Source organism: Apus apus, chromosome 4 (genome assembly GCF_020740795.1).
Source record: "Apus apus isolate bApuApu2 chromosome 4, bApuApu2.pri.cur, whole genome shotgun sequence".
NCBI classification, from domain to species: Eukaryota; Metazoa; Chordata; class Aves; order Apodiformes; family Apodidae; genus Apus; species Apus apus.
Window position 1 is genome coordinate 4,744,010 of NC_067285.1, and position 111,053 is coordinate 4,855,062.

The following is a 111,053-nucleotide window of genomic DNA, read 5'->3' on the forward strand; positions in this document are numbered from 1 at the left end:
ACTGAGATACATATTTTAACAGAGGAAAGAAAAGGCTCCTTGGCCTCTTGTTTATCCAGTGGGTAATTACACTGTAATTAAATGTAGTTGATTGTTCTCCTTCACAGGAAGATAATCCCACTCACTATACAAGTTTCAAGGGCATCCATAAAGAGGTGTACAAAGATTAGTGTCTATGTTAGAGGAATGCCCCAAACCAGCCAAAAGCAGGACCTAACCTACATAAAACAGAACTCCAAATTGTCAATAAAACAGCCTGTTTGAGAGAGCTCAAGGCCAGATCTGTGACAGCTGCAAACATCCTAACACCTGAATTAGAATGGTACAGGATCTGTGATCATATGACAACTACTACAGTGGGCAAACAGATTCCAGGCATTGCTGAAGTTGCAATTATAACACTAAAGAAAAATTATTAACATCTGGGAGACAGGCAGTTTGTGATACAACAGTTTCAAGGCAGCCATGCCAGGAAAAGCAGGTGCACAAGAGCACAAATACAAGCACATACTTACACTCAAGTGTTGCAGTTCATGATGACAAAAAGGAGACCATCAGGACACCATTTCAGGTAGATGTGCTCTTCAAAGAAGAAACACTCCACAAGGGGAAGTCAAATGAATCACTCACAAGAAGGAATACTGTTGAATTCTTTTAATAACACTAGGAAAATATCATAGTATTAAAATCCTGCATGGGATCCTCCGAAGGTTATTTGAGTTGGGATTTCTTTGTGTTTATAAACCAGTCTTTTTTTTTTTTTTTTCCCTCTTCCCAATTGTGTTTTCTTTTAAACCAGCTACTCCTTCACAATGGCACTTCCAGTTAAAACACAGCTAACCTATAAATACCTGAATACCACAGCACACCCTGTGTGCCTGGGTTCTGTTGAAATCTTAGCAGAACTAATGGTCAATCTATCCAACACAGGGAAGCAAACATGGATTCGTTAAGCAGGGAAGGTAATAGCCAGTAAAGAATACATTGCATACATAATACAGAAGGAAAAAAATTAAGGTCTGGAGTATGTGAAATTACACTGGTTTTGCACCTTAAACCTATTAGAAGTTACTCTGTTGGCCAATACTACTCCACTGAACAAGCAGAATGTTGGTCAGAAGTCTAACGTGCCGTGTACCAGCACAGAGAGAACACCAGCAGTCCAACGCTGTGGAAAGAAAACATGAAATCCAGCTCATGTTTCTGGTTAGGGGTCGATTTCTTCAGGAACTACTGTTAACATGACGTCCTCGTTGCCCCTGCGCACAACCATGTTCAGGGCACTGTCCTTTTTAATGATGTCACTGACATCACTGGCTGAGCTTATCGACTGTCCATTGATGCTGATGATCACGTCGTTGTCCTTCAGGCCACCACTGAAAGCACAAAGCAGCAATGCATCAGTGGAACTGCCACTACTTCGGCTTTACAAGATTGGAGCTTTGTTTTCTTTTTTTTAAAAAAGGGTCACTGGATTTTCCCTATTTCCCACCCAAAGGCAGTTGCACAGACACAGCCGGCAGGCAAAGAGAATTTATGGGGTGGTGAAGGCTACAAGACAATGCACAAATCACTAAATCACAGAATTGTCAGAGTTGGAAGGGATCTCTAGAGATCATCCAGTCCAACTCCCCAGCCAAAGCAGCATCCCCCCGAGCACATCACACAGAGCTGCATCCAGGCAGGTTTGGAATATTTCCAGAGAAGGAGACTCCAACAACCTCCCTGGGCAGCCTGTCCCAGTGCCTTGTCACTCTCATTGTAAAAAAGTTTTCTCTCATATTTCAGTGGAGTTTCCCATGCTCCAGCTTGTGCCCGTTGCCTCGCAGACATCTCAGATGGACATACAAGTTTGATTAACAATCCCATACCTCACTCTGCTCAAAGGAATCCACCCCTGCAAACACTGCAATACCTCTGCAACAAGGATCCTAGGTGCTGATTCAATAGAAGAGACAGAGGTGTGCTCTTCTTTTAAAACAATTTCTTTTAAAATAACGTTCCAAGCTTATGTTCACATATACACAGCAAAGCTGTCTGAGTGGCACTATGTGTTAATGCTTGAGGAATTTCAGTTCCAAATCCATGGAGTTCTCCTTATGTAGATTGCTGGCAGCCACTTCACCTTACCTTCATGTTTTGAACCTGAGTAGAATGCCACAGGCAGTGATCCAGCCCAGTCACCAAAAATGCATGTGTGTTCTCTCCCTGCCTGCCTGAAACTGGTAGAATCCCTTCCCCTGACCTCAGAACCACCAAAAACAAAACTTCCCCAAAGCAAGATGGGGCAGAAGTGGAGCTGGCACAGCAAGGCTCCCCTGCCCAGGGCTGTGGGTCTCTCCTCAAGCTGCCTGAGAGTGAGAAACGAGGTGGTGAGGGTTACCATCCACCACAAGGTCTTGCCCAGTCTTGCACAATGATCTGGCTCCAAGTTATGGAAATATTAACCAAGGAACCAGATCAGACATGATTCAGCCCTTCAGCACAATCCTTCTTCACAAAACCACAGAGCAGTCATCATCCTCTTCCGTTTGCAAAAAACTTCTTACATGATGTCTCCTGCAAGCAGGGTGCCTTGCTCAATGTTTGCAACAAATCTGGTTGCCTACTGAAGGCCTGGATTAGGACATTTTCATGGGAGAAACCATCCCAAGTTATCTTGGTCCCTCACAAAGCCTTCTCCTTCCAGGACCAGTTGCTGCAGAATTGCTCCAATCCCCTGCCCAGCAGGTGTACACAACATGCACTGCAGAGGACACCAGCAGAATGGGGAAACCCATGGGCAAGGGGACAGGGAGAGGGGCAGGCAGAGCAAACACAGGTTGTGTGTTAATTGCCAGGTCAGCCTTGGTGTCCTGACTTGTGTTTGCCTTCGAGCTATGGGGTTATGTGGCTTCACGTCCTTCTCCTACCTATTGTCCCTACTCCTATAATGATTTTTTTGCACCCTCAGGTTGGACCTGCATGTCAAGGCAGTAAGCTCAGTCCCACAGAGGAGCAGCCCCATCATTCCCACACCAGCTGCAGCTCAGTGTCATGTCACCAGAGTTCTGCATGAACAGCACTGCCAACCAGAAGTACCCACACAAAGCAACAGTGATTTAGAAAACAAGGCAGAGAGTTGACACTATGTCTTATGGTGGCAACCAAACTAGAACAAAAATACATCATCTCCCCAACTTCACAGTCTCCCTGAGAGAAAACACATGCCAGCCTACCTGCCTTTGGTGGGACATGGCACCTCTTTTATATCACAAAGATTTCTCTTCAATGATCTCTAGTTTCAGAATTAATAAATTTTCCTACTTCCTACCCTGGATTACCAAGTGGTTTTGTATTAACCAGACTGAAGGGAAAGTGTCTCCAATAAGAGCAAGCCAGACCACTGTTGGTGACCTCAGATCAGATGCTGTGGCATCTCATAAAGTGTGGTACCAAGCAGCAGGTGAGGTTATGAGCAGATACAGAATCACAGAATCATCCTGGTTGGAAATGACTTTGAAGACCATCGAGTCAAACCATAGCCTAAATCCACCAACCATAACATCTACCCATTCAGTCCTTAAATTGTGTCCCTGACTAATATGAAGAAAAAGACCAGCTGGCCAAACCCAAAAGCTCTTCCCAGTAACGTGACTCCTGACAAAGCTTTCTCACGGCAGAGCATCTCCTGCCAGGGGAGCATTTCACCCCTGATGGAGGCACCCCAGGAGATTTGGTGGGCTTGCCCAAGACTGAGGCACTTGGGTTGAGGTGGATATGAAGCTTCTCCCTCACTCTCCTAGAGAAGAGACTAGCAGGGCTGTGAGGAGCACACATAAGCAAAGGTCTTTACTCAGCGCTGGAACTGGTACAACAGATGGCTTGGAGAGGATCGCTGAGAAACATGGAAACGGAGTTTTCACGCCCACTGAATCCTTGCTCTTTTGGCTGGGGATGCTGACAGGGCTTTGCTGCAGTACCCTGATCCATTCCCAGTATTGCCCATCAGGGACTGGACTGAAACCACAAACTGATTTCCAGCAGACAACCTAATAACTATCAGATGGTCGTAATTTCGTTAATTTAGCACGATTGAGATAGCCAGTGAAGCAGGGAACATTCTCCATCATTACCCCCTGTCAGTGGCAGTGGTTTTGAGAGAAAAGCAGTTCAACTTACGCTTCAGCTGGTGTTTCTGGAATGACTTCAATAACGTAGGCCCCAGAGACCACATCAGGGAAGTCTTTATGGCGATCCTTCAGCTCTCTAGCTTTGCTGGAAAATGAAGGAACAGCAAGAAAAATATTTTGGTGGGGGAAAAAAAAAAATAAATCTTGCATTTTTACTTAGCTAGCTCACTTTACATACACTGGCTGGGGTGTTTTACACATGTTGAGACACTTCACAATTCCTTTTAACCCTTAAGTGCTTCAAGAATCATCCTGCTTTTTAATGCCTATTTCTGGTAAAAGACAATAACTTCAATATAACAGAGGAGCCGAGTTAAAACACTGCAAAACTTGGTCAATCTTTTAGAACTAGCAGATCCTGAAAACCTAAAAAAAGCCCCTTTGGGTTTTCAATGCTGTTATACCCCTGATCCTGCCCATGGGAAGGCTTCAGGTTATTTCTACAGGAGGCAGCATCAACTGTTCATGAGTCCTTTCAGGTTTGGGTATGAATAAGCAAGTCCACACAAAAGCTTCATTTTACATTAAGTGTATTGTTTAATGAAAATAATTTTAGAGAAACGGGAATAAGCATGTAGGTTCCTGTAATTCTTGACAACACACTGTCCTGTTTTCTCCTTGACCCACAAGACAGCCCAGGACAGATGGTAACAACAGTAGTGGAGCCCAGGGGACAAGTTAACAAATACTAATTATTCTCTTCTGAAGCATTAAGGAGAAGTCAGGGAGTGGTTTAAAAACTAGCTCATACAATTGTCTACAGGAGAGTTCAACCACGTAGCAGATGCAGAGAAAAACATATCAAACATCAGCTGGGAGTTGTCAGCAGCACTGACAGAGTCACACTGCTGGTCCATCCTCTTGGTTGTGTCTGCAGATCATGAGCTTGATCCAAATGCACGCAGTGACCACACTTGGGAAAGGTAAGAGACCACCACTTTCACTTACCTAGGAGTTAGGGACATCATTCGTATGCCAATGTATTTCTTTTTGGTTATAGCTTTTCCTACAAAAAAGAAAACAGGTTTTGATCAACTGCTCTTACTTAAGAGCCTCAAAGACTGCTGAGTTTCTGGTTTACCACTATTTTCATCTTTTCCTCTTTCAAAGCAGTGAAGTACAGTACCTTTAGCTTGTCTGTCATGGGATTCAGTTAGGAATTTCTTGATTTTATCTGATGGGATAGCAAACGAGATCCCTGCTGTAACTTTTAATGTGTTAATTCCAATGACTTCACCATCCTGGAGAAACAAGACATTGTTATTAGCAAATATGAAGCTTCTCAAAGAGAGATGATTTCTTCGAAAGACAAATTCACACAACACACTCTGGTTTTAATTTTTCTCCATGGTTTCTTTGAGCCTAAATTTTTGAGTCCATTGATTAGAAACTACGGTACAGTTTTGGAGAACTGATGTGGGTGTTCATCTCACAGTTAGGAGAAGAAGAGAGGTCAGAACTGGGCAGCTTTCTTGTTTGCAGCAGATGAGAAGCAATTTCTAGAGGCTGCACATGATGAAGTGTGGTGCTGACCAATCCTGAGCAAATATTGAATAATATTTTAAAGAAAAGCAACAGTTCCCCAAAATCTAAAGCTTTTCTTGGTAATCTGACTCCAAAAGAGTTTAATCTCTGCTGTCACCTGATGATTCTGAGATCTCAGCAGCTTCCTTCCCTGAAAGTCATACCCTAATATCCTGATGACATGTGTGGGGTTTTCAAACCCCTTCAGTATGATTCAAAATAAAGGGGTAAATGTTTTTGAACCGTTTAACTGAGTTTCAGTGTGCAAAAAAAAATATTAGTGGCTGCAGTGAGGGCAAACACCTCAACTTTAAAATGTGCTGTTTGCAAGGCACGGGGAAAAAAAAAATAAAAAATAAAAAAAAATTGAGCATTACACTTGCTCAAAACTATGCAAACCATAAACACCTTAAATATGGAAATCCAAACGTATCTCGGGATTTGCCAACATAAACACAGACAAATGATTAGTAAGAATCATGAGAATTTTGTGTAGTCAGCCAGCCATCAAAAGCTCTGAATCATATTTCTGGTGTAGGGCTTTGTTTGTTTGTTGGTTTGGGAGGGGTTTTTTGTTTTGGTTTTCAACTAAAAAGTATGAAGCAATAAGCTTGACACTAAACAAAATTGAAGAAGCTCTTACCAGATTTACTAGGGGTCCTCCAGAGTTTCCGTACTGAAAAGAAACATATGGCAAGAGCATGTTTTAATATCTACCTCTTAATTCATAGAAAGCAAAACATAAAAGAAATTTTTCAAATATTTCTGCAGTCATTTTTTCATTGTCTGTTAAATCTGTGCAATAGAACAGCCTTAACATCCAAACCTCTTTTTGCTGAGCCTTGCAAAGGCTTAGTCCTTTTTCTCTTGCCAGACCAAGCTAAGAAAGCCAAGGTTTTCCCTTTGTTTTAGCAGTACCACACTAGCAACTTGGAAGATTTTAGGACAGCTCTGGGAGCTGTTAGTGAAGATTTTTTACAAGGTCAACAGTAGAAGTACAAAAACTATTGTTTTGCCTTAATGCAGAAACAAACTTGAATCCTTAAACTAAGCTTGGCTTCTTTTAAGAAAACACGATGGGATTTTGAAAAGATACTTATTTGCCAGAGAATATTGCCTCCTCCCCTGTGAGAATTGTGGAGTGAAGGCAGATATTGTACTTGGGGTGGTTCCTTGGGGGACATTTAAAAACCAACCAAGTGCTGCTGCATCACAGATGTCCCTGTTTACAGGGATAGAAGGAAAGCCAGCTATGCTCTCTGTTCGGAAGAGCTGCATCGCTGCTGACATCTTCAAAGCAGCTGTTCAAGAAATCCAAGAGCTGGAGGGAAGGAGGTTCAGAGAGGGACCTACATTGATGATGGCATCCGTCTGGATATAGTCCATGTCGGAGTTGCGGAGCCCCAGCTCCTTCCCTCCGCGCTGGGTGGTGCTAACGATCCCCGTCGTCACCGTGTTCTGGAGGGAAAACGGGCTCCCAATGGCCACCACAAACTCTCCTGGCCTCAAGTCTGCAGACTGACCAAGCAGAAGAACTGGCAATTTACCCTACAAATAAAATAAATAGGGGGAAAAAAAAAAAAAGAAGGATTAAGAAAAGTGCAGATGTCGTCAGGACACCGCTACACCGCGAGACCAAATTCCACAGGAACATGGATACGTTCAGAGTGGAGAGGAAAAATGAGAGGATCTTATCCCTTGGGAGTTTCTTGCTGGTTTTATTTTCCTTTAATATCACACGTGGCTCTGTTTAGAAACACCTCAATGAACTCCTGCTCCTCCTCCACAACAGGCACCCATGAAATAAAAAACAATTAAAAGACCAAAGGGGTATTTGTGCTCTGCTCTACCAAGCAAACACCTGGTGATAGTAGGAATAAGTTGTTGCCAACAGCTTCTTGAAATAATTAGCCAACAGCTGCTGAAGTAAAAATAATATCTTTTTTAAGAGTGAACACTGAAGTCTCATGAAAGCAACAAATGTATGTATCAAATGTTAAAAGCCTTTTATATTCTCAGAAGGCACCAGCTAATGTTTCATCTAATTTTTTCTTCAATGGAGCATCTCTCCTACATAATTATGTTGCCTCCTACATACACTGATGGTTTCTTCTGAAGATGTTAGGATTTAAAGACTTTATGAGATTTTTCTGTTATGACAGTAGGGGATACCATTACATTTTCCTTTCAAGATCTTATCTCTAAACATACTATCATATTCTTGAAGACATGCCTAGTGAGACAAAACATTCTTAAATCCTGGCATTAAGAAACATCGCTGCAATTTACAGCAATTAAAAAAAAAAATAAAAGGAGGGAAGGTTGGATCCACAATATCCCTTCTACATTTAACCTGTTGTCCAGATGATCCTGACCCTCCCTGGGTATTTAGCTACATATTTAATCTCATCACTAGGCTATTTCTGTTAGGATCAATACACCTGGACACACATAAATTTCAATTTAAGGATTTGGAGATTACTGAGCCCAAAATCAAACCAGAAGAAGTCTGAAGGGATGCAAGATTTGCTTGCCTAACCCAACTTGAACCAAGCTTTCCTCCAAGCTTGCCCCACTTCAAAATTCTTTATTTTGTCCAACAAACCCAGTCCCCAAAAAAAAAAGGCATTAGAATACATTTTCAAAGCAGGCCAGTTATTCTAGATGCAGTGGAAGCTTATCTAGAAATTAATTTAAACCAGATTCTAAGGAGAGGGTGACTTAGTTACTTCATTAAAAAACAGGGTATTCTTGAGCTGTGTACCTAAAATGGAAGTAGAGATTGGCTTAATACGTCTTCTTATAATAAATTCCTTCTGCAAAATTTGTGCCTTTTTAATCCAATGCCTGTCCCCAAGCACAGATTTACAAGCCTATTCTTGATGGGATCAAAAAGCTATATCCTGTGTGCTCACTTACGTATAAATTCCCAAAAGAGTAATAATCTTGTTTCAGAAGTTAAGAGAAGTTCACAGTTTTTTGCAAAAAAGGAAAATATTATGTGCTTAAACTGGAAATCAAGGGCTAGCTCTGTAGAGGTCTTTTGTCACCAGCAGTTAGAAAGTCTGTATTGATAAGTCACTCTTAGGGACAAAAATCCACTGATATAAACTAACCCAAATGCCCATCACTTTGTATTTTTCACCTACAGTTTTATTTCCAGTGTCCTAGGAGGCACATCATGTCTGTAAAGCAGAAAGTGAAAAAGGCAAAGACATCAGTCATCACTACACTCTGCTGCAAATACAGAAGTTATGGTTTTAATATGGAACAAGCCTGGTCCTGTGTATCCTTTGTAACAACTCCACCAGCAAAATTTTACTCAGATGAACAGATTGTTTCAATAAAACTCCTTGCCAAATCCCAGACAGGATAAGATGCTCTATGGAAACTTATCCTTTAGTCTCCAGACAGCAAGAAAATAATTAACCAACTGCTTGTTGAACAGAATCAGTTGGAAGAGCAACAGAACAGGCAACAGAGTACAGGGAAAAACTTTCCCTTTCTCATTATCATTCAGAGGGAAGTTTTCACAACCAGCAGAATCCTACTATTAGGGACTCCAAGGGGCCTCTCCAGAGCAGCAGGGAAGATGCAGCTACAATTAGCTGGGCTGAGAAGCATTCAGCCTATGCAACACGAACAGCCCCATATGGGTATTGTTTGGATAGAGGGAGCACCCTGGCCCTTCCATCCCTCACCAGATGCTCTTCAGCTTACGTAGCACGTGTTTTCAACATGTTGGTTGAGAGCAGCATCTCTTTTTGGCACTGCTTCTCCTTATTGGGAAAAAAAAAAAACAACAACAAAAAACCACAGCACAAAAAGTGGCTTTTGTTTACACCCCGGTGCACTGAAAACAGATACTTTGTAAAAAAAGGGGGACATTTATCAGTAAAGGAAACACAGGCAAGCATAAAAAAGAAAAAAAGATAATTTCTTTTTAGGAAAAGAAAAAAGACTGGTTGTGTACAAAGTTAGATTTATACAATGTTCCTGAGTTATAAAAACAGGTCACAAAGCCAAAAGCGCTTTTGGCAGCAGAAAGAAAATAGATGAACAATCTCTGACTAATACAATTACTTCTGATTCTGCTGAGTTTTCAAGCCCGTGCCCATACTAGCTAGAGGCTTCAGTTCAAAGTCAAAAACTGCTCAGATTGGCTGTGGGTCCCCCTGTGTGATTCCACAAGCCTTCTGGAAAGAGTCTGGCTAACCTTTCCTGTGCTAAGGACAAAAACCTACTGCAAAAATCGCCTGGCTCTGCACGTTATGAACCCTAACTCTGGAAAACCTCTATTCCTTCTCATTCCACAGCGTGGTGCAGAGCAGACTAACAGCACTGCATGTAAATACTCTCATTAGTGCCTCAACAAGTAAATGCCATAAGGAATAGGTTGTGATGATTCCATGCATTGCAGTGGCTTTAAATGTTGGGTTTTCCCTTAAAATAATAAAGAAAAAAGAGCTGAAAAAGAACATGGCCACATGCAGACCTAAACTTTCCATTACCAATAAAGCCCAATGTGCATTGAATTTGTAGAAGTGAGATCAGGATAAAGCTAGAAAGTATAAATAAGCTATAAAGTTAGGTTGTGGAATCTCCTTCACTGGAGACATTCCAAACCCGCCTGGACACCTTCCTGTGTGATGTGCTCTGGGTGGTCCTGCCTGGCAGGGGGGTTGGACTGGATGATCTTTCCAGGTCCCTTCCAACCCCTAAGATCCTGTGATAGTAGAAATCCCCAAACATCAAGTGATGGAGTGGGAAGCATGTCATTCTGCTGTCTCCAGGAGTGCTGGAGATGCAGGGTAGGCACTCATGGCAGCTTTGTGGCCAGAACCCACCAGAACACCCTGCCTGTGTCCTCCCACCCCCCACTGGCTCCTGCCTAGGGTGTCACAACAGTCCTTGCAAACCAAGTGCTCGAGTCTGGGGCCCTTAGTAACTATACTTAATAAACGGGCACTCTTCAATTTTTACATAAGGTCTGACGGGCATCAGGATGCTGTCACTGCTGCTACAACTCATTATTCTCTTCAGTTAACTATAGATTTGCCCCAATAGTTAATTAAAAGCCCAGACAAACGAGCATGCCTTGCAGCACAACGCAGAGAGAGCCAAAAACCCAAACCTAAACCCAGCTTTCCCAGTGACTCACTGCATGACCTTGGGCAACACATAACATCTTTCCCTCCATTTTTTTCATTTGATGAAGCCTCTGGGCTCTGCTGGGATCTTGTGTTTACTCAATAAAAGAAATCTGCAAGCAGGCATTCTGCAAGTACACAGAAATAGGACTAAACATGCAAAGCCATAAGAGGCACATGACTCACTGTTTACACCCAGCCAGAGAAGAAGCCATTAATTTGTGTTAATATTTTAAGCCTTTCTCATCCCAAAGGGCTTCAGACATTTTTATCCACGGATTTGACTCAAACACTGGATAAACATCACTCCCACCAAACGGAGAGCTGCACAGCACCACAAGAAACAGCTTCACCCAATGCTGGGGAGGCTGTCCTGGGGATGGGAGGCAGTAGTTTGGCATGGGAGACTAGGACAAGTCCAGAAGAACATCAGCACCAGCCAGGAGCCAGATGTTCACCTGATGCACATTAACAACCCAATGGAAGTCAGGTAAAATAAGTGGAGACTTGATAAATCAGCCCTGAAACTAAAAAGATGAGGAGACAAGTAAGCACTCCCAGGCATGGCCAGTGCTGTAGAGGACCAGCAACATAACATCCCCCCAACATAAGAAGGACATAGAGCTCCTGGGGAGAGTCCAGAGGAGGCCATGGAGATGATCCAAGGGCTGGAGCAGCTCTGCTCTGGAGACAGGCTGAGAGAGTTGGAGTGTTCAGCCTGGAGAAGAGAAGGCTCCAGGGAGACCTTAGAGCACCTTCCAGTGCCTGAAGGGGCTGCAGGAAAGCTGGGAAGATTTTTATAAGGGCAGAGAGTGATGGGATGAAGGGTAATGGCTTTAAATTGGAAGAGGAAGGATTTAGATTAGACATTAGGAAGAAGTTACTCAGTGAGGGTGATGAGACACTGGTACAGGTTGCCCAGAGAAGCTGTGGCTGCCCCATCCCTGGAAGTGTTCAAGGACAGGTTGGATGGGGCTTAGAGCAACCTGATCTAGTGGGGGGGGGTTGGATCTAGATGATCTTTAAGGCCTCTTCCAACCCAAACCAGTCTGTGATTCTATGAAATGATTCTATGAATAAAAACCAAGACACAGACAGTCCTGCCCAGCGAGTGTTTTAGCTGGAACTTTTTAACCCATGAAATAAATGAACCTGTCTCTGTGTTGGCACAGAAAGCAAGTAAATCCCTTCTCTGCTCTGTAAACTCCTTCTTTTATGGAAGGAAGATCATGAATCTGCAAGAAGCAGTTCAATAAACTGATGCAGAGAAGACAAATGTTCTCAGTTTAATTTGTGCTAAATAGTGACAGATTTCCTTCCTGCTTTTAATTTTTAGGTGGAAAAGAAGCAGATGCTTGTAGGGTCAGCTAACTCAGCTGTAAGGAACTCTGGCAAAAAAAACATGGAACTTCCCAGGGAATTGGATTTCTCTTGTCCTTAATGAAACTCCTTAACTTTTAGAATATGTTATGGCAAAAATAAAATCACGGGCAGTGAGCATATAAAAATGTAGAGTATCATCTACAATCTAGAAACTGCTTGACAAAATGCCAAAGAAAATGAAAAACCCAAGCTGAAGGCATTACAAGCCTCCAAAAGTATGTCATCTATAGTTAGGAAAACAAAACTGAGTCTCTTTATCTAAATATGGAGCATGGGAAGCTTGCAGAAAAAAAGAAAAAAAAAAAAGGAGGATGAAGTGCTGTGTTGCTGTGTCACCAGATTTCAGTCACCTGGTAAGATATTGCTGTTCCCTCTTAAAAGAAAGTAAAATTCCTGGGTGCTGGCAGACCCACCCTGGAGATTTGTGGGCATTTTGCTGTGCCAGGAGCTGGATCATCCCTGCAGCAAGGGCTGCAAGGAGCTGAAGAGGGCAGGAAACCACTGCTGCCTAAACTGGTGAGTAAACAGGAGTTGACATGCGAGCTTTTCACAAGCTAGTTCATTTCTATGGGCCCTGAAGACTTCTGGAACCAATACGTGGGCTTCCTCAGGCTCTGGAAAGGAAGCACTGTAATATCCAGTGACAGATTTCAAAGTAAAATAGCATCTTAGAAAAGCCACTTACATCTGGTGTTCAAGTAGTTTGGTTTTGCAAACTGTGGGCTATTAAAATATTTATACATAAACAGGAAAGTTTGCTTTCCTGCTTCCTCCTGTTTGTACACACGGGGGGGGGAAAAAACCCCCAACAAATCCCCCCTGACCACAAAGATACAGACACTGCATTGCCTCACGAAACCACCAGAGTGAGGGCAGAAGGTCCTGCTGATTTATAAGTGTCAAATTCAGCGGTTATTAGTAAGATGCAGGAAAAAAAAACCTTGAGCAAAAGGGCCAAAACATCACCACAAATTAGAGATCGGTCAAACTCCCACTTACTGCTGTACCATCTCAATGCCAGCTCCTGCCTGGGATGCTGAAGCCACTAAGTGGTCACATTGAGTAACAAAATTCTTCAGTCCCTGGTGTGATTTTCAGGACATAGGTGCTATTTCAGAGTCAGTGGCAAGGGTCCCATGGCTGGTTTGAAGCGTGTAGGAAGACAGACCTGGAAGTCAAGCCATTCATGGTGCTCATCCCTCTGTACTCACTGCCAAGCCCTAGGCACCTGCCACACAGACCATTCCTGTGGACAGGAACCACTTGCCAGGGGTGAAAGTGGTCTCTGGGCAAAAGCCACCTCCACTTCTGCCTTCTTTTGGATTCCAGCTTTGATCTTTCCAGCAGAGGCCTCTTTTCTAACCCTGCCCCCAGTTAACCTTGACATTGTCCATCAAACCAACCCAAAATCTCCTTTCCTGCTCCTGGTATTTATAGTTTTCAGCAGCTATATCACACTTTCTCCTTTAACAAGGTAGTTGTTTGTCTTGAGATGAGTTTCATAATCAAGCTCTGCCAGCTCAAAAGCATCTGCCAGCTTTGCAATGTTGTGCAATATTTTTGGTGGGTTTCAGGCTACTGTGGCATCACGTGTGCCACACAGGATGGATTCCAACAGCCTCTGCCCACGCTGCCAAAGTTCCAATTTTTCTAGGGAAGTTTTATAAACTTTGCATGTTTCCAAAGTGTCTGCCACTGAACTCTTTCTTTCTAGTACCACTTTTCTCCTCAAAGCTGTTTGCATTTGGAAGGATGGTTATATTGCACTTGCCTTTCTCACACTTGACTCCAGTCTTACTTCCAACACTTCAACAAATCACTTTGTCTCACTGTGGACACAAGAAATACAGATTTTCTTTTTCTTTGATACACTGTAAAAATAAATGTATTTTAGGATTAGAAGAACAACTCCAAGGTTACTGTTCCTCGTGGCCAGCAGGTCAATGGAGGTGATTCTTCCACTCTACTCTGCTCTCACAAGATCCCATCTGCAGTGCTGGGTCCAGTTCTGGAGCCCCCAGTATAAGGACTCTCCTGGAGAGAGTCCAAAGGCCACAAAGATGATCGAAGGGCTGGAGCAGCTCTGCTATGAGGACAGGCTGAGAGAGCTGGGATTGTTTAGACCAAAGAAGAGAAGGCTCTGGGAAGAACTTCCAAGTACCTGAAGGGGCTACAGGAATGCTGGAGAGGAATTTTTTACAAGGGGTTGTAGTGAGGGGACAATGGGTAATAGATAAAAACTGCAAGAGGAAAGATTCAGGTTAAACATTAGGAGGCAATTCCTCACTGTGAGGGTGATGAGACCCTGGCCCAGGTTGCCCAGGGAAGCTGTGGCTGCCCCATCCCTGGCAGTGTTGAAGGGCAGGTTGGATGGGGCTTGGAGCAACCTGGGCTGGTGGGTGGTGTCTGTGGCCATGGCAGGGGGGTTGGAATTAGACGATCTTTAAGGTCCCTTCCAACCCAAACCAGTCTGGGATTCTATGAGTCATCCTTACTGGTGCTCATACTTTACCACCCTCTTTCATTTCCTATTGCACTCAGCAAAGCCAAATTAGTTCTAGTAAAGTCGTTGGCCAGAAGTTCACAGCTCAAAGAAAAACAGTGTGCAGGCTGCAGCAAAATCTTCAGGTTTAGGAACACCAGTTGGCAACCTGAACTCATAGCTCAAGCCCAGCTCTGTGCCTAAACCACAGAGTCATTCTTCACCTTTCAGATCCTGCCTTATCATGCCACAGAAGAACAGAAGAAAAACCAAAACCTTCTGCATCTTTGATATCACTTTCAAATAATTTATTCAGAAGGAAGAACTTCATCTTTTACTTCAGAAAAATTCTTAGGGATGGTTTTCAGGTGGTTTTCATGCCATACCCAGATTTTTAAAGGGTTTTTTGTGCTGTCTCATTGACTTCTACAGCCTTCAAATACATTTCAACTTCAACAAATTACTACCTCTGTGATTTTAAAAAGCCTTTTATAAATCTGAATTATTGCAAGGCATTTCAGTACAAAAAAGGAAAGCTCAAACGTCAAACTTGAATAGATACTTTAAAATGTCCCATGAAAGTTCAGTCTGAAAAATCAGCTTCTCAGCTGACTGCATTTTAACTTTTTTTTTTTTTTTTATGAACACTTAAAATTTTGTGGTTCTAGTTCTCCAGGTGCAAAGCATCATCTGTCCTGTGAACAGAGGTGCCTCAGAGGGATCACCTTGGGTTGGGATTTCCCAGTATCATGGCACTAGAGCTAGCTGGAAAATTGGCCTCCCATACCAGAAAAAAAACCCCAAGTGGTACAAAGAAGTTCTCCTGAAGTCTTCTCAACACTATCCTGAGCTGGAGCAGGCAGGGGCCAGGGGGAATGACACACAAGGTACTGGATGGTAGGAGTGAATGTCCAACCTATGTTTATATTCACATTCTGGCTAATTTTGAGCAGGGATATGAACTTTAATCTCCTGCTACCCAGACAGATGTGCTAAGCTGATATTATGTGAAGAAGAGAGTGGTGCCTGCCTGGCTCCTTCTGCAAAAGCTCAGCCTCCAGACAAGGAGACACTTCCCAAAGTTTCATTAAAACCAACCCTTTTTCTCATGGACAATTGAAAGCTGCTGTATTTTGGATCAAAAATCATCTATTCTTTCCTGCTCCATGACTGAACAAAATAAGAGAATAGCAACCTGGAATGAAAAACACTTGCAAAAGACCAGCTGATCTGCCACTTGCCAGGGAGGGTCACAACTATGATCAAAAATAAAATTGATATAAGATGATCTATCATTTAGATGAACTATCATTTAGTTACACAGCAGTAATTCTTAAAACCCAAGAGCATCTGCCATCTTGCAAGTCATAACCAGCACTGCTAATTCCAGTCACGTTCAGCAGTGGTTTCCACTACAAGCAACTCATCCAGCTTCATTCTCTTTTTCCAAGCTGCTTCTAGTCTTCTAGGTTCTCCCTCCCCACAAGTAGCTAACCAGGGAAATTCTGCAGCCGTTTCTTTGAGGTGTCAAATAACATAAAACTTTATGTCTTCTTTCTTCTTAAGCCCTCGGAATGATGTGTCACATCGGTTCAATGTCTCCTCCCTGACTCACCAGCTCCTCTGCTCTGAAGCTCACCTTCCTATTGCTGGAAGTCCTCTCCTCCTCACCACCATTGTCTGGTCTACTTTCCTCATCATGTTGTGCTTCCAATTGTAAATCACTTTTCCAGCTGCCCTTCACTCCCTGCCATGTCCTAATGCTGCCAGTTCTCATCCTGGGGATCTTTCCCTTTGCTTTGTCACTGCAGGTCTACATTTGTTTAACATAAAAATGAGAAAATAACTGATTGGCAGATCTTTAAATAGGTTATGTGAGGAAAACAGAGGAGAAAAAAAACCACAACACATGGCAAAAAGCCTTCTTGGTATTGTTAAAGCTTTCTGCCATGTCACTGTTAAGAAGCTTTTAAAAAAAGAAAACATAAAGAGCTTTTAAATGACAAAGGTGCTAAGAGAGCAGCAGCAGCAGCTTTTCATAGCTTGGGTCATCCAAGAGTTCTGCATTAGACATCTGATTTAGTCATGAACTCTGGCACAAACACTTTTGACCTCACTGGGGAATAGGCCTGAACTAAAACAACACTGCAAGATCTACACATTTTTGAGTCATGTGTTTTGAATGAAACGTTCTCGCCCGTTGAATTTGGAGGTCATTAACTAACAGCCCGAACAAGGGAAACCAATCTGAGCAGCACCCCAAGCAATCACATGCATCCAATTGCATCTCCATCCCCCAGTATTTCGACACAACATTCCCCTTGTGCGACGGTGCCGACGCGTGCAGAACTGCCCGGCAGCTTTTCTGCTGTCACAGGGGGCAGAGAAATGCTGACAGGCCTGGGTTTGATCTGGAGGAGGACTGTGGATGGGAAGGTACACTCCCATTTGTTCAGAAAACCACCCTTCCAAGCTGGCTTTGATCTGCACAATCAAGATGCTTCCTAAGATATTTTCCATTTTAGTATCAACATCAGTGTGGAATAACCCTTCAGATGGACAAATGATTCTGCTAAAAGCAATTTGTGACTTCAGAATAGGGACACAAGGGAGACTAACACGTCCCTCTGCCAACCAACCACAAGGGAACTTCTCCACTTCTTCTCAGAGTGAAAGAAATTACGTTAAGCCAATGTGTGCTCAGAGCAACCAGTAAACTACGTTGTTGGGTTTTATTTTGAGGATGCATTCAGCCGTGCTAGGTACTTGCTTGCACTACACTGACAGGTGATAAAACTAACCACTAGCAGCCACAAACTTGGCTTTTAAAAATGTGTGTCCACCTAGCTCAAAGATTCTCCATAACTCAGACCACTCAACTACCAGCCTTTCCCCCAAACGTGAAAATTAGCAATAGATTTTTTTGGAAAGGAGGATATCAATCAAAAAGAAAAGGCATCTTGCTTCAACAACTCACCTGAGAATCGATTTTAATTAGTGCAATGTCAGCTTTTTCATCAACATCTTTGATCTTGGCTTCATACGTCTCGCCGTTCTTCAGCTCCACCTTCACCCGGTTTTTGTTGGTGACCACGTGGGCGTTGGTCACGATCAGTCCATCCTCTGAGACAATGAACCCCGACCCACTGGCAACAGGGATCTCCCTCTTCGAGTAAGGCAGTCTAAAAGACATGGGAAATCAACATTTATTGCTCCAAGAAGTTGAAAGATCAACAAATCACCCCACACACCACACAGCCAAGAAAAGAGCTTGGTGGGTTTTAAAGCTTTAGCGTTTCTGCTGTTAATTACTATCATTAACATGATAATGCATTAGTTTAATGATTTTTTTTTTTTTTTCCAGAACTCCAATTCTGAACCATGACAGATTATTTATCATCTCAGAAACATCTCTGCTATGACACAGCATCCATCAACATTTCTGGCACGCTGGCAGCTGTTCCCAAGCATAGAAAAATCAAAACTGGGCGACTTGTTTACTTGCGAAACAATTCAATGTGAACCACAGCAGGAGCTATCTTCTCCACCACATCTGCAATAAAGTTGTATTTGTGCCTCAGGCTGTTAGGATGTTCTTGGCCTGAAATAGAAACAGAAAACATGTCGTGAGTTCTTCAAGTGACAGGAGAAGGGCCATTGCAAAACACCTGAATTAAAAAAAAAGCTCCGAGTGAATATCTTTCCCCTCCTTAAAAACCATCTGCAGCACAACCCCTGCTCCCAGATTTCCCTTCTGGCTCTTTCCATCACACTTTACCACTGGGACAAAAGGATCTGTGGAACCTTCTCGTTTCAAGCACACATAATTGGGCCAGAGGGCAGCAGACAAGGCACTGGAGGACCACGGGGTTTGGTCTGTGACTGCCCTGCTCCGCTCTTCCGTTTATGGAAGGCATCTTGCATTCAGATGCCTCCATTACTGCTCTCACCTCTTTTCTTTTCTGGATGGTCTATTTAGCTTGTGTGGTCTTCTAAGATGAAACAAATGGGCTCTGTTCTTCTGCCAAAATACGCCTGCTTAGTGATTTTTGAAGTCTCATGCTGCTGCATTTGGAAAATGCTGAGGACAACAAGGTCCTCACCCCAGCTCAAGCCCACAGCAGCTGCTGTGAAAGCTGAATGGGGGTACCAGGTTTGTGCTGCCCCTCCTACCAGTGTCCCCACACTGACTGAGCCACCAGCCTCTGCTTGACACCTCCATGTGGATGCATGTCACGCATGCTCTACACAGCCACACTCAAGGCATCCTTTCACTGCAACCACCTGTGGTCCCTCAGATCCAGAGAGGTGTGGATCCCATGTAGGGTGAGACACCAAACCACCCTCAGGACTATAAAACAGATAGGCCCATAAAAACAATGGGACCACAAAGCTCTGCATTCCTGGGCAGTGCTGTAACACAAAAGCTCATGGTCACTGAGTATTCAAGAGAGGTCAGTGGGATTTTCAAAAGCTACTGGATACCAGAATCCATTTGTGGCCAACAGAAAACCTGTCTGCACCATCAGACATCTAAAAATCTCTGGGAAAAAAACCCTCACAATTCGGACACAGCTTCTCCTATTTATGTAGCTCAGGGGCAAAACTTTTTTAAACGGGGAGCAAGGAAGCAACTGGAACACCCCAAAGAGTTATGCTGTTATTTCCCTAGAGGCAAGAGACACCCGTTGTTTTAATGAGTCCTCCCATTTTATCTGGTGGATCCATCTCGAGTTACAAAGGCACAAGCTGAATCTGCAATTGACTTTCAGATGGCTATTAATGTGCTGTGCTTCTCCCAGCCATCTTTGCCATTTGGCTTCTAAATCTGTCCAGGGATTAAAGCAGTAAGCAGCTCTGAGTGTCTCTGATGGCGTAACAGGATGATTTCTTGGCACAGTTGTAAGAAGGAGACACAGGACTATCCTATAAAAATCATCCCCAATGCCAGAATGACCTTCATTATCTGAAAACCAGGCTGGATATCTATGCAAATTTTACTGGAGGCAAAAAGTCCACGGCAGGAGATTCAGTCAGAGGAATGATTTAGGAACAAAACATTGCTGCTTTTAATACTACCCAGATACTGGTTTGACTCAGGGGTCAACAAGAAGTTTTAGGTGACTTACCAACGCCAACAAGCATGCACTACCCTTATGAGAGGGGTGGATGCTCAACCTAAACACTCTCTGATCACTCAAGAACACTTTTTTCCCCCCATTTATACCCTGTGAAGCATCTCAAGGGCTTTTAAATGCAATCACTCCTGAACAGCAGCCACAGCAGCAAGCACTTAATCCACTGTGCAGTTTCAGATCCCAGCTGGGAGATGTTAATCTGCTTTATGAAGCAGGAGCCCTGATCAGCAAACTCGTGTCATCACCAACCATTTTCCTCAAAAGTATTCTGTGCTTCCTCTGAGCTACACAAGTCCTTGGACTTTCACGCCAGAAAGTCACAAGGGGTGGTGGATTGACAAACACCAATTTACCAAAGGATTTATGTCTCTCTATCAGAAATATTCCGGATCCAATGAACCATGTAATCGCTATAAAGCTGATGACTAGAACAGGAATGTTTTGGAAAACTGGCAAGAGAATGAGAATTGCAGTTGAGAAGTATTCACTAGCATTAAAAAGGAGCTGTGACAGATTATCAGACAGGATTAGCACGATGTTGGGATGAAATGCCACAGGGCATGAAAAGCATCCATCAATATGCTTTCTGATCCCAGCTTATAAAATGATTTCATCTCCTTTACAACGCTCTAGACACCCAGAGGTCACATCCTGCCCTTGAGAAAGGGAGCTCCCAGGGCTGAACTACACAGGGAACACACAGCTTTTTTATGCCTCCAAGCTTTTTTTTTGCACTGAGCTACTCAAGAAGAGGAAGGATGCCTAAACTGTACATGGTGAGACTGCTAATCCTTCGCCTCAGAGAGCTGCCTTCCCTTCCAGCCGGAGGCTCAGAATGCCAAGATTTCAGGAGGGACAGTCTTTTGTGGATAATCCACCTCCTTGCGCAGTCTCAAACTGAGCTGCGTAGTTAAAAGGTCAAAATTTCATACTCTGGAGAAAAAAAAAAAAAAAAAAAGAAGTTAGATAATACATACTGATTCATGGCATACTGACCTAAAAAGCTCACAAGAGCTCGCCACGCCTGCCTATTGCTTATGTATTAGGAATTCTTGCATTGTGTAACTGAGTTTTGCAACAGCTCTTGAACAACTGCCCGTTTAAATGGAAAACACACCTTTTGAAAGCAAATAAACAAGAGTCAAAGGACCATTCAGAAGAATTCACTGATGAAGGCTAACCAAAAAAATCCCTAGCAACTGGTCTTTACCATCACGTGATGACATAAAATCTGAAGGACGCAGTAAAAGTATCAATATGTTGAAAATTTCTTCTGTCACTGAGGAAAAGTACCTCAGGGGGAAATATCAAGAGCAAACTGGACATGTGGACCTGCATACCCTTTGCCCATTACGTACATACTTAACGGTCACCATAGCTAATTGCTCTCTGGGATTACTGAGCAAGGCAGGTGGCAGGTGAGAGTGCACTTGTCTTTCCTATAAGCAACCACCATCATGTGAAATTTTATCTTGAGATTTGAATCACCAGTAGGCACAGGCTACTTACTACCTGGAAGCCTAAGTCGCCATAAAAATGGCAGTACAAGTCTAAAATCAGCAGGTGCTCGTGCCTGAACCACCACAGGGTGGTTTCCAGCCATCACCAGCCACCGTAGAAGACAGCAGTGAAAATCAGAACTTCTGCAGGAGATATTTTCCTCTTCTAACACACACAGTTTTCTAGCTGTATTTACAGCTAAGGCTTTTAGTAGGAAAAAAATCCCCACAAATAAAAAAAAGATCTAAGACTAGAAAGGGTAACATGCAACATCCTTCAAGCTTTCAGGTTTAAAGAGCTCAAGACTTCAGAGGTTTTTAAATTGTGGTTGACAGTAAGCAAAAAAATATAGCTATAAGTTTTGATTGAGGAGATGATTTTGACTACTTAACCCCACTGCCTGTGTATTCTGATACATACATGCAACCACAATGTCCATCCTGATTTACAGGTATCCCCACAGCAGGTGGATTGCTCTTTAATTCCATACTTAAACTTGTTCCCAAAACACAGATTTCTCAGTTAAAAATTTCTTTTTATGTATAAACAGGGTTGAATCCATGTGAACAAAGTTTCCCCATTTTTCTGTCCTTTCTTCTTATTTTACATTTTTAACCCACACCATGAAGAATGTTGTTCTTAGTTGAGTCTCTTCATTGTTTGTTTTGTTTGCTTTGTTTGTTTTGTTTGGGGTTGAGGTTTTTTGTTGGTTTTGTTTGTTTTTTAGCCAATGAGAGGTGGGCTTAAATAAAGCTCTAGCTCCCCAATACCTTCAGGCTTTGATGTTCAGATCTTTGCAGCCTGTTCCTCTTCCTATTTATATGCTGTGATTATTTGTGTTCTGTAATGTTGTTCTTGAACTGTTGCTCAATGCCCTAAATGCCCACAAGGATGGTTAAGAAACTTGTACTAATGATATTATTATGAAGACGAGTGTAGTGAATTCAGGTAATCATCCAAAATTGACTTGAAAAACCATAAATAGGTTAGAGCATGAAAAATTCCCAAGGTGACCAATTCTTCAAAGACTTCAAAGGTGTGCTGGCTGTTGGCCCTCAAATGAAAAAAGTGTCTGCCAACTGACATTAACAGGGCTAATATCAGCAAACAAACTGCCTGGAGGCAAGACAGAATACCAAGCCCTGGAAAAAAAAGCACATTTGGCTGTAAACAACTCAAATATTGTGGTTTCATAAAGATGAGCCAAAAAGCGTGTTAAGATCCAGGCTCTGATTAGGTCATTACTTGAGGTGGCATTGCTGCTTTCATGCTTACAAGTCATCCAGGCTGGTTTTGGTCATATTTTGAGCTAAGGATGCTTTGGAGATGGAAATCTCTTAAAAGTAACCTCTCCTCTTGAGTTGTGAAAACTGCATCTGCTGTCCTGGGAGGTCTTCTCTCAGCTCCTCACACAAAGTTTTAGGAACATCTCTGACAAAAATAGGTCTTTTTTTTCCCCATCCAGTTTTTCATGTGTTTTCTCTTTCAAAAAAAGGGGGTTCTGCTCTCCTCCACCAGGACCAGCTCAGAATTATCTCACTCAAAGGGATGTTTTTATCTTAGATATAGGGAGGGGGGGAAAAAAAGCACACCCAGCAAGTCTCTCCCTCCCACCCTCACTTGGTGTGACCACATCAGATACCCTCATGTCCTAGGTCAGGAACCTCAGAACCTTCCTATTCAGTCTGGAACTGAGCTTTCAGTTTCTTTAACAACTGCAAGAAAATTTCCTTCCCTTTAAGATTAAAGAGGAATATACAAACGACTTCACATGACACAGAAATCACCCACGACAGCTGCAACTATCAGTAATTGTTTAACTGTCAGGGAGGATGCTCATATGCAGATTGCAGGGAGGGTGGAGCACCATCTCCAGGTTCATCATGAAAGAGGCTTCATATAGGATAAGTGGAACACTTCTGTCCTTGCAGGGGAACCAAATACAAATACCCTTTGGGTTTGCTTCCTGCTTGCACCTGGGCAGTGGCATGCTTAGCCAGGAGGGCTGATTCACCCCCATGCTGACCATCAGCCCCAGTGTTACAACCTCAACTGGTGGGGTCTGTGGTCTGCTAACATCAATCTGGTACCAGAGGAAGAACATGGGACATAGATCTAGGGATCTGTGGTTAATTTATCTCTCCCCATTAATTCCAAAATGATCATGAGCGATTCTATGAAATATTTTCCCAGTAGAGTATGAGCAGATTAACCACAACCTGCTGAAGTTTATGGGCTAACTACCTGTATTAAGCTATCTAGGCTGCTGAAAACAGATGACTACTTCCCCCTGCACTAGCTGCTTGCTTAATGTTATCTTCAGATCCACAATCCCAGGTGCATACGTACATTGGGGTCTGAAAAAAAAACAGCTTGGGTTTGGGTTTCTCCACAGAACAAAGTTGAAAGGGCTTAAGCACTCAAGGAACCTCTGGGCTGGCAGAACTGGTGACTCCTAACACAAACCACAAGACCATAAAGTTTTACTTGGAGGACTTCCACCCTCCCAAATACAAGTCCAAGTGCTGGTGTTTGCACAAACTCCCATTCATGTCATATAGGAAGACATGAAAACCTCTGATGCTACTATGGAAACAAGAACTCCAGCAAATGTCCTTAGCTCAGGCTGAACACGGTGCTATCAGCAAGCCCTGCTGGAGAGACACAAGGAAAAAGGCAAGTATGGGAATCTGCTGCCACCCTTTTTTTAAAGAAAAATTACATAAACCTGCAAGCCTAAATAGTCCACTTCCGATTCAAGGATACATTGTGTAATACACCAGAAAAAAAAAAAAGGATATTATGCAATGAAAACACCAAGAAAGTAAGAAACAACATTCTAGGTATCGCAGGCAATTTGCTCAAGAACAGCTTGCAGATCAAGGGAGGGAATTTTGAGAGGTCTGAACCACAGCACCTTGCTAATAAATCTACTATTACATCCGTTATTTTTTTACCCCTGTGTAATCCAAGGAGAACCTAAAGACACTGAACAGATTTCTGGAAATAAAATCTGCCTGTGACATCCCTAAAAGCAAAAACATTTTCATAGAGCTAAATAACGGGAGAGATTTCAAGCATTTCACTCCAACAAACAGTAAACTGCACAAATCTGGTGTTCACTCAAAATCTTCCCTGCAGCAAGAACTGCTGCAAGATTGAAGTGAGGATTTCAGGAAAAAAAAGCTTTTTTGCCTGAATGTGAAAGGGAAACTTAGATGATCCATTCTTGGAAACTTTTAAGGAGGATTCTGCCAGATGCACCAAGAGAGCTTGCAAGTAACAGGCTTTGAAATTTGTATTTTCCCTGTTAATCCAAAAGCTTGAAGCCATTAATTTCAATCACTTATTTTAAACAAACAAGCAAACAAACAAACAAACAAACAAAAAGCTGCCAAGCTAAACAAGACAGGGAATGTATGCAAAGTTTGTGGAACAAAACAGCTCTCAAAATAACGATTACACGGTTTTCAGAGCAGCGTGTGGCTGCTCGTGTATCATAGCCCGTTGGAGCACAAAGAGGAAGGTGAATAAATGGCACGTTTTACTTGATGTTCTCAAGAAGTAAAGCTGACTTTACTGACTTTCAGGGAAAAGAGTGTGAAAGAGTGGTCAAACCCCAGCAAGAAGACGGGTGCTGCCTGTGCAGAGCCTGCTGCAACACCTGGACAGCTCAGTCTCCAGGTCCATCCCTTTCTCAACTACTGGCCACAAATTGATGCCTACTCACCCTGATCAGAGTTTAAGAGGGTAAGTCATTGAAAATGACAGTATGGGAATATGTAAAAGCAGATACTGGTAACACATGAGTGACCAGGCTACATGAAGACAACAACACGCACAGAGCTCTTCTGCATTTATAGAAGAAGCTGTGGCTGCCCCATCCCTGGAAGTGTTCAAGGCCAGGCCGGATGGGGCTTGGAGCAACCTTGTCTGGTGGGAGGTGTCCTTGCCCATGGCAGTGAGGTTGGGACTAGATGATCTTTAAGGTCCCTTCCAACCCAAACTATTCTGTCATTCTAAGAAAACAACATCAAAAAACGTATTTGAAGACAATCACATTGCAAAGCACAGTCTTCAGAGATCTTTGGTCCTGCCTCTTTGCTAATATGAAACAAAGCTCTTTGCCATCTAGTCCCAATGTAATTCAAGATTTTCTTGTGACTGCAAACAGTCAATGGTCAATGTCCTTGGGCAAGGTGCTTCAAGCTTTCTTGTAGCAGGTTCCCATATAACTTTGGATTTAAACTTAGATTTGTAGCTGAACGGGAACTCTTCCCACCATCTGTCTACAAGGCAGAGTAAGTAACAAATGAATTGGATACAAACTAGATATATAGATATATTCTGTTGCAACTCCACTACTGAATTGCTAGATAGATGCCAAGAAGCTGGAAGGCTATGCAGGAAGAAGAGCACCTAAGATGTGTGTTTCTTGGTCCAAGCTGTGTTACTCCGTGTCTACATAACTTGTGAAAAGTAATTTGAACCACTAGAACCATCAGTGTCTTCAATTTATCTTTAAAATCGGCATAAGCCCTGTTTTATCTCACAGGAATAGTGTGGGGCTTCAGCAACCCTTGCAGAACCTCACAGGGAGAAAATACGTATACAAACACTCTCAGAAACGCCAGGAATTTTTGTCTAGGAACCAAGTGCACTGGCTGTCCCTGCAAATAAAAAATAAGGTCTCACAGTTACAGCGGTCGCGAGCAGAAGCAATAGACTTGCAAGCTGATGAGGCTCAAAAGCAATTTGGCATCATTCAGGACTCCAGAGCAGAGCAACAGCCCCATCTCACACAACAGGAAACTGCGATTTCTTCTGTAAACAGCAGCGGTGAGGTGGGAGGAAACCCAAGTGCTGCACAAACAACCAGGCTGGAGCCCTGGGCCGGCGGGAAGCAGCCCTGCCAGCAGGAACAGGCTGTTCCCAGAGCAGCATTGCCATATTCATACAATGCCCAGCCCGGGCTCATCGCAGGAGGTGACAAATTGATTGCAAAGCAACAGCCTGGGGACAAGGACAGAAGGCTGCGGGTGGCAGTGGCAGCAGTGTCCAGCACTGAGGGGCAGGCTGGGCTGTCTGGGGGTGAGGAGGGAAGGCAGGGTGCAGGCAGGTGCTCAGGCATACACAAAGTAGAAAGGTGGAAGAGCAATTCAGGGCAATGCAAGAATGCTGAGCTGGAAAACAGCGTTACCAGGACAGTCCTGTCTGAACTGGAAACGTTAAGAAACGTAAGTCAGGTAGTTCTGGAAGAGAGTCTGCCTGCTTTCCTGCACACAGATGAAAAGAATATTTTTAGTCAACAGGTTAAAGCAGACGTGGTGTTCTCTGCTCTGCAGAGGGCTGAAAATACAACAGATGAGTCAGGAACAATTTCTCCTCTGCTTTTTTCAGCCCTGCTCAGTTTACATCCCTTCCAACGTGGGTCGTCACCCTGCCCTGCCTCCCAGCTCCCGTGTTGTGGAGAACCAGCAAAACACCACCAAATTGCATATCAAGTAACAAAAACGTGGTAATCCCTATATCCTACGTGTAACCAACAGCTGTCTGAGCTTGAAAATTCCTCTTATTATAAAACAATTGAGCTCTCATTTTAAGTAAGTGAGAAACTTTCATCTTTAGCTCATTGCATCTTTACAATAAATCCCTGCCCAAGAGACTTCGCTTCAACTTCCAGAAGCCCTGGTATGAAGACACAAGGGAATAAAAACAAGTTCATGATTTCATGCTTTTGAAATATTTTTTTCTCTGATGAGAAACTTTAAAAAAGCCTCTTAAGATGCAAGCCTAAAAGAAAAAGCCTCCTAAGATGCTGCTTCCCTGCAGCTGGAGAAGGCATGGATTTCACCACTTGGCTGTGGCAGGACTTAGTGAGATGGAGATACACAGAAGGATCAAATCTACAGAAAAGCCCTCAAAACAGTAATAAAAACCACTCCCTTCCTACTCCAGGGCTTCGTAATTGTACAATGAACCCAAAAACCACAGTATCTCCTACACATTGAACAAATCCCTCAACCTCTGTCAGTATTTTCTACATGTGTCTTAACAATCACCCTAAGAGTGTCCAGATTTGTTTAAAAGTGGACATCAGAAGTCTGTGACTGTTTGGGCAATGAGACTGGATTAACACAGATGGTACTTCTGCCATCCTATTTTGAGACCTGCAGAAAGGAGGAGGTGGCACTGCCACTGGTGAGCCAGCCACTGCCACACAGCACCCTGCTCCACAACATGCAAAGTTTCTCCTTAAAGGTTACAAGAAGAGGAGGTTTCTATTTCATTCTCTCAAATATATTTATATATATTTTTAGGATAGAGTTCTAATTATTACCCTGGCTGCTACTCTCTTAATTAGCCACTTACATACTGTTGTTTTAAGTTGTTGGTTTTTTTTAATCTACACATCTACCCTGCTTTATTTTATGGATCATCTGAAAAGTTTCCTTATTTTTATTTAGATGTGGTTCTCTTGTCCACTTTTACCATCTGAATGTGAAAGAAAGCAAGGGTAAGCCGAGCTTTCCCTTGATAGAGATCTACCTACAGATCTCTGATACAGAATGACCAGATATACCAAACAGTGCATTTGTTGTCCTGGAAAAAGGAATCATCCCCTTGCCACCACAAATCTATGAGATTCCTGGAGGGCTGTGCTTATTTTGGGGATGGGATGGTGGGATATGACAGAGGCGTTTGGGTTTGTCAGCGTTATTAGTGCTCGTGCTTGGTCCACCCACTTCTTCCTTTCTCCAAAATCACTTTCTGCAAATGCAGATTGACAGTTCATCAATGCTGTTTGCAGAGCAAAGCCAAAATTGCAGCCTGCAAGTTTAAGCAATAAAGTAATGGAAAAGCAAAGTAGTGGAAAAGGGAACAGCGATGCTGGCAAAGGCAGAAAAGAATGAGCAGGGACTCCTAAAAGCTCCATTTGCTCTCAGCTCTGCTACTGGTTTACTGGCTGACCTTGAGCAAAGCTCTTTATCTTCCCCTGCCCTAGATTCACTATCTGTAAAATGGAGTAATGACATGGGCCTCTGGAAAAATACTGTAAGCTTCTCCTAATGCTCTCCTATATAAACTATTTAAAATTGAAGTCTATTGGTTAGCTTTCTGCATGGTTACTGGGCTTCATATGCATTATTCTATTTGTTAGTTATTTGGCTGGAAATAGATGTTCCCAAAAATCCAAGCTGCCATCAGAACCACAGAGTGGGTTGTTGTTTGTTTGATGAGCTCCATCTCATCAATATTTCTAGTAACAAGCCTGTGAAACTGGATGCAGGAACTATTCACTGCACTGTCTCTCCCACCTTACCAGAAAGGCAGCTTCACAACAGCAGGGAAATTGAAAGACTGAGAAAGCCTGGCAGAATTTGATGGATACAATGATGGATTTGGAATGGATACATGCTTTGGTTAACACAGACAGCTCTAACAGGTGCCAGGACACAGCACAGCCCCAGCACTCGTGCCATTGACACACCACTGCTCACACAGATAGGACCAGCTGCCAGCCCCCTGCAGTTAGTGTGCAATAAAGGCACTGATCTACTTGCACGTATGTATTTTTTCTCAGTGTGTCTGCAGATGTACACACACATCTTTGTCTCCAGAAACAAGCTCCTGGTAGAGCACTCACAAGGAATTGCACACCCCAGCTGGCTTGCGGCCTCGTGCCTCTACTTATCAGTGCACCAGGGCCTCTGTTATTAACCCAGAAATTCAGGAGCTACCCTCTCTGGCTGCCTAATTCATCTCCAGTCAGTAAAAGGTGGTAGCCAAGGCCTTCTCAACTCACTAAACTTTAAAATAAAATCACTAGTTGCCTGTGTTGTGTCTTACAACTTTAAGATATTACAAGTCTCCCATTGCCTACAGATGAGATCAACATCTTCAGTTAATATAAGATCAGTGCATTATTTTATAGCCCTTCAATACAGGGGAGTTGAGACTTCTTTTCTCATCATATTCTTCTCTTTGAGGCAGGAAAAGCAATCTGGGAATCACAATGACCTGTATCCAGAAGGGAAAAAAAAAAAAAGTCCTCCTTTTTTCCTAGATCTTGAACACAGCCTTCAAAATAATGCTAGAAATCCACTTGGGCCCAGTTACAAACACTGTGGGACTCACTGCCAAGTCCAGCCAGGGATCCTAGAGGCCCCAGCAGTTATGGGAGGGAGGAATGACTTTATTTACAACAAAAGTGAAGTTCCACAGTACCCCAGTTTCTATTTCTAACGTTGCCTTCTTGCACTCCAAGGACACGTAAATTCACATTTGAAAAATATTTTCCAGCTTCTCTTATTTCTTGGATGGCAGGTTCTTGCCTTTAACTGCTCAGGATATGCTGCCTCCATCACATCCAAGCTCTCCTCACTAAGACTCCTGCTGCTTACTCATAGCTTTAAGTATTCCTGTCCAGTCCACAGGTACCTTTCCATTTCAAAGCACAGAAGATGACAGGATTGAACCTTTGCCTGTTCCAAATCTGTATTTACCCACTTGACTGTTTGAAGTCTAGAGACTAGAGAATTATTGCCTGCTTCCCGGGAAGGAAATCTAGATGTGGAGAGGGGAAAAGGTGAGCTTCTTTAGACAAACCACTTCTTACAGTTCCCTCCTCTCAGAGCCGAATACTTGGCTTTGGAAAAGCTTTTTAATCCCACACTTGGGAATTGGTTCTCTTCTGGAAATATGCTGCTATTTATTTCCATTGCCTTCAGCTGCCTCTTCCCTCCCTCCCCTTCTCCTGCTGCTGCAGAAGAGACCAAGACAAGTCAGAAGATAATGACTTTCAGACCACCCAGACACAGCAACTGAGGGAGATGAAGGCAGCTAAGAAAAAAAACCAAAATAAATTAGCAGCACTGAAGTGCTTAAATTGAGGATCCACTTCCTTAACACCCCATCCTCTCAGGTCATTTTTAATAGACTCCACACGTGCCAAGTTCCCAGCACCTCTTCAGCAGGCTAACCAAGATGTCCCTGTAATATCTTCTGGGAAACAGCTGAAAGCCAAGTTTGTAACAATAATATCAACTTTCCCTTGATAAACATCTGGCTTAGCTTCCTGACCTTTCCAGGTTTCTCATCTGAGTGTCTCTCCCTGCCCTGATTCTTCATTCCTGCATGGCTTGGCACTGCCAGCCCATTCTATAGGCAAAGGAATTCAGGCAGGTCCACCTACTGCTCTTTCCCATCCCCTGCTGCATGGGTCTCATCCTTACACTGCTTTTAAGGACTCAGAATTACTGACAGATGGTTTATTGACCACAGAGGTCCTTTTCTTCTGCCAGATAATTACACAGAGTCACTTGGATGCAGTTTCTCCTGGTGCATTTCAAATACAAAGTCAGCCACTTTGCAAAAAAACTCAGTTTTGAGCAATGGATTTTTTTTCTTTCCTCCCTGGAACTATGAAATGATAACGTGATGAAGAGAAACAGCAAAGCCTGTATGTACTACTGATACACACCTTTTCAGCACTGAGAAGCTCACCTCCACCTTCTCCCAATGCAAGCAGCAATGACCTGCTTAATCTAAACCAGAGGAGCTCGCATCAAGCTCCAGACACCATGGTGAGAGCACGCTTGTGACAGAGAAGCATGAACCCCTGTGAGAGATTCTAGTGTGCTGAGAGCTGCTTAGGTGCCTGGGATACCACACGAGACATAGTAAAGCTAATAAAAATACCAAAACCTAAAAATCTGGCTCAGAAAGGGGCAGAAGAAAGTTAGGAACTGACAGCATCGACAGGGAACTTTCTTCTTATTACTCTGGACAAAGTTGAAAAGACAAATAAAGGCTAACTTGCATTTTAACAGTGTAAAGAGCACAACGTGGAGAGATGGCCCCACTGTCCTAAAACCCCTGCCAGGTTTGCTGGGAGAAGAGAGGAAGGGAAAGAAGACTGGCTTAAGTTATGCGTCAAACATCCTGAGCCTTCTTCCCTTGGTCGGCAGGAGGGATTTTAAGAGCACCAAGAACATACTTGCAGAAGAAAATGAAAACCTCCTCCCAGCACGTTGAGCCTCCCCACACTGCATACTGAGGTCTCACTGCACTGACCTCACTCCTGGGTGTGGGATGGTCTTTACACAGTCGTGGTTTCTGCTCAGAAGACATTTGCCCTCTTTCTGTGTCTTGGTGTTTCCCTCAGTACCAGCCCACACCGCGCTGCACCAGCACGTGCTTTGGAGCCCAGAATGCCAACACTGCTCATGCCCTTCAGGGAAAGTGAAGAGCTTTTTGGTGGAAGCTGCAGCTCAGCAGAGCTGCCCAGGTTGGTGCAAAAGTGTCATCATCCTGCCCTGCTGACTTTACCAGGGGTGAGCCCAGCCCTGCTCCCAGCCCCGGCACTTGTGGCTTTCTCCTCTCCCCTCACTGCTCCTGGGGTTTCTCCAGATAGAGCCCATCTTCCCCTTGCTGTGTACCCATGCCTGGCTCTGCTTTTTAAGACTCACCATTTCCTCACAGAGACTCCCTTTTTCAATAGGAAATATCCACCTTACCCACACAGACCCAGAACAACCTTCCCTGCATCCTCTCATCAACACACCCAATAAGTGATGGAGGGCAAAAGCAGCACCAGGAGTGGACTGTACAAGATGAAAACAAAACAAAACAAAAAACCCCAAATATATTTTATGCAATATACACAATATTAAATTCAACCAGCCACTAACGTGATGTGAAACTTAAACCCAACAAAAATAGAGTCCTTTCCCAACACTTCAACATCCCCATTCCCTTATTTCCACTTCATTCATCGAATTATGTACATACTTTACTACGAAAGCATAAAAATATTTTACCAAATACAAGTCCATCTTCAGGTGGCAAAAGCACTCCCAAAAATGAACATAAACCAAAATTTAAAATGAACAACTCTAAGGAGTCACACGTTGAACACAGGCTTTTCCAACCAGCAGTTCAGTCGGCCTCCAGGGAACAGCACTTTCCAGCCTACTTTCCATTTCTTTATAGTTTAGGTTCTTTACATATGAAAAAAAGCTTTGCTGGCAGCAATGTTTGCTTTGGACTAGGGATAAACACGTGGTTCTAGCTTCTCTAGCACCTTCCTTTTGTCCCTAGTGATACAGAGAATAAGCATCACTCCAAACAAGAGATGCAACAGGGCAAAATGATTGTCTGGACGTGCCCAGGGTGTATCTACTACTGTGCAGTTTTCCTGTGCAAGGTCTATATGCAGCCTATGCATTTTCTGTGCAACCCACCACAGGCACGTATTACTCTCCAGCTCCAACACGGCCCCAATTCTGCAAACGTTCAGCAGGAAAAAACTGAGAAAACAATATTGGTTTCATGAAACAGGAATAAAAATTCCAAGGCATTATGTTGTACTGGAGACCAGGAAACTGTAGCGTGAAAGCTTTAATTGTCTCCAACAGCCAGTAAATGCCAGCAGTGTTCCACAGAGCACAACACAGCATTGAGACTGGAGGGGAAAAATCAGTGGAACAAAAAAATCGATTGTATTGATCCCAAAACTGTAAGACTGATCTGTAGTGCAGGCTCAGTATTTTGCTTCAGCTGGACACACAGTCAGGCTGTTTGTAACTGTACATGACTGTTCTGCTGCTGGAGAGATGAGGGACAAACCCGGAAAACAATTGGTTTTTAAAGAAAGAAGTGCCAGAAGAATCAATCCTCAGTGAAACGGCACTGCCTTACTAAAGGGTGAACAAAGGCTTAATTCATGCTAATTTCTATATATTGCCCACTTCAGAAATAAAGGCTTAATTCGTGCTATTTTTTACCTAGTGCCCCCTAAACGTGCCAGGGTGTCGGAAGGAATATGCAGCCTCAGTGAAGATTCACTCCAGCCGGCACCAGGGCTTGCACCTGGCAAAGTGCATTCCCTGTTCCTCCCCCAGCACGGTTTTGCCTTGCCGTGTGTCTCATCCTGCTCTCATCAGACCTACGGGACTGAACACCTCACTGGAACGTCCATCCCAACAACTCCCTCCACAGAGCCACCGTTTCATAACCCAGCAAAGTCTCTCTATACGGTTTACAAACAATTAGCGTCCATCCCGCCGCTGGGAGAACTCCAGCCACATCCGACCCAACTACAACAACAACGTAACAAAACCGCCCAGAAAGAATAAAATCCCTGGGAAAAACACTAGTGGGTAGGTCGTTACTTCTCGATGGCCACTTCCAGCCTCCGAAAAAGCCCCCTGAAGTCACCTGAAGGCGCCGTTCAGCCACAAGCATCCCTTTCTCTAGCAAAACCCGTTGTTAATGACCAGAGCGCACCAGCTGCCGGCTCTGCCCACCCGCACACGCCGCCTTCATTCGCTGCCACCAGGTTTTAGCAGCTCCTGCATTCCTGGCTTTATTCCCCGGGGCATTTCTTCGGGACAAAGCGCGCCTGGCCGGGAACGCACTCAAGTCTTTCTGCAAACTTTGGTGAAGCTGGACTCGGGCACCTCACCCGCTCCCGGCTGCTGGAGATTTGCAACTATTGGTTGGTGGGTTTTTTTTCCCCCCATATTTGAGCCCGGCATCACCTCTCCGGGGGGAGGGAGGAGATGTTTTCAGTTGGATATAGGGTGGTTTTTTTTTCCCCCCCCTGACGCTTGGCAGGCGAAGACAAGCGCTTGCATTCTTGCTCCAGTTTCTCACTGAACTTGGAATGCCAGGCTTGAGCCAAGACCAACCCTTTTTCCTTTGGTCCTCTCCTCGTGATGCCCGCTTCCAGCCGGGATACCCTTCCTACTGCTCGCCCTGGAGCTGCGCGGGCCCCTCCCCAGAAGCGGCTTCACCGATGAAACTCCTCATCCCCCCCCTCCCCGGCACAGGAGCGCGGGGAGGGGGAAAAGGGACAAAGATCTTTATCTCCCGGCTCCGCAGCGCCCACGGGGATGCTCCCAGCCCGCTTCTCCCCGCAACCCCGCTCGGTGCCCTTACCCTGCCCGCAGGCTCCGCGCTGGATGGCGATGATGGGCGGCTGTCGGAGCCGCTCGGCCCGCCGGCTGGCAGCCCGCAGCTGGCAGGGGCTGCCGTAGGTGACAGCATCGCTGCCGCAGACGGGCTCGCTGCTGGAGCAGACGCAGCGACCGGCGACCGCTCGCTTCCGAACCGTGCCCGAAGCCGGGACGCCGGCCCCGGGAGGCACCAGGCACTGCAGCCCTTCACCGCAAGGCGGGCCGCCTCCGGGGCCCCCGCAAGCCTCGCCCTCCTCCGCCCCGCACACCCGGCAGCAACCGCAGGCGTCCGAGACGGGCCCGCCGGGGCAGGAGGGAGGGAGAGGAGGGCAACGCGAGCGGTCGCAGCGCTCCGGGCAGGCGGGCTGCGGGAGGGCGAGGGCGGCGGGGAGCAGGGCGGGCAGCAGGGCGGGCAGCAGCAGGATCCAGCCCCGCAGCGGCATGGCGGCGGCGGCGGCCCGGGCTGCGGGAGCCGGGCGGCTTAAAGCGGCGGGGCGGGGGGCGGGGAGGGGCGGGGAGGGGCGGGGGGAGCGGCCCCTGCCCTCCCCCCCCCCGGGGTGTGGGGGGGTAAAACATCCCCTCCCGGGGGGGGTGGAAAATATCCCACCCCAGGCGGTCGCAGGATCGCCAAGGCCGGAAAAGACCTTTCGGAGCATCGAGTCCAGCCCATGACCCAACACCAGCGCATCAGCCAGACCAAGTGCCACATCCAGCCTTTCCCTGAGCGCATCCAGGGATGGTGCCTCCACCGCTTCCCTGGGAAGTCCATTCCAATGTCTAATCCCCCTCTCCACAAGGAAGCACTTCCTAATATCCAACCTAAACCTCCCCTGGAACAGCTGGAGGCCGTGCCCTCTTGTCTTGTTGCTCGTTGCCTGGAAAAAGAGCCCCTCCCTGACTATAACACCCCGTCCCAGCGCTCCCCCCGGGCCGTGACATTCCCTCCCCGCCTCCTTCGGGACAAACTGCGCTCGTCCATCACCGCCCGGAGTTGATAAGCTTGGACTGCGAAGGCGCGGCCGCGATGCAGCCGCAAAAACCCGATATGGGGAGTGAAAAGCAGGGAGGAAAGGCTGGTAACGGGCTCCTGCCCGCCGGGGCTTGGAGGGTGGAGTTGAGCACTCCTCCCCGCTTAAGGAATTACGGGAAAGGCAATCTAAAGTAATGGTCGATATCATTCCCATCTGATAAGAAGATGGGTGGAAGAGGCGACGCGGAGGGCAGGGCCACCAGCCGGTCCCCTGGGAGAAAGAAACCATGCATGCAAGCGTCAGGTATCCCTGGCATCCCCCCCGTGCGGGACCTGTGGCATGCCCGGTTCGGGAAGGATGCGGAAGGCGATGGCCTCTGGTCCCCAAAGGCAGCAGGAGCCGGAGAGAGCTGCTCCAGGGGTGCTGCTGCTCCCCAGCTCGCTTCCCCCGAGATTCTCGGAGCCTCGGGGCGAGGTGCGTTCTAGCAATTAGCAGAAGGTTAATCAACCAGAAAAAAAGTAGTCTTCCATCATGCAACAAACCAGAACCGATGGGCAGAGGCCTCTCACACCCTCTTAGCACATCTGAAAGGCAGCTGAGCTACACACAAGTACCTTCCGAGGGACAAGGCACCATTTCCAGAGCGGGGAGGGAAAGCTAGAGCAAGAACTAACAGCTGGAAATCGGGCCAATAGCCAATACTTTTTTCACTACGAGCCGATGACACTTTTGAACAGGCTACCGAGCCGTAATTATTTGTGCATCTTTGTAAACTGGCACCTCACAGCCCAGGAACTAATGAACTTCACAAACCAGTAGGCACGATGAAATGCTGCTCGATGAGCTGCGACTAAGAAACCGAGGGTGCCAGGAACTACACTTAATAAAGAAGAAACCGAAGTCTTTTCTCCTAGGAAAAGTGGAATAATTTTTCTCAACGAGCCACCCGAGCAGGTGGAAGCAGCATCTCAAGTGTTAGAATTAAAACCTAACTGTTCAGGGAACATTATAACAATCTTATCAGGCTGTGACCACAAAACCACAGATGTGCAGAACTTACTGAACTCCTTGGTTAGCACCTGGAGGTGGGAAGCCACGGAGACTCCAGCCTTCCCAATAAAAGCTCCAATATGAATCCCTTACATCTGCTGTTTGCCAGTAACTTCCACACTGTTGCAAGAAGAGAGATTTCAGGAGAATTACTTGATTTGAGAAGGGGTCAAAGTAGCAAAGCAGTCATTTGGAACAAACTCAAATCATTACATTGTTAAAAAGTCTGAGAAGAAGTCTGAATTTGTTTACAAGTTTAATTTATTTTTAATGTATATATACATTAAATGCTTATATATATGGATAAATGTAATGGTAAAGTGTTTCCAAATTATTAATTATCCATTGCTTATTGGCTACTTTTAATAAGCTTTAGGGCAGGGGTAGGTTTGTTTTTTTTCCTTTACTTTGAAATAAATACAAGTCTTTCAAGAAAAAGTGAGCCATTTTTAGTATTAAAATACAAGACTTACAGGTTCAGGAAAACTCATATAGGCTCCTGTTTGGAAGCTGGAGCAAAACATTGAAGGCAAATCCCTGAATTACTGTAGGATTTAGTCCTACCCCCCAGGAAAGCAATTGTGTTTTTTCTCTCATGAACTTGCTGAATAAGTTACAGCAGCTGTTTGACACCTTATCTCTGCAGGTAGGAAAAAATCCCATGCAGTGGGAAACCACCCTGTCCAGTGATCCTCTCTCCACGGAGGTTTGTGTCTTTACTAGCTTGGTGTCCTTTGCTATTGGGCATTCTAGGGAGCTCAGGCAAGGCATGAAGGCTCAAAAGACAATTAAAAAAAGCCCCACTGACAGAAACCCACTTGGAACAGTTGTAATTCAGTAAGTCAATACCCTGGTTCAAAAACTAAATCAAGTGAATGCACCCTTGGCCTCAGGAAAGGAGTAATTAATCAATGGAATATAAAGTGTTTACTTAACTGTTCAGCTTGTAACATTTGCAAATCTTAAGCTAAATATTTACCTGCTTCTGGAACTACTGCAAGTTCATAGTGTTGTCTCAGGAAAGTTTGAAACATCCACTGAGTGTATTTATCTTTTCTGTGATGTATGAATATTATTTTTTCACAATTCAGCCAGCTTTTCTTTTACAGACTACTCTTTTAGGCCACTTAAGAGCTATAATACACTAACCAGTATTTTTTCTTAAATAAACAGAACAGAAAAGGGAAGGACATTTGCTGATAGATTGTCAAGGGTCAAACACTGCAAAGGAAATCAAATATATCCCAAGGTCTTATGTGAAAACCATTAATTAGTTCACTTTCAAAGAAGTGGGCTAGTATTGAGGACTTTCTGCTGTTATGTTTTTTGCTTCTTAAGCCAAGTAAGGATCTGAATCTTGATCTGAGTATTTAACTCAATTTCTTTAAAATAGTATTAATTTTATAGGCTTCCCATGGGTGCACACACAACTTTAAATAAATCTCACTTTCCAGAATCACTAAGGTAAGTCTTGCGGGGCTTAATAAACTTACTTTACTGACAAATATATTTGTTATTTACCCATCTAGTCTGTGTAGAATTGCCTTACACCTTAGGCCTTTATAAACCCAGGAATTATGATTTCTCCCCCCCTCACAACGTGTTCACACAGAACAGCTACCCAAGCCAGCAGACATTTATCAACATTCAGCAAGACCAAAAACGTGGTCTGAAAAATACTTACACAGAAAAGACTTTACTAGTAAAACATTTCATTTTTTTCAAACAGAACTTGACAATAGGAGGCTCCAGCCAAAGATCAGAGGCTAAAAATTCCTCTAAAGGTAGGAAATTTGGATACTGCTGTTGGGGATCCAGAACTTGTCCCAGCCTTCAGTCACTGCTGTGCTCTCAGTAGATGGGCCTTCCTGGAACACGACAGAACACTCTGCATCAGCCACTGCAAAAATGAGTTGTCCTGGATGCCCATGAAGATGTTGCCATGTTCCCCAAGATGTAAAGTGACATCTCAGTGTCAATAAGCAGCAAAATGCCCCGTGATAAAAGCTGCTACCTCTGGTGGCCTCCTGGGGAAAGGAGGGCTGGCTCTGGAGCAAGAACCTGGGCACACATGGAAAGGGTGGGAAGCAAGAAGCAATTAGAAGATTTAAAAAAAAAAAAAAAGAGTACACTTGACAGGAGAGAAAGGGGTTAACATCATAGTCTGAGGCTAGAAGGATCCTGGCCAGAAAAGAGGATGGGGGAACTCTGAGATGGCCAGAATGCCTGAATTCTCAGCAAATCTAAATAAGCTTTTCTAGGTTTATTATGGCTGCGTTTTCATTTTTTCTTCATTCATTGTTGGCTTTCTCCCAGGTTTTCTGTGGGAAAAAAGTATGTTGTCCTGCACACTTCTGGCCAAGATTTCACACCCTTACCCCCACCCTTAAAAACACAGGACTTCTCTACTTTGTAGGACTTACCTATGTTGTTAAAAACATAAAAAAAAAAAAACCCAAACAACCAACCACTAAACAAACTAAAACCAAAGAAAAAAAAACCAAACACAAACCCCAAAACTTTTGAAAAACATTTGCTGGATTCATCGCCACGTACAGAAAAAAATGCCATGACTTGGACAGGGAATGGCTGCAAACCAGAGAATTCAAAGCTACATGCTTTTTTCCAGATGTGAATTCAGCCCTGGAGCTTGACAAGCAGGGCAGTGGGCATGGTTTACAAGATCAATGAGCAAGTGTGGCGTCTTCTGTGAGAGCCTCATATGAAGATAAGCAACCTGCCCCAAAAAACAGTTGCTAATCTGAACAAAATTGACATGGATTTGTGCCCACGTGGCTGTTCCTTGGTGTCAATCCTCCAACTCCGAGTGCAAGCATCACACTGCAGGCAGGGACTGTAAATCAGGTGTTGGAGCTTCCTAATGTACTTAGTTTGTAGAAAAGAAACACGCTGCCGTGGAAATATGCAGTTCACACCCACTTGTTGGGGCTACTGTCACATTACTGAGGTGTCCTGGTGTGCTCAGTTATCCTTAGGAGGATGGGGAGCAAGAGGAATGCAGCCCAACAGAGTGGGTTGGATTTTTAAAAGGTGCGTTCACTGTGTGTATTGATATACAAAATTGCAGCACCACCCGTGTTTGAAATGCAAATCCCTAATTACAGGGCCAAAGGTACCACGGGGAAGATCAACGCTCTGGTGCTGCTACGGGATTACACGGTGCCTCTACAAATGAGAACCAGTTTCTTTTTTCTCAGGGAGGTGGCAGAGAAAATCTGAATTGAAAAAAAAAACAAACAACAAAGCAGAGATGTGGGACACGATTCATCACAGAGCAGGACTCACAGCGAACTTTTCCAGCCTTCATTACCCCAGTGGAAGGTCTCAGAAGGACTTTAGCAGCTACTGGCTGGGAGTGTCAAGCAGTTTGTGCTCCAAAATCCAGATTAATGTTTAGACTTTACATAAAACTATACACAGCACAGAGGGCTTAGCATACTATAAATTTCATTTTTAGACTGTCTGAATTTCCCCATCTTTCATTTCTTCCCTCTCTCCCACCTCAAATTAATACAGAATCTTTAGAAGAACAGTACTATTTCTCTCCCACACCTCCAGAGTACACCTTTTTTGGTGTGCTCACCAACTTCTCCATCCATTAAAAAACAGGCTTCCTATAAAGATTAAAATTAGCCTTTGAATATCAACATTTTCACTAATGCAGCAGTTTTTACAATGGGAGAGACTCTGTGATGCCATATCCATTTTAAACTCATTTCTAGAAAGAATTTTGACTCTGGACCGAGCTCAAATATATGAGACCTAAACTTTTAAAAAGCCAAGTGAGTAAAATTATTGAAATGACAGCTCAGTTAGTGATGAGAATTAATTAAGTTTCAAAATTTTATGAGGTCCCCCCTTCAACATGGAGCCCAGATCACTCTGCTCTACCTCCAGACTTGTAGTTTTGTGCCACGTTACTTCACCTACCAAAAGCAGCAGATACATCCTTTCCAATCCAGCAGGTGAAGAAGTTGTACTCAGCTGAGACATTTTAAAGGTCCTTCTGGTCAGCAGCCTTGTTCTGGACAACCAGTTTACCTGGTACATTCCAGAGTTTTTTTAAACTGCAGTAATTGAAAATGAACTACCTCAGCTCCAGACCTCCTGGCACAGAAAGTTACTGCCTTGCCCTGCCAGCCATGCACGTGTCTTCCAAGCAGTAATTAGTTGTTTGACCACACACATTTTACATACTCATCTAACCTACAGATGTATTTGCTCTTCATTCCAAAAAGGCTACTGCTATCAGACTGAACTTCAGTCTAACTGTTAGCAACAAGTTGCTCTTGCAGTGGTTTATCACAGGAAAGCAGCAGTTCTTTCTCACCAATGTGCTGTGTGAGCTTGACTACTTGGGAAAAATCTGTATTTACGTACCATGAAAAACCAGTTCTCCAGTTTCTGCTGTTTCAGCTATTTTTTTGCTGTCCTCTGATTGCCTGTAATCACTTTCCATAGTCAGTAGCATCATGGGAAGCCTTACAGTTTCATTATTCACTAGAAGAACTAGCAGTTATTTCGTTTTTTCCTATAACATCATAGCTTCCTGAGGAGTTAACTGGAATCACACACAGGAACAGCAGGAAGAAGGGATTTTGTTGTTAACCAATTTGCTGCCATTGCTATTCAAAGTTAAAAAGGCTTAAGACCTTCAAAAAAACCAAACCAAACAAAACCACAACAACATGGAGTAGTCCAGTGACTTAACACCTGGAGTTTCAAAATGGGTTTTTTAAGACTCAGAAGCACACTTGAAAAGTAAATGCCTGCCTTGGAAAATTTTTAAAGCTGGAGCACGTCCTCTAGGTGGTGCTGACATCCCGCTATTCCATCAGGCTAAGGCATCTGCCAGGTTTACTAAAACTGTGTTCCGGACCATGCCCTTTGGCAGTTAGTTACCTTCAAGCACGTGGACTGCAAGTTTAGCACTTGAATTTCTGCAGATTTCTTCCTGTAACGTGGTGGGTTTAAATCTGTAACCATGAAGAATAATTTAACTCCCCTCTTCAGTAAAGGGAAAACAGCCAAGATGGGCAAGACAGCACGTAGGAAGCCAGAGCATCCAAATAATTTCAGGGACCACAGTTCAGGTCTCAACAGGCAGTGAGAAGAAATGCAAGATTTTTATGAAAATAATTAGAGGGTAACAAAGATGAAAGCTGAGCAGCAGAGATGTGTGCAACAAGATAGATGAACCAGAAATGGTATTTTCAGCTCCTTTAAATAACTGTGAGTTGCAGCCAGGAACTGCATTTTGTTGTGACATGAATAACTAGGGAGAACAAACTGTATTGCTGTGCATGGATTAGCACCTAACTTGGTATCCCAGGGACCTTACTCAAACAGCAGCTCCATACAGCTGCAGTCAAAGCTGCTTGGGGAACTTGAGATGTTAAGTTAAAGCTGAAAATGTCTATTTTAAACAGAGATGGGCTACCAAAGGTACAACTACATACACACTTGCCAACAGCCCTTGTGCAACTGGGCAAAACAGAAGCTTCAAGACACTCAGTGCAGTGACTCCTCCAGTCAGAACCTGGCTGGGGCAAGAGGATGCACATTCTGATACCAGCTTTACCAAAGGGAGAAGCAGACTTGGGAAGTGCAGTCACTCTCAAGTGAGATCCTACTGTCTGCTGTACACATTGTGAGGTGCTCCCAGCTGCCATAAAGGTGCTGTTATTTCAGGAAAGCACTTCTGAGAGGGAAATTTTGTTCTGCAACAATATTATGTAAAAAAAAACACAAACAAAACAAAACACCAACAAAAAAACATGTTACATTTTGTTGTGGGTTTTTTCCCCTTCCAGATAGTGCTTCCCAATGGTTCACTCAGCATTACTGTGCATCATCTCTTCTATTATTTAGAAACAAACCTGATTGACTTCTCTTGCCCAACATTTAAAAACTCCACAGAAGAAACAGAGAAAAGTAGAACGAAACCAGCTCCTCATGTTTGATTTATCTTTGATTTTCTTAGCCTACCCAATCTGATCAGGTTTGAAGAATTAAAGATACATTATGGCTGGATAAGGCATGATCTGACCCCTTGTATGCTTACATTGTTCTAATAAAATAACATGGTGGAAGGAAACTCGAGTCAGATGTTATCTTAAGTTACCCAAACTGATTTATTGACAATTTAAATGTGACATATTTACAGCACTGTTTCTAAAATAATTTAACAATTTTCATAGATTTATAAAAGTACTGATAAATAGGAGACCCTGACCATTACCAACCACAAATATTTCCCTATGCTACTGAACTACAACAGTAGTTCTTTTCTTTTTTTCCTTTTTTCCCCCCTGCCTCTTTTTGTAAGTCCCATAATGGAGCTGCTTTACCTCCACCCAACGTGTAAAATTGCCAAATACCAAAATATAATAAAATGAACATGCAGTGTGAAAGCTGTACCAGATAAGTGATTTTCAGATGTTAGACTACAGTAAAAATATTTCAATGCAAAGTGTCTTCCACACAGAACGTACTTGTGAAAAAATAAGCTTCTAAAGAGCTATTGTTTAATCTTTACAGAAGTTAAAACCTACAATACTAGTTCAGACATTTACAGTAACCTCCACTTCTGTGCTAGTTTTCACATATATGTAAAGAGTCAAACAAAACCAGTAATTTACAAACACCACTGTCTCTAAGACAGTGGTTAGTTAGCTTATGGATAAAGAAAAATAAAAGGTGCTGACATAATTTAAGGTCTTGAAATTAGATTATCTTTCATTGCTCTATGACACCAATTTTTCTAACCTTGGATCAACAAATTATTGTGGTAAAGCCATCCATATCTCTCAAGCAGGAAGTCAGTTTGGAAGTTGGAGAGAAGGTGGACTTGTCTGATATGTATCTTAGGTTACAGTGGACAAAACACAGTATGGCAAAGCTGGACAACCTGAATCACAAGAAGCAGCAGCATGAGATATTTGTGGGGTTTTGATTAAAGCAAACATTTTTCAAAAAGATGAAAAGTACACAACCTAATCCAATATTTGAAATGTAAAGGTTCTTTTCATTTGCACCTCTGAAGCCCCAGAACACAAATAACAATTACTCATTTTTTTTTAAAAAAAAACATATTGCACAGCTAGTAGGTGCAATACCAGAACACTGGTATCCATAGCCTAAGGTTTCTGTTTTAAATAGCTGTTCCACACTATGCTATTCAGAACAACTCCAAGCCAACATTCAAAAACCATTAAGAATGGTTTGTCTACATAACCCATCCAAAAGTGTTTCAACAATGTGAGGAAAAAACACAGGCACTTAAGATTATTAGTGCACCAAAAGTTAGAGGCCACAACAACTGCATGACTATGAACAGTTCAGTACCAATCATGACAAAACCAAACGAGGAGGTCTTCCACTGATCCACCCTAGAAACAAGAACTGCTCACAAAGCCCTGACAAGAGAACCATTCTCAAAACAGTCACCAAACAATACATTTAGAAATAAAAAATAATTGTTTCAAAGCCTAATGTAACACAACATAAACTCTTCTTGGTTCGAAAGGTCTAAAGTGTCCAAAATCAAAAGTCCAATTTCTCTTCTCCCCTCCTCCAAAACACCATTACATGCAGTCCATGAAAATCCACGTGTGCAAAAAGTTACAACCCACCTTTAGGAGTGCATCAAAAAATAGGCCGACTATTCAAAAATATTATTTTAGTGGAAACTTTACAGCACCATAATTAGAATTCCAAGGGAGTTCAGAATTCTTGTTCTGGTAACAAATCAGTTGACACTGTTGACCCTAAAGAACAGAAGAAACATTTTGTGCATTTCCTGGTATCTGAAAGTCACGGAGAGAAGCAATTCTCACCTGTGCCTAAAATCTTACTGTAGTTCAATATGAAATAATCACATTTGTTGGCAATTAGTTCTCCACAATATAGCACGAGTTGTAAATTTGTTAAGTTTGCCAGATTAGGAATGACAAGTTGCTGGTACTTTGCAGAAGTACTTTATGTCTTTTGATTATTTTTTATTTGTTTTTTAAATTTGTGCAGTTTGGCCCTCCCTCCTAAGTGATTTACTGTCAGGCTTTGAGGAAACATGTAAGGTCCATTTCTGACCCTCAGCTGAAAGGCAATATACAACGGGTTATATATACACATGTGTGCACAAACACACACATATATATATATATATATATAAAAATCAGTATTCTGGTGGTTGTGTTTTTTTTGTTCTCATTTCCTATAATTTTCTTTGGTTCAAAGTCCAAGCAAGGAAATTAGAGGACCGAACAAATGGATCATTCTCCAAACACTTCCATCACTACACATCACTAACTGGAAGGCTTGCATCATCCAGATCCACGAGGCCAGGATCCTGTTCCTGAGTGCCATTCTTCCTTCGGGGTTCCCAGAGGCCCCTTTCAGTCACTTTGGAAGCTGATTCTCTTGGAGCGACAACCTGGATCTTGTAGCTCCCTGGCTTGGCCTTGGTAAAAGATTCGTGAAATCCTCGCTTCTCCAAGGCAGGGTATTTGGTGCGAGGGTTTGGGACCAGAGGGCTGCTGTGAGGGGCTGTGGAATGTGAGGGGGCTGGGGCTGGGAAGGCAGAACGGAGAGCATGGTTGGGTTCGGAATAAGACTCTGGATGCTCCTGGAAAAGAAGGACATGCGTCAGGTGGTGACACCGACATCAGGTTGGAAAGCTGCAGGTTCAGATTTCACTCTCAGGGATAAAAACAAACAACCATTAAGACAGAAAACACACAAAGCCAAGCATCAGCCACAGAAGCAGGAGGCAGGAGCTTTCTGAAGGCAGCGTGTTATTATTAAAGGTGAGCTTACAGCAGCATGTGACAGCAGCCTCAGCTTCTTCAGCTGAAGACATTCAGTTTCTCAAATCAAGCTCAGCAGTTCTTTAGACTTTATAACATAGTCCAGCAAATTGAGGCTTCTCATTTTACTAAGATGTTAGGTAACCTTTTGAAGATACACACTTTAAAGGCCAATGAAAGTGACATCTTTCAAAGAGAAAAATGTATCTAAAGTTATTCATACACATCAAGCACTCATACCTTAAATCCTGAAATAATGCACATTTTATTGTTCCCTTTTTCTTGGGGTACCAATCTCTAAAATTTGTTCCAGGGACCAAACAAAATAGTAATTATTTTATGTTATCAAGACTGTACAGTAATTTCCAAAGTTAATGGACCTAGAGAGGAACCTGATCTTTAAGCTGTTCCTTTTAATTGTCAAATTATTTTCTTGTGTTTATTATTGTTAACTGCCATTCTGTTGACCTTTACATAACTCTTGTTACACTGATACTGGGAAAATAATCTCCCAGCACTTACTTACTGACAGAAACAAGTTCCCAGGCTACCTAGGAGCGATTAAGACGTCTGAAGCACAGGCACAGAGTGCCATTTTAGATGTGCTAGGATATCCTGCCTGACTCCCAGCTGCATCTCGAGAGCAAAACATTCCTCAGGTTCTGCATCTTGTCTATCAACTCCCTAAGGATGTCTCAAATACATAGAATGGTGAAGGTTGGAAGGGACCTCAGAGATCATCAGGTTCCAACCCCCCTGCCATGAGCAGGGACACCTCCCACCAGACCAGGCTGCACAAGCCTCATCCAACCTGCCCTTGAACACCTCCAGGGAGGGTCTTCCATAGCCTCCCTAGGCAACCTATTCCAGCACCTTCCTGCCCTCATGGTGAAGAATTTCTTCCTGATGTTTAGGAATATCTAAATATCATAGGGATATCTAAGTCCATGCTGGACACAGTGTTAAATGATGAGCCACATGCAGTGAATACTTCACTCCACATGCATCAGGAGCTGCTGTCACTTCTGCCATAGCCAGTGTTAGTACATGAACTACAGAAATCTAACCCATGTGTGTACACAAATCCAGTCAGTTTTCAAGCATATTTGTTAGCACAAAACCCATCACAGATGTGAGTCCAAGATGCAAATATACATCCTAAATGAAATACTTTGTTTTCATAGCACTTTTCAGAGTTTCTTTTAGAATGTTATGACATGAATTCATAAATTAAATCATAATGGATCCTGCCAACTACTACTGTAGTTCTTTTTATAAATTAACTAATGTTATTGGGTGAAGATGTGCAACTCTTTTAGACTTCATTTTTGTGTCCAATTTCAGTGACATATTTCACATGATTTACAGTGCTACATTTCATACATGGCTTGATACTCCACTTTCAAGAAAAACATTTGCTTCAGGAGAACACAGGATTCAGTGATTTACCTACTAGTCAATAATTTTAGTTCAACAATTAGGACAAAAGGGATATTAGGGCAAGATCTCTATAATAAACTTTTTTACTAAATGCAGCTGAAGGATATTCAAATTTTACTACCCACACTGACTGTAATTTCACAGTTGAAAGACTACACTGCTATATTATTGCTCTTAAGGGGGACTGCTTTGAACAGTGCACTGATTATACATTATAATGCTTCTATGTTTGAAGTAATAATTCCATGCAGAGACTTCTAAGCCATGCAAATCAGGCTACAATATTATCCTTCCAATTGCTTGGGTTATGTGGTGCAGAGGTTTTGTGTGCACGCATCTGTATTAGTTTGTGGGCAGCTGAAATTTAATCTTGCTTTTGCGCAGTTTCAAAGAGGTGTAAAGTAAAATGGAAATATGAACTCTCATGCAAATTCATGTTAATACCTTCCTTTTAAAAACGACATTGTGTGACTTCTGTCTCAATATATAGGATGCTTGAAATACAAATGCATGTTTTTGCCTTTTTTAATCTCCAATTATTTTAAAAGTAAGGAAAAAAAACAGAGTGCAAACCTGTAAGTGACTGATCTAATTTACAAGTTAGTTTTCAGTAATGACAACAGGCAGCATTGTTTTTAGGTTTTTACAGTGCAAATTAAGTCTCTAGTCCTAGCCCTCTGTTGAGAAGGCAAGTTTACATGAGAGCCCACATACGTGCTGCATTCACCAGTTCTTGATGTATACCTCTGTATACAAGGATTCGACAGCCTTCTGGCCTGCCGCATCTGGAACACAGTGCAAAGCTAAGATTAGAGTAACCTAGACTTGGGGAAAGAAGAGAAGACAGGGAAAAAAGAAAGAAGTGTTGCAAACAGTCATAGCTAGATTGCTCAGTTAGCCCCACAAAAATCCAAAAGCATACACAAAGTCACCTGCATATTTTCATTGCCCCCAAAAGAAATAAAATTGATGATAGGAAGTTTGACTTCAAAGCATGAAGCAGCTCCTGGCTGCAAAAAGTAACTGAGAACTTAGACTGAGTTGACAGAAACACATATCAATGCCAATGCAAGAGCCAGATTTAAATTGTTGTATTTCAGATTATGGGGGTAATGATATATTCAGCTTATTACAAAACATCCTGTAGCCAGAGAGTGAAAACCAGAGCTCCAACACCTGAATTGTAAAAAGCGTTTGGTTTGTTAAATCTGGACGTACTTGGAGACACCGTGACACTGCAGTAACCTTCACTGCTCACATGTTGATGTGCTCTGTGCTGAACACCTAACACAGGTAAATGCAAGTAGGTATGAAATGTGGGCATCCACATGGCTCCAAATACTGAGATTTGTCACAGTGCCTCACTCCAGCAATGCTAGGTGGTGTTCACACTACATTTCCAACAGCAAAAACTAATTCATGCAAGCAGAGAACTCTTAGAGAAGTTACTTTAAATCTGAATGTGCATCTACAATAAACTACCAACAGAGAATGACAATTCAGTTGTGAGAGTTGCTAAAAATAAAGATATTGCCATTTGATTGCCAACTTCAGCAACCTCGCAGGAATTTAAGTTTCAGTTTTACTTCCCAACTAGTAGCAGCACAGTGACACAGATCATACTGAGCTGAGAGGAATTTTTCCAGGTTAGCACTTGCATTATCTACGTGTCCAAGACAACACGATGCACATAAAGTTACATACATGTAAGACTAAGATAAGTGCTCAATTAAAAAGGCAAAATATTTTATGCCAACCTATGAAAGTTCATGCAAAGATGCCACGTTACTACAGGACAGGGGAGAGCAGAGGAGAAAGGGAGAAACATCTAGAACTTCATCTGTATAAGTGAACATCTACTAATCACATTTTCTCTGAGGTTCAGAATAACATACGGAAGCTGCTGATCTTCCAGGTCCCCGTTGTGCTACAATAGCCCCAGAAATTGCTTTTATCCAGCTGTGCATGTCCTCTGGGCTGTCAGCCTGCAGCAAACAACATGCATTATGTGTCACAAAATCAACTCTCAAGCTCCTCCAGTGTCCTGCCCACCTGCACTGAAGTGACAGCCTTCCCCTGCTTTAGTGGTCTGTTATTTAAAGCCACAGGGATTTCCATTTAACCCTGACATTTCTTCACTGGATATGCTATTGAATGTACATAGTTATATCAGTCATTGGCAAGGCTAAGAGCTTTTATGCTGTTTGCATCCTCTAGACTCAAAATTTTACTTCCAGGAAACAAAAAAAATTGAAGTGCCCACAGAAATTCTGACAGGAGATCTGTTGACCCCTCTGAGCAGACTTTGGCCACTGACAACTTCTGTACTTGGCAGTTGTTGCTGCACTTTTTCTATGAGGTGTTTACTGAAGATTTATGGTCAAATAAAAATCAGCCTCTGTCAGGGGTCAGCTCTACATATACCTGGAACAACACACTCCAACAAGGAGGTAACAGATTAACAGTGAATACCAAGAGTGTACATATCTGGGATAAAGACAGATGAAAAGCTAAATCTGTCTCCTAATTAGGTTGCAGCTTTATTAAACTAGCACATCCACCCAGCATGAAATATATGCAACTTGTCACTTCATTATGTTCAGTTACAGGACAGCTTATAACTCAGCATCTGGCAGCACTGCCCGGGTTAGGCTACCCAGGCCTTTCTGATCCTACACAAGACACTCCCAATGCTATAAGCATCACATTCCCACCCAGCTGAAGAAAGCAAGTCTTTGTGATGTGCATATCCAGGTATTTAAAACATTGTATGAATGCAGGGAATAAAGTGCATATGGATACATGACACCAAACAGGTACTGAAATCTAAATGTTGCTGTTCTTTAGTAGGTATTTTCATGTGGCAACTAACTTCACTCTGAAAGCTCAATTACTGTGCATAAAAATTCAGTACTTCAAAATAAAAGATTTGAGCAGATACTACAAAATCTGAAGACCCAAATACCAACAAAATCACATTGGGATTAATTTATTGCTTTCATACAATACCAACATATCAGTTGCTGTCATATGGAGCATTTTGTATATGCATCTTTCTGAAACAGGAAGAGCACATTCCCTCTGAAAATCATGGCACAGTTAAACACAATTTTAAAAGCAAACCAACTTCTTTGCTTTGACTAGGAGAGTCTCCTAGTTTTGCCCAAAGTTAGAAAAACAGAAATTACCTGTACATAAAAGGTTCGAGAAGTTGTTACAATTTCAAAGAGATTGTCTCTCATCATTATATCACTGTAAATGAAACACACAAAGATACTTCAACAGTAAGTACAATGTGCAGAGAACCAAAGCATTTTTTGTCTGAAGACCTTTGCATTTCTTTATCACTCTACTGTTGGGTTTTTTGGTAAATACTGAGTAGGAAAAGAAAACCAGCATCTCTCACTCATTTTAGTTTCTCACTTTCATTTATCAGTGGCATGTGTGCTACTATACTTTTAATTGCAACATTCTAAACCATATCATGCTAAGTTTAAAAATATGTATTGCTCTAGTCAAATTTCCGTCCAACTTCACATATAGATTCTGTTATATCTTTGCAAAGTATTAGTCCTGAACAGTAGCCTGCTAAAAAAACCTACTAGAGAGTCAATTGATTTCTTAGTATGTTGCCATTTGGTGGGAGGGAAACAGCATCAGGAAGAGGGTTCTCATCTAAATACAGACATTTAACATTATAAGATAATGAGATTTAGAGATTTATATAAGCAGAAGAGAGACTCCTAAATTGCTGCCTCAAATCAGACAACTCTAACTCATGATATTCCTTTGTTCCACCCTTGTCCAAAGTATTTATGTTCTACTGGATGTTACAGGTTTGAAACACACACTAATGCAGAACCCTCAGAACCAGTTTTATGCACAGAACTCTTTGCTGTCCTGTAAATGAAGAGCATTACATGTGCATATTTCAAATGAAGTTATTAAGAAGTTCTCCATTGTTTCCAATGAGCAGTCCAGCCATGAAAAAACCATGTACTACATCCCATGTCACCACATCAGTGCTTCTCTGCTCACCTTTGTTTGCATTCCTGAACTTTATGGACCTCCTTAAGTGGTATAACCCTGAGAGGCTCCTTTTCCTGAAAAAAAAATAAAAAAGGCAAAAATATTTCAGTAGAGTGTATCTAAAAAATAGAGTATTAGTCAACAAGCCAGAGGTCAGGACAGTTGACAGCAGCAGACTTCTGTGACACAGCCATCACTTATGCACAAGATGACATCAATTTGCAATTAATCAACCAATCATGGCATTTGCAATGAAGATATGAAATGAAGAGGTAAAAAACCCAAAAACATTGATTCACCTTATCATAATGCAGACAACCACCCCTGCCATCTCCCATAACTAGTTGAGAATATTGAATATGGCTTCAAGCAGCTCATTTCAGGAAAATCACTATTAAATGCTGCAAGATGCTCTGTTAATTGTACTGAGTGACATGACTTTCAATAAGATCAATTGTATCCTACACCCAGTGCAATGAAAAAATAATACAAAGAAATAAGAACAAAAGCTGTAAGAGAGCAAATATTCTTAAAGAATGAAAATTGTTATTGTAACAAGTGCTTAAATTCTGTCAAAGTTTCACACAACAGAAACAAAAGTAAGAACACTCAAACAAATAGCTTCACTTTTGCCGTGACAAGGTCATGTCATACATGATCTTGTTTTCCTGTGGCTATTGCCATAAACACAAACAACAATTTATTTCACCTCCTAAGGTGTGTTTTTTTTTTTAAGCAATGTTACAGTGGACTTCCAGTTGGCTTCAGCTCACAGACAAAACAATAGCTGTCAGCCCTGGAAAGACTACTTTCTTTATAATTTCTGCTATATACATTTAAGAGATTTATGTTGTTACAGCAAACAGGGAATGTCACCTAAATATAACTATTCTCAAACCTCAGTTTTCATTAGACCACTTGTCTCTACAGCAGATGAAATGTACACATTTTAAAACTCAGCTTTTTCTGTTATTCTGCCTCTCTCCCCCCTCCTTGCTCTTCCTAGGTACACTCATCCATTACAATGGAGTTTCCCAAGTAAGACATCAAACATGAACTGCACAATCACCCCTGGAACACAGACACCCACTGCAGGGAACACATCACCTCAGAAACTATAATTTTCCAAGGCTGATATAGCCTGTATACCACTGTAATCCACCTGAAGACTGGCAAGGGCTCTTCCTCAAACTGCAAAAAGGCCATGAAGCAGATGGATGGAGAGGACACTGACCAACCATAACAATAAAATCCCCTGAATCTACACATTTTTCAATTTAAAATAACCCAACATATCTTACATTCTTGAGGGCACAGAACTCAGAAATATTTCTGCAGATGCAAACCAACATATCTCTGGCTATCTTAAGATACCCAGTAAGAGTCATTTGAAGCACTGGTGAGCAGGCTGGCTGCCAAGACAAACTAGCTTCAAGTAAGAGCCACCCTTGACTGAAGATTGTAGCTGCTGGTAACTGAAGTCCAACAGAAAGAGGTTTTTCCAGTGTTAGGAGTCTGATGTTACACTAGCTGGATACGACCTCCATGTCACAGCCTTCTTAACCACAAAGACATGACCAAAAAAAATGTCCCTGTTTAACTTGTTTTCCTGTCACTGTGCTACTCTCATTAGGAACAGGAGATCATTAGGGAAACTAAGATGCCATACATGGCTGAAAGAAATCCTTCTCCACTTGCAATCTTCTTGGTGGACTGTCCTCTGTGAAAGTTTTGCTCTTCCCAGTACAGATTAAATGTCTCTCCAACATGTATGTTTCAGATAAGACAGATCCTAATTGTTCAAGAAATATATACGAAACATGATTAACATGATCAGGTTTCCTAACCATGGAATGTTTTGATTAACCACTATAACCCAAGAAAAGGACACTGACAGGCTGAGAGAATTGGGGCTGTTCAGTCTGGAGAAGAGAAGGCTCCAGGGAGACCTTAGAGCACCTTCCAGTGCCTGAAGGGGCTGCAGGAAAGCTGGAGAAGGGTTTTTTACAGAGGCACGGAGTGATAGGACGAGGGGTTATGGCATTAAACTGGAAGAGGGGAGATTTAGGTTAGATATTAGGAGGAAATTCTTTAGTGTGAGGGTGGTGAGACACTGGCACAGGTTGCCCAGGGAAAGTTGTGGCTGCCCCATCCCTGGAAGTGTTGAAGGGCAGGTTGGGTGGGGCTTGGAGCAAACTGGTCTGGTGGGAGATGTCCCTGCCCATGCAGGGGGTTGGAACTAGATGTTCTTCAAGGTCCTTTCCAACCCAAACCAGTCTGGGATTCTATGATTCCATATGTTCTATCTATTCAGCACTCACTTCCCTGAGAAGAGAGATGACTGACTTACTGCTTTCAGTAAAAAACTGTGAAGGAAGATCTACTTCCCTGTTGTCTGACAGCTGGTCAATCCCAGTACCTTCCTCAAACTGCAGCAAGGGGATATTAGACTGAAGGACAGAGGACACTACAAGATTTTATACTGTTCAAAACAATTAAATTGAAATTATGAAACACCAAGTATACGCATTTGTATCATCTTTCCAGCATACTCTCACACAGCAGAAGTCTCCACTGAGTTAGAATTTGCTTGTGAGCAATCTGCACTCAGTTTTTTAAAAACAGAGGGTTTATTGTAGGCAACATGTCAAACTTGTGTTATGCTGACAGCTTAACAAAGACAATGATGTAAGATCAAGCTCCTGCTACTGTTGCACTCCCTTATTAAAAGTAAAGCAGAAGTTCTCTTAAAAAACAGCCTGAAATTTGGCTTCCTGGCGTTTTGCATCTTAGTTTGCTGCTAAACTCAGTTTTCCTGGATCTGTAATATCCTACAACTCAAGAGTTTATTCCTCATATGCAGCTGTTCTCAAGTTTAGTAAGTTTGGGATTCCTTACTGGGAAAAACGGACTGTCTCCAGTACAAGCCACTTCATTTTTACACGAAGCCTGAAGGCACTTAGCATTTGGTCAAAACTGGTCAAAAGGTTCAAGAGTGACAAGTGGAGAGCAAAGATCATGAAACCAAAACAAACTTAAAATGTTGCTTATGAACAGCATATTTCTTGGCCTGCCTTGGCTGCCCTGGTGAAGGAAGTGTATGGGAAAAGATCCCATCAGTTGTATGACAGAACACCCCATAATCCTAACTTTAAACTATGAACTGCAAGATTACAGTTCTGTCTCTGCATATTATCATCAGCTGTTTTACAAACATAATTATATGCAAGTACAAAGTGACTTAAGTTATCAGACACAAATATCAGGGTGACTGCAGAATCTATCCTATTACTCCAGTGCCCTACAGACAGGTTCCCAAACAGAAGACAGAAGTCCAGCTTGAGTGACACTAGTAAGTTTTTGCTCTGTCCAATCAGAAGTTACTACAGTTCAGAGCTAAGAGTTCAGGATCAGCACAGCACCCTCATGTTTTCTTGCAACTATCAGTGGAAAATAACACACTTCTGGAAACTCACCAGTTCAGACTTGAAATATCCTATTGTGTTTTCATCTAACTGAAAGTATCTTCTCTTCCAGTTCTTCATCTGTTAAAAGAAAATAAACATGGATGTATTTTATATATACGCACAAACATACTTACATGTTATATATTAGTTATATATTTATAGAATTATAGTTACAATTCTACTCTGACATTCTCTAATTGCTATAATTGTTCATCTACCATATTTAATTTTTTATTTATATTACATATTTATTTACATGTCTGGTGTATATACATGTGTTTTAATGTAGTGCCTCCAAATAATTCAGCAAGAGTCAACCCAACCATCTTTCTTGGAAAACTGCAAAAATTAAAAATTCTGGAAAAATTCTGGAAGCTTTTGTTTTCTATTTTAAGAACTTTTCAACCATCTCCACTGAAACTGTAGCAACTCAACATTTCTTGCAGGGTATTTGTGTTGTTAAAAGACAGTGCAGTTAAGGTTTCCAGTTTTCTTTTTTTAAAAGGCATGTTACAAAAAGAAGCTTCATAATCCAAGCTAAAATGAACTTGAAAAGTCACAAAGCACGTCTATCTTGCTTACTCTGAACTATCTGTTCCCTCTTTTAGCCACGCTACACGTGAATAGTTCCACTTGTGTTAATCAGTGCCAAGTTGTATAACTCTTCCTCTGAACTGAAAAACTCACTTTCTTCTAAACATTTTGGTGAATTAAAAAGCATGCAGGCATCGAACTTCTGCCTTAATTTATATGCTTCTAGTAAGTGCAATAAAGATCTTTACAGAACTGCAGAACAGAACTCCTAACTAATTCACTAACCAGAACGTGAAAGCTTCTGTGCACACCACCTTTCCTCTACAAAACAGCTCCAACCATGTAACACTGAAGCAAGTTATGAAAAGAACCAACACATACACACAAATTACATGCTACTGGAGAGTCAGATTTATCTTTAGCCATCCTTAACCTTGTCAGTAGTGCTGAAGTTACTGGTAATTATGCCTCTTTTTTGTTTTGTTTAATAATCTGAGAAGTACAACTACCACCTTAAGATCTTTGCTCTTCATTAGTGAAACAAACTGATCTTAAATACTTACCACTGCTCCTTGTTTTACACAGTAGCCAGCTTTGATAATAGCATTATCTGGGGGATGCTTAGCAGTAAAATAAGGAAGGTGACTTTGTGACCGTTTCAAATAATTCCTATCACTCCCTTCACTGCACTCACTGATTTCTTCTTTCTAGAAAAAAGCAGGAAAATTCAGAATATTCTCTTTTTTCAAAAGGTAAAAGGATAACTATACTACTTAGAATAGGGAATAACGGGATCATCCCATGCTCACAAACCCCATTTCCAATTTGTCTGAAAGGACAAAATATTTCAACTGATTTCTAGAGGCAACTAATGAGACTCCCCAAGGACTCTGAGTACTTACAAGCTCCATTTAGAAACTACACTAAGAAAGTGCTGAATATTCTCTAATATGTACAGACACTCAATGAAGAACGTTAGACCTAAAAAGAAGATACATGCATGTATTTAGTGCAAACTCATAGTGTGGCTTTTAGGGAAAAACACTGGAGGTGGCTACACAAAAGAAAAAACTATTTCTAGCATTATAAGACACATCAGAATTCACTAAATTTTAAAATGCAGTTCAGATATATACATGTCATTTACATCCACTAGCAGATACAGGTCTGTATCTTTAATGCTGCATAGATTATTCCACCATTAGCTTGTTCAGTCTCTCAAACTCAGAAAAGTTTCTTGCATCCATGTCCCCTTTTGGCAATGAGTACCTCATGTGTTGTTACTCACTGAGAGAAGAACTCATTCCCTTTGTTTCACCTGGTTGCACCATCAGCTTTGTTTAAAAGCCCATAGCTCTCATACTGGAAAAGAAAGTTAACAGCATCCACTTCTGCCAGTCATGGTTCTGTAGAGCTCTTGCACCTTGCAGTTATTTCTTCTGCACACAGCAGAGTGCTAGCCCACCCATATGGAGATCATCCCACATGGACCAATCATCCTCAAAACCTTTCTCTGAGCCTTTCCAGCTCTAGTTTTTAAGAGGAAAACCAAACCTGGATTCCTAGTCAAAGGCAGGACTTATACAGCAACAAAGATATTTTCTGGTTTGCTCCTTGTTGTTTTTCTTGTCATGCCTAATATTTGTGGGGTTTTTTCTCCACTGACATGCTTCCTTATAGCAAAGGTAACTCTTACCTTTTGAGTGAAAGTGGTTATTTCACAATCTAGTATTTTCTATTAAAACTAGGATTGTTTTTCCCAGAATAGCTTACATCACATTTATTTCCACTGAATTTCACTTGTTTCTCTTATTTGCTCACACACACCATTTCATAAAGCCCTTCTGTGATGGTTCAATCTGCTGTCACTACCTCTAACATCATCTATATATTAAACAGCTGAATTAACTACCTCCTTTTTACCCACTTTTCCTGACAGTTAACAATTCTGACTTTAACACCTACAATTAATTTCACACAAAGACATTTTCAGCACACTGATCACTAATCTGTGATCAAAAAATCAATACTCAAGTAATTTCTTACAGTCTTGCATAATTCTCTAACCTTGTACAAAAGGAATAAAATCCAGTCACCCAGTCAGTATCAATAAAAGGTGCACACCCAAGTGTAAGTCCTCTGAGCAAGGGGAGAAGCTGACAGCTATATTGGGACACAGAACCTATCCTCCCTCATCTGTCAAACAACAAAGCTTCCTCTATCAGACAATACCACATTTGTTCTAAGGGTATTACCTGGGTAGGTGTAATGATAGGAACACCACCAACTATTTCTGTCCTGTAAGACACTTGCTTCTTTCCACCTGGGCTTTCAGCTTGACGATTTGCATTATCCATTTGACACAGAGGATCAGGCTGCTTTGGTACCTGAAAGGTGATAATGAACATAAAGAATTTTATGAAGACATTAATTAAAAAAAACCTAATTCATTATTCAAGCATTTTTAATTTGTCTTCAGGATTTAACAAATGCTAATTTGTAAAATTTGTAAAATGAAAGTTTGTTGCAATGGCTGCTCTCAAGTTCTCAGAAGAAAACTGGTGCCAACAAAGACATTTCACCAGGTGTCTCGAAATCTGAAAAACCAACTCCCAGCTTTGCCATAAGTGCTATACTGGATCTTCAAGAAGCACTGCTAACTTGCTGAAGAACTAGTTCCTCATTTTTCACGTCCTTTCAGTTTTATTAAGAAGTGCTTTAGACTGGAGATGCCCCACTGCCTGTGGAGCAAGCACGGGAGGGCCATGAACACAGAGCTACAGTATTGAGACTTTTGTCAAACAGGATGCCCAGCCAGCATGGCATTTATATGGCATTCCAGTCCCTGGCACGAAGACTGTGTGTGCTGCCTCCATCAATCCTACTTACATTGCTGAATTCTGTCCACAGTGACCCTACCTATTTCTAACTATCATTACCTAACAAGAAGAAATCAAGAGTCTCATAACAAAATATCCTAGCCACCAACCTATTGGATATTTACACAGGACACCCAAATTCCTTCAGAAAAAAGGGACACCCAAATTGTCTGTACACAGCATGTTACCACGCAAGACTTTGGCACATTCATAACTGGAAATTGAACTGACACAAACAAAAACAAAGCTACTTTATAGTCTGCTGCAGTTCCAGTTCTATGCCCAGCACTGCTTCATTTACAAACAAACAGCTTGCAAAGAAGTACAAAGAGTCCTGAGAGCACAAACGCCAGGGGCTGGTAGCTGCAGCTGTACTGGGTAAGTGCTTCAGCTGTCAAACTCCTTCTTAAAAATGTTACAGACCAAACCCACAACCACCTTCTCATATGAGTGCATTTTCAAACAGTACTCATAAATAGGCACACAATGTGCCAGGCTGCAAAGGTCCAGAGCTATTTTGAAATTATCAGCACTTGGAGGACTAAGAAATGTGATGAATTTTGGAGGGTAACACTCCACAGCAAATAAGGCTCATATGAAAATTAAATACTGATTATTTTATTAAATAACTGGCCATAATAAATAACCTCTGAGCAGATTACCAGTTGAAAGGCTTGTTCTTTCAAAGACAAAAAGTACTAATAATTTTACCAGCCATTTAGAATGCAAGTTGAACATAGGATAAACAGCTTTCAGACTCCATTCTAATTTGATACAATTAAGTCTTTATTCACTCAATTCCTTGAACTGGAAGCAACTCAAACATGGCTGTGGTGTGTCCTCCTTACAAAAAAAAAACAAGTGAGAAAGCTTTGTGGTTTTGGTTCATTTATTTATTATCAGTAGCAATGTTTGTGTAATTCCAAAGAAATGGCTAGGTTAAAACAACACAAGCAACTCATGGAAACCTCCTTAGGTAACCTAAAAATGAGAAAGTTACTGACAACAAATACAAATGACCACCCCCATGCCCAGAACCCCTCCTTTTGTTATGGTATACTCTCAAAACAGTTCTTGTCACCACTTCCCCAAAACTGGACAGAAAAAACCCTTTAACTTCTGCCTCCTGAAAAAACTGAGGTAATGCATTTTTCTATCACGTGATAACAAGCTGTCCTTGTTAAAATAATTTAACACTTATCAAAAGAATGCATTTATGTTTCCTTGAATGGATGTTACTTGAAATCAGGAGAGACCCTTTGGAACAAGTCATGATGTATTTGCTCCTTATTTTAATGATACTTAGAGAAACTTTTAGCACCAGGCAAATATATGTGCATCTTTTCATTGCTTGCAAGTCTCTTCTGGATGTTTCAATTAATAGCAAATGTGTATGGGTCATTTTAAATTAGAGATGATCATCTGCTTTCATGAAAAAGATAATCACATTTTTGTCTCATTTCCAAAGCAAAAAGTAAAATTAACTCAGTTTTAGGGGAAATTCTGCACAGTTTCTCCAAGTTTTGGAAAGCCAAGCTGAGACTTCTTTGTAAAGATGAAAAGACTATTCTAGCATAAAATCTGGCAGCAAAGGTTACATAGAAGCACCATTTGAAAGCACTGGTAGATATCAACTCAACCACTTACTGTGATTTTGGTAGCTTTGTTCAGAACATTAACCCATTCAACAAGGTCCTGCTGATCATTGGCTTGTAGGAAGTATTTTCTCATCCCTGCATTCATAACTGTTAAAAACCATTATGAAAAGTTAACAATACTGAAATTTAAGAGCAAACTTAACACCATGATAAAAATAATGGATATGGAAAAATCCAGTTCAAGTATTTAATATCTCTGCTGTACTCCTTTTTAGAAAGTAATCTTAAGATACTGTCCTGGTTTTAGCCAGGATTAAGCCAATTTTTCTTTTCACTGATTTTTTTTTCTTTCAGTAAGCTTTCTTGTAACTAGCAACTGTGTGTTCTGCTAGGCTGATAAGACAGTGGAATGTTTTTCTAACTACTGAGGCTTCAAGGTTACACCTTCACTCCGCCGGCTCAGACACTATGGGGAGATCTCTGACCCCCCCGTGGGAGGCTGAGTTAGACAGACAGCAAAATTGGCCAAAGATATTCCATTCCATATATCTACGTAAGCTCAGAGGAAGGACAGAGATTTTAGAAGACAGTTTCCTCTTTCTTCTCGCCGCTCTCTTCCGTCCATGGCCGGCGTCCGGGGAGGACTCTGCTCATCCATCACCGCCGACCCTTAGGCTCGAGCTCTCCTGACCCTCATAACTCTCCGCTTTCTCCAGCAGCGGCTCCGGGATTTCTCGGGACTCTTGCCAGTTCAGGGGAGTGCTGTGGGAGTTGCTGGGGGTGGGGGGAGGCGAGAGGCTTTTGCCCATATCTGAATATATCTGTATATAATTGTATATATTTTCTTGTGTGATTCATTAGTGTTTTAATTAAAGCTGTGTAGTTTAGTTTTCAATCCAGCCAAGTCTCTCTCCTTTTCTCTCTCTCCTTCCCTAACTGGGTGGGGGGGGGAGGGGATCGAGAGCATTGTTGTCGGACCTGAGTCAAACGGTGACAACAATTTAATTGGCGCCCAACGTGGGGCTCGATTTTAAGCCCAGATTATACATTTTCATCAATTGGGAGTGTCCAAAATTCCATCTCTGAAGGGAGGAATCCCTCAGAGAGCAATGAGCAATAATTCTGCTGAGTGTTCTGACGGATTGAAAACTGAACAGACACTTGCTGCAATGAATCTATTGGATCTTTTTCCAAACCTGCAATTGTACATGTGGTATGTAGCCGAGGGCATTCTGCATTTTGTAGCTGCTCTTGTGATTCATTTGTGGTTTATTGACAGAACTGTAGCCATGGTCAACCGTATCATTACCAGCCTAGTGATCCTAGGGATGATGATACTGTTCTCTATGGGGTCACTGTATGTGTACAGTTACACTGCTAGTCCTACTGGTACAACTCCTAAAGTGAATAGAACGGTCCATGTTGATAACAGCAATAGCTGGTTCAATTTTACCTCTCCATATTCTCTCAAGCTGAATCTCCCAGCTCTTGATGTGAATAGCATGGTTGCAGTGGGGATGTTTTTGCTGAATGTTTATAATATATTGTGGATGCGTAGGGCCAGATGTTGTTCTGCTCACTGCCATTCCCCCACAGGCAATGTTGCTGCCACTGCTGCTGCCAACACCACTGCTGCCAATACCACCACTCCTGCTGCTACAAAAACAACTGCTTCTACAAAGAAAAAGCCTGATCCATCGCGAACCAAGCTAGTTAACCCTGTGACTAGGAGCAAGGCAAAGACAAAAGCAGCAGAAAGTGAGGGTGAAGAAGAAGAGGATCCTAATACAGTTGATGGAGCAGGTACCTCTCAGACAGAGGCTGACGGTGAGGAAGGGAAGGATTCTAAATCAGATGATGGAGCAGGTACCTCTCAGACAGATAAAAAACCAAGCCACTCTCAGACAGATAGAAAACCAAACCACTCTCAAGCAAATAAAAGAACAGCAGGTCCTCCTCAATCAGATGACGACGATGACCTTGCCCGCCCTTTCTCTATGAAAGAACTGCGCCTCATGAGAAAGGACTTCACCCGCATTGATGGTGAGGGAATCCTTCCTTGGCTGCTCCGATGCTTTGATAGTGGTGCTGAGACCTACAATGTGGATGAGAGAGAAGCCAAGCAGTTGGGATCCCTGGCCAGAGATGCTGGTATTGACAGAGCACTTAGTAGTAAGACAGGAACTACTACCCTGTGGGACCGACTTGTTTCAGCTGTGAGAGAGAGATATCCCCACAAGGGTGACATCGGATGGCGCCGAAGCAGAACACCCACTCTCGAGAAAGCCATCACCTACTTGAGAGAGATTGCTGTGCGAGAAGTGATCTATAATAACGATGGAATCACAGATCCTGATGATGTTGAGTGTGACACACAAATGTTCCGGAAGTTTGTTCAGGCTGTACCAGCAGCGCATGCCCATATATTCTCCTTCATGGGATGTTTTGAAGGTTACGAAAGACCAACTGTACGTGAAGTAACTGTCAAAGCACGACAGTATGGAGACATCCTCTCTGATTCCCTTTACTTCCAAACCTCAGCCGTTAAGAAAATGGTTGACAGGAAGTATAAGATGCCAAAGGGAAGTAAACTCCAGACTCTTCCTAGAGACGACTGGTCACGTGTTGCAGCCATTAAGAAGAGACATCCTGCTACGAGACAGCAGCAAGGAAGACAGGACTCGCTGCGACGCCACCTGTGGTCTCTCTTGAAAAATCATTTTAGAGAGGACATGAGAGTCTGGGACAAGAAACCCACTGATATGCTCCAGTTACGTGTGCAAGAGCTTCTAAACAGAACAAAGCCAGGAGATGGTTCTTCCAAGAGGAAGGTTGCACCAGTCAACAACCAGGATGGTTCATCGAGCTCTAGTGCTCAACCCTAGGGATGCCCTGCCTCCAGCCAGGAGGAGGAGAGGGACAACCGAGTTTATTGGACTGTGTGGATTCGGTGGCCTGGCACATCAGAACCACAAAGATATAAAGCTTTGGTGGACACTGGTGCACAGTGCACTCTAATGCCATCGAATCATAAAGGGACAAACCCTGTCACTATCTCTGGAGTGACAGGAGGTTCTCAACAACTGACTGTTGTGGAGGCCGGTGTGAGCCTCACTGGTAAGGAGTGGCAAACACACCCTATAGTGACTGGCCCAGGTGCTCCGTGCATCCTTGGCATAGACTATCTCAGGAAAGGATACTTCCGTGACCCGAAAGGGTACCGGTGGGCCTTTGGTATAGCAGCTGTAGAGACTGAGGACACTGAACAGCTGCGTACTTTGTCTGGCCTTTCAGATGACCCTTCTGTAGTAGGGTTGCTGAAGGTTGAAGACCAACAGGTGCCAATTGCCACTTCAACAGTGCATAGACGACAGTATCGCACCAATAGAGACTCTGTGATCCCCATTCATAAGCTGATTCGGCAATTGGAAAGCCAAGGTGTGATTAGCAGGACTCATTCACCCTTCAATAGTCCTATCTGGCCAGTGCGAAAGCCTGATGGCGAGTGGAGGCTGACAGTGGACTATCGTGGCCTGAATGAGGTGACACCACCACTTAGTGCTGCTGTACCGGACATGCTAGAGCTTCAGTATGAGTTGGAGTCAAAAGCAGCTAGGTGGTATGCCACTATTGACATTGCTCATGCATTCTTCTCTATTCCTATAGCACCAGAGTGCAGGCCACAGTTTGCTTTCACCTGGAGAGGAGTCCAGTACACCTGGAATCGACTGCCCCAGGGGTGGAAACACAGCTCAACCATTTGCCATGGACTGATCCATGCTGCACTGGAGAAGGGTGGAGCTCCAGAACACCTGCAGTACATTGATGACATCATTGTGTGGGGTGACACATCAGAAGAAGTTTTTGAGAAAGGTAAAAAGATCATTCAAATTCTTCTGGATGCTGGTTTTGCTGTAAAAAGAAGCAAGGTCAAGGGACCTTCGCGAGAGATCCAGTTCCTGGGAATCAAGTGGCAAGATGGTCGTCGCCAGATCCCAATGGATGTGATTAACAAAGTAACAGCTATGGCCCCACCATCAACTAAAAAGGACACTCAAACCTTTTCAGGGACTGTTGGTTTCTGGAGAATGCATATTCCATGTTACAGTGAAATTGTGAAACCTCTCTATGAGGTGACCAGAAAGAAGAATGATTTCAAATGGGGTCCTGACCAACAGAAAGCTTTTGAGCAGATCAAGAAGGAGATTGCGCAGGCAATGGCCCTTGGACCGGTTCGAACAGGGCCAGACATCAAGAACGTGCTCTACACTGCAGCCGGACACAATGGTCCCAACTGGAGCCTCTGGCAGAAAGCACCAGGGGAAACTCGAGGTCGACCCCTGGGATTCTGGAGCCGGAGCTACAGAGGTTCCGAGGCCAACTACACAACAACTGAGAAGGAGATACTTGCAGCATATGAAGGAGTTAGAGCCGCTTCAGAAGTGATTGGCACTGAAGCACAACTCTTTCTGGCGCCCAGGCTACCAGTGCTGAGATTTATGTTCGAGAATAACCTTTCTCCTGTCCATCATGCCACCGATGTGACTTGGAGTAAATGGACTGCTTTGATCACCCAAAGAGCCCGAATAGGGAAACCTAATCGTCCAGGTATTGTGGAAGCAATTACAAACTGGCCAGAAGGCACCCACTTTGGAATGCCACCACAAGAAGCGGTGAGACGAGCTCAAGAAGCTCCACCATATGATCATCTACCAGAGACTGAGAAACAATTTGCTCTTTTCACCGATGGCTCCTGTCGTCTTGTAGGGAACCGCCGGAAGTGGAAAGCTGCCGTGTGGAGTCCTACACGACTGGTTGCACAAGCAGCTGAAGGAGAAGGTGAATCAAGTCAGTTTGCAGAGGTAAAAGCCATCCAGCTGGCTTTGGACATTGCTGAGCGAGAGGGGTGGCCAAGACTCTACCTCTACACTGACTCGTGGATGGCAGCAAATGCCTTGTGGGGTTGGCTAAAACAGTGGCAGCAGAATAACTGGCAGCGAAAGGGTAAACCTATTTGGGTTGCTGACCTGTGGAAAGACATTGCAGCTCGGATAGAGAAACTGGAGGTAAAAGTGCGTCATGTGGATGCACACGTGCCTCTGAGTCGAGCCACTGAGGAACATCGACACAACCAACGAGCAGATGAGGCTGCCCAAGTGTTCCAAGTAGACTTAGACTGGGAACACAAGGGTGAGCTTTTTCTGGCTCGGTGGGCCCATGATGCTTCAGGTCATCAGGGCAGAGATGCAACATACAAATGGGCTCGTGACCGAGGGGTGGACTTAACCATGGACACTATTGCACAGGTGATCCATGACTGTGAGACATGTGCTGCAATTAAGCAGGCAAAACGGTTGAAACCTTTGTGGTATGAGGGGAGGTGGTCAAAGTACAGATTTGGAGAGGCCTGGCAAATTGACTACATCACACTTCCTCAGAGCCGCCAGGGTAAGCGTTATGTGCTTACAATGGTGGAAACAAGTACAGGATGGTTGGAGACATATCCTGTGCCTCATGCCACAGCCAGGAATACTATTCTGGGTCTTGAGAAGAAAATTTTGTGGAGACATGGTACTCCAGAGAGAATTGAGTCAGACAATGGGACTCATTTCAAAAACAGTCTAGTCACTGACTGGGCTAAAGAGCATGGTATTGAATGGATCTACCATATCCCATACTATGCACAGGCCTCAGGGAAAGTTGAAAGGTACAATGGTCTGTTGAAGGCTACCCTAAAGGCAATGGGTGGTGGAACTTTCAAAAATTGGGATAAAAATTTGGCAAAGGCCACCTGGTTAGTTAATACCAGGGGATCCATCAATCGGGCTGGTCCTGCCCAGTCGGACCTTTTGCATACTACAGATGGGGATAAAGTCCCTGTGGTATGTGAAAGAAACCTGCTGGGTAAAAGTGTTTGGGTCTATCCTGCTTCAGGCAAAGGTAAACCTGTCAGGGGTATTGCTTTTGCTCAGGGACCTGGACATACCTGGTGTGTGATGATGGAGGATGGTGAAGTGCAATATGTACCTCAAGGTAATCTGACTTTGGGAGAGAATCCTTAATTTGACAGCTGGTAAAGTATAGAGCCTGTATGTAATATATGGTATGGAATAAGGGGTGGAATGTCCTGGTTTTAGCCAGGATTAAGCCAATTTTTCTTTTCACTGATTTTTTTTTCCTTCAGTAAGCTTTCTTGTAACTAGCAACTGTGTGTTCTGCTAGGCTGATAAGACAGTGGAATGTTTTTCTAACTACTGAGGCTTCAAGGTTACACCTTCACTCCGCCGGCTCAGACACTATGGGGAGATCTCTGACCCCCCCGTGGGAGGCTGAGTTAGACAGACAGCAAATTGGCCAAAGATATTCCATTCCATATATCTACGTAAGCTCAGAGGAAGGACAGAGATTTTAGAAGACAGTTTCCTCTTTCTTCTCGCCGCTCTCTTCCGTCCATGGCCGGCGTCCGGGGAGGACTCTGCTCATCCATCACCGCCGACCCTTAGGCTCGAGCTCTCCTGACCCTCATAACTCTCCGCTTTCTCCAGCAGCGGCTCCGGGATTTCTCGGGACTCTTGCCAGTTCAGGGGAGTGCTGTGGGAGTTGCTGGGGGTGGGGGGAGGCGAGAGGCTTTTGCCCATATCTGAATATATCTGTATATAATTGTATATATTTTCTTGTGTGATTCATTAGTGTTTTAATTAAAGCTGTGTAGTTTAGTTTTCAATCCAGCCAAGTCTCTCTCCTTTTCTCTCTCTCCTTCCCTAACTGGGTGGGGGGGGGAGGGGATCGAGAGCATTGTTGTCGGACCTGAGTCAAACGGTGACAGATACATACATCCACTTGACAGGCTGACTTTATTCTAAAAAACTTTGTTTTTAAGGCTCTCCATTTAAATGGTATCAGACAGAATCTGTTAAATTATTTAAACTCATTTGTGTCACTGATCAGTGATTTTTTAATTTGTTGAAAAATCAGTTATGACACTCAGGACCAAACAAATTTAAAATAGCCAGAAAAATAAAATTTACCTTGGTGACAAAAGCATTATTTTTAGTAAATCTATATATCTACCTGGCAAAAATCTAGCATAGCTTTACCCAAAAAGGACAAATATATTTCTGTGTAACAGGAAAAAAAAATGTTGCAGCTATTTTCCCCTCACAAACTCTAAAGAACTTACCCTAAAATTAGCTTTAAGGTGAACAGTGACTAAAACCTGTCCAGAACTGAAGCATTCAGCTAAAGTCTGAACAGATTTTGCTGCTCTACGTGTAACATAACAGTTCTTCAGGTCATTACTACCAGCAAACACCTGCCATAAACAGGTAATTTTGACTCTGTCACCTTTCTCCCCAAAGTGAATGGTTTGAGGCAAACATTATTAGATGCAAATATAAATTCAAAATACAGAATGATGCATACTGTATGATGAGCTGACTGAAACAGCAATTCCTGCTATTTAAATAGAAAGACAATATATGCATTTTTTTTCCCTTTAAAAAGTATCAAAAACACTTTCATAACCAGAAATATTAGAAGCTTTGAGCAGCATCTTGGTGGCCACTGACAAGAGCTACTTTACAAGTGATGGTGACAAACGCTTTCACACTCATGTGCAGAGGAATCTGCAGGTGAAACTAAACTGACACACCAGGTGCCAGTCCAGAATCTCTGGAGGCTTTCATACAGTGGGGAATCATCCAGTGTTTCATGAGCTCCAACACAGAGACTGCACATGTCCAGTGGAGCTGTCTTCTTTGGGTCTGTACAACACCACCACATGTGGCAAAGGACACCTCAACTGTCACAAAACCTCCAGGCATTTCTGGTACCTAAAACCCTAAGGTGAATGCAGCCATAAAGAATGGGTATCCACAAACACAGCAGAGGCTGATTCCAGTCTCTACATGTACTACTGTGAATGTGAAAAAAACCTGGAATGATGGTAAATTTTGGATAAATTACTTAAAAAAATAATCTTTAAAAAGACCATAAGGGTCTTTTTTGATTATCTAAAGCTTTATTCAAGTTTAAAAAAGTTTAAGTACCAATAAGCCTGGAAGGTATTCCAAACAAATATTTTCTTTGGCTTAGCAATAGAGGCTGAAATTTAACATTAACAGGATTGGCTGACAGGTTTTTTTAGATCAATTAAATCAACTCTTCTACCAGTAATACAGATGTAACCTAATTAAATTATTTGTCTTCATAGCTGACAGGCATGCCATGTTTCTGAAAACACCCAACATTTTTTATTACCTTGTTAACGGCTCAAAAATTTCAAACATCTGAAAAATAGCTCTTACCTACTCCTCATCAAGCTGCAATATGAAAAGCCATAAAACACCTTATGAAAAAGCTAGTATTTCCCTCACATTAAACAGTGAATACAAGCCATTTTTAAAAAAATACACTATCAGCTCTATTTAGTAACTGAATTGCAGAACATTATCTTAGATTCAAACTTCTGAATAAAGTACTTGATGCACATGCAGAATGTAAGGACTTACCAAAACAGAATTCTGCCTTTGGCCTCAGCTTAGTTGCATCACTAACCTAGTAGGGAAATTAAGATTATAAATGCCACTGTGCACACAAAAGAAACATCAGATATCACAATATTTTTCTCTCTTTCAAGTGGCTAAATTTGAAGATGAGCAGGATAGCAAGATTGTAAGGAATAAAGATATAGAGATGTAAATAAAAAATGCTACATAAAATTTAGCTGAAGATGTGCAATGTATGGTAGGAAGACAACTTAAACCATGTGTTCTGATGCCTTAAGGCTTCATTTCCAGACACTGAAAACTGAAAACAAGACTGCATCTCAACTAAACTAAAAATTCAAGGACACTTCATACTGTCAGGGACATTGGAGGTATTTTGGTTCATTAAAACTTTTCTTCAGGAGTCTCTGAAGTGTGGCTGTGTTGTGAGAGGAGAGAAGCAGGTGTCCTGTTTTCCTGTTTAGAGAGAGGCACTGCCAACCTTTACATTATAAAGCACTTCTGCCAAGGGTGGGGGAGAAGGCAAAGCAGTCCCTCATATCAAAACTTGGGGTGTTTTTATTTGCCAGAAACACAAAACACACAGTACATGACAAGAACATCCATGGAAAGGTAAACAGAGCCTCCACTTGAGCTGCCTCCAAAGGTGCACACAGGTGCAGAGGCACAGGTCACCACTCCTGCTCCCACTGAAACTGAGACACAAGATTTCAGATTCCTTAAGATGACAATTGTGAGTTTGGGGCACAGTAAGCATAGAAGGAAGAAAACAGGAAGGACAAAAGTAGGTCTCCACAGACATGTCTGTACTTAAGATAGTCAGCAACCATACCTTTTACAAGAATTACAACAACAAAACCCACCAATACAAGGAAGGTGAGACGGTACCGTATGACAACAAGGAAAGCAAAGGAAAAATTAGAAACCAGCAGAAAGATAACAGAAGGTAAATTGTTTTTCTCCACTTATTTGTTAATGCAGCATCTGCTGCAAGTTTAACAATAGAGACTTTCTGAGTTCAGTTTTCTTCAGATGTATTTGGAAGGGTATATATACAGAGTGTAATGAACTAAGTATTTTCTAGAAATGTTTATGTTCTTGCACACAATCACCCCAAAAGACTTATCTTCCTGCTCATAAAGGGTCTCTTTTATCCAAGACCAACTGGAATTAAAATACTCAAAAGAACTGAAAAATACAGTTCAGAAACACTCATTTTATGCAGAACAGAGTTGCCATTTGAAATCACAGAACAAATCCAGGCAACACGGCCATTAGTCTGTTCCTTTTCTAGCCTGATACTATTGCAGTGCTGGTAACACTCCTCTAAAAGTGAGGAGCAGCACACAAGCAAAATGCTTTCCATGTACTACATGGGGCATTTAATATTGTCTACAGATGAGGGCTTCAGAAGCAGCAATTGGTCGTTATTGCCAAAAATTTAACAAGTGTCTTACATATTATCTTACCTTTGAAATATAGGTAAGTTTAATGACTCCAACAGGTGGGGATCCCGAGGGAAGGTTCTGAAACAAATCATATGTTACAAATCACAGTCAGTGTTTACACGCAAGAAGCAAATAATACCACAGACAAAAAGAAAACCCTAGGTGTTTGTATAGACAATACACAATGTATGCTTGAAACAGGATCTAAACTACTTGTTTATTATACACACATCTGTTAATCAACTAAAAACAGAAAGACTGCTAGGAACAATACAAATAGTAATTGTTTCAGAGGTTTATGTATTTTCCTAGAGGAAAAGGATTCTTGCAGTTCTGCATCCAGGAAATCCAGAGAGAATACTTTTTCCTTAACAGATGTTGGAGTCTTATGTATTTCGAGCAGGGCAGGCGGAAGGGACAAGAAGTGACATTCATACATTATGCCAGATACTTCAAAGGCCATTTCACCTATTTTCCAAAACAGATTGAAAAATCAGTCTTATCATTTAATATAAAAGTTATTGCAGGGAAAGATCGTGGTACTTCCTATAGTTGCAGTTAGTAGGTCTACAACTCAGAAATGAGTTGTCTGTTGGCTATATACATCCATGTATGTGTATATATATATACACATACACTAGTCTTAACATTTACACTACTATTCACCATCAGCTAATAACCAAGAAATACAACAGATAAAGAACTGAGCACCACAAACCACGGTTTCCTTCATTATTAACTGTTTCTGACAAAACGGGCTTTGTAATTTTATTCCTTTAAATAGAGCACTGTTTTCCATCTACTTTTTTCCATTGCAATTTTTACTTTCAAAAGGGTCCTTTATGTTACAGTATCATTCTTCCCACTACAGGCCTCCCTGGAGACCCTAAGAGTGGTTTTGCATCTGCTCCCTGGGCCTCTCCATTATTCCATAGTGCCTTATGAACTTCTGCATCACAAAAAGGAGCCCAATGCTACCCACACACTCAGAAAGACAGACAAATAATTGGATTATACTCCATTCATATTTCAAAGGTAAGAAGTAGGTCAGGTTTACTATAGACAGGTAGGACTGAAATAATAAAAAAGTCTTCCCATTCTGCCCAAATAAAACATTTTAAGTTTTACTTTTCAGAAGTATTTTGATCCCAGCATACACCAGTTTTATATTTTTTATTAATATAATAAAGTGTGGTGAATGGTGGCTTGAAAACACCATTTCTTTGAACAGGTGAACTGATTTTCAGACACAAATAGAGAACTTCTATCAGCAACAAAGGGCCCAGTGAAATTCTGCACAAACCATAGACTCATCCTATATGAAGGATTTAATCCCTTCAAGGATTAACAATGGCCTCCACACAGTGGCTCCAGAAAAGCTCCCTAGTTCTTCAAAACCAAAGCAGCAGTGGATGAAAAAAATCAACAAGATTCAACCCTATCATTAAAAAACAAAGATAAGTTTAAAGTAAAAACTTTAAAAGGTGTGCACTGCAAATATCATTAGTCTTAAAACTTTTGATGAACAGTAATTTCTCTGGCAATTCAAGTTTCTGCCCTGGTTGTATCACAGAAGAAACTGAAGAAAGAGCTGCTTCATATCACTCACTGAGATCAAACATTGGAAGTCTCTTGTTATTTTTTTTTCTCCTCAGTAAGAACTCCTGAATGCTTCAGTCACAAGTCACATTCATTGAACTAGACATTGTTTAATTTTTTTTTTCCCATTGGTTCCTTTGAACAGCAGACATCTGCATTTGAGCTGTGGTCTTCCTGGCAGAATGGTACACAAGCAGTCTTCTGGCAGACAGTTGTCAGCTGACCTAGATCTTACTCTTCCACTGTCTCTGTTTCCAAACCCTAAGCAATTATCTGTCCTCCCCTAATCTAGAAAACACACTGATGCACGTACATTGTAAAAGTAGCTTTCACAGACAGGATGCTGTCCATCAGGATGGATACAAGCTTTCCTCACTCATACATCATTCACACTGTGTTGAAATTGCAAGTATCATTAGAAATTGCTTCTCAATGACTGATTCTGTTGAGGTAAAGTAATAGGAGACAGCTGACTCATGCAGTGCAAGGACAACTCCTACTTCCACATAAGCTTAAAGGGGAATCAAAAGATCTGTGCAGTGAGACTACCTGTCATTGGGCTCCTCTGGTTGTATTATACAGGACTAGCCAGTGCCTGTAAGAACCTGCAGTGCTCGCTCAAAGCAACTCATACAAAATAAATATAACACATCACGATTCAAAACCCATGACTGATTTATATGTGGGGATCAAATTCAGATTCCTGCATGATCCCTAAATCTCCTTTCAACACTTAGATTCTGCATGTTGGAAACTGATTCCTGCTCAAGTTGGTTTTAATATTTTACTATTAAAAGTGCAACTGGTAATGTTTATAGAAAGATTAACTATATTTTTTCTTTAACAGACTGCATATATTGAGCTACACAAGTGAAATAATTGTATAAATCAGTTTTTTTTCCCCTAGCTTCTAGATCCATAAGCTAATATGACACTCCATTTTTCTTATGTAAATTTGTTTAAAAAATCTGAAAGAGTGGAAACTGATAGAAGCCAGGAAACTACTGCCAAGAACATCTCACCTGTGGGTTATCCATGTACCAGACCAGACTGTCTTCTCGTGTGTCCAGAATGAAGTACCGCCGCAGAAATTTCCCACTATTCTCATTTTCTTCAATATCTAGGAAACCACAAATGCGATTCTGACGATCCACATAAGGCATTTCTGACCCTGAACATCACACTGAAAAACAAAAAGCACAGAAGTGAAGCCAAGTTCCTCGTTACTAATTTTAAGACTGTTCTGTGTCTACCCATGACATTTTCAGAAGTTTCAACCAGTGGCTTCAAGAAGTTTCTACAGAAGAATAAGCAAAGCGTAGCTGTTTCCCCCCACTACCACTGAATTTTTAGACAGGTCTTTCTTACTCCTTTGAAGCATGTACTTAAAATACTTAACTCCCTAAGTGCAAAGATATAAGTGGCAAACAGCAGATGAGCCTCAAGACTAACTTTTACAAGATCACTGCAGAATAAGCAAAGATTCTCCTTCACAAAACAAAGTTGAGATAACACTAGGTTTACACTTCCTTCTTTGACATTGCCTTTCATGGTCAAGAAAGGATCATTCTCAGCAGCTCTGCTGTCCAACATGATTTTTTTCGTATTTTGCTTAAGCAAATTCAACAAAAAGGCTCTTAAGAAACATCCTATTTTTCTTTTCCCCTACAAAAAGAACTTCATGTCTAAACACAATTTTTTCATCCTTCAACAGCCAAGGTGGAATTGTGTGCACAGCAACAGAGATGTGAACACACTTGTTAGTCCAAAACTGAAATCCTCAATAAACCTGTGGTACTAAGTTGGAAGGTGGTAAGCTTCTTCTTATTATTATTATTAGTTTGGGGTTGAGGTTTTTGGCCTTTTTTACTTTTGCTTTAAAAAACAAATAAAAATCTGTACAGTTTACCACCAATTCCCATTTTACCTGCGCGACCTTTTAGGGGTCTGTCTTGCTGCAGGCTATTGCATCATTATTATGTTTTTGCCTCCTTTTATTTTACAGGACAGACATTTTTAATTAAGAGCCAGCCTTGTAAGAGGAAAGAAATTTGCATATTCCTCTAAAAATGGCAATAAACCAACATTTAAATATGCTAAAAATCAGGCTGATGCCAGTCTTTCCCAGAGCAGGAGAGAAACAGCTCAGTCCTCTTCACGTTTTGATACAAAACTCAAAAATAGTACATATACAAAAATATTAAAATGAGATACAGAAAGTTTAAGCACTTCATACTGTTCCTAAAATCCTCCAGCTTTCACTGTGTAATAATAAAATTAATATTTTTTAAAATGTTTACATTTATGTCCTTGCTCAAAGTTATTTGATTTAAATATAGCTACATACATGCACAACGAGGCAGACACCTGAAAACTATCCACAGCTAGCTATGGTTTCACCACAGTAAAACATGTTAAGTGTTTATCTGGGGGCATCAAATACACAGAGAAGCATGTATTTATTTTGGGGGATCAGATATACCAATATGTAGACATATGCTTGTACTTACAACTGTCCTTTTAAATGTCTAATTAGAATACTAGTCAAATTTTACTTCAACAATTTTGAGTAACAGCTTTAAAAAAATCTTTTATAATTATTCTGATACCATATTAGAATAATTTCTAGTAAACAGTTTTAAGTCATTTAATTCAACCTGTAGAATAACTAACGTTTTTTTTTTTGTCCAACACCAAAGTAATCTCTTGGTGCTGACCCAAGTTTGACACATTAAGTCTGGCACCAGGGAGCAGATCTAAAATTCAATTCAGCACATTCTGCAGAAAGTTGAAAAGACTGCAGTATCACAGTGATGACAGGCTACTAAAAACAGTCCTTTAAATATAAGCTATTAATTTCTGAAGTTATATGCATTTTTGTGTATAACGAAATTAACACGCTTCTGTTTGAGACACAAGACATTGTCTATATAGCTGCTAAGACATGAAGTGGGCATAAGCCTTACATTAAGAGCTTGACTGATTTGTTTTTTCACCCTCCAGAAGGTAAAAGACTCTCCATACTTAAGGTATGCAAAGATGGTTTATAACTTCAAAGGAATAGGTTTGTTCATCAATAAAGTAACAACATTTACTATGGTAATCTAAATTTTACGAGCGTGCTCTTCACAATTTAGGTGTCACAGATCTAAGACCAGTTCTGTAACAGCGTTATAAGTAACAGCAAAAACAAACACTTGAGCACTCTTAAGACAACATCACAATCGTAACAAACATCCATCAGAAATTCACATGCTGGCTCTCGGGATCACTTTGCACTAAAGCAACATCTCACTATAAACACACTTGTAGCTAGGGGCAAGCTTCATGGTAGCTATCCTCTAAATTATACCTTTAAGCAGGCAGAACTTGGCATCATACATTGTTTTTATTTAAATGAATTTTTAAAATTGTCATTTACCAGTCTTGTCCTCAGTTGTGCCAGGTGGCCCCTGAACAAAATAAGCGGCACATCTAGGACACAATATCAACAGCTTATGAAGCCCAGAAAAACCTTCTGCCTAAAAAAAGCTAATATGGGTGGCTGGTTTCCTGTCTGAGCAGGCTTAAAGCTGCGTCCTCTGCAGATGTGAAGAAAATGAAACAAGGAAAACTTGTATTTGAAACAAGATACAAATTGATTAAGAACCCTTGAATAAAGCCAACGGAATGTTAAAACTTCTGTCTTCAAAAAGACCTTTATTAAAAAACGAAGGGAGGATACTTGTAATACTCCATTATGAGTGCACAATTTGATAAAGTAGAAATACTCCAATACTTTAGGGTTATTTTCTATCTTGAAAGACAATTTAGAAGCTTTATCTTATTCATCAATAAAGAATTTTCAAAGAAAAAAAAACGTAAATTCTTACAGATTTTCTTTTTCAAATACTACTAGCTAATTTCTAGCAAAATAATGCTACGTGCAGTTCCTCTGATGAAAATACAGGATAAACTATCACTAATTTGAAAACTTAAGTTGTATAACTGCTGTTTTCTTCAGATTAGCTTGAAATTCCTCCTGGGATTACTGACATCTCTCAGACAGATGGTCTTAAAGAATAAGAGATTAAAAGATTCCTTCAACCTTATAATAAAACTGAAACCAAATATGAAATCAGGCAGTTGTTTTCCAGTTTTAGAAGTCTGCTTCTATTATCTTATACCTTGGCAACATTCCACCATAAATTAATACCAACTCTATTCAGCTTTCATTAACAAACCACAATTTGTAGCCCATATAAAAAAGTCAATTTGTGTCTTTCTTCCAGTTACTAAAGTAAATGAACACACATGACAAAAACCACCATGACACCTTTCCTGGCAACTCTAGACTGACCAAAAAAGCAGCAAAGGCAGAATTACCACATTAATTCTAAAGATTAATAAAAGAAATTGCAGAACTCCAGCATTAATCCTTCAGCATAGGAAAACTGGCTGGAAGACCATCAGTCTAACAATTCACCACAACTTCAAAGTGTCCTCAGAATATGGTTCCCATCTTACATAGAAATTATTTCTTTTTCATTAAATTATTATTTTGGGTAATCATAAACCAAAAAATCTGTATAAAACAAGAGCCTGTATATATTTTACAGCTTTTATCACATGTACAACTGGCAATTTTCTGCAACTGAATCTGCAGCACAGAACAGTGCAATAACTCTTCTGCCCACTTTTAGAATCAAATATTATGAAAATATTATGAGGTCCAGAAAAGAGAACAGCTGAAGATATTAAACCTATAACAGATGGCATACAAGTTCATTTTATTCTGCTCTCCCTCCCTGGAATAATCAGGGGAGAATGGAAACATGGGTAATGACACAGTGCTACTTCAGAAAAACATCCCTGTGGCCCCTCTCCTCTTGGTTTTCACCATAATCCACCAGAAGCTACAATATTTTTGAAACCCCATTTTGTGGTGTATATTGACACTTGCATGTAAGAATTCAGAAAACTCTCAGCTCCTCAAAATTCCTTCTTGGAGGATGGTATTATAATCCAAACAGGACATCTCACTTATTTTTGAAGTCTTGCATCCCTCTTTCCAGTGGCAGTGTACTAATTTAAGTAGGTACATACCTCATCAACCCAGCTTCTCTCAGATTTCCCCTCTTGCTGCTCTTTTCCTCTGGGCTACACCATATACCAACATTCTTCATCATTTATATCACAAACTGAAGTCTGCCTGGCCTCCTGGGCACCACTATAAATAAAAATCACAGATCACCCTCTCCCAGTCTGTAACTATAAATGCATGACTGCACAACTAGAACCTGCAGTGGCACACAAGCATCTCATTTCACCCTTTTTAACAGACTGCTTGAACTCTCCTACGTTAATTGCTATTTTTAGTTTCACACCAGCACCTGTTCTTGAGCTCACCTCCTTTACAGCTGGGCTGCAGACTCCGTATCTTCAAGTACAAAATCTATACCAGACTACTAAAGTAAAACTCCCATGGCCCAATCTCTCCTTTCACAGCTAATGCTTGACTTCCAAATGCTCGATTTCCACAAGCAGGCATAAACCACAGACCACTGGCTGAATAGAGAAACCAAAACTTTGTATGAAAAAAAAGACTGTGCAACAGGCCTTGCACTATCCACATGAAAGCTTAAGAAATACATCAAGATGAGCACTACTCCTTAATGCCTTTTAGCTTTATTTTACATGTGCTCTCCCAAGCTTTGAGTATAATTTTTAATTACTTTATTTCTTTAACTTACAGCAACAGTTCTGCTTCCTGCTCTATTAGCATATGGACATTCTAAACTTTGGATTTAACTTATCACAGGAGATGACTTTGGGGTTCTTTTCCTATCAGCTAAGAAGATTAAGGCACATACAGTACCACTTACTCATCTCTGAAAAGATTAACAACATTCATAAAACTATACTAGATAAATTTAAACTGATGCCATGAGTCATGCTGGTTCCTCCTTCCCACCCCTTCTTAAGGTCTACTATTTACACCAGCTCCACCACTGCAAAGGGAAGGTGAGCAGCATCCCCAGCAGTCTCCAGTCCTTCCTGCAGTTCCAGGGACAGCTTCATTATCGCGTGCTCTTGGCTTTTCCCTAGGCAATTACTCACAGCCTGTAAATCAGCTACTCTACAGTTGGTCATCTCTTTTACTGGCCATTTACTCCATTTACTAACTCCCAAGGGTAAGGGATAAGTTCCGACTGCCCTGCTCATACCCTGAAGAACACAGCAATGAAAGCTCTTCCTCTTACATGCATCCAGGATGACAAGAAGGATGCAGGGGGTGGGGTGGGAGGGAAACCCAACCCTGAGACAACAAGGTCAGGACAGCCTCCAAAAAAAAAGTCATATAAATCTTCTAGAAATAGTTTTTCAGACTTATTTTCAACCCTCTGAAAACCTTCCAGTAGAAGCAGAACACAGTATAGATAATTTACACAGATAGAAAACATCTCTGCTCATCTTTCACAAATCCCTTAAAGCCACAATTTCCTAAGCACCCAGAACACGACAGAAACACAGTAATCCAGCAGCTGGAGAGATGACTTTCGTACAATTTTGATGACAACCGAGGATAATTTAGGATTGACTGTTTTGAAATTACATGCTGAGCTTTTCTGTTTCCCAAATCCTTCACTGATTTGCTTTTGTTCTGGAGTACACTCCAGACATCACCTGCTTCCATTAAACAGAGGACACAACTTTGATTTGCTAGAATCGTATGAAACTATTAGCAACATTTTAATTATGTCTAGCAATGAGAACATCTACAAATGAGACTTGGAAGTCTCCAGGATATGCTGATCCCTAAATTTAGATTATTTCTCCGAAGTGGTCGAGAAGAAGGAAAAAAGCAGCTGCAAAAGACCAGTCCTCACCTGAAAGATAATTCCTAAGCATATGAAGTTAATCTCAAAAAACCCCCACTTATGTGGGGAAGAACAGTTTCCCACACCAACCCTAAAATAAGTACCAGTAGCATTGACTTCTCCTACCCCTCAAACTATGAGGAGTATCAAATATCAAATCAAGTAATCATATAAGCATATCAGAAATTTTAAAAAAATCATCATAAAAAATATTCCAACTTCCAACCAGGCAGTAATATAGAAGAATCATCTTTTACACTGATGAGTCATCTAATAAACCCAGCAGTCTTATCTTACACTGAACTTTTACTCAGTCATCACTCAAAATGCATCTAATCTGATGTTTTCCAGGGAGAATTGATAAAGGAGAGTAAAAAAACCCAACAAACTATTTTCCTCTTTTCCAGTGTACCTCAGCAAGTCCAATGACTGTAATTTTATTCCATATCTTCTACTACTTAAATGCTACAGCATTAATCCACATATATACAGCAACATCCACATATAACCCACATATATTAAAACATTTTACAACAGAAATGCTATATACATTATATATATATAAATTATATATCTTCTTTCAGTGCAGACTGAATTCAGTAAAACCTACAGCACTCTAAGACCCTTGCTATAAGCATATGCCAACAAGAAGCTGTCTCAGACTGAAGCAAGAAACAACTGTGATGAAGTTAACCACAAAAGATACATTAAATTCATGAACACCACCTCCCTCCCACTCTGGCAGTTAAGGTTTTTCACAGCCATTTTGGTGTTCCTTCCAGCTCCAGACACTGTTGGCCAGGAAGCTGCAATCATTCACCACACTGACATCAAACTACACACAAGCACTTCACCTTCATGCTGAACTGCACTGATGTTACTTTTGTCTAGGTACAAACTTCAGTATGTTTTAGAGGAAGACTGAGTTCTAAGGAAAATACCCTGATGTCACCTGAATCCATCATCCACTGGCCTGTTCCAGATACTCATCTACAAGCTCCATGACGGAACAGACTGGTACTTCCTCAAATTTGTTGAAGGAATTTTTCTCTAAGTGATATTTCACGCTCTTAGTTCAACTACTTCTCTCCATTTTAAAGTACTTGCAACAGCAGCCAAAGGCTTTGGGATATGATGAAATGAGGGAACGCACTGCACAGGATGCAAAATTCCTCTCTATTACTGATCTCTTATGACAACCAAACAAAAAAACCCATCACCTATTAATAGCTTTTGCCTAGCTAAAACAATTATTTTAATTGTGCCTCTAAATGCACTGAGCTAAAACCAATCAAAGGAACCACCCTGTGAAATGAGCCCATTATAAAAGACACTCTTGACATTTATCTATAAATAACTCAGAAGCAATGACTAGCCTAGAAAGCAATAAAGCTAAAAGCTAGTGAAAGAATCTGTTCAATGATGCAGTTTTTACAACAATCAGAAGAACAGTTTTCAGGTTAAGTCTAGGTTACTCAAAATGAGATATAACTGGAGATGAGTACAGGAGAGTGAAACAAAACATAAATTAATCCACTTTGACTTATCACACACAATCCTCAAAACACATTTATAAAAGCTTATTAATTTCAGTTACAGACTAGTAAAATGCTTAATAATGCAGGTTCAGAATTATTATTGACCATGATTTTTAATGTTATTATGGTCTTCTTCAACATTTTAGATAAGTGCTGTATGCAAGATGTCAAATGTGACAAATTAGGTCCTTGTTCTTGAAAATGCTTACATGCATTAGTCTACAGAAACTGCAAGTTAAAAATCGATGGAGGAATAAGCACACTACTTACTAGGACGACTTGTTTTTACTAGTTACTCATTAGTAAAAAAACCTGTTTAATTTCAATTGCTAGTAACTGTTTCATCTAGGCCAACCACTCCTAGAACTCAGATACCACACACTCCCAGCTATTTCAAATTCAACCCAAACTTGTCTTCAATTATGAAAGGGCAAGGGTCTCAAAAGCATCCCAATGAAGCAGAAAAACTATCTCCATCAAACCACAAATCCCAATGAAGCTTATTGGACCTGAGAAAGGTCAGCAAATAAAGGTAAGGCAGGCTGAAAAAAAAAAAAGTTTGCCACTTTTGAGCCAGTGTTGCTGATTCTCACTGTGAATCCTGGGTACAAACTACCCAGCACAAACAAACATAGACCTTCTTCCTGTGAAGTGTGTTAAAATTCAAAAAGCCACCTGGTTAGGAAATTAGAAAGCTGAAAAAATCTTCCATGGTTTTCAGAGTCCTCTTACATTGTTAAAGAAACAGCATGTACATTAGTGTGTTTAATTAATTTTGAAAGAATACTCTGAAAAAAAAAATAAATGATGTGCCTTATTAGCATCAAAATGTGCTGAAAATACTGGGTAGAAACCAACCAGGGGGAAACTTTGTGTTACAGTAGTACAAAATTACCTTTTACATACAGATCTAAAGGCAAGTTCCAAATTTAAATGCAAGAACATCACAGTCAGACTAATTTCATTAAACTCTGCATATTTAAGACACACTAAAGCCAGCTCTGAATAGGTGGATACCTGTGCACTGGGATTTCACATTACATATGTCTACTAGTAGCACTGCACATTACAGGCCAGCTGAACACACATTTAAGACAACATAAACAATTTTGTCACACTAAGCTCAGAACAAAGCAAGCAAGCATATTCTTAAATGCTTATAACCAAACTATGGAGTCTACCAATGACTGTAAATAACTGATTTTTTTAGTTCATTTAAAGTCTCAAATAATGAGAACACTTATTAGATGAATACTTGGTTTGACCTTTTTTATGTAAAAGGATATAATTAAACTAAAGCACACAAAGCAAGTCCCTGATTACCAAATTTGATTGTAGAGATCTAATTTAGCAAATTCAATGGGGAATAAAAAAAAAATAAATGCAATGGTTCCCCTACATTAATATTTAGTGAAGAAAAAATTGTTGCCATTAAGATTCTACCGCACTGTTATTTTAATATTGTGGGACATGATGGCACAGACCACAGTCAGTTCATTGCATAAGCCACGATGCAGGCCAAAATTCCCACTACTGTGAGGACCAGATGTCTCCTCCAGAATCTAGCTTACTTATCTGTCATATTAGTGCTACACAAGGATTCACAGTGATTAGGACTAGCTCAGAGCTCTTCAGTAAGTGCAAGTTTAATGGAAGTTCTTTAGGAAGAATAAGGATTTGTTTGTGTCATATAAGGGAACCAGTGCTCATCTACAGAACATGTGCCAGCTCCTCTTTACCATAGTGGGAGGAGAAAATTAAGCTCCCATCAAATGACAAGTTTTCAAGTCATTACCTTCCCCCCCTTTTTTATACTTGTTAAATTAAGGAAATAAATTCCTACTCTTATCTAATAAAAGTCTCACCAGGCACAGAGAGAAAATGTCTTTATTAGATAAAAGTCTATTCACGACAGCAGGTTTTGTAGCACAGTGCCAGCACACTGACACTTCACTTGACATGCATACCTCATTATAACCTCTCACACGATTAATTTCCAGCAGCCTTCCTCCTTGGAAGCATGCTGTGAGTCCAAGGAATTGTCCTCACACCAGGTACAGTTCATGTCTGGTTGCTGACCCTCTTCCCTACCTTTCATCTTATTTGTGCAATAACACAAATACCAGTTACTGCACAGCTGTTGCTCTGCACCACACTGGTGTTTCTCAGAGTGTAAATTATGATGCATATGGAGAATAACAACACTCCACCTACAGAGTTATCCCAATACTACCAGGAAGTAATCAGGCTCCTGGCACTTTGCAGGATTGCTGCCTGACCTATACACAGCGAGCAGGAAACACCCCAGAAGAAACACAAGTCTTGTGCATGTGCATTAACATGCCTGGAAATCCTGGACTTACCACGAATATGCAACAGACTGGTTTGCAACATACTGTACCCCAGCCTTCCCCCAGGAAGGGAACAAATGGACCTCCCTAAGAAATGCTGCTCTTCCACCCAAAAATCAGGGCACCAGCACAAATTAGCAAGACAGTATGAATAAATTACAGTTCCTACAGTGAAAAAAAAAAAAATTAATAAGAAAGAAAATTTATATATATATCTGCAAAGCCTGAATCCTGAATAAGTAGGAGCACTTCTAAAGCAAGACCATCCTTTAAGCAAGACCCCTTTAAGCACTGCCACCTAACCTTGCAGCACTAGTGCACATACAGGCACTGAGCTACTAGCTGTAGAAATAACTTGTCAGGTGAATTATTAGTATAAGCTGAAGCTTCCATTTGTTATTATAAGCCTCCCTAAAGAGTTAACCAATATATTTAACAACACCTTTTGAAGTGCAGTTTTGAGAGGACTGCTCACTCTTACAAGAAACCTGACATGTAACTGCTTCAGTGCTTAACAGAAGAACACTTAATTAAGTCACTAGTCTGAACAAGTTCAAACACATTTTCTTGGACATGGGATGTAAATGTGGTGGGTACCAAAAGCACCCATGGAGAACATACACATCAAAACAATTACATATTAAACTAATGCATTTATCACCTATCTGTCAGTATAGAGAGACTGTTCTGGGAATGCTGACTCTCAACAATGAAAACATGTTTGCAAAGCTTGATAATTGCTGTCTAGTCTACATTTTCAGTTTGTAGCACGACAATACCATTTTATCTTTCCACCAGAAGGATTTTAAATCCAAAATACTTTAAAGCCTATGAAGTTACTGAAGGCACTGCTCTTCAGAGGTCGCTGCAAATTCTTTCCTCCCTTGAGGGGTCTGGGAGGTAGAAAAGCTATCTTTTCTCAATCTTTCACATCAGAAGTTGATAGATCAGACTGAATTTAAGAGATTCTGCCTATCATGCCAGCAGAACAAATTAATAAAATTCATAGCTAAAACACTTGGATGTAATGGTTAACTAGAATTAAAAGCATTTTCCAAAGACAGCAGATGACAGAGGAACAGAGACAGCTTTGCTATTGTTCCCTGTGTGGCTGAATCATAATAGAAAAGATGTGCCTGGTTCATTCAGGTATTTTAGGCATTGTTTTCATACAGTTGCTAAACAAACAAAGCAATGCTGTGCTCCTTAAACTTTTAACTACTTGCTTTCTCTGCTCTTAACTGATCCAAGAGATTTCCATTCAAAATTTACCTCCCAACCCCCTTTATTTTTCTGATTATACTCCTTCTGTCTGGAGTTTACCCCTACCTTTTTGCTTGGGCGGCCTCTTCCCCCTCTCCCTCCTGGCATAAGGGAGTTCCATGCCCACGTACACCAAACCCTGACTGATGTAGCCTTTTAACACTCCTGCGATGCAGAGCTGCTGCTGCTCTGCAGTTTCAGTATGAGAACCGAGGGACAGAGAACCAGCCTGTCCCAGGCCACACAGGAAGCTTTTGGCAACACAGTGAGCTGAACCTGTTTCCCAAGTCCCAGAGCAGCAACCTCACCATTGAAGCACCTTTCTTCTACATAAAATACCTGAAACTATTCAGATTTTCAAGGCAAAGGCATATGTTCAAACCTGAACACTGTTTAAACTGTTGAATGCCACAAATGTCTACCAGACCTGCAACTCCCTACTCGTGCAGATAACATCTGTTGAAAGTAAGTGGCTCATATAGTTCTGCACCAGAAAGCTTAATAAGTTCCTTCTCCAAGATTAAAGAAACACCTACACATTCTAGATACTTCTGCAAGTCCCTGGAGGGAGAAAATGCTGCCGACTGCTGAGACAATGAACCAAGCTTCCTTCCTCAATAGCAACAAAATCCTGCTGCTTTACCTAGCACTAACAGGAAAGTGTTATTTATAAAATTGTGCCATATATGAATACATATCTAAATGTTTCTCAAAGTTAGGCTATCAAGATGACCTTAGGCTTACAAATTTTCAAAGTCCTAATTGGAGAGAGCAGTATAAGACTAGAAAAAGTCTGAAACAGCTCAGCCATATCTCCCATTCCAATTCATTTCAGTCCTCTGTGCACTGAAGTGTAACTTCAAGACCTGAACTTGAACCATACTTGTTACTCTGACCTCTACAGCAGGTGATCTTTTGAAAGCAGCTACATTATTTCTGTATGTCAGACAAGCTCACTAAAATTTTGATATTTAATGTTTGTTATATATTTTTATAAAGCACTGAGAGCAATGCTTCTAGCCAGGTCTTTCTGCCTTTAGGCTTTAAACCAAAATAAGACAGCTACTAATTACTGTATTTCTTACATAGTTTGTTTCCTGGTGACATCCACAGCATTTGCTCTACTTTGCAAAGAAAAAAAAAAAAAGTTTCATGGTACAAACAGTTACCTAAATTCCCATATTTTGGCCCCGAAGTTACTACCTTGTATTTTCATGTAGTTATACAACTGCACAAAGGTTTATTTGGCTCCAAATCCCAGTAACTATTTTCTAATAATGTTCTTTTGTCCATAATTATCAAGAAAAAAAACCAACAACAACAGTGCAAGAAAGATGGATGCTCTTGTCTCACAGGCCATTGTTCAGACAAAGACTGAGGTACAGCTGGGTACCAGGAAATGCAAACCCTGGCGTGCAAGGAAACTTCTCACTTAGGCACTGACTTCCCAGTGCTGTGGGTTAGCTGCATGCTGAAGGAACTACATTTACAATAACTGTCAGCTTAAATAACCAGGAACATTCAGTAATGAACATCAATGGAATTCAAAATCTACTAAAATAGATTAAGAATTTTGCTGGCCTGGCAGTCTGGGCTATGTCCAACACTACACTGGAGACTGTATTACAAGGAGAGATATGTTCACATTTCAGTAATGTCCTCAAGTTCTTTCTAATCCGTTACAGTCAATAAAAACTGACTTTCACACTTCCTCTCTTCTACACCAACTCCCTGACACACACTGTTATAATTTCTGCTGATATAGCTCCCTTGTCTTCTGAAATAAGCCACAGCTACTTGGAAAAACCAAGGCCCTTTCTTGCATTCAGCTCTTCTCATAGATGTGCCTGCCTCATTTCCCAAACGTGTGTCTGTCTTCTGTCACTCCATTACTCCTTCTGAGGAAGGATAAATACAAGGGGAGAGGAGGAAGGAAAGCATTAAGATGCTTCCTATGTTCTTCATGCACCGATTCTTCTTTGTCTATTCTCTAATATATGTGAAAGCATCTGCTCCTCTGAAACACTTAGATACTGCAATATCCCTTTCAGTCACCTTCTGTGCATCTTTTTCTTTATTTCCACTCCTGAATTGCATAACTAGACAATGGAACATAAAACACAAACAGCTTAAGAAAACAGACTTCACCTTTACAACTGACTAACCAAAAACGAAATGTTCTGCACTAACAAAATAAAACTGCAATGTTTAATAACTGCAAAAAGAACACAAGAGCATCACACAAAGTTTTTACACTTCACGCAAAGCTGTCCTCAACAGCCTAGTATTCAGTGATATCTAGGATACACAAAACCCTCGTGTAATTATCTCTTGGGTGAATCTCTTTCTGCAGCATCAGTGCTTATTTATCCCTGAACTAAAAGGCTCTCCTCCAAATATCAACCAGGCCAAGAATCTCTCTCCACCGTGAGGTATTTCAGCCCACTTTTAACACTTACTCATCGACAAACAAGAAAACAGCACTTCTACTCTTCTCTTCTTTATGTACCTGTCAGTTTTGTGCATTGTTGTGTGGCTGTTTCAAGTAAAAACAAGCAGAAGAAAGAGACAAGGCTGCAGGGACCCAAAAGGCAAGTCCACTGTTCCAAACCCACGGTTAAGACTTACTAGAATGCAGTGAAGGGTCCTATGAATTGATCCAATACAGAACCTCATGAAAACAGGTGACAAGATGTGAAAAAGTCTTCCTATAAGTAACTGGATGCATAGACCTTCTCAAGGACTACTGATTTTGCTTTACAGTTGGACCTGTAACTCAGTTGTGAAATAAACCCATACAAGACTTTATCTTACTTGAACTACTTTCAAACCAAAAGTATTATGCAAACCCCATCTTTCAAAGTGCAATAACTTCATTAAGACAGAGAAACATCACAGAGCAACCAGCCCAAGTTGCCATGCACAGCTCCACCTCAGTAAAGATTGTCTTTGTGCAGCATCACAATGAACACAGCCCAAGTATAAAAGGGAAGTCGACAAACTGAGGGAAAAAAAAAAAACAAACAAACCTTGCTGGGTTGATCAGAGAGAAGCTATTCCTAGCACCTCATAGGCCTACACTGTATGAACAAATATGGCTCTGCCTTCCAGTGTCACATAGAGCACTGGGTAACAAGAAGCAAACAGAAAAGGTCCCTTTACAGACATTTTGGGCTCTTTTAGTAAAAGTAAGCCATTTGTCAGAAGGCAACAAAAAAAACCTCATGCCAGTCAGTTCACTGTATGTCTAGCAGGCTCTTAAAAAGTACTATGCTTTTGTAAGAAGGTGAAGCATGGAGAGGTCTAGCTCTTATGAAAAAAAAAAAAAGTAACTCTCCCTCTCAGTTTTGCTCAGATAATCAATACCATTTTGCTCATGCCTAATTCATAACCTTCAGCCTAACAAATTAATAACTGTTTCCCCGCCTGAAGATAAACTGTTCTTCATGCTTGTTTATAAACATAATACATTAGTAATTGAAAAAAAACATACTTTTTTATTTTTAAGGCCTCAAAACAGAAGCCTGTTCCCGAAAGAGAAATTGTTGTTCTCTTTGTATTACTTTGCAAATAATTTATGCAGTAATATAATGCCTTTTATGAAGATGAGGCATTAGTTACACCTAAGGGAACTGCACAATACATAGAGTATTTAAGTTGGTGTTAAGTTATTAGCACTTCAAATGCCCACCTGGAATTTCACATCTGCGAAAACCTGCAACCCTGACAATATTCGTTACAGTTTAACATTCACTCAAAGCCGAGTTATTCACCTGAAGACACGCTGCTTGGGTAAAGAAGAAGCCCAGGTAACAGCTCAGCCAGGACACAACCCAGAGGTGCAGGCTGGCACTGCCAGCTTTCCCAAGCAGCCCTCCTCAGAACCAGCGGCTCGGAAAGGCAGAAGCCAGCCACCCCTGGGCGTTAGCTGTCCCAGCGGCAGCCAGCTCCCCGCGAAGCGAGGCCCGGGTGCTCCCACGCCCTCCCGGCACCGCCACCGCGGGGCTCGGCCCGGAGGAGATCGCTCCTGCCCGTCGTGCTTAAAGACCGAAGCGGAGACGAAGAGGGGAGAAGGGTAACAACGAACCAATCCATGGATAATGTCACGGGTAACGAGGTCACCCTCTTACCTCTGGGGATGTGACAGAGCCCTGCCCGCTCCGCCGGGGCGATGAGGCCGCGGCCGCCCCTGCCCGGCCCCGAGGGGAGCCCAGCGGAGCCCCCCGAGCTCGGGGGGACGCGGCGAAGCGGGAGGAGGGAAGCGACAGGCACGCGGCGGCGGCGACGAGCGAGCGGCTACACAAAGGCAGAGGCGTCGAGGGAAGCGGACACTGCCCAGCGCGGCCAAACCCCGGGGCAGGCACGGAAGGAAGAGCATCAACCCAGCGCCGTCCCCACAGGGCCGGCCGGGCCCGCCTCAGCCCCCCGGCCCCGCCTCAGCGCCCCGCAGCCACTCACTGGGGTCCTGCGCCGTCCGGGAGGCCCCGCCGGGACAGGAGAGCCGGGCCGTGCCGACCCGCCGCCTCCCTGCTGCGCGCTCCCGGCCCGGTTCGGCGCGGCCCGGCCCGGTTCGGCTGGCGCGGCGGGCGGCCCTGCCCGCCCCGGCGCCTCCGGAGAAACTTCACCCGCGCATGCGCCTCGCCGCGGGGGCCTTCTGGGAGATGTAGTTCTGCTGCGGGCGGGCCGCCCCAGCCCGCCGCTGCGGCGCAAAGCCCGACGGGAGTTGTAGTTCGCAGAAGGCTGGCTGGGGCAGGGGCTGCCCGGGGCCGCTGGAAGCCGTCGTGCCTGCAGCGGCGATTCACGCCTGCCAGTCCCGGTATTCCATCGCTTTTAACCACCTCAGCGTGTGCTGTGCTTGCGCTAAAACGCTTTGAGCTTTTCAAAACGGTAATGCGGATTTCCCCCCCCCCTTGCTGAAAGCCCCGATGCCTCTTAAGAACAGCAGTCATTTGCACTCGGCTGTTGGACGTCAATACATCTTTGTCTGAGGCTGGCGCTGACCCGGCGTCCCTCCCCGGGAGCCCGAAGCTGCCTCCGAGCACAGCAAGGCAGCCTGAACCCGGGCACCATCAGTGCCCTGCCATTCCCATGGCAACTCGTCCCCATCCAGCCCTGCCTGGGTCACTCACTCTGCAGCTGCACCAGCCAGAAGCTTTTCAGCCTGGGCTCCATTCACTATTATTCATACATTCATTTATTTTTTTTTTATTATTATTATTATTTTCACTTACCAGTGTTTCACTGGAGTTAATGTCAGACAATTAACAGCAGCCAGCACTGCGTCCCTCCCCTGCTGAGCTCCCCAGTTGACGTTCCCCGTGTCCTGGTGGCTGTGGCAGCTCATTAAAGGATGGCAGGACCTGGGCTGCCTGCTGTCCTGTGTGTGGAAGAGCCCTTGGAAAAAGCAGCTTGTCCTTCTTTGCAATCAAAAAGCCCTGCAACCAAAAGCCACTTCACAACACAAGTGCAGGAGGTGGCAGCATGAAAACCATGGCATCTACAGCCTGGCATGTCTTAACTCTCAAATACATGGTGATAATAGGACTCAAGAAAGGGGAAAAAAAGAACATCATTTCCATACATAAATTCCATACATAACTTTCAGTACCTGAAGGGGCTGCAGGAAAGCTGGGGAGGGGCTTTCTACCAGAGAGGGCAGTGACAGGACAAGGGGTAATGGTTTTAAACTGAAAGAGGGGAGATTTAGGTCAGACATCAGGAAGAAATTCTTCACCATGAGGGCAGGAAGGTGCTGGAACAAGTTGCCCAGGGAGGTTGTGGGAGCCCCATCCCTGGAGGTGTTCAAGGGCAGGTTGGATGAGGCTTGTGCAGCCTGGTCTGGTGGGAGGTGTCCCTGCTCATGGCAGGGAGGTTGGAACCTTATGATCTTTAAGGTCTCTTCCATTCTTCGTCCATACCTTCACCATTCTATGATTCTATGATTATTACACTTAAAAGTTGGTATATATTATACTGGAATCAAGTACCAAACCTCATGTGTCGCTACGACTGGTCAGAGGCTGAGCCTTTTGTCTTTTGGTTCCCCACACGTGTTTCATGAATGTACTTCCAAGAGCAGTGCAACTAACACGATCTGGCTATTTTTAAAGGTTTATATTGCAGCTTAAGCAAAGGCAGTTCTCTATATACGTGACTTTCTCCTCACTAAATTGTAAACATGGAAGAATTAGGCACAAGGCTAGAAGAGGCTCACAGTATTTAATACCTCACTTCACCTTTTCCTCTGTTTTTACATTAAAAAATTAAAAGATGAGAAGAAGGGTGAAAGCAAAGTTTATTTCTCCCCATGAATGACACACACACTGCAGGTGAACCCAGTGGGATAAGTCTCCATGCTAAACCATTTAGGTATTAATTTTTGATGTCCAAAATCACCTGATGGTAAATATAGTTATCCCCAAGGCCTCTTTTTAAAGCAAAATTTCCTTCCAGTAGGAAGCTGCTCATGGATTTAGTGTCATGATGTACTGGTGTGTGGGCTTCTTAAAGCTCAGCTGAGCTCTCCAACCTGGAGGCAGTTCAGCACCTTCCGTGTTCCTTTCTGTCGAGTGTGCAAATGGAACAGCTGGAAGAAATCCTGGTGACAAACAGTTAAAGTTGATGATCTTCAAGGTCCCTTCCAACCAGGGTGATTCTATGATTCTAAACTTCAGGCCTGAAGTGATCAGATACCTTCCCACCCTCCTGCAATACACAGTATTTGTGCCGAGATGACGACAGAATCTATTTTTTTTTCACCTATCCTGCAATTTTTAGACATTTTCAAGAATAAAGTCTGCAGTGGCTTGTGCCCCGTGTGGTGCCACTGACTTCAGCATAGAAATTGGCTCAGAGCTCAGTGGATTCCAGCAGAATCGTGAGACAGGCACTTATTTCCTCTCCAGTTGTCTCAATTCATCTTTTTCAAAAGCTGGCAGGTATTCTCACAACAGTCTTGATGCCTGGGAAAAAATATTGGCAGGCCCCTTTTTTGCCCATCCTTTACTGAGGAGCTGTTTGTGATTCTCATCACTGGAACAGGCAAGAGAATTTGGACATCAATTCCTACTGGGATCCCAGTTACTCAGGGTACAGTCTATAATAAATCCCATTTGGTGGGTGACCTGTAACAATATGCAGCTTTAGGAACAAGTGTTCATTTCACAAGGTAGAAATTTCTCCCAGTAGAACATACCTGTGTAACAGTAATACCCAAAGTAGTATATATATTAAAAATATATGAAAATACACATCTAAAAATAAGAATATCACGTTTGTACCCTGTATATATAAATACACATCTTGCACGTCCTGCCAACGAAGCAAAAAGATTCAACAATTCCAAAATATCCCAATTGTTAAATTTCCTAATTATGTCTTCATGATGGATAATTTTATCCAGCAGAGGAAGCTCAGCAACATTATACATAGGCAGAAAGAAAGAACTATAAACAAAACCTCACTTCATTGCTCCAAAGAAATTAATTCTGCCTGAGACAAAACGGTTTTGTTAAAACTAACAGTTATGATACAGTGGAAAACAGGAACAAGCCTGGCCAGTGAATTACTAAGTGTGGAGCAAAATGCTCTCACTATATTCTTTTTTAATGGGTTCAATATTGGAGATTCCACCCTGTGCACTATTTTAAGAGGGACATTACTGGGCTCAATGGGACTGCTTTTCTTAGAGGATCAGGAGAGGTCATAACTCTGCTGACACCTTCCGTGTTAACCACCAAGGAAAGCTTTTCCGTCGTTAAAACTTCATCCCAGAGGATGAATCTCTGAGTTTTCTGCAGTGACACAGTATTGATTAGTTAATGTTTATTACTTACTTAAATTTTTTGCCACAATGTAGAGGCAGGCAAAAGTTCTCCAAGGTTCCTGGCAGTGTGACCTGGGGAAGAAGCCCCTTGGGGTTGCTAATGGCTGTGACATGAAACACATGAGCAAGACGGGCTCTGAGAAGCAGGGCTGTCATCTCCACCTTGGGACTACAGTTGTCTTCACCTCCAAAGACACCCTTCTTCACCCCAGTCATGGACAGTTTCTGAAGCCTGAGCAGGTGGCAACACTGATCCCCCAGCTACCACTAGCTATTGGGTAGTGAAGGAAAAGCACCCTCTCCATCCCTGCAGGTGAGCAGCTGCAGCTCAGAAGGTTTCCCTACAGTCCTTGCCTTAAAGCAAAAGTGTGTGTGTGATGGGCACCCCGAGGGCAACCCAGACAAGCCTCTTCCCTCCACGCCTCCGGGGGGAGGAAAGGAGCAGAAGAATTAAAAACCCTGCACCTATAAGCAGGGAGTTTAATTCCAAAGCTGCTGTAAAGCCTATTGACAATATGCATTTTAAAGCCTCCAAGTGAGAGCAGAAACCTCATCTCTTCTGATGAAATTATGTTGACAGAGCTTGGGAATTTAATTTCTTGTGGAGGTTGAATTCACTCAGCTTCAGCTGCCAGTCATTGGGTCTGGTTATTAATTTGATACTGGGTAGAAAAGCACCCTGATGTAGCTGCTATGTATAAGTACCTACACACAGTGATTAAATAATTTCTCAGCCTTTTGAGTTAAGTACTCCATTTCCCTCAAAGTCATATTTAAACACTTTGAGCTCCTTAGCACTAGTTTCATATTCTTCTGTTGCAGTTGTTTTCCTCATTCCCATGTGCATAGCATTATACTAAAAGGCAGATTCTTCTTCTTCTCTTTCTATCCAACAGTGCATTTTTTCTCCCATCCTTTTTACATAGAAAGTTGATTATCAAAACCAAAAAGCCCCTTTTTTCACCTTATTCTATTTTAGCCCGAAGCCATTCCGCATTTAAAAAATATGGGTTTTCTTTAAAATACAGCATCTCTGCAAGAAAAAGTTTGAAATGTTTTCTTCAGCTGGAGACTCTCTCTTTCATTGCAAAGCTTAAAAGGCAAGAGCTTAATCTCCTTCAGCAAAGGGCGTTTTCTGCACTGAAATCTATGCAAACTGCCCTGAGGGCTTTCAGCTTGCACGGTTGTTACAGTCACTTCCCCAGCTCAGGACAGTGCTTTGCTTCCAAGAGATACAGTTTCTGCAATGAGATACACAATTATGTTTATTTCTTTTTTCACGGTGCATGGTATTATTAGTGTTCTCCTAAATAAGAACACCCAAACCTGGAATAATGTGTCCAGTTCTGGACCCCCCAACATAAGGACATCAAGCTTCTGGAAAGAGTCCAGAGGAGGCCATGGAGATGATGGGAGGGCTGGAGCAGCTCTGCTCTGGAGACAGGCTGGGAGAGTTGAGGTGTTCAGCCTGGAGAAGGCTCCAGGGAGACCTTAGGGCACCTTCCAGTGCCTGAAGGGGCTGCAGGAAAGCTGGGGAGGGGCTTTTTACAGGGGTGTGGAGTGATAGTATGAGGGGTTATGGCTTTAAACTGGAAGAAGAGAGATTTAGGTTGGACATTAGGAGGAAATTCTTTAGTGTGAGGGTGGTGAGACCCTGGCCCAGGTTGCCCAGAGAAGCTATGGCTGCCCCATCCCTGGAAGTGTTGAAAGGCAGGTTGGATGGGGCTTGGAGCAACCTGGTTCTGGTGGGAGGTGTCCCTGCCCATGGCAGGGGATTGGAACTAGATGATTTTAAGGTCCCTTCCAACCCAAACCAGTCTGGATTCTATTATATGATTCTATGATATTACAGGGATTATTTACATTTATATTAGAGCAAAACAGATGGTTGAAGCTGCTCTCATTTGGACTGTTACCTGGAACCATAAGGTTATATTTCACCAGAACAACTCTGGAGGTGACAGTCTGTCACAGTCCATGGCAGGTGGCAGTAAGAAAGCTTTCATTGAGTTGTAGCAAGATCCCCCAGGATGTTGCGATGCTGATGCCCTGCCCCATCCCACCCTCTGACTTGGCTGTGGCTGCTGTTTCCCGTGCTGGGGAATCCCTTGATGATGGCACTCTGAGTTTCCCCAGCCAGTCATGCCAGGAGGCAGTCTGAGAAGATGTACCAGGTGGTGAGAGTCCCACTGCTGGTGTCCCCTCAACCCCTAAGTGGGTCAGTACCCACTTAGGATGTGCTCCTCCAGCAAGGGGCAGCCCCCACAGGGATGTCCACAGACCGAAGTGCAGAGCCTCAGACCAAGGGCTAAGCCCACACCATGGCCCACTGACATCCCTGGGCTGGGCACAGGGGTCATCTTCAACCACCCAAATAAACACTAGCCCTGCTTGGGAAGCAGCAAGTGTCAGGAGAAAGGCTGGTCTGGCTTCTTGAGCTGGGGCAGGTCAAGACACTGCAAGGAGCCACTCTCCTTCGGGAGCAACATTCAGCATGGAGGGAACAGCCCTTTCTGGTTCCAAATTTACCTGCCAGTTTCACAAGCCTTAAGGATCTATGCTCAAAACATGCTTTAGTTTGTAAAAGCAAAGAGCTGCCTGGTCTTCTGTATGGGCAGAGAACGATTTGCAGGGCTGGGAAGCAATGGGTGCTGGTGGCCATTAAAAAATGTCCAAGAGTTGAAGTGTATGGAGACCTTGGTTAACAAATAACATTGTCACTTTTAAGCTTATAAAACAAAATCGAAGAAGCAATTATTAAAGATTTCTGAAAATATAAGGATATCTCTATAAAATACACCATCTAACACTGCGCAGCTTTAAATAGATAACAAAAATAACCACATTTAAAAAGGAAAACAGAAACTTGGATTAGCATTTAAAGTATATAGGAGGGACCCAAAAATCTTGGAATGTTCAGATTTAGCAAATATGTGAAATTCTGAGGTTCTGATGACATTTCCAAGTTCCAGCTTTTTACCCCAATGATGTCCCCTCCCCAGGTTGTTCCTTGAGCACTGTTTTACAGAAAAATTCTTCTGTAATGTCTCAGCTCGGTCTCTGAGCAGAAGACACCTGTCTTCCTAGGAAAATCCCCAGTTTTCCTACCTCATGACTTCTGAGGAGCTCCCAGTATGCAAATCCCAGCTTTATTTGCTTTTGCACACCTCCCCGTGTGCCACCTTGCAAACTCTGCTGCCTTCAGTAATGTCACTTTTTATTTACATTGGATTAAAATTGGCCATTGGGATTAAAGAAGCTGGAAATGAGTGACAGAGCACTGGAACAGGCTGCCCAGGGAGGTTGTGGAGTCTCCTTCACTGGAGACATTCAAAACCCACCTGGATGCGTTCTTGTGTGATGTGCTCTAGGTGACCCTGCTCTAGCAGGGGGGGTTGGACTAGATGATCTTTCGAGGTCCCTTCCAACCCCTAAGATTCTATGATTCTATGATTCTATGATTCTATGAAATTAGGTACCAAGCTCAACCAAACTTCAGTGTTTGTAACTTCCAGCTGCTCTGGTTTTCAATATAGGAAGCCTTTGCACATTGTGCACGTTATGCAGTGGGTTACTGGTGTAAACTGATTGTGACTATTTTGTCATCAGAAGCTGCCCAGCTCAAGTCTTGCCAAATTAAAATACTTGGATTTTTATTCCAGTCTCTTGAGGATCTACACTTCTATTGAAGTCGGTGCAAGAAGAAGGCTTCTTTAGTTGGTTCTTATGTTAAGTTATGACATTGTCTATCAAGTCCCCTGTTGCCAGCAGTTCTTATCCAGAAGCCCCTGAACTGGTAACTGCTGATGGGGGAGAGACCTGGAGCCAGCTCCAGCCCTGCCAAGTGGAGAACAGCAGCCCCTGTGCCTGGGGCACGGCCAGAGCCCACCACAGGGCATGGAGGCAATCACAGCCTCTCCTTCTTGGCCCCCAGGGATGCTTTAGGAGGTAACAATTTTTATCTGGAGCAATTTTTCCAACCCCTGTTGCCATCAAGGAGCACACCCAGGGCTGAACATGAATGAAATTGAGCCACTGCTGAGCATGATTTAACTGACAATGCACCCAGTACCGCTCCAGATACTGCTCCAGCTTGTCTGGCTTTTCAGCATTTCCTTTCTCCCCAGAGAGTCTTGCTAAAACCAGCTCCACTGGTTGTAGCAATAGCTCAGAGGGGTTGTGCAAACAGCAGCACTGCCAGGTCATCTGCACCTCCGCTCAGGCGGTGGCAAAGCCAGCGTCTCTGCTCCCTGCAATCTGTCATCCTGAAGTAGGCAGATGTTGACAGCTGTTCTCATGCCAAATGCTGCCCTTCCTGTCAAGCTACTGTGCTCATCCGGCCATAATTTATCTAAGTTGGCCAGGTGGCTTTATATTTCAAAGGTAGAGGCTCTGTTTCCTTGGTCAGTGGATTGGATTTTTGTTTCTCCTGATACCTGGAATGGCAACATTTCCAGACGGTGTATTGGGCTGCTCTGGGACATTTTAGGATTTTTTATTATTATTCTGTAGACAGCTGGGCTATGAAATGTGTCCACCTTTCTTTTTTTTTATGACTGAATGCAATTCTGATATTAATGATGAAAAGATGACTGGTTCTGTCAATCCTGTTTTGTCCTGAGGAAAACAGAAATGACATCTCCTTTGGATCACCTGGTTGGCTCATTGCACCTTAGAAATATTTAAAAGGAACTGCAATGGCATGGGCCATGTGTCTGACTTCACTACTATGAAAATACCTCTGTAGATATTAAATAATGTCTTATGAATCACTAACACAAGGATGAATTAAGACTGGGAAGGAGCAAGGTGGTGCTGATGCAGGGGACAAAAGAGAAAATAAATATTTGAGGGCACTTCAGATACAGCTTCCTTTTAACAGACATTAATTGAGTTACAGTTTTGTCAAAAGCAATAGGAATCCAACAGGAGTATCTTACGGTCCTGTTTTGAATTAATTATTAACCAGCAAGAATAATCAAATTCATTAATTAAATTTGGCTGTCTCCATTAAAAGCATATCAGGGTGGTTCTCAGTGGCAGACCATGGCCAGATCTGACATTTCTAAGGGAAAAAAGGGTAGGCAAAAGAGAACAGCTGCTTTTCATGGCACATGTTGGGAGAGGGCAGAGGTGAACCTGTGCTGGGAGCAACCCCGAGCTGTGCTGGGGCACGAACCTGCTCCTCGGGGAACAGCCCCACAGGGCTGCCTTGGGTGGCTGCAATGGCACCACTTATCTGGAGTCACAGGCTGGTTTGGGTTGGAAGGGACCTTCAAGATCACCCAGATCCAACCCCCCTGCCATGGGCAGGGACACCTCCCACCAGACCAGGTTGCTCCAAGCCCCATCCAACCTGCCCTTCAACGCTTCCAGGGATGAGGCATCTACAACTCTGAGCAGAAATTTAAGAATAAAATTTAAAAAGAGTAAATAATTTCTCCCTAATATCTACTCTAAATCTACCTTCTTTCAGTGTGAAACCATTGCCCTTTGTCCTATCACTCCATGCCCTTGTAAAATGTCCCTCTCCAGCTTTTCTGCAGGCCCCTGCTTACCAACCTCCACAGCCAGAAATTGTGCTACAGCTTGAGGCTAGCAGGTAAAAAGTGTCCCATTCACTTAATAGCAAAGGATTCTCTTGTTTGGATTGTACTCTCAGGTATTCCTTTTGTGCCTCTTTCATTTGAGAATCCAGCAACCATTGTTGCTGGAGACTGGGGAATTTCAGCCTGGGTGGAGGCTGGGAGCAGGGCATGGAGGTGGCTCTGTGGTCCGTGGGAGTGGAGGTACGAGAGCCATGGGCACCATCCCATGGTGGCTGTCTGCTGGGGAAGCATCCTCCTCCTTTCAGTCTAGGGAGCTGCCAAAGCACCAACCACCCCTGGCTCCTCTGCCCTTAATTTGGGTTGTTTAAAATTAAGAGACCCCTGGGAATGCTATAAAACTGCAGTTTGCTGAGAAATCAAGGACCAGCGGGCTGTGATGTTGGAAGCCAATTTACTCCACAAAATGCAAGAGCCGTGATAAGGAAGAACAAAGGACAAAAAGAAAAAAAGGCAGAAATCATGGCTAACAATTATATGACTAACCACTCACTCCTCTGCAACAATTAAACATTAAGCTCCCACTAGCTAAGTAAACAGAAAAAAAAAAAATGCCCTCTGAATTCCCCCAAGGCTTTGTCTTTTGTAGCAAGGTCTGAACTTGAAGGATGAGCACAGCTGCATCCTCTGCTGAGCTCCCCACTGGGGGTGTCTGTAATGGGGGTGTCAGTAGTGGGGGTGTCTGTCTGTAAAAGGGGTATCTCTGGCTGGCCTCACCTTGTGGTGCCACGCACACTGTGCCTATGGCTCCCATACCATCCCTATAGGTGCAGCAGGGTGTCCAAGGCTCCGTGCCTCTGCAGAGCAAGGAGCTGCACCTTATCTGCACAGGTTCTAGCCCAAAGAGGCAAAATGGTGCCTCTTTTTTTTCCTACAAAGGGTAACTGAGGTTTTCCTCTCCTTAGCTGTTACAACCCCTCTAGATTGTCCTCCTTTGGCTTCCTTTTGTGCACTAGGCAGATCCCAGGCACATGCAGGTTGCCTGTAGCCTGAAGTTTGGCTTTTGCTACTTATCGCCTCCCTTGTTTGCCAGCGCAACTTTAATTATCCCGACGAACTTCAAAAAGAAGAAGGAGATTTTAAATCATCCCAGATTACAAAGCAAGGAACTGAATTTACTTTTACAGGGCAGCCTTGCCCAAAGAAAGACCGCAGAAGTGGTTCTCTCAGAGGTGGACTCAACCACCACTTTATCAAAGGAAGGAACGGAGCAGCCGGCTTCCCACATGGCTCCCGTCCCAGCTCCAGCTCCTGTCCCAGCTCCAGCTCCTGTCCCTGCAGAAACCCGACTTCCCTCGGGAATGCAGCACAAGCACGCACAGGCATGCTGGAGGGAGCAGCTCACAAACAGATCTTCCTTTCCAGGGTCCCACAATGCTCTTGATTAAAGAAAAGCTTGGCTTTCCCCCTTGGCTTTGGTCTGCTGCCTGTGTTTGTGTGGCAGGCTCTAAACGGGGTCAGCAGAAGTTGCTGAGGTGATGGTGATTCAGATTTTTTTCCTGTGGACAGCAATGAGTCACTGCAGGAAGGTAGGGAATGGATTACCAGGAGGAAGGCTGAGGCAGTGTTATCCCATAGGTAGGGGTCTGGGGGCAGCTGGAGAAAGGGTATTGAAAGTTCCCCTTTACTGGGAATGAAGGCTTTCTCATTGGAGCATCTCCACTCCTGTCAGAGCAGCAGTCCAGCCATCAGGTGCCCAGGAAGGTCTGTGGCCATGGTGAAACTCTGTGAAAGAGCTATGATCCAATTCCAGGTCACTCCCTGTAGGTGTGTAGAGTAGGGAAATGGGGATACCCTGGCTACACGTTGTTCACAAATCAACCGACTTTGTTCAATAGCCACAATAAATCCAGACACACAAGAGGTCAGATGTGCAAAACTGATTTTTTTTTTCCAAAACTTGAAAATGCCCCACTCCTCAAGCTCACCTCTGAGCACCATCACTTGGAAGGGAATCAGGCATTCAAAATAAAAATTAGAAGTAAATCAACACAAATGTTTATTTCTTCAGTGCTGAGTATAATGTGCTGGTATAGATGGGGCTGTAGTGTAATGGGACTGTTCATCAGCAGAACCAAAGGTAAGGCTTGGCAATTACAGCTGCTCAAGTTATCATGTCTAACAAGTTAAATCAGCCACATGAAAGCCTAGCTTAAAATATTTATTATTTTTTTTAATGTTTGCAATAGACTACAGGCCTGTTCCCAGCTGGGGAATACGATTCAAGGAATGAGAAGAGGCATATTAAGGCAGATTTGATTGAGCAAATGTGCAAATAAGAGTGGTGGATTAAGGACTTAGCTTTAAAGAGTACAACTGTAGAGCTCTGAAGGAGTTAGAGGGCTGGACAGGGGAATGCAAATGGAAATAGTAAAATCAAAGAGGAAAGGGAGAGAACAAGGGGAAGTAAAAAAAATGAACAAAAAAAAAAAAGAAGGAAATGATGGAGCAGACATAAAACCAGAGGAGATTACCAGGAAGAAAATGAAAACAAATGGAGACTGGGTTGACCTCTTTCAGATGGTGATGCTGAAATGAAAGCACCTCCCTGAAACCTAATGTGGTCACTTCAGTTCAGCTCCCGAGAGCCTCGTAAAACCAGCGCGATGTTCCCAAAGATACGGAAAACAGCGAGTTCCACTGCTGTGTCATCTGTTTTCTTTCATTTGATGGAGGCCATGACTTTGATATTTTCCACCAGACTGGCCCGATTTGGGTGTTAGGCTGTTTGTTTGTTTACAAATAGAGAAATGTCTCCCACATCTGTCTGCATTCTCCTAGCAGCTACCTCATGTTTCTTGCAACTTCCCACCCTTGCCCACGGACCCTTCTTGGAAGGTTGGTTTAGTCTGTGTTTGTTGAAACACCCTTTAGCTGAACTCCCTTAGCACAGCACCAAAATGACAAACTTGCAATGGATGAGAGCTGTCTTAGCCTTTACGTAATGTTTTGCTAATTTTAACAAACAGGTTGAGCGGTAGGAACCGGTGGGGATGGTGAAAAGGCCATGAAGAGATCACATAGTCAGATATTTCTGGAAACGTCTCAATTTCTAGAAATACAGATGAAATCATAACGAGATCAGAGTGCAGCTGTGCAGGGAAGAGGCCACTCTTTTTTCACCTCCATCGTCTGGCCAAAATTAGTCCCAAACTAGTTGGGGAAGTGATGTTGTCACTTGGCTTTACAGCAGCTAGAGCAAAAACCTGTGAAATGGCCACAAGCTGAGGCTGGGTATTAATGAGTCCCTTGAGGCCTTGAAGCAGCTCCCAGCTCCTATCATAGAATCATAGAATCATATCATAGAATGGTTTAGGTTGGAAGGGACCTTTTATCATCTAGTTCAACCCTCCTGCATGGGCAGGGACACCTCCCACAAGCCCAGGTTGCTCCAAGCCCCATCCAACCTGCCCTTCAACACTGCCAGGGATGGGGCAGCCACAGCTTCTCTGGGCAGCCTGGGCCAGGGTCTCACCACTCTCACACAAAAGAATTTCTTCCTCATATCTCATCTCAGTCTCCCCTGTTGCAGTTTAAAGCCATTGCTCCTCATCCTATCACTCCATGCCCTTGTCAAAAGTCCCTCCCCAGCTTTCCTGGAGCCCCTTTGGATATTAGAAGGTGCTCTAAGGTCTCCCTGGAACCTTCTCGCCTCCAGGCTGAACCACCCTAGCTCTCTCAGCTTGTCTCGAGACCAGAGCTGCTCCAGCCCTCTGAGCATCTTCGTGATCCCTGTCTGACCATCTTCATCCCCATGTGCATCCTGCAGCAGCTCACCACCTGGGACATCCCTTGGTGTTCCCTGCTGCCACCACGGGAAGCTAACTTAATTTGGGAAATACACGGAAGCCAAAATGTCAAAGCCTGGAGTGGAAATTTTACAAAGAAGCAAGTTGTTCTCTGCACAGCCAAGTCCTCAAGCTCACAGATTTGTGCCTGACCCTTATCCCCATGCTGCAAGGCTCCCAGGTCCTTCCCATGTCCTCCTGGCCATCTCCTGGGGGGCCAGGACCGTGGGCAGGACCACGGCCAAGGACCAGCGTCCTCTCCACCAGGATCCTGACACACATCTCTCCTCATTACCCCCTGCTGGTTTCAATCATGCGGGCAGGGATGTCAGTATCTTTGGGATTTCTTTGGCTCTTGCAAATTTGTTTTTAATAAGCCAGCAGGTTCAGAATTCTGACAAAATCTGTTTTAGCTGTAGAGTTGTTTTCTGTGTAGGAACACATGAGAAGCAATAAGTGAGCTGGGCAGCTGAGCACCTCTACAATTAATCTCCTAATGGCCATCCCTAAATGTTTTACATTTCCTACTATATGTCAATGTTATAATTGTACAGCTATTTGAAGGAGAGGTTTTACTGAACTATCTCCAGGAACAGTTTACACTCAAATACACAGCAAACTGTTGACTGCTAAAGCTTTTACAGAAATGGTTGCCTTAAATTTCCTTTCAAATTTGTGATTTAGTGCAAGAACACTGCCATTTTTTTAGCAAGCAGAAAATAAACTTTATGCTGTAGAAAAGTGCACATGGTCTTTGGCAGATTGTTTTCCTGACCCCAGAATTACTATGAAACTTGTATTTTAAATACTGAGGATCTTGAGAGTAAATGTATTTACAGAACTGAAAGCCTGACCAGAATGACAAATGAATCCAGCTCCATCAGAAATAAACAGTGGCCTATTCATAGCTGTTTCAAAAAGGGAAGAATTTTGCAGATGTTGGGTCCAGTTATATAAAAAGACAGTTTATAACCAGCAGAATGTGTGTGCTGAAGTCAAGGGAAGTCTCCACAGGCACATGTTTTTCCCATAGCTACGTGACTTCATTCCCCAGCGGCCTGGCTTCGTTTTGATACATGCTCCTTTTCATCTCTGACCATCGCTCCATCCCCTCGGTGGTGGGGTTGCTGGAGAGCACAGTGAGAACTTGGAGAGAACTGAAGTTTAGGCTTAGATCCCTGAAGACATCCCAATCCATATTCACAGGAAGGGTGCCCTGTGCCAAGGAAAACTTGCTCCGGGAGCCGGCACGGGGGCTCTAGCTGCACTCCCTGGATTTTAGGAAGGTCAAACGTTATTCTGACGTACCCATCAGTGCTTCCATGGTGCCTGCTGTGGGAAATGCCTGCTCGGAAGGCAGCTCCAGCTCCCATGGGCAAGGCTCTGCCTGTCTGGAAGCGAAATTTTGAGAGCCCTGTGTCTGCAATCCAGCAGGAATAAAAAGCTGGAGCCTGTTTTTCTCCCATCTCAAGCGATGGGAGAGTCAGGCAAAGGGCTGCAATTCAACCAGCGGCAGAGCTGGGGTAGAGCCAAGAGGAGCTTTTAAAGTGCTCATGAGTTGACACGGATTTTCATTTGAAAACCCTGATTATAGAGCATCTGCACTGAAGTGCAAAGCACCAGAACCTGTCCCCTGGCTTGGAGCCCAACACACGCTCCATTAAACCACATTTCTTTTATTCTAAATAAATAATCTGCATCCTTTATGGCACCATAATATATCTCAGGCAGTGTCTCTGCAGTTATTAAAGTAGAAGAAGAGGAGAAAGAGATTGATAGAGGATGTTTCATGTGCTAAAAGGCAGAATTAATCATAACCCAGGTACAGGGTGGCACTGCTGCATCAGCTCTGGCCTGAGCCTGCCCCTCCGTATATCACCATGTTGCACAATATTTCAGCTGTAACACAGAAATTTTGGAAGAGAGTCATCCTGGAAAGAAAGATTTATACCCAAGGTGTGGCTCTAAAGGCATTAAAGAAGATCTCTTGAGCTGAAACAGGCTCTCTGGGGGCAGCATGGGTTGGGTTGCATGGATGGCTGCAGAAGAAGTCAAACCTGCAGGGACCAGAGGCTGCAAAAGTCATGCACTAAAATTCAGAGCGTAGAAGAGGGGTAGGAGGAAAGGACAGAGGCTGGAGGGTCAGAGAGGGCACAGAGCAGGGTGTAAACTCATAAGGATTTATAAAAACTTTTGCACCAGTGACCAGGATTAGGCACACTCATGGCTTTTAAAGTCGGAGCCCTCTTGGAAAATATTATTCTATCAAAAAGAAACTAGAAAACGTGTGGAATTGCAGGAAAGCTGAGATGTGAACACCCCCAAACATTTTCTTCCTATACTCTAGAGCCAGCTTTTGCCACCCAAGCCCATGCCTTAACACGGAGGAGATTGCCAGTTTTCAGCAAGAACCTCTGGGGAATGGAAACGGACTGTTGATCGAATTTACCCTTCACATGGGTGTGTTGTGAGGAGAGGCTGCAGTTGCTTATTTTCATTCTGTGACAAACATGATTAGTGGGCTACACTGATCACTCCTGCTTCACCAACCCCATCAGGTGCTAAAATCAGTTCTCCAAGTGAGGAAACATTAAGACTACTTGAGGAGGTGGAAGAAGACAAGGGAGTGTCTTGGAATGGGTGGTGGCCATGCTTCAGCACTTACACCCAAACCAGGATCTGTGTTGGAGGAATTCTAGTGTATCAGTAATCTAAAATTCTAGAATGACTTCTGGCCAAGCATTTGGTTTGGCAAAAAAAGCTGCCATCTCATTGGTCTGAACTTTGATCAGAAAGGGTATAATCTATGCCTGAAACTGGAGTTTTGCAGGCAAGGTGAAAAGAAAAAGCATGTGACTTCTGAGTAACTGTTTAAAAGTCCTGCCATAAATGCAGACAGAGGAACCACAGGCGATGCCTCTTAAATAACTTTTTGCAAAAGCTCTGCAAGCAGTTCACAGGTCTTCACAGGAACCTGGTATGCTGCTGTGGGAAGTGCAATCTTTTCTAATACTGTTAATTTTCATAAGCCCTTTCTTGTCTGGTGGTTAGACCACAGGTCTACAAGTCATAACACAGGGGTAGCATTCCTGCTCTTCCTTAGCCCTGTGTCTCACCTCAAGCAAGACGCTCACATCCTTACATTTCTCTAAACCTTCAGCTCTAAAACTATAAAATATTTGCCCATCTCTGTTGCTCAACTGAAACAACATTTGCAGAGCACTTTGGGCTTTCAGAGGAGAGGCATTATTTATTAGTGCAATTCCAGATTTGGGTTACGCCCACACAACCTGCTCCTTCATGTGAAACAGCATCATTGCTCCCACTTCCTTTCCGTGCACAGGCCTGGTGTTATCTGCGTTAGGAAGTATGATTAAGGAAAGAACTATGCTCCTTTTTAAAGCTTTTTTGTTGGCAGATACCTACATAGCATGTGCTTTTCCTTTCACAGAAGCAATTTGCCTTTTTTCTAAGCTGAAAGCCTTGCTTCAGCGGGGCATGTTCCTGAGGTAACCAATTAGCATTTCGCATCAGGGCTTGAGGCCAAATGCCACCAACACTTTCTTTGAAGTGCTGAATATCTATCTCCTTTCAACACCAATTTCAGTAAAAATTAAGGGAACTCCAGTACTCCAGAATTGAACCTTGGGCAGGACAATTGTCATGGAGGCTGCACATGCATCCCTTGTAGAAAGCACTGATGTTGATGTACAAATTATTTTATTTACAGAACCTGTGCTTGTCCACCCTCCATCTTAACCATGACCCCTGAAACACTCTGCAGCTTCTAGAAAGAGCCAAGTTAGTTAATGGTCATGTGTGGACAGCAGGATCAAAGGGCAAAGGCTGGAGAAGTGAGTCTAGCAAAAGAACTATGTCAGCAGTCTGTTGAATCAGCTCTTTAAACAAACTGCTGGATGTCAATGTCGGGTTTTGCAGCCTGATGTGCTGACAGGCCCTTGTGTTTGCTTACTAAGGGCAAAAGCATCATATTTGTCATCAGCTGAACAACAATAGTTGGAGGCAGCATTTTTGTCATTGACTCAAGAGGTGTTGCAACAAGCCTGATCTTCTCTGGTACCCCGTGTCTGCCACCGCATTTTAAAATTCATGGACTTTGCCTATTCTTACTTTATTTTTTATATGTCATATGAGAGTCCCAGATCTTTTACACACAGTAAGCATCTACTTGCCACAAACACCACATCAGTGCTTAGACATAGCAAGAATAACTGTGGCAGAGTTCATCCTTTTCTAAATGCCTTCTGCAAGAGGATCCAGTCATTCTGGATTTTGGGGGAGCTGATCAGTACTGGCCTGTGTCTCTGACCCTCTGGAGAGGCAATGAACACAATCCAGGCAAAAATCTGTAATGCATATGGGGAAACCAACTGCCAAATATTGTTTGTGTCCACTGGTAATTGCAATTTAGGCTGGGAGACTGGAGCTCCTGTTTATATGTGACTTTATTTCAGGAATCACCAGAGACAAGATTCTCCAAGGTGCTTTCAGCAGGAATAAAAATGTTGAATCCCATGCCAAGGTCTGCATGACACGTTTGATTTCCCTGCCGTTTTTGCTGTTACTTCAAATTCATGGAGTGCTGTAGAGTTTTCACCCAGGATCAGGGAGTTTTGCAAAATTGGTACATGCAGGTTAAACAAGAGTGTGTATTTGTGAAAAGTAAAGGGATTCCCTGGAAGGGATGGCCACCCCTGCCAGCAATGCTGGGAAATGAGTTGGAAAGCACCAGGCAAACACTTTCTCTGCTGTGCCCAAGGAGAGACACACGTTGCAAACACAGACACCTCACTGGTGCTTCCAGGGCTCATCCCATTCCCAGACTTGGTCCTTCCAATGCAAATTATTAAATATTTGGGTAAGAAGGAAGATCAGCCTTGGTTCAAAACATATCTCCTCCACGTTCCTTCGGTGTTTGTTTCTGGAGGCACCTTTTGACCTGTGCCAGCCTAGCCCTATAAATCAGAGAGGGTTGATACTGAGGCTGGTAAGTACCAACAGCTCTGGAAAGCCCCAAGCAGCAGCAGCCTGGCAGCACAACCCATGTGCTGCAAAAAAACCCCCCTGTTCACCACCAGCACCAATATTATTAATCGGCCCAGGGTTTGCTCAGACAGGAAATTGTTACTGACCACTTTAATTTTACTAAACAAATGAAACCACCCCATTACTCATTCAAATCTAATAAACCGCACAACACAGAGGAGGAAGTGAGCACTTTAAAATGGCTTGGAGAAAACTTCTCACTTTGTTTTGCCATTTAATTAAAGCCAGGCTCTTTACAGGAAAGGGAATAATTAAATGGCAAAAGCATGTGTACTATGATAATCTCCATCAGCATCTCAACATGCAACTTGCTACCGAAGGCGGAGGGACTGTTCATGCTGCTCTTTACATTCCCAGACCATTTCCTGCTCCTCAGGAGGAAAAGAATCAGAAAATACATTGAGTACCAGGATGGACCTCTTCTATCATGCCCCACTGGGTGATACAGGACTTTGTTAGAAAGAAGCCAGTTAAATAAATGACCTGATACTTAACGTCTGCAGACATTCAGCAAGTGACACCCTGAAGATGGGCCCTGCAAACCTCCTGACAGCCAGCTGCTTTATCTACACCTTGGCCTTGCCTGATCATCGAGTGTTTAAAATATCAACAAAATATCATTGCAGTTTTAGTATTTGCAGTTCTAGCACTAGTTCAATATCTGATGATTTGTATGCATATGTAAATATTGTCTTTGCAGTCTGAGGGCAGAAAAAGCATGAACGTACTTGCAGCACAGAGAGTGATTGCTGCAATTGTTTGCCTTTCTTCTCAACATCAAACTACTGCTTTAAATGAAGGTAATTTCAGACACAGGCAGAAACGCCATTTTCACGATGGAAATTCTTACTCCAGTGTAAAAGCTCAATGGTGAAGCCTCATGTTTAACTGCTCCCACCTGAAAGAAGGGCTCCTAAATGGGAATGACTCCTTTGTGGTGATTCAGCTCCTAAAAGACAATTTAAAAAGCCACTGGTACCAGATCATCTCAATAACAAGGGCAAATATCAGAAAGAATCTAACACACAACATGTTTTTGTAGCACTGCAAAGGCCACTAAGGCTTTTTCAAGTGGATACGAGTTTGTTCCTGTCTGTACAACGTGTGCTCTTTGGGACTGTTGGTGTTTGGCTCCTTCAGGCTCAGGGGGATGGAGAGTGTTTGCTGGCAGGTCTTTGCCAACTTGGACCTGGACCCAAATATCTCTCACCTGGTTTGCTGTCGACATTTGATCTACTGCAGCCTTAATCCAACGCACACAGGAGGAAAGTCAACAAGAAGCTGCATTACTTGTACTGGGTATTAAAGAAGTTTGCATACTTAGAAAAACCCCCTTCAGTCACTGCTGGAACAAACTGGTGTCTGATATGGTAAATAATTTTTGTGACCCGTGCACGGAGCAGGTTACCTGCTCAGTGCTGGTGAGGAGCCAGCCCCTCTTCCCTTCCCCATCACAGATGTGCTGCAAAATGGGATGTGATCTGCTCTGTTTCTCATTCTTCAAAATATTCTGCCTACCACTTTTGTTAGTCTTAATTAATTTGTTTTGTTATTTGGAAGGAGTTACAGATTTGACATCCTAGAAAAACAGCTGTTATTTTGACAGGAAAGAAAGTATGTGATTCATTATTTTCCAGAAACGTGCACATTACATCTGTGACATATTGGCCACCTTCTGAAAAATATGCTGAATCTTGACACTTGTAGCACATTGTTTCTGTTTCTCTGCTTTACGTTCCTGCTCAAACACCAGACCAAGTCTCACAGGTCTCAGGGAAAAATCTTTGTGGTCTCTCCTGCCATCACCATTCTCCAGCTGAAAGGAAAGTGGCTGCACCATATGAAGAAAATAATTCAAAATGGTGCCATTTTCTAATGGGGTTTTCCAGTGGCACAGAGGACTATGGAATATCCAAGGAGATGGGGAGCTGTGGGACAGACCTTTTTGCTAAGCCAGAACATGCAAAATAAATCCATCATGTAAATCTGATTCAGTGTTTAATTTCAGCTATCACTTTCAGCTTGATTGTTGTTTTTTTATTTTATTTTTAGAAGCATCATCCTCAGTTTGCCTCATCAGGAGCCATGGGGTGAAAGGCTGTGATGAAACCAGATTGTCATGACAAAGGTCCTGAGGGAGGTTGCCAAGAAATGCAGTGGAAATCCAGGTGTCATGACAAAGATGAGACCCAGCTCCATCCTCTTTCTTGTCATTTTGAGAGGTAAACTTGCACATGCTGTACAGAGTGGAAAAAACTCATGGATATTTGAAAAAATATTAATAATTAAATACAGTGAGCATTTCATAAAGGACCAGTGAGCACAGTCTCAGAAGGATGTTTCAAATTATGCACTCTTCAGACACAGCCACAAAGTCAAAAAGTTCTCCAGGAAGTGCACGTAAGGATAACGTTAGTCTATCCACTAAGATAAAAGTGGATTTTCTTTCTCTGCTTTTGAGCATCATTTACAGCATACCTGATACCCCAAGTTGGACCACCAAGGCTATTTTAGACACGCAACAGGGAAGCAAAAGCCTTGCAGTTCTGAGGTTGTTTCTGACCCCCTTTTTCTGGCTCAAATCTGACCAGGACTTCAAGGCACTGTGTAAGGATGCAATACAAATGCAATACAAATGCAATACAAAGCACTCGTCTGAGTTTCAAGGAACAACTTCCAACATTTTCTGTTTCTGTTCTGCAAAGGATTCCTCCATCTCAGTGAAGCAGTCAGTCTCCTGCAAGCTCTCCAGCTACAGGAGTTTGGCTGCAGCAGCTGCTGTCCAGCTCGCTGCCACCCCACTGCCCTCAGCTCCTACACACAATGTTCTTAAGACAGTGGCATTTCCTGCTCTGAAACTGTACATTCCTGTTGCTTCCTCTGAAAGAATAACTTTGGCAGAAGTAAACAGCAGCCCTCAGAGGGAGATTCCACAGCAGAGCTGTTCAGCCTGGCTGGTGCAGCTCTGGAAGTCCCCAAGCCCTCGGGGCCGCTGCAGCAATTTCTCACCAGCTTTTCCCTACGGATCCCCACCCAGCAAAGGGGGATGGGGGCAGCCCTGGCCAGGGCTAGTTTCACAGAGTAATTTTGGTTGGAAAAGACCTTTAAGACCATCAGGTCCAACTGTTAACCCAGCCCTGCCAAGGCCATCACTGACCCATGGCCCTCAGCACCACATCTACAAGGCTTTTAAATTCCTCCAGGGGTGGTAAATCCACCACTGCCCTGGGCAGCCTGGGCCAGAGCCTGACAAACTTTTTGGTGAAGAAATTTTTCCTAACATTCAATCTAAGCCTCCCCTGAAGCAACTTGAGGCCATTTCCTCTTGTTCTATCACTTGTAACTTGAGAGGAGAGCAACAGCCTTCCCCCTGGGCAGGCTGGTTTGCCCCCCAGCTGCAGGGACTGGGCTGCAGGAGGCTTTAGGAGACCCAGTTCCCTGAGAGGACTGCCCAGCAGGGCAGGTAGCAGGCTTGCCAACAAAAAAACCTCATTACACAAGTGCTGAGGGTCCTCTTCCTCTCTCCTCAGTTATAAGAAGTGATGGTGTAGCCTTTTTAAACAAAAAAAGCCCCACCAAGTGCCCAACTTTCAGAGCATTTGTAGAATCCTTTCCAGTGCACCTCATCCTGCATGTCTGCTCAAACAACTGTTTCAACAGTTTGTGTTTGCTTAAGCAACAAGATTTATATCCTGGGTCAGTAAATAAACCTGAAACTGTATGCTTGCCTCCAGTTATTTCTACCCTGATGTTTGCAAAATAAAACAAGTAGGAAAAAATTACGTCCTTAAAGAAAACTGGTGCCTTTAATGTAAGAGACCAGAAATTTTAGATGTGGTTTGCTGGATGCAGACAGACACACAGCCAGTTGTGGCTGCTTAGCTCTGGCATTTAGGTTTAGAAGTGTCTCTCTAAGCAAAATGACACCCAAGCAAAAATGTTAGGGTTGATAATAAAATAGGAATCCAGAAAGTCTGTGGGTTACATTTTACTGAGCTTTGGCTGGAGTTGCTGGATTGAGGAGTCCTGTCTCCTCTGGCTTGGACAGTCCATAGCAGAGCTTATAATTTCTCATCCCTTCTGGAATGCAATTTTGCAATAAATACTGATTCTAACCAGGGGCAAAGGAGTTGCTTTTTTTTTTTTTAAAAAAATAAACTTTTACCTTGTCCTCCTGTGTTCAGAGTAGATCAGAGCTTGGAAGGAAGGTGCCCCCCTGCCCAGGAGAGAGCTGTGTTGCACACAGACCTGGTACTGGCATTTCAAATCTTTCCATCTGCAAATCAGGGCCGGCAAGGTTTAAATCACAAACACACGATAAAACTTACTTGAAATGAGTCCATGTAAACGAAGGGATTGAAAAACAGCTCTGTGTCACTGTCCTATTTCCCTTTCCAGGAAGGAACATCTCTTGGGTAATCTGAAAACAAAACAAAGTAGCAGAAAACTTTACTTAACCTCCAGCTAATTTCCTATCCGGACTAAATTTAGCTGTTTGGATTTTGTTTGGTGCATGTGCCTCCCAAGGTTCTGCCTTTTGCCAGTTGCCTGAAGCAACTCTGGTTAAAACTGGCTGATTTAGTTTTGCATCTTAGTATTAATTTTTCAGCTGAAATGTCACCTGACATTTGGAGGAGGCAGTGCTAGAGTGGCAGCAGGAGGCTGGGAGAGCTGATGGCTGAATTTTGCTGACTGGAAAAGCCCAACCACCCCCACAGCAAACAGCTGCTGGGAACTGACTCCCAGTGACTTCTACCTCTCAAAGAGGGAGAGAGCAAGAGGATAAAAACATTATCATAAAAGCTTCTCCACGCTTATTTTGAAACAGCCAGTCAAGGAAGATCAAGTCAGGGACCAGCCCTAAACACTTAGATTATTTTTCCGTGAGTCAAGAGTTACACTCAAAACAAAAATTAGCCTACAAATACCAAGGCCACGCTGGTGCACTAAGCATTTCCCAGCACCTGTCACTGCTGCCAGCCTCCTGCTACAGAAAAAAAAAATGATGTGAGCAATGGTTTGGAAAGTTTTAAAAACTTTATTCATTCCGTCTGTCTGTGTCTTTCTAAACCCATTAATTTTAAGGTCAGAAATTACTTGTATTGCTGTCAGCTCAAGGGGAATGAAGTCTCTAAGGGGCATAAAAGAGTAACAAGTGCATTTAAAAACACTCTAAAATTGAGAGCAACTAGTTCTTCTGGATGCAAGGATTTGGGGTAGTTGGAGACCACAACAAAATGCTTCTTCTCATACCTAGGAATCCTATTGTCTTCGTGGTGTGAGTCTTTCCAGGGTAAGGAGATACCACGTTACCAAACTATCACCAGAAGTATGACTAAGGAGTGTCTGCTGCTCACCTCAGTCCTGTGACTCTGGAGGAAGGCAAGAAACAATTTATAAGCAAATTAATTTTAAAAAATCTAAAATCACAACTTGTACAAGTAAAAAATAATGCCTTTATTAAAGTACTGCTTGAAATAAATGTTATACAAACACTGTCTTTGATCCTGTCCAAGTAAAAAGACTGAAAGGGAATGACAAATGCATCAGCACACTGGCTAGAAAGGTAATTTCAGGCTACACTCCTGCAGTGTCCCCTCAAGACCTGCCACAGAACCTGCCCGGGCTCAGTCCTGCATCCAGGGTCCCTCTTTTGTTACAAACCCCAGGATTTCAATGGTTGAAATGAAATAAAAAGCTTTGTGTGCTTATAAATCCCTTGGCAGAGGCTGCAGCCATCACTTTTGTGGTGCTGGAAGGAGCCCGGGCACACACACCCTGGCTCTGGGCATCCCCATTGTTGTTTTGTTCTTGTTTGTGGGCAGAAAAAATTAAACTCTAAAATTGCATAACCCACCCTTATTAACTTGGACCTTTATATTCTTCATTAACTGAAAGATTTTGCTATTTACTCTAAGGAATTGTAACAGCCTGGGATGAAAAGGGAAAGCAAGCTGTGGTGCCTGTAATGCTGGCAATTTAGTCTTCTGTAATCATTAACACTCTTTCCTAGGTCCAGAGTTGATTCACTTTGATTTATTTTTTTTGTGACAATGTAGGGCCCTGTCTGATTTACACACCCTTTACACATAGC

The 111,053-nt window shown here is 42.6% G+C and overlaps 2 protein-coding genes across 12 annotated transcripts; both read right to left on the reverse strand.

Moving 5' to 3' along the window:
- Positions 1 to 639: 639 nt before the first annotated feature.
- HTRA1 (HtrA serine peptidase 1) lies at positions 640 to 34,780 on the reverse strand. The gene is made up of 9 exons (XM_051618724.1): positions 34,295 to 34,780; positions 18,213 to 18,312; positions 17,689 to 17,893; positions 7,050 to 7,244; positions 6,340 to 6,372; positions 5,299 to 5,413; positions 5,121 to 5,178; positions 4,162 to 4,257; positions 640 to 1,376 (listed from the first exon to the last, which is right to left on the reverse strand). The coding sequence occupies exons 1-9, from the start codon at positions 34,752 to 34,754 to the stop codon at positions 1,208 to 1,210; spliced, it is 1,431 nt and encodes a 476-aa protein (XP_051474684.1). The 5' UTR covers positions 34,755 to 34,780; the 3' UTR covers positions 640 to 1,207.
- Positions 34,781 to 42,463: 7,683 nt separating this feature from the next.
- On the reverse strand, positions 42,464 to 109,302 carry PLEKHA1 (pleckstrin homology domain containing A1). Of its 11 annotated transcripts, none has more exons than XM_051619312.1 (13): positions 109,288 to 109,302; positions 71,684 to 71,844; positions 69,084 to 69,140; positions 67,618 to 67,663; positions 59,157 to 59,254; positions 56,886 to 57,017; positions 55,194 to 55,337; positions 54,106 to 54,174; positions 50,639 to 50,703; positions 49,789 to 49,852; positions 48,496 to 48,585; positions 47,345 to 47,419; positions 42,464 to 44,979 (listed from the first exon to the last, which is right to left on the reverse strand). In XM_051619312.1, the coding sequence occupies exons 2-13, from the start codon at positions 71,822 to 71,824 to the stop codon at positions 44,650 to 44,652; spliced, it is 1,311 nt and encodes a 436-aa protein (XP_051475272.1). In that variant the 5' UTR covers positions 71,825 to 71,844; positions 109,288 to 109,302; the 3' UTR covers positions 42,464 to 44,649. The 11 variants fall into 11 exon arrangements, with proteins under 11 accessions (XP_051475272.1, XP_051475276.1, XP_051475270.1 ...); XM_051619316.1 differs by lacking the exon at positions 109,288 to 109,302 and adding an exon at positions 87,132 to 87,290 and having other exon boundaries at positions 47,345 to 47,385; XM_051619310.1 differs by lacking the exon at positions 109,288 to 109,302 and adding an exon at positions 87,132 to 87,290.
- Between the last annotated feature and the right edge of the window lie 1,751 nt (positions 109,303 to 111,053).

Bases quoted from the DNA above. Each gene is read 5' to 3' on its own strand.
- HTRA1 (XM_051618724.1), bottom strand. From the start codon at position 34,754: ATGCCGCTGCGGGGCTGGATCCTGCTGCTGCCCGCCCTGCTGCCCGCC. The intron at 6,373-7,049 runs GTAGGTCCCTCT...GTTTCTTTTCAG, and splicing joins AGACGGATGCCATCATCAAT to TACGGAAACTCTGGAGGACC. The intron at 5,414-6,339 runs GTAAGAGCTTCT...TTGTTTCTCCAG, and splicing joins GAGGACCCCTAGTAAATCTG to GATGGTGAAGTCATTGGAAT.
- PLEKHA1 (XM_051619312.1), bottom strand. From the start codon at position 71,824: ATGCCTTATGTGGATCGTCAGAATCGCATTTGTGGTTTCCTAGATATT. The intron at 69,141-71,683 runs GTGAGATGTTCT...GATTTGTTTCAG, and splicing joins GGTACATGGATAACCCACAG to AACCTTCCCTCGGGATCCCC. The intron at 47,420-48,495 runs GTATGTTATTCT...CCCCAAGTCTAG, and splicing joins CTGGAAGATCAGCAGCTTCC to GTTACTCTAATCTTAGCTTT.